The sequence below is a fragment of the Procambarus clarkii genome, chromosome 18 (genome assembly GCF_040958095.1).
Source record: "Procambarus clarkii isolate CNS0578487 chromosome 18, FALCON_Pclarkii_2.0, whole genome shotgun sequence".
Lineage (NCBI taxonomy): Eukaryota > Metazoa > Arthropoda > Malacostraca > Decapoda > Cambaridae > Procambarus > Procambarus clarkii.
The window spans coordinates 26850100-26959986 of NC_091167.1; the positions used below are offsets into that span (position 1 = coordinate 26850100).

At 40.5% G+C, this 109887-nt stretch overlaps 8 protein-coding genes and 1 non-coding gene across 10 annotated transcripts in view; 4 read left to right on the forward strand and 5 right to left on the reverse strand.

Annotated features, from left to right (window-relative positions):
* The window catches only part of LOC138366031 (uncharacterized), a 1581-nt gene extending 1100 nt beyond the window's left edge, over positions 1–481 (reverse strand). Inside the window, exon 1 of the mRNA XM_069326751.1 lies at positions 1–481. This exon is cut by the window's left edge and continues 1100 nt beyond it. Coding sequence (XP_069182852.1) covers positions 1–481 — 481 coding nt within the window.
* Positions 482–12576: 12095 nt separating this feature from the next.
* LOC123754287 (mediator of RNA polymerase II transcription subunit 11-like) lies at positions 12577–17618 on the forward strand. The gene is made up of 3 exons (XM_045736532.1): positions 12577–12768; positions 15656–15796; positions 16127–17618. Exons 1-3 carry the CDS (start codon positions 12687–12689, stop codon positions 16309–16311), a joined length of 408 nt encoding a protein of 135 aa, XP_045592488.1. The 5' UTR covers positions 12577–12686; the 3' UTR covers positions 16312–17618.
* LOC123754286 (SPRY domain-containing protein 7) lies at positions 16397–25834 on the reverse strand. Its single transcript, XM_045736531.2, has 5 exons — positions 25521–25834; positions 24483–24599; positions 24094–24254; positions 22472–22574; positions 16397–20699 (listed from the first exon to the last, which is right to left on the reverse strand). The coding sequence occupies exons 1-5, from the start codon at positions 25624–25626 to the stop codon at positions 20593–20595; spliced, it is 594 nt and encodes a 197-aa protein (XP_045592487.1). The 5' UTR covers positions 25627–25834; the 3' UTR covers positions 16397–20592.
* Positions 25835–31005: 5171 nt separating this feature from the next.
* eIF6 (eukaryotic translation initiation factor 6) lies at positions 31006–40748 on the forward strand. Its single transcript, XM_045736530.2, has 6 exons — positions 31006–31187; positions 32243–32328; positions 32473–32648; positions 35619–35795; positions 37006–37187; positions 40223–40748. Exons 1-6 carry the CDS (start codon positions 31081–31083, stop codon positions 40230–40232), a joined length of 738 nt encoding a protein of 245 aa, XP_045592486.1. The 5' UTR covers positions 31006–31080; the 3' UTR covers positions 40233–40748.
* Positions 40749–40884: 136 nt separating this feature from the next.
* LOC123754283 (voltage-gated hydrogen channel 1) lies at positions 40885–50087 on the reverse strand. Its single transcript, XM_045736529.2, has 5 exons — positions 50036–50087; positions 48158–48535; positions 45613–45807; positions 44041–44176; positions 40885–42608 (listed from the first exon to the last, which is right to left on the reverse strand). The coding sequence occupies exons 2-5, from the start codon at positions 48521–48523 to the stop codon at positions 42442–42444; spliced, it is 864 nt and encodes a 287-aa protein (XP_045592485.2). The 5' UTR covers positions 48524–48535; positions 50036–50087; the 3' UTR covers positions 40885–42441.
* TRNAK-CUU (transfer RNA lysine (anticodon CUU)) lies at positions 45375–45447 on the reverse strand. The gene has a single exon. It is a non-coding gene; the product is annotated as a tRNA-Lys (tRNA).
* Positions 50088–53250: 3163 nt separating the features above from the next.
* RecQ4 (RecQ4 helicase) lies at positions 53251–70030 on the forward strand. Of its 2 annotated transcripts, none has more exons than XM_045736527.2 (3): positions 53251–53313; positions 55902–55982; positions 59075–70030. In XM_045736527.2, exons 2-3 carry the CDS (start codon positions 55914–55916, stop codon positions 64325–64327), a joined length of 5322 nt encoding a protein of 1773 aa, XP_045592483.2. In that variant the 5' UTR covers positions 53251–53313; positions 55902–55913; the 3' UTR covers positions 64328–70030. The 2 variants fall into 2 exon arrangements, with proteins under 2 accessions (XP_045592483.2, XP_045592484.2); XM_045736528.2 differs by lacking the exon at positions 53251–53313 and adding an exon at positions 53836–54018.
* AdipoR (adiponectin receptor) lies at positions 67545–90253 on the reverse strand. The gene is made up of 7 exons (XM_045736525.2): positions 89881–90253; positions 83939–84141; positions 83172–83257; positions 77142–77337; positions 76501–76688; positions 73711–73904; positions 67545–73359 (listed from the first exon to the last, which is right to left on the reverse strand). The coding sequence occupies exons 1-7, from the start codon at positions 90097–90099 to the stop codon at positions 73210–73212; spliced, it is 1236 nt and encodes a 411-aa protein (XP_045592481.1). The 5' UTR covers positions 90100–90253; the 3' UTR covers positions 67545–73209.
* An 11866-nt stretch (positions 90254–102119) lies between these two features.
* On the forward strand, positions 102120–103343 carry LOC138366032 (elastin-like). Its single transcript, XM_069326752.1, has one exon. It carries the CDS (start codon positions 102120–102122, stop codon positions 103341–103343), a length of 1224 nt encoding a protein of 407 aa, XP_069182853.1.
* The last annotated feature ends 6544 nt before the right edge of the window (positions 103344–109887 follow it).

Consider the following 109887-nt stretch of genomic DNA (forward strand, 5'->3'; position numbering starts at 1 on the left):
GAGGGATGTGAGGTGCGCTCTGTGAGAGGGTTGAGAGGTGCGCTCTGTGAGAGGGTTGAGAGGTGCGCTCTGTGAGAGGGATGTGAGGTGCGCTCTGTGAGAGGGTTGAGAGGTGCGCTCTGTGAGAGGGTTGAGAGGTGCGCTCTGTGAGAGGGTTGAGAGGTGCGCTCTGTGAGAGGGTTGAGAGGTGCGCTCTGTGAGGAGGTTGAGAGGTGCGCTCTGTGAGGAGGTTGAGAGGTGCGCTCTGTGAGAGGGTTGAGAGGTGCGCTCTGTGAGAGGGTTGAGAGGTGCGCTCTGTGAGGAGGTTGAGAGGTGCGCTCTGTGAGAGGGATGTGAGGTGCGCTCTATGAGAGGGGTGAGAGGTGCGCTCTGTGAGAGGGTTGAGAGGTGCGCTCTGTGAGAGGGTTGTGAGGTGCGCTCTGTGAGAGGGTTGTGAGGTGCGCTCTGTGAGAGGGTTGAGAGGTGCGCTCTGTGAGATCATACCAGATCAACCAGCTTGTCACGTCCCAAGAGCAACATCAGGTGTTTCTCACATACTTCATCCCCTCATATACAACATATTACATTTTTGTACGTTAATAAATTTCTGGAATTGCTGTGTTGAGCATATCTAGGATAATAATTTTCCTGTGACTCCCCAAGATTGAATCTCTATGTAAATATATCTTTGTCAGTAAAGTTTGTGGATGTATATTGTGTTTCCTTGTGCTTATATGAGGCTACAACAGTCAAAATTCTTGACATGGGATTGAAGCGTAGGTTAGACATATGTGAATCAGTTTGGAGGGATATAAATATTAACTGCTTCGTATGGGTTTAATAAGCCTTCTACAAGTCCATTTATTCTCTTGTTCTTATATATATATATATATATATATATATATATATATATATATATATATATATATATATATAAATATATATATATATATATATATATATATATATATATATATATATATAATATGCATTTTCCCTTATTTCGAGTTGCAATAATTTTCCCGAAAATTACACCTTTGCCATTTTCATTTTGGTATCGGGTCCCGTGCTGCCTTCTTATAGAGTATATTCACACCCAGACCCCATATTCTACTAGTAATAGTATGAGCAATTACTCCACATTCCAACAGTTCCAGCTGACTATTACGCCACACTCCAAGAATCCCAGTTGACTAGCAGCACTTGGAACTAAAATTACACTGACCTGTTAGTGGTTCTATAATTGGAAACTGAAATAATAATCACTAACCACCGAGCCTCCTCTTGGTTCCCCAATTATGCTGAGCTGTTCGTAATTGCATAATTATACTAATCTGCTCGAAATATTTATTTCGGGCAGATTATTAATTAAGGTAATTAGGGTCATTATTTACCCTAATTACACTGAGCCATTTCAGGGGTTCTATAATCAGGCAACACTGAGCAACTGCACACAGATTTATACATTCAAATTCAAATGTTTATTCAGGTAAAGTACATACATACAAGGTGTGATACAAACATTGATGGATTTATATATAGAGTTAGTACATACAATGCCTAAAGCCACTATGACGCAAAGCGTTTCGGACAGGAAAAACACTAAAGACTAACACTTAATACTAATTGAGACTAAAGTAATAAATTGTGTTGAGAAAATATAAAATTAAAAAAAAGGGGGGAACATGGCAGAAAAATAGCAAATAAACAATTTGGTCGACAAACAGCATTGTTTAAAATAGCAGATTGATTGATTGATAAAGATTAAGCTACCCAAGAAGTGGCACGAGCATGAATAGCCCGTAAGAATTATAGAGAACCGTTTGGGGGTTATATAATTAGTCTGCACTTAACTGTTCCAGAGTTATTAGAGACAAAAATCCTATCGTGTATCTATAATTGCTCTAATTAGTCTACACCTATCCGTTCATGGCTTACAATTATACAGCTACCTGATCGTAGCTCTTTAATTAGGCTGATCGGGGGTTTCTATGCTTAGGAGCTGTTTGTGGTTCTATACTTAGAAGCAGTTCGCGGTTCTATAATTAGTTGTTCGTGGTTCTATAATTCCACAAAACGGTTCGCGTCTACACAACAGTTATAACATTGACTTGAGTCACCCCGAGCATGTGGTCACGGCCCGGCCCCGTTCTCTCGAGGCCTCTGCATAGAAAACGTCAATATTATGGGGCATTCAATTATCACTAATACGTCGCAATTTTTACGGTTTTGCCGATTCAGTAAAAATAAACGACGGATTAGGCGTGAGGACAGAGGGGGGGGATTGGGGGAAGAAGAGAGGGGGGATAACAGAACAATTACCACGTCATCAACTAAATTCCAGTGGTCAATTATCAGGGGATCGTTCACACCGGCTAGGCCATTACTAACTAGCGAATGACCCGATTAGAGGGAACCATCGGTTGTTACACTACTAGAGCGAGATGAACCGTGGGATTTCGATGTGGCTATCGCCTTTAATATCCTGCGTGGGGCGGCACTTTCTTGCACCGGGCGTGTGTGGTCTTTTGAGGCCGTTGTTGATAAACTGCAGAAATTGGCACTCTCGATGGTCTGGTTAGGGTGGGCGTGGCGTGGTTGGTGTGGGCGTGGACTGCTTAGTGTGGGCGTGGTCTGCTTAGTGTGGGCGTGGACTGGTTAGCCTAAGTGTGGCGTGGTTTGACTAGTTTGGACGTGGTTTAGTTAGTTATACGCTTTTTACTTTCTTTGTATTCAAATAACAACCCCCAGTGTCACCCCCCCACCCCCCAGTGTCACCCCCCCACCCCCCAGTGTCACCCCGACACCCCCCTGTGTCACCCCGACACCCCCCTCCCCTGTGTCACCCCGACACCCCCTCCCTCCACTATGAACACACTACAACCTTCACACTCACTCTTACCAAACACATTTATCAGTTTATCACACCGCCGCCGGCAGGTTCAGGTACCGAGACTCTCAAGTCAATTTGCAGCAAATTACTCTTTGTTTTTTATTTACATATTGGATCACTTTGGCCTGAATAACGGCTCTGGCACATCTCTTAAACTAATGTGGAGCGAATACGAGTTTCACTTAATAAAATTTATTGCAAATATTTAGCTTTTTGTTTACATATTTAGACAATAATTTAGTCGTAAATTAAAATATTTTTTATTAAAACGAAAGTCAGACTTGCTGAGAACCTCAGAGCTATTGGAACGCTGCTCTTTTCAGTCTTGGCGGGAACCTCAGAATGCCCTGAACGCTGATTGGCTGCTCTTTTCAGTCTTGGCGGGAACCTCAGAATGCCCTGAACGCTGATTGGCTGCTCTTTTCAGTCTTGGCGGGAACTTCAGAATGCACTGAACGCTGATTGGCTGCTCTTTTCAGTCTTGGCGGGAACCTCAGAATGCACTGAACGCTGATTGGCTGCTCTTTTCCAGTCATGGCGGGAACCTCAGAACGTTGATTGACTGCTCTCTTGTCAGTCTTGGCTGGAAAAGGTGCCAAATACGAACGACAAATAAAACAATCAGCTGGAACTCGTCGTCGTACCCGCCGCTGTCTTATTGTTCTTGCTTACCGTCCTACGATAATCTAGTGCGCCTTAGCTGGATCAAGAATGTTTCCCACCCTCCAAAAGTGACAGCTCCTACAGGTACTATGGCCGGACTGTACATAGTAACAAGAATGTAACAACTCTTGTATATATCTCAAAAAAATAGTAACTGTAATAATATGCACTCTTCACCACCCTCACAGAAATCGCGTTTTGGACTACAGGAATTCTAAAGGGTATAAGAATATACAATAAGTGAAACAGAATAGCCATAAATCTGACCTTAGCTGCCCCTAGGCATAAATAAGCCATACCAGGCCTAAAATACTCTAGTTTAGGCCTAATTTAGTACATTAAGTACTATACTAGCTAGGCATAGGAAAGGTTAAGGATGCTTTTTCTCTCGGGCCGTTTACAAAAGCAATAGTATAAAACCTGGACCTTTTTTTGGATGCGTATTTTATACTATCATCCAAAGTATTATAGACACTATACTTTGTGCATGTCATGTTGTACTGGTCAGTCTATAAGAAAACAACATGGAGGTGAAGTTACACTTTGTCTCTACCACTATGCCAGTGTTTGTTTTGATATAAGTGTAGGCTAATGCACTGAAGCTATATTGGAGTTTGGTTATGGTGGTTAAACCATCGTGGTTATTGGCTGTGATTTTTTGTTATTGCTCTGAAGACCCGTGGTCACTTTCTGGTGACAGTGGGCTTGCCGTGAGTAACCTTTGCGATGAGGCTGTTGCAGTCAAACTCTCTGGCTTGCTGTTATTTTGAAATCATTTTACTGAAAGATCTCTGATTACGTGATGATATCTGTTAATTGTAAAACACGTTTGCAATTGGCTGTTAAAATTGTTTCGACTGCAATGAATCTTTGTGAGTGGCTATTTAAATTTTTATGACTACTTTTTGTTCGTTGAGATTGGAGTGATGCTATTTGACGATGTGATGAGGCTATGTGAATGTGTAATGAAACTGGAAGTGCGTTAGCCTAAAGCCTTCGACAAATATTAAATATTATTATTACGCATGTATATAATATTTAATAAATGTTGTCATTGAGTTCTATGCCCAATGACAAAAGTCACCTCAGTTTTTTATAATTCATAAGTGATGTCAGTTTTTAAGTCAGTAAGATGGAGTTTGCATAGGATATCGCTCACAACAATGACAAACAAAACAGGATGATATAACTCTTAAACTCAGTGAAAAAAAAACATCATACTTTTATGCTCCAAGTATCTAAGGTTCCAAGTGAAGAAGGTGAGTGAATGTGAGACATACCAGCCAGAGAAGGAAGACGACACGAGGTGTACTAATATAAGAGACACTGCCTTAACTAACCTTACCATGTGTGGAGACTCGCCTTTAAAATAGCTGACTTACCTTGAGTTGAAGTAAGCAATATAAGTGCTTGTATCTGGCTCTAACAACCGTCTTCCACTTACATATCTCCTGCGGATAGAAATTGTAAGTCTGATCTTACAATTCGGCTAGTATATGTAAGTTATATCAACCTATAGCACTCTTTAAACAAGGCTATCGTATCGCTATCAGTCAACACATATTCAGTTCATGGGTAACATGGCAATATTATTAAACAACCTGCACTGACCTATTTTCGGGGTCTTGCCCCACTTCTAGCCTAAAGATATCACACTTATAGACTAAAGATATAGTTAAATTGGCCAAATCATCTTGTACTCTGTACTTAGCTTAATATTTTTGAAAAGTGGAACGGAAACCGAAGTCTTATTGGTTCTGAATGTACCTTTGGTTCTATATCCACTTCCCTCGCTACTCCAGTGGAATTGTCCTGGTGTGAAGGAACAGTCTTGTTGGTACAGGTAATTCAATTGGCTGGCGTGGCTACAGTATGGCTGGCATGGCTACAGTATGGCTGGCGTGGCTACAGTATGGCTGGCATGGCTACAGTATGGCTGGCGTGGCTACAGTATGGCTGGCGTAGCTACAGTATGGCTGGCATGGCTACAGTATGGCTGGCGTGGCTACAGTATGGCTGGCGTAGCTACAGTATGGCTGGCGTGGCTACAGTATAGCTGGCGTGGCTACAGTATGGCTGGCGTAGCTACAGTATGGCTGGCGTGGCTACAGTATGGCTGGCGTGGCTACAGTATGGCTGGCGTGGCTACAGTATGGCTGGCGTGGCTACAGTATTACCAAAATCACTCTGGGTTCGCTATGGGCACGAGGCGACGATGGCCGCTCCATTGTGTTGACAATCTCTAGCTCCTTCAGGGGCTACCACCAATTAATTTTTTCTGACATGATTACAGTATTTGCTGCTAATAACCATCCACTTTTACAATATATATTAATTTAATTCATTTAAGAGTATGACAAAGAACGAGAAGGATGAATTATTCCGCATTAATTTCCCTTTGGAAAAGTTATTATGTCTCTGGGTGAATCATAGTTATCCTTTTATCCCCGTTGCCTCGACGAACCTAAAGTGTTTATGTCTGGAAAGCATTTTTTTATATACATGCAGTCCCACCCAATCTGTGTGTTCACACAGTGGGGTGTGTATACACCACTGTGGGACATAAACACGTATGTATGGTTCAAGTTCAAGTATGCTTATTGAGACAAGAAAAAAATACATCTCAAAGGGATAGAGTAGCTTAGGCTATTTCTACCCTCCCATGTATGGTTCCCATCTTAGTAAGGGATTGAGATGCATATCTAGATTTAAGTTGAGACTCTAGTCTCGTAATAAGGACATATTAGTTTAGAACCTTATAGGTTTGTCCCATACAATTTTGCCTATATGGTATTAACCTACTGAAAGGAAATGGTAAGATATATATATACCGAAAGGTATACTCCGCCTCTCGGTGAATATATGCTGAGTTCACTTTTATTTTGAACTATGTTCAAGGCAAAGGTATACTAATGGATGGTCAGTAAGCACTGACCGTAATGGGTTCATAGGTATTAACTATTATTAAGACCAACATCAAACCAAATGGTAATGCAGTAGAATTAATTTACAATGAAACATTTTACTATAATATTACTTATTATATTTGTTCTCTTGTGTGGTTTCAGTGTTTGTGTAGTGCCAGAGTTTTTGGATTGCTTGTGACTGTATAGTGCTAGTGTTTGTGGGTGCCACTGTTTGATGTCAGGGTTTGTGTGGTGTCAGGGTCACGGTTTCTGTGGTGCCAAGGTCAGGGTGTGGTGCTAATGTTTGGTAATCAGTGTCTGTATGTCAGTGCTTGTACGCTGTCAGCGTTTCTGCTGTCAGTGTTTGTGTGGTGTCAGTGTTTGTGTGGTGTCAGTGTGTGTGTGGTGTCAGTGCAAATCACCACCAGCCTCAGCTTTCTCAGCACAGGTCACCACCAGCTTCACCCTCCTCAGTAGAGGTCAACACCAGCCTCACCTCTCGCAGCCCCAGCTGACCTCTGCCGCTTCACTCATATCTCAGGAATTCAGGTCACCCCCAGAACATGTTCGGGTGTAAAGGCTGGCGGGCATTGTTTATAGCGCGAGGGTGGGCTCGCGTCCGGGTATGGCAGCTATCATTGTTTATAGCCCCGCGATTGTTGGCTTGCGCGCGGGTACGGTAGCTGAGATTGTTTACAGGGCGGCGCGAGGTTAACAATCAATTACTATTGATTGTTATTGAATACAGAATGCATGATTGTTAATGAATAATTGAATACAATTACTATTGATTGCTCGTGCGCGGGTATGTCGGTATATACAATTGACTTGAGAATGGCCCAGGACAGACCGAAACGTCGTCGTCCCTTCACCTTCTAGTGTGTGGTCTGGTCAACATACTTCAGCCACGTTATTGTGACTCGTCGCCTGCATGTCGGTATATATGTGGTGTCAGATTATGTTGTGTGTCAGTATATGTGTGGCATCAGAATACGTTGGGTGTCAGTATATGTGTGGTAGTGGTGTTGTTGGGTGAGGGGCGACGATGATATGTGTGGTGTCGCCCAATAAGGATGATGTGGTCGCTTGCAACAAGGAAATGGTTCTCAGTCTTCCTTGATTTTAATTCCAAATAGGCTAGCTGGTTCTGAACATAACTACAGTACTATGGCAACTGATAGGCTAGCGGGAAAGAAATGTTAACATTTGGCCCAAGACAAGACACGATCACAGGCCAGGTGTAGTATGCACATACTGTATACACCAGTATTTACAAATACAACAACAACAAAATTACAGAACAACATGGTTCCTTAACTCCCCAAATAAACAATCGCCAATAATGTTGTGGTCACACAAATGCATCTGCTTAGCCAAGTGATTTAACACATAAATAATTACACTAACACAATCTCCACAATAATATATATGAATAAAATAACAATTAATTTTATACAAAGAAATAATAATAACAGAGAGCAAGATAAATTGATTAAAAAATAGAGCAAACATCCTACACTAGGCTGCGCTCAACTGTAAATTCTGGCCATGGTGGGTGAGCCATAGATAGACATCACTGCCACATGTCTGTGGCTCACCAGTACACACTGTCACGCCTTGAATGGTAACAGAGTGGTAGTTAATGGCCAGTTGCCTGTTAAGGAACGTATAAATTGAATTAATACCATATAGGAACTCATACTATATATGTCATTATTTTTCACAGGAATAATCAGCCGTCACCCGATCCAAACCTATAAAGGCTAATGGGACTAAATCTCACAACTCTAGAGGATAGAAGAAACAGAGGATCCCTTCTGCAAAACACACAACGTAACGGTCCGTATTTTTCCCTTTGTTACAACTTGTAACAAAGTTGCTACATCTTGTTAAAAAGTTTTTATGACATGTTAGTTACTGCAACTTGTTATATTGGTTTTACAATTCGTAAGAGGGTATTACAACTTGTTGACCAAACCACACGTGTTACAACTTGTTCGAGCGTTGTAGAAATTTCATAGTTTCGTTGTGTGTTTGTCGGGGGGGGGGGATATGATCACAACTTATAAGATCCTGAGATAAATATATAAGGTGGATAAGGATAGTCTCTTCAGATTGAGAGAAAATAGGACAAGACGACACAGATGGAAGCTGGAAAAGCATATAAGCCGAAGGGACGTAAGTACTGGTACATTGTACGGGAAGTTAATAAGTGGAATGCTCTAAAAAGAGGAAGTTGTGGAAACCACCTCCATCCACAACTTTAAGGCCTGATTCAACAAAGAATTTGAAAGTCAGAGTAGTTAGGTTGAAACGCAACAGGTAGAAGGCGGGGCAGAAAGAGTTAAGTCCTCACTCCACCGTAGACACTGATAGGTAAATATTGGTAGGTAAGTACTCAGGACCACCCCCCCCCCCCACAATCAGAGGGCCCCCCCAAACCCACATTTACAATATCTTCCACTACACCCCCTCAGACAGAATCCCACCCTCCAACTACGATCTACCCTCCACCCCAGAACCTTGAAAATTGATACAATACAATTTAGTAAGATGGTAGGACCGATATGAGTCAAGTTCCGTCCATAAGTACGAGAGAGATCAAGTGTTTCCGTCTTTCACAAGGGTTGAGTCACGACCTGTGGCTCCATGGCGCCCCCACCCACTGACCTACTCGTAAGTTCCTTATTATCTCCACCTTCCACCCCCCCACCCCACCCCCACCATCATCAGGGACGAGGTAAACACACGCCTAGTGAGAGTCCAGCGAGAAGCTGTTTTACGAAGACAAGGGAGCGTGATGACTAGGCTTGGCTTCCGGTGCACGCGCGCGTACATGCACACACGCACACACGCACACACGCACACACGCACACACACACACACACACACACACACACACACACACACACACACACACACACACACACACACACACACACACACACACACACACACACACACACACACACAGAACTTTTTTAGTGTCAGAGTGGTTGACAAATGGAATGCATTAGGAAGTGATGTGGTGGAGGCTGACTCCATACACAGTTTCAAGTGTAGATATGATAGAGCCCAATAGGTTCAGGAACCTGTACACCTGTTGATTGACAGTTGAGAGGCGGGACCAAAGAGCCAAAGCTCAACCCCCGCAAGCACAATTAGGTGAGTACACACATACACACACACACACACTCCACACACACACACACACACTCCACACACACACACACACACACACACTCCACACACACACACACAGGGTTAGAAAGTGATGTGATAGAGGCTGACTCCATACACAGCTTCAAGTGTAGATATGATAGAGCCCAGTAGGCTCAGGAACCTGTACATTAGTTGACAGTTGAAAGGCGGGATCAAAGAGCCAGAGCTCAACCCCGCAAGCACAATTAAGTGAGTACACACTCACCAGTTGATTGACGGTTGAGAGGCGGGACCAAAGAGCCAAAGCTCAACCCCAGCAAGCACAACTAGGTGAGTACACCAAAATTTTTGTGAGACCAAAGTTGAAATATGCAGTAGTTGGATGGTGCCCATATCTTAAGAAGCACATCAATAAACTGGAAAGGTACAACAGCATGATATAAAATGGACTGAAAAACAAGAGTTACGGGCAGAGACTAGAGGCGTTAAATATGCCAAAACTAGAAGATATGAGAAAAAGAGGCGATATGATCACCACTTACAAGATAATAACAGGAATCAACCAAATTGACAAAGAGGAATTCCTGAAACCAGCAACAGCAACAACAAGAGGTCAAAGATTAACTAAGGAAACAAAGATGCCGAAAATTGTTTACAAAGTTTTCTTTTGCAAATAGAATAGTAGACGGTTGGACCAAGTTAAGTGAGAAGGTAGTGGAGGGCAAAACCGTCAGTACTGTAGTTTCAAAGTGTTATATGCCAAAGAGTACTGGGAAGACGGGACCCCACGAGCGTAGGTCTCATTGTGTAATTACCCTTAGGTAATTACACACCTAAAAACACACATACAGGTCCTCGCAGCTGAGAGGTCAGCACTCTGGGGGTCCTAGTCCTAAGGGCCCGGGTTCGATTCCCGATCGAGAGAGAGAGAACCCCTTGCTCCCTTTAGTAGAAGCTGGATGAAGTACGCCACTACCCATGGCAAGGTCTTCCACGGGGCCATCGTGAGCCAGCCCACTAGTGCCATTTAAGTCGATACGCCTGACCACCAGCCTCGGGTATGTAGGCTGTATGTGGCTCGGGGCGCGTATGCCATGGTGAAGTTGAGAGAGAGAGAGAAGGCCGCCCGCCACCATCACTGATCCAGTTTTGAAATTAAACATGCCTGTTGACTGCTTGCCTGCCTCGCCGTGGAATGTTGCTTGGTGGTATGATGCATGACCCTCATACACACACTCTCCCTCCACACACACGCACGCACGCTCCACGCACGCAAACAGCAGTTAGAGGCATAAGAAAATGGAGAGCTAACATGGAATGATAGACAAACACGGGGGGTTAAATGGAAAAAAGTCCAAGAGATTTTCAAATTGGAACCGGGACAGATACCTAACACGGTAGGGAAAGTCCTTCCTGAGACGAAACTAAAACTGTGAAACCTGACAGGATCTCACCATGGATAATTACGGAAGCTGCTGAAATAGTGTAAGCCACTTGCATTGATCTGCAGTGCAGATCTGGAGAGGGGGGTAGTGTTTTATTTCAATATACAAGAACAGACACAAACCACTAAACTACACAGATCTGTGTAGCCTAGGTTATGTTAGGATAGGACGGGTTAGGTTAAATTAAAGTTAAGCTAGGTTATGTTTGTTAAGTAATGTTATGTTAGATTAAGTTGCGTTGGGTTAGGTTAGATTAAGTTACGTTGGGTTAGGTTAGCCACAAAGACATCAACAATATTTTTTTTTCAGTGTCAGAGTAGTTATCAAATGAAATGCACTATGAAGTGATGTACCGTGGTGGAGGCTGACTCCAAACACAGTTTCAAATGTAGATATGATAGAGCCCAATAGGCTCAGCAACCTGCACGCCAGTTTATTGAAGGTTGAGAGGCGGGACCAAAGAAGCGAAGCTCAACCACAGCATAAATAATTAGGCGAGCAGATAGACGGATACATATTTTGTCTAAGAGTAGGCAGCTCTGCATGGCTGCCTACTATCTGCCTGCCACTCACGCATGACGTCAAAACTTGTGTTCCACGTTCTTGTGTACTGACCTGTTACGTTTGACCCCTTCTTCATTATATATCTGGCCTCTCATACCTGATTTGTGACTCCTTCACTGTGTTATCTGGTCTCTCATAGCTGACCTGTGACCCCTTAATTATATTATGCTATATCTAAACGCTATGCTTGTGGTCGGTTTTGAGCCCATTGTTGATGTGAATTTGTGCATTGAATTTTGTAACTAACTCATCAAGATTGTAGCCTGCTTAGCTAAATGAATTATGGGGTTCAGTCCCTGAGCCCATTATGTGCCTCTGTAACCCTTCCTCCAACGGGGAACACATCTCCCGTCACGCAGGGTGCAGTCGCACCTCCACAGATCTCCAGTATCAGGTAATGATACTGGTAATGGCTCCAAAGGGCCACCATTTACGGGCTATTCATGCCCGTGCCACCTTTTGGGTGGCTTAATCTTCATCAATCATCAATCCTTTCTCCATACCCCACAAAATGGGTATGGGGTGCATAATAAGTGAATTAAACTAAACTATATGCGTTCTAGTGGCTGTACAAGAATATATGAACTCATATACATATATATGTATCTATATATATATATGTATATATATATATATATATATATATATATATATATATATATATATATATATATATATATATATATATATATATATATATATATATATATAAAAGATGCAAAAAACAAAAAAAGATGCTTTTTCACTCATATAGTTATAAACCCATGGAACTGCCTACCCGCCAGAGGCATATAAGCCAATACATTGCTGAAGTTCAAAATCCAGCTGAATAAAATTATCAATTAAAATGGGGGTGTACCTTCAACACGCCACCGGCTTCCTGTCCCCGTTTTGGCCACTGGAGAGATGGTGTCCCCTCAGGTAAATTCAGGAAAAACTCTTTGTCTCTGCCGGTGCGGCTTTGTGCTATAGTCGCCCCTATCCCACCACCACCAACAACAACACCCAGGAACGCTCACCACAGTGCTGGCACTCTCTACATTACTGGCACTCTCTACATTACTGGCCTTCAACATGGCGATGGCATCTCCTATGGAGAGACTTCAAGTGCTGGATAATATAGAGAAGGACATTGCTACGGTGTTGCAGTCAGCAGGTACATGTCTTCCTTACACAACGGATGTACCCGGCCTGAAGATTATGGTGTCAGGCTCACATTGTACCCGGTCTGATGGTTCTGGTGTTGGTCTCACATTGTACCCGGTCTGATGGTTCTGGTGTTGGTCTCACATTGTACCCGGTCTGAGGGTTTTGGTGTTGGTCTCACATTGTACCCGGTCTGAGGGTTTTGGTGTTGGTCTCACATTGTACCCGGTCTGATGGTTCTGGTGTTGGTCTCACATTGTACCCTGTCTGATGGTTTTGGTGTTGGTCTCACATTGTACCCGGTCTGAGGGTTCTGGTGTTGGTCTCACATTGTACCCGGTCTGATGGTTCTGGTGTTGGTCTCACATTGTACCCGGTCTGATGGTTCTGGTGTTGGTCTCACATTGTACCCGGTCTAATGGTTCTGGTGTTAGTCAGAAATCATCTTTCATGAGCCTGTATATGCTGGCTAAAACAAACAATTATTACTTGTTCATCTGATCTCTCCTGATAAGTTTATTGCAAATACCATACGTTTACATGTACAGTATTAGTGGTAAGCAGACTTTTAGACAGAAAGTACAGTGCATTTGCTTCAATATTTGAAGACTGATGTTTAATCAACTGTTGCCTAATTTAATTATTTTGGCTGTGTTAAATATAGATCCATGGGCAGTTGTACTATATGAATGCAGTAATACCAAATTTAAATTGGCTTAATTAAATTTTTTAAATCTTTATCGAAATAAAGCAGCTTTGTGGATCTGTAGCTAAACAGAACAGCATCCCATGGGACTATCCAAAAATGCCTAATTAAGCAAAGGATGACTATTCAACTTACTGTATTGCCATTGCCTGAAATGCTGTGGATCTTAAGGGTCTTTACAAAAGAATACTGTACATCACTTCATACCTAAGGTGGTTCACCAATAAATTCAAAATCAAATATAACACAGCCTATCCTAACAATATACTACTGTATACAGTTTAAATGTCTAGAAAACAAGCTTTGTCCAAATGCCTTTGTAGGTTTTCACTGTTCCTCTTTACAAAATTATTCTTCACTTTATACTGAATTTGTACAGTAACTCTAATGCCCTACTACAAAACAATGGATACAATTTAGGTAAGTTTAAATTTAAATTCAGTTAAATTTTGTAACTGTTCTTGCTGGTTTCATAAATTGTTGTTCTAGAAAAGCTTTCTCATTCATTTATATATAGCTTTCCTTTCCTCAGTAATGTAATTTAGTACATGGTTCTCCACCTAACCACCGAAGCTGTATTCACTTAGTTGTATTCACCTGGTTGTGCTTGCAAGGGTTGAGCTCTGCTCTTTCAGCCCACCTCTCAACTGTCAATTAATCAAGTGTTACTAACTATTCCCCCCCCCCCCCACACACACACCCCAAGGAAGCAGCCTGTAACAGCAGTCTAACTTCCAGGTACCTATTTACTGCTAGGTAACAGGGGCAGCAGGGTGAAAGTAACTCTACCCATTTTTGTTTCTCGCCGGCGCTGGGAATCGAACCCGTGCCACAGGATTACATGTCCAGTGTGTTATCCACACAGCCACTGATGCCCCTTGACATGCTTCTGTGCATGCCAAGACAGTAATCTTGTTCTTAGGGTCTGATTCTCCACCTAACCACCAAGACCAGGACCAGGACCTGGTCTTGGTTGCCAGGCTGATCTCTCTTTCTCTCCCTCAGTCAGCCATGTTGAGGCTGCATTTGTGCACTCCAGCTGGTGCTAGGGTGGACTCAACTTTCCTGTCAGGACTTGGTGTTCTTTTTGGACAGCTTGGCCTTTCCTAAGAGGTGTTTCTGCCAGGCCTGTCTTGATTTTTATACTCTGAATAGGGCCAGTTGTACTCAGTTGTGTTTGTGGGGGGTTGAGCTTCAGCTTTATGGTCCCACCTCTCAAATGTCAATCAACTGGTGTACAGGTTCCTGAGTCAATTTGGCTCTATCTGCATTTGAAACTGTGTATGGAGTCTGCCTCCACCACATCACTTCCAAATGCATTCCTTTTTTTTAACTACTTTGTTTGAGGTCAGAGCTGTCATCCTTACTTATCTTGCACCCTATTCCGTGATCTGCATTTTCTCAGGTCATTTGCATTCAGGTTCAGTTCAACCAGCTGGCTGTTTGTCCCCACTCTGCAGATGTGCAGATTTTTGCTACTCAGTTGTTCTCCTGTGTGTCAGCCCAGTCCATCTTTATTTATTTATTTATATATATTTATATATCTATATCTGCCATCTGGCAGTCAGGATATTTGCCACAGCAACAATTGTTTGTCTTCTTTACCTAGAGGTACCCATTATCCTTCAGGCAGTTGCAGGTTTTGTGCACCGATGTATTTTGGTGTTTCCCTTAATTTTGTGAGTTATCTCTAATCTGTCCCCCTTGCCTTGTAGAGTGAACTAGATTCTGTGATGTATTCATGTAAGTGTACTTACCTAATTGTGCTTAGGCTTGCTGGGCTTGGTATTACCAGAGTTAAGCTTGAGCAGGCAGTAGGGGAGCTCACCAGAAAAGAAATTTTAATTATATTCATCACTTGGTTTTTAAGACACACTGTTGATATATATATATAAAATTGCAATTGAAATTTCAACATGCAATTTACTGTATAGAGAAAAGAAAAAAGCTTAGTTTGGTTCATTTAGTTTGGCACAATTAACAGTTGAATTGACATTTCTGGTTTTTCCATATCCATAATTTTTATATCTAATTTATGATCATTTCTTTAACAAAAATCTAGATGGTTGATGTTAAAAATATGAACATTCAGGATACTTAGTGTTTAAATAATTTGTTGACTTTCTGTGGCTGCAATTACCTGAATAGCCTATAAGTAGATAGAATTTAAATATTCTTCAATGTATCTTAGGTCAGGCCCTGACAGAATTAAGCAAGGATAAACCAGCCAACAAGCAGGTCGAAGCTCATGTTAATCAGTTTCGGCAGACCCTCACGAACGTTGAGACCGAGTTGGCCAAGCAAATTAACTACCTTACACAGGTATCTACAGGTATGTAGATTATTCCTTTCTGTATGCCTGCTGGCTTATAGAGTTCCTCATAGTGTATCTAGCCCGGCTATATCCCTATTCTAAATGGTTTTTACTACAAATACCAGAGTACCAATTATATATTTTTCATGAGTACTGTACTATATTTATTGTTTGACCATTCAGGAGCTACAGTATATTGATAATACTCATTAACAAATGAGACTGTGCAACTGCAACTTATAAGTAGTTTATAGGTACTGCAAATTCCTTAGTGTAAGGAATTTGAAACATTTATCTTGCTAATGACTGTACAGTGCAGCATAATCTCTAAGGAATAATTTTTAACAGGACAAGCCCATGAGGGGTCTAGCTACAACTCCCAGAAGACCTTACAAATGGCAATGCACCGCCTTGATCATGCGAGGACTCGAGTCAACGAGCTGGAAGCTATCAAAAGTAAGCACATACAGCTGCTACAGCAGCATCAACTCCAGAAACAGCAGGGCATGCCTCAACCACCACAGTCATCTTGATATTAGCTTTTTCAATTTTCCATAGTGAAAATACATTAACTACTTGTTAATAACGTATTTGGCAGGGAGCACAAATACACGTTACTTTACTTTATAAACTTTAATACAATACAGCATTTGTAATATAATTTTTGGTTTAATATAACTTTCCCTCAAGATGTAAGGTGTCCTTGTCAATCCCATGTTGGATTTTCTTCTCAAGATGTTACAAAAATTTTATCATTGATCCAATTCGGATGCTGACCTCTTCATACAATTGGATTAATCAGTTCTCCAGTAGGATTGGAATTATATTAAGTGGTTACATTTAATTGTTTTGAATTACAGTATATTATAAAAGTGATCATAGTGTTAGTTTGTATTTTGTATCTTTATATAAAATATAAAAGTAAACATAAATAGCAGTGTGTTAGTTGAACCCCCATCCATTAAGAAAGTAGAGGTGGTATGATTTAGTTTGTCTCGGGACATCACAGTTTCAGATTAGTGAATTTGGCCCATACTGTGGCAAATGTTAGGCTCACAATCAAGTTTGAACCCACACTGAAGTAGTCACTGTTGGCTTTAATAGCTTTTGCTTACTGGCTCATCACAAAAACAACTAGTTTATAAATACAGTGTCCACAGTTATGTAATATTATCAATCTTGTCACTTGTTCGCAAATTAAATTTTTTAACCCATACACCAATTTTTAAGTTTTCAATGCTTACATATTGAGCTCTATTACACAGAAATAAATAAATGTATTTCCTTTGACACTGGCAAGTGTGTTTCACTCGAGCCACACAAATATAGAGACCACTCACTAATTTGGATCATGTGTAGCAAACCTGCATCCAAGTTACCTAGAGATGGTTCTAAGAATGAGCCCACAGCCCAGTCTCTGACCAGACCTAGGTGATGGTCTGGTTAAAATAAATTTTAACTTGTTAGATTTTGATGCTGTCATTACTGCCCACAGATTAGAATACTGTAGTCAACTTTACAGTGCAGGAACATATTACTGTACACATTAGAATGAAAGGACTCAAATGATATATTTAACATGAAAATCTAAACATAAAATGTGCCTTTTAGTATCTTAACCTTAAAAAAATTTAGATTGTCAAGCACTTGTAAAGTAATTTTAATTGCCAGATTCTGATGCATTACTAGTTGAAGGTACTTGGCATTTAGGTCTAATTTTTTTCATTGGCTTTGATCAGTTCTTTGACCTGCCTGAAGTATGAATATAAACCTCCTGTACCTCAATTTTCACTGTTGAAAGCACAATTAATAAAATGATAAATGCTTCCCATAAAAGGAATTCAATTTTTTTTAGTGTTTTGTCCTGTTTCATCAATTTCCTGAATGTTACTTTTAATTGCTGTAAATGATTTTGTCTTCAGTCATCATACCATAATCTGGGTCATTAGCACCTTCAGGTGGTTGACTGCTGCTGTCCGTATACATCTTATTTTTAGTCTGCTAGTTAAGCTTGTATTAAAAGAAAAAATTTATATATTATATCTGAAGAATTTTCATTTAAATTTTTTCTTTAATACAAGCTGAACTAGCCGACTAGAAATAAGATGTATACAAACAGCAGCAGTAACCTTGTATCAGAAACACAAGGCTAGCTCACAGGGTTGGGATATGTACAATTACTTTAGTAAGGAAATGCAGGCATTTCTACCGATACAGTTCTTATATACAGTACTGTACTGTAGGTATACAGTACTTGGTAAAAAAAAAACCTTAAAATTGTATTAATTCAAATACCTGTACTCATTTGTAAACAGGCCACTGCGCGTCAGTAAGTAGCTCGACCACTTGAGCCTCGTAATTCACATTTCACCCGAATCAAGATTCTAACTCGGTCATGGTGCTGGCTATATTCCCCACGAGAATCAAGTAACTTTCGTTACAATTAGTGAGCAATGTAATAAATTGAAAAGGTGCAATAAAGAGTTATACAGTACAATACATATATTGTTCGCATAATGTATTTAACTCAATATCAGGACCATTCATAAACAGCAGATTCAGTAAATCCCTTAGTTGTCACAGCTCTCATACAAGCAGCACCGAGGATTGTATTACAAAAATCACTACTAGAACGTTACATTACTTATCATACCTGCATATTTAATATAAATATATCTACAGTAAATATTTGGTTTCTTTGCATATTTTGGAAGGAATGTGAGAAATACTAAAATTTATACTAATGCCAGATCTACAATATTTTATTAGGTATTTCCATATGCAGTAAATGAGTGGTCAGTAAATTATGACAAAGCACTGCTTGGGAAATCCACTTTGCACAGATCTAGATATACTGTATTTTACTTAGCATCGACGCCAATATAAAATTTTACCTACTGGTAAATCCTCTTAATACTGTACAAATTATTTTTAATGAAAAATTACAAAGTTCTTACAAGTCCCCTTGAACTACCATATACTGCTCAAGTATGACTGTAGCAGAGATGAATATTGATGCCCACTTGAACCAAATTAAAGTATCACACCAATGTTAAATAAATTTATATATAAATATCACCAAGGAAAACTGCCAATGTTTGTCTCGACGTGAATGAGTATACGATGCACAACATACAAGAGTTTAGGAATATGCAATGTGACAACACCAATTAACAATCTTAAATATACGGTATATAATTTAGGGAGAACAATTACATAATCAGATACAATATACAAGTTGTGTCATGGATATAATGATATTCTTATTTTATATTCCAAAGTAAAGCAGTTGGAGCTGCTTGGTGATATGGTCAGTGTTACACTACATCAACACTGCATAAACTTACTTGGACCAAATTATGGACTTAATAAATTATAAAATATGAAAATAGTATTTAAGAATCGATACAAAAAATATTATTTTAGAACCTTAGCAAAGCTAATGAAGATCTATTTTTAACTACCAGTGTTTTAAGATTTCACCACCTCCAACTTTGGCAAATACTGTAATTTTCAGCATAGATACTTTAGGGGTAGGCTATAACATGCCCGTTAATGCTCTAAAATAACCACAAAGTGATTTTTGTGTACCACTGTAAAATTTGACAGCTAAATAACCTTACCATAAACAAACTATTTTCCAATTAAAGTTCTTTAATTAACATTGTCATCATCTTAGATGGCACCAGCAGGAAGCTGGTGGATACTTCCCCTATACTGTACTATTGGACAAGTTTTCCCACATTTAAAATGTTTACACTGTTCCTGCTTTAACAGGACCAATGGGTAGACTTTTATGGGCGTATTACTCTCATCTTGTGCTCTGAATTATCAAGCTTTACATTGTGGCCTTTAATACATACAGCACTTCAATGTTTATGTTAAAAACAAAAATATTCAAGTCATAAATCTTCAGATAATTAATAAACTAGTTCAGGGCCTTTCTCCCCACCCAATGACAGTGGGAAGCAAAATAATGTATGTATGTATGTATCTATCCTGTTGTGTATTTTGAAGCCCTATATCCTGGAATCGGGTCAAATTATTAAGAAGTGTGACCTTGTGTTGAGAATCTTACTAGTGATGCAAATTTTTTCTGCAAGTGTGGTTGGTATGGGCTTTATGGAATAGCTTGACAAGCTATTCCATAAAGGCGTGATAGCGTACCAATTTCACAATTCATAATTTCTTGTACCATTTTCAGAAAACAAGAGTTTAATATTTCCACTGTTTTTCACACACGTTGAATGTAAATAATTAATTATTAACATCTTAATCAAGAAATTCACACCTGCTGAGCCCCCACACAGAAAAAGAATAACCCATCCAGCTTTTACTCGAGAGATCTTTTCACTGGTGGGGGACTTGCTTCAGATCGACACTGCCCAACTGTGATTGATTCCATAGGCACGATAGCATGGGCAAAATTAGACTTTCTTTTGCCTACGTAATTAAATTGTATTGGTATAATTTGCCAACAGCTGCACAAACTTCAAAACATAAAAAAAGGCTTGAAGGCAAAAAAATTACAGTACACATTATTGTTAACACACACACCATCCTTTCATGAATAGCTACTATAATTTTATAAACACAAAATAGGTAACAAAAACACTTATAGTTCTGTATATTCTGATCGCTAATCATGCATGAAACAGTTCATACATGCACTATACTTGGTAATAATAAAATTATCATCATCTATAATTGCTATAAGTATTAACCAAGGGCACATCAGATGATATATTCACAGCAGACACATATGGAGGAAACACACGAGGCAAGTATTATGAGTGACGGTAATTTCCACTAGCCTAGTCATTTTCCAACAAGGATTTCTCTACCATAATGGAGTCATAACCTGGAGGTGGACCATGGCTGAAGTTATCAAATATAACATCCATTATAGCACCATCATCAACTGAAATGGAGAAGCAGAAGTTATTTGACAACATGAATTGCAATAATGGTCATTAATATAGTAGTCTTTAATAAAATTCCTTGCAATAATAAAATAGTTTGCCACTTTTATCTGATGTTGGCGTACCAATCGTATTGGCGTTTGCCTTTCCATTGGAGACTTTCACCACCGTGGAGAGAGGGGGATCTGCTGCATGGGTGACAGCTTTTTCCCCGTATCAACCTGCCCTTGCTTTGCGCCCTGGAGAGGCCACTCCAGACTGACAACCAGAGCGCAACTCCATAGTCTCCCGAGATTGATGGATGCCTGCTACTACTACTACTGTTACTTAACAAAGCAGTTTAAAAATGTCAGTCAAACAAAGAGTCACTTACAAGTGTTACACAATATGTAAGGTCATCAGGTTGAATGTAGGCTACAGTATAATATTTGAATAAGATTTCTACAGTGTAGAAGCCCTGATGACAGTGATAATGTAAATATCATACTACTGTACTACTGTCAAGTGAATATTTTAAGACTAAATTCTCATGTAACAACAAATCGTCTTCATCTTGCAATCTTGCAAGATTTGTTGTTCAATTCAACCAACATTCCAATCTAGGTTGCCAAAGTTTAATAGAAATTTAATTGTTTTTAAAAGCTTCAATTAAATAAAAGGCTGATATATTATCATGTTAATCACTATGAATTAATTTTAAATTAATATATAGTTATCTTGTGTTGCAATTACAGTATACTGTATATAATAAAGAATAAAGATACAGCTAATAAGGATGTCGGCACACAATACATTTATGTATCGAGGGTTTGCATTAATGAATACAGAAACTTCTTGGCCAGAGGCCTTACTAGATGATTTCTCAACATTTTGTGCAATGAAAATTCATGACAAAATAACATACATCTGGTGGGCTTAGCCACATCTGAAATCCCCACAACTACTTACAATAAACAATCCTATAACCAAGACAGTTCAAGAAAACAATCTAAAAATGTATCCCCCCCTGGCCATCATCTCTCATGATACAAGCAGGGTGGTTTAATTAGTGATAGGTGTGTGTGATAACTATAGAAAAAATGTATATATACTATGAGGAGGCCTGGTCGATGGGCTGGGCCACCGGGCCACGCAGACATTGAGCCCCCAAATCATCGCAAGGTAAGGTAATGCTTTGTGGTTAAAATATCTGTCACTAGGGTGCTTCCCATTCCAACACGACCTTTGTGCACCATCATACATCAAATGTGGAAAGACAGTCACAATAACGTGGCTGAAACGGTCTTTCTTCATTTTCAACTGTGGGTTGGATATCAAAGTGTGGAAAATTTCAAGCTGATACTGAAATGTGTTCCTCAGTTGAGATACCCTCTCCTTACCCCGAGATTCACCACCTCTAATGCCCTTGAAGTGGACAGGTAGTGGGCAGCTTGTCAATGGTCCCTATTGTTCCAGAGTATTTCTTTCCAAGTGACTTTTAAACTGAGATAATGTCTTGGTTTTTACAACTTTAGTGGATAGGTGGTTTTATGGGGTTTATTACCATATGAGTGGAAAAGCATTACTGTTTTCTGTTTTAAATTATGGTTTGTTGAGTTTGAAGCTGTTGTCCCCCCTTGTATGTGTTACCTTTGACCTTTTTAAGTGGTCTGGCCTAATATCTCCCAATATGTTTCTTACCAAAAACACCTAATTATCAGGCAGATATAATAAACTGTCCAACTTCCATCTTTTTCATTCATTCTTTTGAAACAATATAAAGTATACTAACCATATAAGGCAGGATACACAGTACCCTTGAAGGTAGTAAGAGGTGTGTTTGTGGGTCTGCCGTTGATGTAGAAGTTCAACTCAACATGATCATAGCTAACACCCTGAAAAATTAACATATTCATATTCTTTTTCCTCATGAAATATTTACACAAATTATTAAAAACTTTAAGTTAGATTTTAATAAATCAAATCTTTATTATAAAAAAATAAAGCTCAAATGTGTCTCAAAACACACACTCACTAATAGTAAAAGTATGTCCATAATTAAGAGGAAGCAAACACTGTACTAATAATCCGACTCACACATACAATGTCACTGCTTGATACTGTACGAGTTCAAGACCAGGACGGACTGAAACGTCGTCACTTTCAATTTGTATGCGTGGGTTGGGTTTTCAGCCACATTATTGTGACTTATTCTTTGCAAATACTGTACTGTTGACAGGAAAACTTTAACTATTACTGCCATATTAAAGCCAAAATATAGTAAATGACTATTCTTGTATATAAAGTACAGTATATATATATTTGTTCACTTGACCCTTACGGAAGGCAAAGTTTATCACAGTGAACAAGCCAACCCATTCTCAGATCTGTAGCCGATATCACAGACCAAGTTAAATAGCAAGTTATATGTAGTTACAATGTGCACAGTAGACTAAATGCGAGTTAAGGTGTAATGATCTGAATGAATGTAATAGGGGGTTCTGGTTATATTAGTTGTAATGCCAGTGTTTGTAGTAATGAACATGCTTGTCCGCAGCTATAAACGATATGGTTGTTATGGTCTTAGTGTGCTGGCGGTTATAATGATAACAGCCAGAGGGAGGAAAGAGGGGTTGGGGGAGTAGCCAGAGGGAAGGGAGAGGGGTGGGGAGGCAGTCAGTAGAAAAGGAGAGGAGTGGGGAAGCAGCCAAAGGGAAAGGAGAAGGTTGGAGAAGCAACCAGAGGGAAGGGAAAGGAGTGGGGGGGGGGGGGGAAGCAACCAGAGGGAAGGGAAAGGAGTGGGGGGGGGGAAACAGCCAGAGGGAAGGGAAAGGGGTGGGGGGAAACAGCCAGAGGGAAGGAAAAGGGGTGGGGGGGGAAACAGCCAGAGGGAAGGGAAAGGGGTGGGGGGAAACAGCCAGAGGGAAGCAGCCAGAGGGTTGGGGAAGAACCAGAGGGAAGGGAGTGGGGTTGGGGAGCAACCAGAGAGAAGGGAGAGGGGTAGGGGGGGGGCAGCCAGAGGAAGACAATAGATACCAGTGTCTAGTAATAAAAAATCTGAAAATATATTTGGTTAAATATATAACACCCTTTTATACATTTCTATGAAAGGGTATAACAAGGATGATTTAGCTAAGCTATAAATGTAAATTGAAAATACAGTACTGTACTGCACTGTATTTTGGCCAAATTTATATTTTGGTGCACCACACTTTTACAGCAAACTTATGTAAATAAATAAATAAATAAATAAATATGTTTATTCAGGTAAGGTACATACATACAAGTGATGTTACATTAATGGATCAATATATAGATAGAGCTAGTACATACAATGTCTAAAGCCACTATTACGCAATGCGTTTCGGGCAGTTAATGTAGAACATTACCATATAATCTACAGAAATTTCTTACCAAAATATCCCCTTCCTGAGGGATGTCAACAATTTTGTACTTTTCCTCTGCATTGTGTCGTACAGTACCATCCGAACACAGTACCCATGACTGCGCATCCTCCCCCAGGGGCACTTTGTTTAGGTTGGCATTGCGTGTTGCAATCCCCACGCCCCATACACCTGTCAATATGTAAGAAATGGTTGAAGAATGATGTATGATTTTTTCTTCACAATCTATATACTCCAAGCAATTGCCATACTATTTTCCCATCTTCATCTCAATAATGTGGACTTTTCAACAGTTTTGCCAACTTGTATCATATTCTTAAATCAAGTGGTAGGCTTTCAACTATAAAATGAAAATAAATCTTCATTCCAAAATGAAAAATATTAAACATTTACACTAACCTGATTGCTGTAGTTTGACTTCAAAATAGGCTTTATTCTGTAGAATGGGAATGTTACCAAGTGCACCGCCAGTCCCACAAATTCTGATTCCATTTTTCACAATTACTACTTCATGGCCTGAAATTAAATACGAAATTTAGCCAAATCTTTCAAGTGGCGGCAATCACAGGTGAACCTCACCCACCAGATAAGACCAGATAAACCACAAAATAATGTTCATAATTTGGGGAAATTTCATTAGAAGGTTTTCCTTATTTTATTGCAAACATCTTTTATTGAAGATCATCAGGGGAAATGAGGGGGACTTTAGACAAGCCGTCAGCTTCCTGTCCTCCTCAAGATACGGCACACCCCGGCTGCCGTACCGGGCACACCCCAGCTGCCGTACCGGGCACACCCCAGCTGCCGTACCGGGCACACCCCAGCTGCCGTACCGGGCACACCCTAGCTGCCGTACCGGGCACACCCCAGCTGCCGTACCGGGCACACCCCAGCTGCCGTACCGGGCACACCCCAGCTGCCGTACCGGGAACACCCCAGCTGCCGTACCGGACACACCCCGGCTGCCGTACCGGACACACCCCGGCTGCCGTACCGGGTACACCCCCGTTGCCGTACCGGGCACACCCCAGCTGCCGTACCGGGCACACCCCCGTTGCCGTACCGGGCACACCCCAGCTGCCGTACCGGGTACACCCCCGTTGCCGTACCGGGCACACCCCGGCTGCCGTACCGGGCACACCCCCGTTGCCATACCGGGCACACCCCAGCTGCCGTACCGGGCACACCCCAGCTGCCGTACCGGGCACACCCCTGACACACTGACTGCCGTACCGGGCACACCCTGCCGTACCTGACACACTGACTGCCGTACCGGGCACACCCTGCCGTACCTGACACACTGACTGCCGTACCGGGCACACCCTGCCGTACCTGACACACTGACTGCCGTACAGGGCACACCCCCCGGCTGCCGTACCGGTGAGTCAGAGTGCCAGGCACGGCGGCCAGGGTGCCCAACACCCTAGATATACTTGCCCATGTAGCCTGTGTCGAGTATAATGGTGGGTGTGGTGCGTATGGGGACGGTGGTGTGAGGGGCGGCGCCACACAGGTGACGGAAGCAACACAGGTACATTGCCATATTGCCAGCCAGTGTTGCCAGCCTCCATCACAACACTGTGACAGTGTTGCCAGCCGCGCTCTCCTGTCACTCGACCTCCCACTCACATCAACTAATAATACAAATATATGTATTTTCCATAGATTCTTATTACAATGTTTGCATATTATGTATTTGATACTGATTTATAAAGACTAATCACGCGCAGCATTTCTGGAAAACCTTAATTAAAGCTAATGTGGTGATCTCACTGATGTTAACAACTACAGACCTATATCAATCCTGCCAAACTTGTCAAAAATATTTGAAAAACTAATCTACAAGCAGCTTTACTCTTATCTATCCAAACACAATATACTTAGCTCTTGTCAATATGGCTTCAGACCCAAAAAAGCACTAACGATGCAGTTATTAATATGATTAACCTGATACATGCAACTCTTGATAAAAAGGAGTTCCCTGTTGGGTTATTTGTGAACCTGCGTAAGGCTTTTAACACTGTCAACCACCAAAACCTTCTTTTTAAATTACATCATTATGGAGTCAGAGGACACTCCCTGCAATACCTCAAATCTTACCTTACTGACAGGCTCCAGTATGTTTCTGTGAATAATTCAATTTCTCCCACCCTACCCATCAACATTGGTGTTCCTCAGGGTAGCATACTTGGCCCTCTCCTCTTTCTCATCTACATTAATGACCTTCCAAATGCCTCCCAACACCTCAAACTAATTCTATTTGCTGACGACACAACCTTCATTTACTCCAGTCCTGACCCCCTTGCTCTAAATGTCACAGTGAATACTGAGCTAAATAAAGTCCATCTTTGGCTACCTGCCAACAAACTCACCCTCAACATTGACAAAACTTTCTCTATTTTGTTTGCCAATAAATCCTCAAATCAAATAAATCTCAGGATAAATACCCAAATTTGTAACAAAGCAGATGGCAAATTCCTAGGCGTTCTCATTGACCACAAGCTGAATTTCCAGGGACACATTCTAAATATATCAAAAAAAGTTTCAAAAACTGTTGGCATTCTTTCTAAGATCAGATATTATGTACCTCGCCCTGCCCTGGTGACGCTCTATTACTCCCTCATCTATCCTTATCTCAACTATGGCATTTGTGCTTGGGGTTCTACTACCCAAAATCATTTACGTCCTCTAACTACTCAACACAAAAAGCTGCTATTAGGACAATATCCAACTCTGGCCCCAGACATCACTTAATGCCCCTACTCAAATCTCTGAATATGTTAGATATTAAGTCATTGCACATCCTCTCTTGTGTATTATATATATATATATATATATATATATATATATATATATATATATATATATATATATATATATATATATATATATATATATATATGCGAACAAGCCTGAATGGTCCCCAGGACAATATGCAACTGAAAACTCACACCCCAGAAGTGACTCGAACCCATACTCCCAGAAGCAACGCAACTGGTATGTACAAGACGCCTTAATCCACTTGACCATCACGACCGGACAAAATGAGGTGATAGCCGAGGCTATTTGAACCACCCCACCGCCGGCACTCGGATAGTAATCTTGGGCATAGCATTTTACCAAATCACCTCATTCTTTGGGGCACACGTGAGGAACACAAATGCGAACAAGCCTGAATGGTCCCCAGGACAATATGCAACTGAAAACTCACACCCCAGAAGTGACTCGAACCCATACTCCCAGAAGCAACGCAACTGGTATGTACAAGACGCCTTAATCCACTTGACCATCACGACCGGACAAAATGAGGTGATAGCCGAGGCTATTTGAACCACCCCACCGCCGGCACTCGGATAGTAATCTTGGGCATAGCATTTTACCAAATCACCTCATTCTTTGGGGCACACGTGAGGAACACAAATGCGAACAAGCCTGAATGGTCCAAAGGACAATATGCAACTGAAAACTCACACCCCAGAAGTGACTCGAACCCATACTCCCAGAAGCAACGCAACTGGTATGTACAAGACGCCTTAATCCACTTGACCATCACGACCGGACAAAATGAGGTGATAGCCGAGGCTATTTGAACCACCCCACCGCCGGCACTCGGATAGTAATCTTGGGCATAGCATTTTACCAAATCACCTCATTCTTTGGGGCACACGTGAGGAACACAAATGCGAACAAGCCTGAATGGTCCCCAGGACAATATGCAACTGAAAACTCACACCCCAGAAGTGACTCGAACCCATACTCCCAGAAGCAACGCAACTGGTATGTACAAGACGCCTTAATCCACTTGACCATCACGACCGGACAAAATGAGGTGATAGCCGAGGCTATTTGAACCACCCCACCGCCGGCACTCGGATAGTAATCTTGGGCATAGCATTTTACCAAATCACCTCATTCTTTGGGGCACACGTGAGGAACACAAATGCGAACAAGCCTGAATGGTCCCCAGGACAATATGCAACTGAAAACTCACACCCCAGAAGTGACTCGAACCCATACTCCCAGAAGCAACGCAACTGGTATGTACAAGACGCCTTAATCCACTTGACCATCACGACCGGACAAAATGAGGTGATAGCCGAGGCTATTTGAACCACCCCACCGCCGGCACTCGGATAGTAATCTTGGGCATAGCATTTTACCAAATCACCTCATTCTTTGGGGCACACGTGAGGAACACAAATGCGAACAAGCCTGAATGGTCCCCAGGACAATATGCAACTGAAAACTCACACCCCAGAAGTGACTCGAACCCATACTCCCAGAAGCAACGCAACTGGTATGTACAAGACGCCTTAATCCACTTGACCATCACGACCGGACAAAATGAGGTGATAGCCGAGGCTATTTGAACCACCCCACCGCCGGCACTCGGATAGTAATATTGGGCATAGCATTTTACCAAATCACCTCATTCTTTGGGGCACACGTGAGGAACACAAATGCGAACAAGCCTGAATGGTCCCCAGGACAATATGCAACTGAAAACTCAGTTGCTGATGGTCAAGTGGATTAAGGCGTCTTGTACATACCAGTTGCGTTGCTTCTGGGAGTATGGGTTCGAGTCACTTCTGGGGTGTGAGTTTTCAGTTATATATATATATATATATATATATATATATATATATATATATATATATATATATATATATATATATATATATATATATATATATATATATATATATATATATATATATATATATGCGAACAAGCCTGAATGGTCCCCAGGACTATATGCGAATGAAAACTCACACCCCAGAAGTGACTCGAACCCATACTCCCAGAAGCAACGCAACTGGTAACTACAGGGCGCCTTAATCCGCTTGACCATCACGGCCGTCAAAAGGAAGTGATAGCCGAGGCTATTTGAGCCACTTCCCCGACGGCAACTCGGATGGTAATCTTGGGCATAGCATTTCACCAAATCACCTCATTCTTTGGGGCACACGTGAGGAACACAAATGCGAACAAGCCTGAATGGTCCCCAGGACTATATGCGAATGAAAACTGACGGCCGTGATGGTCAAGCGGATTAAGGCGCCCTGTAGTTACCAGTTGCGTTGCTTCTGGGAGTATGGGTTCGAGTCACTTCTGGGGTGTGAGTTTTCATTCGCATATAGTCCTGGGGACCATTCAGGCTTGTTCGCATTTGTGTTCCTCACGTGTGCCCCAAAGAATGAGGTGATTTGGTGAAATGCTATGCCCAAGATTACCATCCGAGTTGCCGTCGGGGAAGTGGCTCAAATAGCCTCGGCTATCACTTCCTTTTGACGGCCGTGATGGTCAAGCGGATTAAGGCGCCCTGTAGTTACCAGTTGCGTTGCTTCTGGGAGTATGGGTTCGAGTCACTTCTGGGGTGTGAGTTTTCATTCGCATATAGTCCTGGGGACCATTCAGGCTTGTTCGCATTTGTGTTCCTCACGTGTGCCCCAAAGAATGAGGTGATTTGGTGAAATGCTATGCCCAAGATTACCATCCGAGTTGCCGTCGGGGAAGTGGCTCAAATAGCCTCGGCTATCACTTCCTTTTGACGGCCGTGATGGTCAAGCGGATTAAGGCGCCCTGTAGTTACCAGTTGCGTTGCTTCTGGGAGTATGGGTTCGAGTCACTTCTGGGGTGTGAGTTTTCATTCATATATATATATATATATATATATATATACCTTGAGGTGCTTCCGGGGCTTAGCGTCCCCGCGGCCCGGTCGTCGACCAGGCCTCCTGGTTGCCGGACTGATCAACCAGGCTGTTGGACGCGGCTGCTCGCAGCCTGACGTATGAGTCACAGCCTGGTTGATCAGGTATCCTTTGGAGGATTATATATATATATATATATATATATATATATATATATATATATATATATATATATATATATATATATATATATATAGAACGCTGAATTGTAATGCCAATCCTGACCTTAAAGCTTCATTGAAGGTTGTAACAGAACCCATGAGAATCCAAGACTGCTAAATAAATATGAAGACCCGCTAAACACCGTGTATCTAATCTACTCAACAACGTAACATAATCGTACGTTACAACCTTTAAAGTACAGCTGGAAAAGATCATCAAGACAAATGGGGAGAGCTGTGGCCAGATTCACGAAGCAGTTACGCAAGTACTTACGAACTTGTACATCTTTCTTCAATCTTTGACGGCTTTGGTTACATTTATTAAACAGTTTACAGGCATGAAAACTTCCCAATCAACTCTTGTTATTATTATAAACAGCCTCCTGGTGCTTTGCAGCTCATTAACTGTTTAATAATTGTAAACAAAGCCGCCAAAGATTGAAAAAAGATGGACAGGTTCGTAAGTACTTGCGTAACTGCTTCGTGAATCTGGCCCCCGTTTGTGTTATATGACCTTTTGAAGAAATTTTCCGGATCAACATCCTCCAAATTGTTCAATATTTTGAAAGTTTCCATGAGATCTGCCCTGTCATGCCTGGTTTGCAATGTTGTTAGCCCTGTGGCCCTCAACCGTTCCTGATACGCGAGTTGACTTAGCTCTGGAATTAATTTTGTTGCCCGGTGTTAGGGGATATTAGACGAACTTATATAGTTAGCTTGTGATCTACACTCTGTAACCTTTCGTACAGAATAAGGTAGCAGCACATTGCAGTGTACACCTAAGCTTGTTAATAAAAAAAATTATTTTCGGTCAACCTTACGCAATAATCTGTGACTTTGAAGTTGGCGCCGTATTAGTCTTCAAGACAATATAGCTTGGACAAGTCTTGCACTAGGGGTTTTCCCCTTGCAAGAAGATTTGAGAGCTTTCATAGCAATTTAAATATGTATAATTCAATATAATGATTACAATAAATATTATTATACTAGAATTTACAATAAATATATACAAAAAAATGTGAGTGATGGTTTAGATAAAAGTGGGGCCGTGGGACCCCTTGAGTGTGGAGGTTTGTTTACAAGGAAGAGGCACGCGTGGCTGGAGTCTGCACCACTATTACTATGGCTATCAGGTGTCAGTTTGAGGGCTCCAATGAAATTGGGGTGTTTGCCAAGCTCACCAACTCCTTCTGCCTCGCCGGCATCGGAGCTTCAGCTAACTTTTACAGGCAAGTGATTCCGGGAAATACGAACGGTATAGCCACACCTCGGCGCTGCCTTGACATGTAATAGTAATTTGCTTTCAGAGCTTTAACAAACCCTGTCAGGTATCAGTTATTGGTATCGAGCTGAATAATGGAATGTTATAGGGCAGTTACCTTAATTAAAAGGCAGTTTACCTTGTGGCAAAGACCTGATGTAAATTGGTAGACCTGTAGCGTGGTGGGCCACGTCCTCTCCTTGCAACCGAAGGTCCCGGGCTCAATCACTTTGCTGAACAGAACCGGTTGGGCAAGTTAACTTTTACATGATGCCGCTGTTCATTTAACAGTAAAATATGTATCTGGTAGACAATTATTGTGGATGGCATCTTGGGAAGATTGGTAATTGGACCTCGGTAAGTCTTTAACTACAGACTTCCTGTCCTCAACAGTGGTAATTAAGTTATTTTAAACCAAAAGAAGGCCAGTATTATACAAACATCCATGTTATTATTTTGTGTTAGATTTGTTTAAATGGTAGTGATGACATTGCATGATGACTTGAGGCCTCCACTCCCATCATATTTCCATAAGTTTAGTCATAATGTCAAAAAATGTATAATTGTTTCATTTAATGAAGGCTTGAATATGGCTCATTGGAGGCGGCGGAAATGTTATTCTGATAATGGTTACGAAACCATGTATCCCTAATTGTTTAATTTCATAGATATTTCATAGAAAAACTTGTTAAAAATAGAGTTGTGGGCGTGAGAAAATCGATGGACCTGGTTCATTGATGCCATGACCCTACCTTTGATAAATAAGCTATAAGGGGCTGGATCCTGAGAAATACTGGCGATGAGGAAGAACTCTCTACAGACAGGTTTTCCTGATAGTTGTCGATCGTATGAAAAGTTGAAATTATAATTTTGCTCCTTTTGCTCCCTTCCTCGCCACAAGAAGGCAGTGCTCACAGTTGGAGTTTGACATGAATAATCTGTCTTAATAATCTAATCTTAAATGATCTTTAATTATACAGAATAGAGTTTTAGAGGAGAAAGTAAATTCAATGTTTATTTCAGCATCTTTGAGGAGCAGCTGAGTGATACAATTCCTGTTGTATTTACATCTGTAGCTGGATGTCGCATCATAGGATCCATGGTTGCAGGTAGGTACTGTACTGTACTTTATTTTTGTAAAGTTTGAAATATTTTCACAAAGTTATAGTATTCTTGCATTATATACCTTTTTTATTTTTTGAGAGAGTAATAAACACATTAAACATTAATTCTTTTGTTTTTTAAATGTATAGGTAATCGACATGGTCTGCTGGTGCCCAACACAACAACTGATACAGAATTACAGCACCTACGAGACCATCTCCCAGATAAAGTTAAAGTACAGCGGATAGAGGAAAGATTATCTGCTCTTGGAAATGTAGTTGTGTGTAATGATTACGTCGCCCTTGTTCATCCAGATATAGATCGGGTATGATCCTCGCAAGTTTTTTTGTACCAAGTATCTAAAGTTATTGATTTTGATGTTTGAAGATTAATTGTTTCAAATTATGATGTATTATTGGGGTACTACTATATTATGTCGTACAGTAATATAAATTTTCAGTGGGGAAGATACAGTATATCCTTTGCATGGTTTTTCTTCTTGGGCTACACTAGAATCCTTGTCCTGTGTCAAGAACAGGAAGTTTGCTGCTTGTGAAAGCTTCCCCCTTTTTCAATTTTGTGTGAAAATTTAACATGTCAAATTTAGTACTATCATTGCTTTCACAGCTTCAGTAGATAATCTATTATTTGCTCTTTTGAGAGAGAGAGAAAGAGAGATGTTTAGGTGAGGGATTTTTCCTTGATTAGAATGCACTTGTAATGAAAGGACTTTACCAAAATTAGTTTAGTAAGGATATGAATCCATGGGAGTTCATCTCTACCCAATTTTCCACTTTGAAAAGGAAGGAGGGTATCAGTCTGGAAGAAAAGCAAATAGAAAAACAAATCCAAAAAGACATTTCCACGTGACACGGCAAAGTTACCAGTCCAAATTGGCATTTCATCCATTTCTTACTTCGTTACATATCAATTCAGCACCAGAGAATCTGAAAACTCCCAGTCTGGACCAAAAGACCTTTATCGGCAGAAACCAAGAAGAACCATGAGGAGTTAGAAAGACAGGACAACCAGGCTCCACCTCTGGCACCTCCTCCCTTCCAACCCAGTAACAGCAGCAACTAAACAAGATACAGCAGAATGCAAGGTCGCCGTTGGAATCTCGCACAAGTGTCTCAGCTTTAAGCTCTTTTGGAGTAACCTTCAGAGTGGCCCCCCTGGAACCCTCCCCCCCTATCTTGACAACGAAAGCTACAAAGCATTAACATGCTTCAGAGCCCACAACAAGGAAAGAAAAAAAGAGCCAAGTGCACCATTCCCAAGGACCCTGACTCACCTAAAGGAGTGATGAACAGAGGCAGTAGTGTGTACTTATCATGCAATAACCCCTTTTGCTTGATCATTATTTTAGGTCTATTATAAGTATTGATGTTAGTTTGCACTTCAATGAGCTTGTGATCCGAGTATGTGGTACTGTATCTGAGATCATTGTCCCTGATCATTATGTCTTCATTGTTTGTGAAGATCAGATCTAGAATATTTTTGTTCCTAGTTAGCTCAGTTATCTGCTGGTTGAATAAAAATTTATCACGGAATCTAAGTAGTTCTCTATTCTGTGGTTGGTTATGTCCATATAGATTTCCCGGTATAACATTATCGTCTGCTATTCTCCATCTTAGACAAGGCAGGTTAAAGTCACCTAGGAAGATAATATCAGGTGTTGGGTTTGCCAAATCATAAAGGCTATTCTCTATTTTATTTATCTCTTCTGCGAGTTCCTCAGACATTGCATCTGGCAGTTTGTATTTTAGAATAATTAAGTTTACTCTCTATTTTTACTCCCAATACTTCTACCACCTCATTTGTAGTTAAGGTGCTCCGAACATACAAGGTCTTCTCTAATATTCAGACCTACTCCTCCATGTGACCTATTTACCCTATCACATCTGTATAGATTATATTCTGGTACAGACAGATCTCACTGTCCAAGAATTTCCCTGCATAAATTTTTGTGAAAGCTCCAAATATTGCATTTGACTCGGTGAGGAGGCCATTTATGAATGGTATTTTGTTTTTTTGCTCTTGTTTTTAGTCCTTGTATGTTGGCAAAAATGAATGAGGTGATGCTTTTTGGGGTGGTTTGACAGGGAGACCTTTTCTGGCAGAGCCATTATGGGTGGAAATATCTGATTTGTGCTGACCAGTACTGATTGTTGTTGGGTTGTTGCCTGTAGTAATTGTAGCTTTGTTGTGGGGTGTAATTGTGTTTGTGATTCTAGTATGTAACTGAATTTTTCATCCACTTTCATACATTCTCTCTGTTTCACCTTTTGAAACCTCTTTTGTCTGGGTATAAACAATTATTTGACTTTCCCCCAAAGCCATTTTCTTGTTTGCTACTGTTTATGTAGCATTCTGTGCCTTTCACATGAAAGTATGGGCAGCTGAGGTCATAGCATTTTCTGTCCTGAAGTGAGGTTTTGCACGTCAGGATGGGAAACCTACATGATCTAAAATGACATTTTTCTTTCCTAAACATATTTAAAAAAATTCTGGGATAGTAGCTGCATTCTAATCCTTTTCTATTTCCAGAACATCTTGTCTGCAAATGCCCTTTACATAAAATTTGCAAAGGTCTGTCCTTCTGGTCTGCCTCTATTGAGGACTGTTGAAGTATCTGTACCTACCTACCTACCTTGTGTAGTTTCCGGGGATCAACAGCCCTGCGGCTCGGTCTGCACCCAGGCCTCCTGGTTGGTCGTCTGGTCAGCCTGGCTGTTGGACGCGGCTGCTTGCAGTCTTGACGTATGAATCACAGCCTGGTTGATCAGGTATTCTTTGGAGGTGTTTGTCGAGTTCTCTCTTGAACACTGTGAGAGGCCGGCCAGTTATGCTCCTTGCGTGTAGCGGGAGTGTGTTGAAAATGCTTCGGCTCTTGATGTTGATAGTTCTCCCTCAGTGTACCTATTGCACCTATGGAACTGTCAGGTCTGTCTGTTAGTATTATGAGATATGCTGGCAAAGGAAACGGGGGATACCTTCAGTGTTGTAATGAGATAAAATCGTATTTTACTTTTTTTTAATTTAAGTGTATAATTCATTGATTGCTTTCAACTGAAAACTAATGTAAACAAGTGTACTTAGGAAATGCTTCTCCTAGTGGTAACTTGAGTTTAAAGATGATTAAGAACTTTTTGGTGAAATTTGACTCCCTGAGAGCGACCTTAATACAAAGGTGCACCGAAACTGTAACTTAAATGTTGTTGAATGCTAAGAGTCGTGAATTTATCCCCCTTAATGGTTTCACATGGGCTAAGCATAAATTAATTTTACACAGGAAACTGAAGAAACAATCCACGATGTGTTGCAAGTTGAGGTGTTCCGCCATACTGTAGCCAACAACGTTCTTGTTGGATCATATGCAGTGTTATCCAATCAAGGAGGCATTGTACATCCTTCTACACCTACCCAGGAGCAAGATGAACTCTCCATGCTCTTACAAGTTCCCCTCGTGGTAAGTCTTCATGTGCATAAATGGTGTTTGGTAATACAGTTATAGGTAAGTAAGTTTAACAGCACAGTGGCTGGGGGAATCTTCCCCTCCCCACCCCCTCCCACATAGTGCACACATAAAGCCATACACTGTCCTACAGAGGCTACTGTACAAATTTGAGAATCAGGTCAGAGTAATGGGTAAAGTGCATATTAGCTGAAGAACTACCTTACCAATAGGAAACAATAACAGTAGGTGAAATATTGAAATGGAATGTTTAGTAAGTTCTAAAAGTCAGTTCTGGGACCCATGGCATTCCTTGTTTATATAAATGATATAGCTGATTAAATACTCCTTTTGTGTTACTATTTGTTGATGATGCAAATTTAATGAGGATAATCAGAACAGGTAAGGATTACAGCACTACCAGGCTTCAGGATGATTTGGATAAGTTGCAGGCATGCTCAGACAAATGGCTAATGGAATTTAATCCAGATAAGTGTAAATTAATGAGAATGAGGACAGGAGTAAAGAGGCCAGAATAACAATATTTAATGAAGGGAGGAGTCTACCAAGCTCTGAGGAAAAAAAAAAAAGAGAGCTTATGAAGTAAACATAAGAGCAAATCTTATCTATGGAGGCACCACAAAGAATCACAAAGGCAGCATATATGTACTTCATCTTAGAGGAATTCATCATTTTTTTGTTTATTATTGTTTACTTCTTTTTCCAATAAGCAAAATTTTTCTATTTTTTAAGGCAACTTTTTATTTATAATAATTATTCCACTACAGTATTTTCATATGGTGAATATTTGTGATAGCCAGTTTCACTGTGGCACATAAAGCCTTAATGATAATTTGAACTTCCAAATAATGTCCGCGGTTGTTCAACGTCCTCCCAGCGACTATAAGAAATATTGCCGGAACAACCGTGGACATCTTCAAAGAGAAAACTAGACTGTTTTCTAAAAAATGTGCCTGACCAACTGGGCTGTAGTGGGTATGTGGGCCTGCAGGCTGCTCCAAGCAACAGCCTGGTGGACCAAACTCTCAAGTCAAGCCTGGCCTCAGGCTGGGCTTGGGGAGTAGAACTCCTCCTAGAACCTTATCAAGCAGGTATTTAATGCTGGGTTTACCTGTGATTTACTGCTGCACAGGATTGGGCTTGCGAAGGTTAGTGTACTAATAAATAATTGACAATAGTCAACTAAGAAAAATGTATTTTTCAGGCTGGCACAGTAAACCGAGGTAGTAATGCTTTAGCAGCAGGTCTTCTTGTGAATGATTGGGCAGCTTTTTGTGGTATGGACACAACAGCAACAGAACTCAATGTGATTGAGAGCATCTTCAAAATTAGTGATACTCCACAGTCTGCCATCTCTACAACCATGAGAAAAGCACTGATTGACAGGTTAGTCTGCTCCAATTATGGAAAAACGTGTGTGTGCGTGTGTAATTACCTAAGTGTAGTTCCAGGATGAGAGCTACACTTGTGGTGTCCCATCTTCCCAGTACTCTTTGTCATATAACGCTTTGAAACTACTGTACTGACAGTTTTGGCCTCCTCCACCTTCTCACTTAATTTGTTCCAACCGTCTACAACTCTACAAAAGAAGACTTTCTAATTTTTTCAGCACCTTTGTTTCCTTAGCTTGAATTTGTGTCCTCATGTTCTTGAAGTTGCTGGTTTCAGGAATCCTTCTTTGTCAGTTTGGTGGGTGGGTAATATTAATTTTCACTGCTTCTCTCTTGTTATTGGTATATTTAATAAAGAATTTAATTAGCCAGTTGATGTGGCCTAATCTAAGGCCTTAGATCATTAGGCCTTAAATCCATAGGTCTAATCTAAGATCCTGTGCCATACTTCTACTTTAAAAATAACAAAGAATGGCAGTCATTAGATACTGTATTGAGGCAGTTATTATAGATACAGAATGAAGAATGTTGGTCAGTTTCAAATATAAGTAGTGAGATTGCAACCTATGTTGTGGGTGTAGTGTTGACTGCTGTACAAAAAATGGAATTACAGTACACAATATGTTCTCAAACACTGCTCTTGTAGATCATTTAAATTAGTTTTCCTTTGTTGTAATTTTGGTTATAAGTCAACTAAATTCAATAACTACAATATTTGAAGTTACAAAAATTAGGAATTTATATGGGTGAATGATGGCAGAATGTACTGTAGCAAAGAGGAAGGTTGAGATGGGGGTATATGGTGACTGTGAACGACTCGAGATATTGTAAGAGACAAAACTATGTAAAAGTGTTTTGTAAAGAGGAAGTGAATTTATTTGGTATAATCAGTAATGTATATACTCAAGAGGATCACTGTACACCTGATCCTAACGGAGTGTTGAGTTGCTGGTGTAGTGTGGGTAGTGCTTGTTTATCATGATGTTATACAGTACTGTGGTACTGTATTATGAGTTATATAATGAATAGCCAAGTGGTATTTTTAATTTCATGTTATTAATTATCTATAACCTTCCTTTGCTATACAGTATAACTTGATTCTTATATCCGAGTCAAAGTCTCCCCTTATAATGAAAGTGGGAAATGGGGAATTATGTATATGTGTGTTGATGTAACCTCTTGTAATATCAGCTACTGCCAGCTGACTGCAGTCTGCAAACCCATTGCTTACTCTTTCAGGTGGGAAGGTAAATCTTAGGATGGTTACTATGGGTGATATGGTATGAATATTTTAAATTGCCTCGTCTTTTGTCGTTTTTTTTATCTCGGAATTGTGAAGCAAAAGTGAAGGATGGCAGTAAGTCACAGAAGTCTCCTGTGACAGGAGTCACAGGCATAAAATCTTATAAAGGATCATGTCACCCTTTTTGTGTTGGCCTATGAAAAGTAGCACATGTATCTGGGGGGACTTTTAACTTTTTTGTACAAGGTGCAAGTTTTGGTTTGGTTCGGTTTCATAGGCAATATACTGCAGGTGTATTTTGCACCATTCAGCAATACTGTACTCTACAGTGGAACTTCAATATTCGTCATTAATCCATTCCTGAGGGCTTGGAGAATAGGAAACTGACAAATATGGAAAAAATTTCCCCATAAGAAATAGCTGAAATTTAATTAATTCATTTCTAGCCCCCCAAAAAAATACATAAATAAAAAAGTTGCTTTTTCACAGATAATAGATTCTAAACTGCTATCATCAGTCATCCATTATTCAGTAAACCACACCAATAACATTTCCAATCTGTTATAGGTGTGGATTACTGAAATACCTTCATATGTTGATCTACTAGCAGTAAAAAAATTTTTACACCTTTTGCCACAGCAGCCTTTTTAATTGCTTCCATATTTTTATTTATGCTGTTTATGGTAGCTCTTGGCATATTAAATTCTAAGGCTAAGTTGGAAACAGATTCTCCATTTTCAAACTTGGCAATAAGCTGTGAAAATCACAACTCGGTTGTGGTTTTCACAGCTTTCCTTTTGGTTGTTTTTCTTCACTATGTATTGTTAGGGCCAAAAAAAGAACAAAAATTCCCCTAGAAAAATTAGCAGATGTACACTTTATAACTACACAAGGCTGATTGGGTGGGCTAGAGGACTGAGTGGCGATCCTGTACTGAGCGGCGGGTGATGAATATGGAAGCATATTTTGTCGTCAAAATGTGACAGATATGGAGGTTCCACTTTACTATACTGTATTTAAAAAGACCTTTAACACTGCAGTGTTTTTGGTTATTGTGAGTCAACTCTCATACTAGTAAATTTAGCATAAATTATTAAAAATTGGAAACTGTAACTATTGAAAATGAATAGCATCAAGGTCATTTGACTCCTCAATATTATCTTACTCAAATCATTGAAGGGAAGAAAATTATCAGGAGAAGGGGCTAGGCCAGTATGACAATATAGTTTAGAGCATTGATGATTGGCCAAATGTCTTCCATAAAAAATGCATGTCTGGGGGAGGCAATGCACAAGTACATTATTGTGTCTGGTAAAATAGTTGAATAATATACAACTATATATTTGGAGCTCTATTAAAAAAAAAGCAATAGATTCTGAATGTTTATTAAAATAAATAAAAAGTGTAAATAATTGAAGAGATTATATTATATATGAGTATTTATATTACGAGTTTAGGCTGTGTCGAATACTTTCTGTATTAGTATACACAAAGTATATACAAAGTATACATTGATATTTTCCATGGTGGAATTTTTGGTAGTTAGTAGGTATAGTATATTGACCAGACCACACTAAAAGGTGAAGGGATGACAACGTTTCGTCCAACGTTTCCATCGACTTGAGAATGGTCCAGGACGGACTGAAACATCGTCGTCCCTTCACCTTCTAGTGTGTGGTCTGGTCAACATACTTTAGCCATGTTATTGTGACTCATTGCCTGCATAGGTATAGTATAGATATTTTTTATAAAAGATTCTAATCCAGTGTTGTTTTCTCTCTTTCCAGTATGACATAAATTCTCCAGGGCATCTGCCATTTCAACATGAAAGGACAGGAAAGAGGTGAAAGTTGAAGACAATTGTTATTATACAGTATAAGTTTTGTTTTATTTCTTAATTTTCATGTTTCCTTGCATGGGTGTGTTATATCTATACTGTAATTGTATTTTTGTTGCATACAATGACTGGCTTACAGAAGCTGATGTCTTAACCTCATGGAGAATGAAGCATTGTTTCATGGCACATTCTTGGTTATTAGTGCAAGAATGTGGCTACTATAGATGTATCATGTTTTAGCTGTGCAATGGCACGTGTAGTAAACTGTAGGTGGATGTGGCATACAAATTTTCCCCTCAAAAACAGACTGACTGAAGTTTGTCAAAAATTAATTATAATATTTTTTGAGCATAAAATTTTGCAAGTTTTTTATTTTTATTTTTGTTTATATTTAGTATTTTTTCAATTAATATATAATTTTAACATTGTATTGTTATTTAATATGCATTCAAATATAAACTGTATGATAGTCAGAAGTGGTATTATTTCCCGATGTGCAATTTACTCAAGATTTTGAGCAATTTTAAAATAATGACAACACGTTGATAAGTAGCCAATCGATGTTGCTTAGTCGTGGGGGGATAGCTTTTTTCTTTAGATTTCATTGCTTACTTTTTGATTGAACAAATCTTCCTAGATTTTTTATTTTTAGGAAAGGGAGTTTTGGGAGTGGGATTAATTTAGCTGCATCTTTTGTAGGCAAAGGAGCATTTGCACTCCACTTCCAGGCAGTTGAAGGTGTTTTCTAGTGTTGTTGCCTGGTGGTGTGGTAGGCAGCTAAGAATGTCTATCGTAGGCTTCCCATTTTGGTCGTTGGTCTGCCCACCTGAGGGGGTTGTCTGTGTAGATCAAATGAGTTTCTGGGCCTAGGTGCATGGGGTAAGAGCATTTTTGCACCAGTGAGCAAATTTGTGTTTTAGTCTCTCACCCTATTAAAAAGGGAAGCTGTGCTAAGAATGGGGTACTCCATACTGTATTGCTTTATGCTTGCTTCTTTAATAGAAGGTATCCCATGGTTACCTGTTTTGCCCCTCGCTTTATGGAGACGTCATTCTCACTCTTTGGGTTCTGGTGACCAGGCCCAAAGCTGTATGTGCTGTCCTTCCTGACAATCCTCTCCCACAATTTGGAAATGTTAGAGGGATAGATTGTTAGCTATTTGGAAAAACATATTGCATGTACCATCAGATGACTCGACACCTTGGTCTTCCTCCTGTCACCAGAGAGGAAATTAGAAATATCCCTGGCTTTCTGAAAGAAGTGGGAAACATCTTGGGGGTCAGTTACCTATTGGTTACACTAGTTTGTGGTCACTTAATAGAACAAGACCTGTGCCATACTCTCAGAACTGCATTGTTCCTCAAACAGTTAAACTTCTTGTAGACTGTTCTGATTTTCAAGATGGTCAGTACAGGTAGTTCTGTCCAGGAATGTTCCTGTATTGTACCAGCATACAGATTTGCTAATATAACTGTTCTTTCTTCCTTCAGTTACTTGATTATAACTAATTTGTAAGTCTTGGGAATGAAATGTTTAATACATGGTCTCTTTCAGCACATTTGGCACCCAACAAATTAACTTGTTCATTTACACAAAAATCGAACATGGAAAACCCACAGGAACTTGATTACACTTATCTGATTAACATTTACACGATTCTCTTTATTTTGTCAACTGTCCCTGCTGTCTGCCTTTTTCTACAATTTTGTAATGCAGCACTCGTGTCAGAAGCTTGATACTATAACAATGACAGTAATCATGGTTCTCAACCCCTAATTATCCTTCTTTTTTGCCCTAAAATGCATTACTCACATTTACAGTGTATACTGCACCTGCTTTGCCATTAGTTGACTTAATTAACATAGCCATCAGTGTAGATTTTATCAAATTTCCTGCTGCTCTAATAATTTTCTAAAGATGTTATTTTGTGGTAACGTACATTTAGTTATTTAAAAGTACTGTACTGGTAGATACAATAAGTTATTCTATTACACACTTTGGTAATCAAGTGGTACATTCTTGCAAAGTCACTAATGCTGAGAATTTCAGACTTTTGTATGCATCATACTTATATTAATGTTAGGTGGTTCTTCCTTCCAAAGAAGTACTAACTCGCAAACATGTTAGTAGGTGGAATTCTCTGAAGGAAAATTCGGGGAAGTAACATAACTATTCAATATATTCATTTTTGTACTCTATATGGTTGGTAGCAAGCAGTTGTTGGAGGTAGGCGACCTGGCACTCCTTCTTCTGCAGCTCCTCTTCCACTGCCAATCGATGCTGCCGTTCCATTTGCACCCGCTTCTCGCACACCCGCCGGGCCTGCACAAACATAGCTGCGAAACCCATGACCAAGCTTCATTATGAATTGCCAAATTTTACTCTATTGTTGACATTATAACAAAAATTACAAACTACTAGTACTAATTTGAAGTCTTAGAACTCGAGACTACTGCCTTTAATATGAACTTTAGAACAATTAAAATTTGGTGATTAATAAATTTAAGACATTAATCTAGTGTATACAAATAATATTCTAAGATCACCCCATATACCAGTTATATCTTGTGGAGTAAACGGCGTGTTAATGTAACCAAATAAAGAGGGAAAAGGCAAATACAAGAGATGGGTAAAATAGTCTGGCAGAGACTAACCAAAGGAGAAAAAAAACCTTGTACTAGACAAAAGCAATCATGGTGACAAGGCAGTGAAGACAATTGTCTGGGAAGCCAGTGAGCCGCTCTTCCACGTTTGAGCCATGTCCTCGGTACAGTGTGTCTTTCTTGATCTGAATTTGCATCCTGGTTGTCAAGACTGCATGTACAATATTATGATCATGCTTACCGAGGGTGTTCCTTGATCATATCTTACGATTATACTAAATAAGTTAGATAAATAATTCTGGTTTCTAATTTTGTATCTTAAACTGACCCAACTCATTAACCCAAATTTGTACCCTAATTATATGCATCTATGCAAATTGTCTCCAAGTGATCTCTGGGACATTTAAAAGAAAGGTACCATAACACCTCCAGTAGCCAATGATACAAAAAATGGCTTGAAAGTTCTTGCACACAAACAACTAGTACTTGCAGCCCCTACAAGTCACCAATCACTCCCTCAAACCTCTCATTACCCATCATGCTCACCATTCAAGCTGTCCTTACCACTTGGGCTGGACAGTAGAGCGACGGTCTCACTTCATGCAGGTCGATGTTCAATCCCCAGCCGTCCAAGTGGTAGGGCCCCATTCCTTTTCCCCCATCCCATCAAAAATCCTTATCCTGAACCCTTCCAAGTGCTATATAGTATAGTCCTAATGGCTTGGCACTTTCTCCTGATAATTCCCTCCTTCACCATTCAAGCTCTGCACACTTCTGCTTGTGCTGTCTACATCTTCATAGTATCTGCACTGAGTGGCTAACTCTGACTTAAAACTCTTAGACTGATTTAACAGTATATTTGGTCATCACAAGAAATAAGAATCTCTTTGATGACTTGGGTAAAAAGATAAAATATGTTGTGCAGAATTTTATGTATATTTATTCAAGTAAAATATATGCTGACTATACATTAAGTGTATTGATACATGGCATAGCATTTTTATAACATATGCTAATACCGTATATGTATTATTGATATAGTATAACGATTAACATAATATATCATGCATGTTGACTACTATGTATTCTGACTACATATATTGTGTATCCTGTCAAATATGCCATATGTGTGTGTGTGTGTGCGTATACCTACAGTATCACTCACCGTTCTGAATCCTGACGACTCGCCAAAGTCTGAGGATGATGATGAGTCCCAAGCCAGAGTGGGCATCATGGGAGTGAAGGTAGACCGCATCAAGGCACAGTGCCACACTCACCACCAAGCCGTCAAACACCTCTGCCTGCAACACAGCACTTGGACGGCATCCTAACAAAACCATTGCAAAGGAATTCAAACTGCAACAGACCATTATATGTTAACTAGAAAGTTTTGTTTATGGTAATTTTATTGTTATACGAGCAAGTTTTGGTTTGGAGGAGACGTACAGTTCTTGTAAATTCTGCTTTTAAATGTATATAAAATATTACACTGAATTTTATAATTTAGTAAGCTGTTCCATATGTTTACTATTCAATTAGAGGAAAAGTATTTTGCTGCATTTGAGTAAAAACTTTTGCTTGTAACTTTACAAGCTATTATTTTGTGGTTAAACATTGCTAAATTAAAATATTTTTTTCCAGATCCAGAGTATCATATCCCTTAATGATCGTAAATACCTGTACTGTATTAAATTACTTCTCAAGACTGAATAAATTTAGTATGTTGTTGACTGACACAAGAGTTCCTAATATCTCTTCTAGAGTACGATGGCCAAAACTCTAATATTCCAGAATAGGACATACTAATGAACTGTACACAGTGAGAATAACTTTTTCAGATCAAAATTCAAAGGATTTTCTAATGAAATTACATATTGTGTCCAAATCAAGAAAAGTCTATCAACTTGGTACATGATCATCTATACTGTACCATGTGGCATTTTTTAAAGTAGTCTTCGATAAGCAACTTTATCAAATGCTCTCTGAAAATCCAGATAAATAATGTCAACCAGTTTTGCTATCACTGAACATACTAAAAATGATATAACAGAAATAAAGGTTAGTCGAACATAGATTTCTAAAAAAAACCATGCTGGTAACATCTTAATTAGATGGTACCTCTATATGATATCTTCTCTAAGTACAGTAGTATTTAATTATTGGTTAGTATCTAATTATTACAAGGTTTCACTTCTCTTTTTATTTATGTATACAAGAGTTCTTACATTCTTGTACAGCCACTAGTATAGCATTCCGGGCAAGTCCTTAGGACTTGCCCGGACAATTAGGACTTAATCCTAATTTTCCCCGGAATAAAACCTGCCAAATCGTTAACAACCAGGTACCCATTCACTACTTGGTCTGAGGACGGGCTGGTGAGTCGTGTGTAAACCATTTTTCATTCATAAACGGGGTTTGGCAGGTGCATGGAATGGCCTTTTGTTAATGAGAACAGGCTGCTGGTGGATTACGGTGGATCACGAGGTTGGAAAAACTCACCGCCCAACGTGGGGCTCGAACCCACGACCCCGAGATTAAGAGTCTCGTGCTCTACCGACTGAGCTAGCCGGGCTTATTTGAACCCAGCTAGTCATTAAATAAAATGCGGCTGGATAAGTGTGGTCCAAGAGCTGAAGCTCAGTCCTGTTGTTACAAATAGGTGAATACTTACTCATTTATATTGGTATTGTGTGTGTGTCTAAATAAATGGGCAAATAGGTTTCCCGTATGGCCGCACCTTGTGGGAGAGCAACTCCATCCTGAATGTGAAGATCTTGAGTAGCAACTCGAGGAAAAAGAGGACGAGCAGAGCGAGGGAGAGGGCGTGGAGGACCAGTGGAACCGGAGAGTCCTTGGTGTGCTCCCCGAGGTCCAGCAGCAGCTGTCCCACCACCAGTATCGCGTCCACCACCACCAGCACCACCACCGTCACCTGCCGGGGACCACCACCACCACCACCAGGGGTGCCTGGGTTAATATGGCTACCTTCTCACACACTCTCCAGTTCTCACTCCCTGCCACCACAGCCACTATCATCACTATCAGACAGTTATTTCGCCGCCACCACCGTTCCCACCACCACCACCGTCATTCTCATCGCTATCATCACTACCACCATCATCCCCGATCATCACTATCATCACCACTATCCCCCATCATTTCCATCGCTATCATCACCATCCTCATCACTGTCATCATCACCATCATCCTCATCACTATCATAACACAGTACACAGTTACAAACCCATTAAGATTTCAACTGAGATTCAACAGAGCAGAAGCAGTTGTTAAACACATAGAACAAAATCTCACTGAAGCGACCACACGAGTCATAAATACTGACACACCGCCTAATTATACAGACACAAGTAACACTTAGTGGGCCAGCCAGAGGCTTGGGGCCCGCGCAGGAATATCCCTGAAAAAAAATCATCACTATTACCATAGGGAGCCGGTCGGACGAGATCCCTGGGTTCGATCCCAGGCGCCGGCGAGAAACAATGGGCAGAGTTTCTTTCACCCTATGCCCCTGTTACCTAGCAGTAAAATAGGTACCTGGGTGTTAGTCAGCTGTCACGGGCTGCTTCCTAAGGGTGGAGGCCTGGTTGAGGACCGGGCCGCGGGGACACTAAAAAGCCCCGAAATCATCTCAAGATAACCTCAAGATAGATCCTCCTCATCTCTCTCATCACCTAGTATCATCACGCCCATCAGCAGAAAGAGACACGGAGAAAAATCCACCTCAAATCAATATATGATATTACTGATTCCTTTACAGTTAATTTACGGCTTCGTGAACACTAGGCTTACACTGATTCAATTGTCAAGAGGCTGGAACAGCCTGCATGTAAGATTACCTTGAGGTTAACGCTCAACGTCACCGCGGCCCGGTCATCGACCAAGCTGTTGGACGCGGCTGCTCGCAGCCTGACGTATGAATCACAGCCTGGTTGATCAGGTATTCTTTGGAGGTGTTTGTCACGTTCTCTCTTGAACAATGTGAGCGGGTCGGCCAGTTTTGCCCCTTCATGTGTTGTGGAAGCGTGTTGAATGTCTCGGGCCTCTGATGTTGATAGAGTTCCCTCTCAGATTACCTATTGCGAAAGGTGTACAAAAGCAATATGCACACAGGTTGCTAGTGTAAGACTAAACAACTGGTTCAGCTCCACATATAAAGAATTACATGCATTACAACCAGCTGTTAACACATTGACAAATAAAAGAGTATTTTTTCTGTGATTCAAGGTCAGGTCTTCAATCACTTAAAGACACGAGGGACAAAATAGATACTGGTATTATTACTGCTGTAGCATACATTATACGAAATATAATGGATGTGTTTAGAATGTGTAGGAGAACGTGTCACCTGACAGGGTGTGGAGGTGAGTGAGTGTGTCACCTGGCAGGGTGTGGAGGTGAGTGTGTCACCTGGCAGGGTGTGGAGGTGAGTGTGTCACCTGGCAGGGTGTGGAGGTGAGAGTGTGTGTCACCTGGTAGGGTGTGGAGGTGAGTGTGTGTGTCACCTGGCAGGGTGTGGAGGTGAGTGTGTGTGTCACCTGGCAGGGTGTGGAGGTGAGTGTGTGTGTCACCTGGCAGGGTGTGGAGGTGAGTGTGTGTGTCACCTGGTAGGGTGTGGAGGTGAGTGTGTGTGTCACCTGGCAGGGTGTGGAGGTGAGTGTGTGTGTCACCTGGCAGGGTGTGGAGGTGAGTGTGTGTGTCACCTGGCAGGGTGTGGAGGTGAGTGTGTGTGTCACCTGGTAGGGTGTGGAGGTGAGTGTGTGTGTCACCTGGCAGGGTGTGGAGGTGAGTGTGTGTGTCACCTGGCAGGGTGTGGAGGTGAGTGTGTGTGTCACCTGGTAGGGTGTGGAGGTGAGTGTGTGTGTCACCTGGAAGGGTGTGGTGGTGGGTGTGTGTGTCACCTGACAGGGTGTGGTGGTGGGTGTGTGTGTCACCTGGCAGGGTGTGGTGGTGAGTTTGTGTGTCACCTGGAAGGGTGTGCAGGTGAGTGTGTGTGTCACCTGGTAGGGTGTGCAGCTGAGTGTGTGTGTCACCTGGAAGGGTGTGGAGGTGAGTGTGTGTGTCACCTGGAAGGGTGAGAAGGTGAGTGTGTGTGTCACCTGGAAGGGTGTGGAGGTGAGTGTGTGTGTCACCTGGAAGGGTGAGGAGGTGAGTGTGTGTGTCACCTGGCAGGGTGTGGAGGTGAGTGTGTGTGTCACCTGGCAGGGTGTGGAGGTGAGTGTGTGTGTCACCTGGAAGGGTGAGGAGGTGAGTGTGTGTGTCACCTGGAAGGGTGTGGAGGTGAGTGTCTTCCTTAGACGTTCTCTTATGTCTGTAAGCGGTCTCAGGTCCGACCCATCCGAACTATTCGATTTCTCGCTTCGCGTCTCCCAAACTTCAGGCGACTTCGTCTCGCTGGGAGGGTCCTGGGTGCTGCTGAGTTCCTGGGTGCTGCTGGGGTCCTGGATACTGCTGGGAGGGTCCTGGGTGTCGCTGGGAGGGTCCTGGGTGTTGCTGGGAGGGTCCTGGGTGTTGCTGGGAGGGCCTTTAACGTTACTGTTGGGACCCTGAACGTTACTGGAAGTATCCTGAATGCTACTTGAAGCACTTTGGATGTTAATGGGAGGGTCCATGTTTTGATAGTCAACCATTTTTTCCAGTATCTGTCAAAATTTGGTAGTTTTGATAATATGCTTCATACAGATAGAGGAGTGAACAAATACACCCAACTACTGTGCCCAGAGAAACACAGTACCCTAAACTCAACGTGTACTGTGGGGAATACATTATTACACTCAAGGGGTATACAGTACAAGTGTACTACTTAAATATAATAAGCATATATATAAGATATAATACAATACAATACAAGTACACAAAGTTAGTTAGTTGTACTTAGTTAAGTAAACAAAGTTAGTTGTACTTAGTTAAGTACACAAAGTTAGTTGTATTTAGTTAAGTACACAAAGTTAGTTGTACTTAGTTAAGTACACAAAGTTAGTTGTACTTAGTTAAGTAAACAAAGTTAGTTGTACTTAGTTAAGTAAACAAAGTTAGTTGTACTTAGTTAAGTACACAAAGTTAGTTGTACTTAGTTAAGTAAACAAAGTTAGTTGTACTTAGTTAAGTACACAAAGTTAGTTGTACTTAGTTAAGTACACAAAGTTAGTTGTACTTAGTTAAGTAAACAAAGTTAGTTGTACTTAGTTAAGTACACAAAGTTAGTTGTACTTAGTTAAGTAAACAAAGTTAGTTGTACTTAGTTAAGTAAACAAAGTTAGTTGTACTTAGTTAAGTACACAAAGTTAATTGTACTTAGTTAAATACACAAAGTTATTTTGATGTACTCAGTTAAGTACACAAAGTTATTTTGATGTACTCAGTTAAGTACACAAAGTTATTTTGATGTACTTAGTTAAGTACACAAAGTTATTTTTATGTACTTAGTTAAGTACACAAAGTTATTTTGATGTACTCAGTTAAGTACACAAAGTTATTTTGATGTACTTAGTTAAGTACACAAAGTTATTTTGATGTACTCAGTTAAGTACACAAAGTTATTTTGATGTACTCAGTTAAGTACACAAAGTTATTTTGATGTACTCAGTTAAGTACACAAAGTTATTTTGATGTACTTAGTTAAGTACACAAAGTTATTTTGATGTACTCAGTTAAGTACACAAAGTTATTTTGATGTACTCAGTTAAGTACACAAAGTTATTTTGATGTACTTAGTTAAGTACACAAAGTTATTTTGATGTACTTAGTTAAGTACACAAAGTTATTTTGATGTACTCAGTTAAGTACACAAAGTTATTTTGATGTACTTAGTTAAGTACACAAAGTTATTTTGATGTACTTAGTTAAGTACACAAAGTTATTTTGATGTACTTAGTTAAGTACACAAAGTTATTTTGTTGTACTTAGTAAAGTACACAAAGACCAAACGTAACCTAGCGCTCCGTGGAGTATCCACTGGGGAACACACACTAACTCACTGCTCCTCTCGCTCTTATCATCATATTAACCTTTACTTAAATGTTCGCACTAATCGCCCTTAATTTAATTCCGGCCACCAAACTGTCATATTCCCCAACACTTTCTTCTCCTTCACCTCGCCTTATAAGCCCCTGGGGAGGAGACAATAGAGATATATAACATACCTTGAACAATGTGTGTGTGGGGGCGGTCTCTCCCGACCGCCATAATGCCGCCCTCCACATCCGGCTTCCAACACTTTTATTTATTTATATAATTATTTATATATATACAAGACGGTACATTGGGTTTATGAGAGTACATAGCATTTATAATTTTGCATTCTTGTAAAGTCACTAACACGTATAGCGTTTCGGGCCGGTCCTTATAATCTAACATAATTTGAAGTAGGTAATTTGTAGCAAAATTATATCTACTCATTGAAACTACAAGATACCATAGAGAGGCAAGTTTTCTCTTCCAGCGCCTCAGCGTAGCGATCCAGAGGGGGAATGTCCTCGGTGGTTCCTGCCCGGCGTCGGAGGAGTTCGAAGAAATCTACAGCCTCTAGAAAACAAGCTTTCCTTTATTTCCATATATAACTGTGAAACCATGTTCAATAAAGTGTACAACATAAATAATAAAAAGGGGGAAACAGCAAAATCACTCAAGACAGGCGACTGGAAGGTCAATACCTCTTTGTTCCCATAGCGTCTGAGACGCATGGCCCCTGGGGCAAGAGTGCCTTGGGATTTCTCAAGGAATTGGGTTCCAAGCTCATTGACGTCACCAGAGACCCAAGGGCTTCCAGTTTTTTGTTTCAGCGCCTTAGTGTGGCGATCCAGAGGGGAAATGCTTGCTGCGTCCTCGGTTCCTGTCCGGAAGCGGAGGAGCTTCAAGAGATCCATAACCTTTAGGCATTTGTCTTGTATGTTTTGTAACCTTTAAATACACAATAAAGCAAAAAAAAAAAAAAAAAAAAAAAGGAAGGGGGTGGTAGGAGAAAAGCACACAGAAACTGTATTGGAGGGGACCTACATTCCCTGCAATGCGTTATGTGTGGTTTCCTCCGAGGCTATGGGTTTCCTCTGGCTTCTTCCAGCCAGAGGTGGTACTCCCTTCTCTTTTGAAAAAAAAAAATATATAGGAGTACCACCTTTGGTGCAATTGTAGGGACCCATAGCCTCGAGGAAGAAAATAAAGAGTATTCAAAGAAGACCTTGTGGATTCCCACTAAACACTTTAATATTTTCTTCTCTTACCACCCCTATTCTTTTTTTATTATTGATTTTATTTTATTACATTGTTACAATTTATAGAAAACACACACGTATATAACAATCACTGTTCGAAGACCTCATCCAGCTCTTCGGAGGTGGGGTGCGTGCCCAAGAAACATTAAGTATTTTCTCTCTGGATCATGACACTGAGGTTCTGGAATAAGAAACTGGTCGCTCTTGATTTTCTAGTTTGCTAATGAGTTCCTTACTTTCCTCCTTTAGGAACTTGAGTGCACATTTACCCTAGGCGCCCAGAGTCTCAGAGCCTATCGGCACGAACCTGTAACAACGTTCTAGGTCCCTGTACTTTTTAGTTTTCTGGGTCTCCCTGAAGGTGGGTGCCCAGCGTCTCTCAGCTGTACTGTGAGGTAGATAGGTATCAGCCAATGGAGATGCACACGTGTAGTCCCACACGACCTGTCTACCATTCCTCCATGGCTGCAGGGTGACTCCATCTGGGTGTTTGTGACTGTTGTCAGGTCTGCACAACTGAGGTTCCCTTTGTGCTAGACACCCAGCTGTAGACAAACTTCTCTTGATGATGTTATTGACTGCTTCATGTCTGGCAATCTATCCCTGTGACTTACGACAGATGAGACCATGGCTGCCGTATTGGTCCGCCCGTGCATAGCCGCTGATACACCGGTGTTTGGAGGAGATAGAGGCGGCAAGGCGCAAGGCAATACCACCACTACTTAAGGCCCCGGTGGTTCAGACGGTTGCCCAAGGCAGAATTAGGGACTGCCAACAGGAAATCCCCGGCATGGGGAGCTTGTACAGTCCGGAGGCGGGCCTTGTCCTTCCCTGAAGCTGCCTCAAACAATGTTGTGACAATGTTCTCCACTATGGGGCTATCTCATTTGTCCTGTTTGCAGTCGTTTGGAAATGTTGGTCGAGGTTGAGAGTTGGCAAGATTGTCTCATTGGTCGGCTTCATCCGCAAATTTGGGATCATTAATCCCAATGGAGTCTCTTAGGTATTTTGGTAGTATTTCTTTCACTAATTCATCTGTTGCACTGGTCGAGGATAAGAATGTCGGCAATGCTAACTGTGTCGCCTTGCGAATACCGCAACCCGTTCTCGCAAATTCGTAAAGTCAATATTGACTTATTAACTACGTGCATAGGTGATATACTAAACATAATAGATACCCTTAAAAAGATTCATAGAAAACACCGACCTTACCTAACCTTGTTAGTATCTTAAGATAAGCATCTTATTGCTTCGTAATTACAATTATTACTTAACCTATACCTATTATAGGTTAGGTAATAATTGTAATTACGAAGCAATAAGATGCTTATCTTAAGATACTAACAAGGTTAGGTAAGGTCGGTGTTTTCTATGAATCTTTTTAAGGGTATCTATTATGTTAAGTATGTCACCTATGCACATATTTAATAAGTCAATATTGACATATTAAATTTGCGAGAACGGGTTGCACCCCTGAGTCTAACTGGGAGCGTTGCTTAGTCCCACTGGTCATCTTGCGGGAGAGGTTTAACACTTTCATGGTTATTGACTTTAGGAGTGCGTCATATTCTGTTAATTTTGAACTTTTGGACTGGACCTTAGGAAATAGGTAACCCTGGGCAAAGCCAGGCACCTTGTGAGGAGGTACAAAGCATCATGGGCATCCAAAGCCCCTATTCTTCCCTCATCTTCCTTCAGATCGTTCAGCATTTCTTCGAAGATTATATCTATATATATTCTATATATAGTATATGTTCAGTATGTATAAAAAGAATAGGGGGTGGAAGATGAAAATATTGAAGTGTTCAGTGAGAATCCACAAGGTCTTCTCTGAATATTCTTTATTTACTTCTCCGAGGCTATGGGTTCCTACAATTGCACCAGAGGTGGTACCCCCCCTATATATATGTATATACAGTATATATTAATTATTATTATATACTCAGGCATTAACGAGTGCGCAGTTCCAGTAATATTTACCCCTAAAACATTTAACTACCTTAAAGCTTTAAAATTATCATATAATATAAAAAAAATCATGCATTATGTCGAATGTATTTCTTTGATTCAAATAAAGTTAATTTGTCCAAGTAAATTAAAAGGAACTACCTTTGTTCATATTTCTGAAGAACTGAGGGATCAAGTAGAAGTTAGAGAATAACAAAGGCCGCGTCTTATTCGAAGGGAGTTGGAGCTTAACTTATATTTTAGTAATTATCTCTTACATTTCTGTAACAAATATATTATTGTTCATCTATATTAGCACATTCTCCAAAAGGGTCAAATCATTATTAATTCATGAGTTGCCAATTACGTAATAAAACAAGATAAATGTTCACATTAAGGAACATTTGGCGCGTATTTTGTGATGTTAAGAATAATTAACATAACATTTTGTTATGTTAATTATTTGACATGTACTCGAGGTGCCGGTGAGTGCCTGAGTGGCCAGTGGCAGCGCACTCGGGAGAAGAATTTCCAGATTAGATGTTACTGAAGGATCCAAAAATTAGCTCCCTCTATGATTGAGTATGCAAGAATGTCTCGACCTTCGGTTCACCGAATTCATGTTAATTTATGCATTTTAAGGCCAGGTTCGATTAGGTTATTCACAACTTGGCCAGATCATTTAGCCATGCCTTTCTAGACTTTGTGTGAAATAGATAAGGTAAAGGTAATTATCAGGAGAAAGCACTAAGCCTTCACGACTATACATGCCTAGTTGCGCTTGCGGGGATTGAGCTTTGGCTCTTTGATCCTGCCTCTTAACTGTCAACTGGTGTACAGGTTCCAGAGCCGACTAGGCTCTTATCATATCTACATTTGAGAATGTGTATGGAGTCAGCCTCCACAACATCACTGCCTAATGCATTCCATCTGTTGACTACCCTGACCCAGAAAATATTCTTTCTAAGGTATCTATGGCTCATTTGGGTACTAGGTTTCCATTTGTGTCCCTTTGTTCATTTTCCACCCATGCTAAATAGTTTGTCTTTGTCCATCCTGTCAATTCCTCTAAGAGTTTTGTAGGTGGTGATCATGTATCCCCTTGCTCTTCTATCTTCCAGGGAAGTTATCTGCCTTAAGATTACCTTGAGGTATGTTCAGGGCTTAGCATCCTTGCGGCCCAGTCATAGACCAGGCCTCTTGCTGTTGGACATGGCTGCTCGTAGCCTAACGTATAAGGCACAGCCTGGTTTATCAGGTATCCTTCGGAGGTGTTTACCGAGTTCACTCTGAGGGCTCTGAGAAACTGAGGGATTGGCCAGTTATGTCCCTTATATATAGTAGAAGCGTGTTGAACAGTCTCGGGCCTCTGATACTGAGGGATGTGAGGGTTAGGTCCCATAGCCGTTCCTCTTCACTCATACTTCTCACTTCTGGGACTAGTCTGGTGGCATACCTTCGAATCTTCTCTAACTTTGTCTTGTGTTTAACTAGGTATGGACTCCAGGCTGCAGCTGCGTACTCCAGGATTGGTCTGACGTAAGTGGTATACAAGGTCCTGAACGATTCCTTACACATGTTTCTAAAGGCAGTTCTTGTGTTGACCAATCTAGCATATGCCGCTGATGATATCCTTTTGATGTGGGCTTCTGGGGACAGGTTCGGTATGATATCAACCCCCAGATCTTTCTCCCTATTTAACTCTTGCAGGATTTCACTTCCCAGATGGTACCTTGTGTTTGTTCTGCTTCCTTCACCTAATTTCATTACTTTACACTTTCCTAAAATAAACTTTAGTAGCCATTTTCCAAACCATTCCTCCAGTTTGTCCAGGTCGTCCCGTAGTCTCTGTGCACTTGGAATGATTGTAGGGTAAGGGATTTAGGATAGGATGGGGGATATGTCTACTGTGTCTACTGCAAATGTGTCTACTGCTAATATTCACATCAGGGTATTTGGTGTACCAATGTGGTGTTGGCCTTTTGCTACAGTATTTGCTAGATGTTCTGCAGCCACACCACACTTGTGTGGCACTTAGATGCTGTTGATGCTTCTGTCTTCTCACATGAGTAAAATATTCCACATATTTTCTGGTTATAAATATCAGATATTCCTTTTCAGCAAAACCATTTTCCTCTCTGAGTGACCATTGCAAATAAGCATTGGAAAGCTACTGAAAAAGCCTTCCCAGAAATCAAGAGTTTAATATAATGAAATGCCATTTTCTGGTGGCTCTCCATCCCCAAGCCAGTCTTTCTTTCCTTGTCATTTTGGGTTATGTGATTCTATACTCATGAGTGAGATGGCTGATGGAGTGGATCCCGAGTGACCTGGTCTCACTAATTGGGGCTAGGATTGTATACCTTCATCAAACTACAGTTTGCCTTGTTTCTATTTTTTAATGTTTGCTTTCAAGCATTTTTTGGGTGATTTCATCAGTTTTGGGTAGATGTGTTATCACCAAGACTCCTTCACCTTGTGGAGAGTGCCATAGTTTGGTCCTGGCTGCTGGTAGGTCAGCATGAGTCTCAAAGGCACGTCAGATTTCCTAAGGCTTATCTGTACAAACATTTAAGCAACAGGGAGCTACTGAGGAGTCAACCAGAAAATGTTCTTTCATTACATTAACCATTTGATTTTTACATATTCTGCTGTTTTTCCCATATTATTTTTGCTTATCATCTACTTTATCTTGTATTTCTTTTTCATCTTACTTAAAAATTATCATCTGTACTTCATTATAGAGATTTTTGTCTTGCTATTCATTATTATTCATTATTTAAAATTATTTAAAGTCATTATTCATTCATTATTTAAAATTTAGATGGTACAATAGTTTTGTTTCTTACAGCATCACAGATCCATGGCAGAGGAAGACTCGTGCTCATCATTATGGCAGGACAAACTTACACAAGCAAAGCTCAAAATAAAAGTATGTAGCTGTTTCAGCTTACTTGATTTGCAACTATCAGTACTGTAGCGTTATTTTTCATTAAATTTTGCAACATGTTCTCTCTAGATTTTCTTGTTATCTTACAGTGTTGCCTGGCATTTTGTTACATCACGTTCACTGTCATAATACTTATTTGTCAATTTTCCCCTACCTTTCCTTTTCATTTATCCTTTTATGAAATTTCACACCAAGTTTAGGGCTAAAACATTGCAAAATTTTGTCTAAAACAATTCCATGCAATTAGGGTGAAATCATCCATGTTTGAACACAACAAAATTATTGACATTCTAGATTGACTCTAAAACTGTTATATTAGGTTTATTGCAACATTTATGGTATGAATGAGATGATATGTTTCTGTAAAATGACAATAACTACTGTATATGGAATACCTATGGAGATTCAGTATTAAAATAATAACAACATCTGAATATTTGTGAAACCAATTTTCCATACTCCTTAGCCCTGGTTTCCAAACAGCAAGACACATCACCCATTTGTAAAGTGGTTTAGCTAATATAACCAGTTATTTTACAGACTATATTATAACTCCCTTTGTTTCCGTATAATTAGGTAACACAAAGAATAATGGACCTGCTTCCTGGATATTCAGATCCATAAATGCCTTTTCAAGTACTGTTTCATGGCTTGGATTTGCACCTCTTGTGCAGGTGTCTATTGTTTCACCTTCCCTCAAATTTGGCTCGATGTGGTTTGTTTCAGTTGCTGCTGCAAAATAAGGAATATGCATCAGGAGAAAATGTGAATCTACAATTACCAAGGCACAGGTTTGGAACAAAGTCCCTAACCTTAACCAAGGCAGTGGTGTAACTCGATAGCAGCAAAACCACATTGAAGGCAGTGCCAAACAATTTCAAAATAGATATATCTGTGGCTGTCATCTTTCTTCACACGAGCCAGGAAAGTAAACTAAAACACAGTTTCACTGAATAGTTATACTGTAGTCATTTACATGCACAAGACTGTGAAGTATATTCTGTGAAGTTCATAGCCATTTATTGGTACGTAATGCATAACATTGTGGTAACACACAGCAGTGATAGTGGTAACACACTCTCCCTGCACCTCACGAGTGATTTGGTCTGGGTTCAAGTCCTGGCCAGGGAGGATTGACTGGGTGCCAAATCATAATTGTTTGCCCCTGTTTTGCCCAGTAATAATTAAGTACCTGATTATTACGATTGGCGGGTCACATTCCAGAGAAAACAGTAGGGTATGGTTTACCATGAGGTATGGAAAAGGAAAGGTCTCAACCTGATAAAAGGAGTCAGAAGTCATCTGTTTCTGTACCTCCCTTTGTTAAAAGAAAAAAGCGAACACAACAGAGGTGCAATAGGTACACTAAGAGACATCTCTATCAACATTAAGGGACCAAGGACTTTTCAACTCGCCCTCTAAACATAAGTGCCATAATTAGCAGACACTGTATTGAAGAGAGAACTTGATAAACAATTCCAAAGGATACCTGATCAATCAGGCGGTGACTCATATAACAGACTGGGAGCAGCTGTGTCTGACAGCCTGGTTGACCAGACCACCAACCTGGAGGTCTGGTCAGAGACTGGGCTGTGGGGATGCTGATCCCCAGAACCAACGATCAGTAGACAACAGGTAGACAGACACCCTTTTAAATATCCACTCAGAGTTCAGGGATTGACTGTGGTTCAGTGTAGGCACCTCTTGTAATATTTTTTGGCTCTGCCTTGGTCCTTCGACATCTCCATCTACATTCCGACCTATCTTTACAATTGACTGGCATGGGCTGCTGATTATTCAACTTGTCTGCCTGTATCAGATATGTTTCTTTCGTGTTTAACTTACTTCAGCTCTCTAGACATCTAGCACAAGTCCAACTAATGCCTTCTTAGGTTCTGCGTTGAGTGGTACTGGCCTTCGATACCAGGATGGCCTTCCTGTTTGCTGCAGTTGCCTCTCTTGCAGCTATGCTGCCATCTTTGGCTGGTGCTCATGAAGTCTTGACTTATCTGCTGGTGACTCGACTGGCTTCTGAGTAGCCTATGTGGTTTATCCTTTGGGCCATGAGTGGCTGAAAGCATTGTATTGAATTCTGTGGTGGGTGACCTTTTTTGAAGTGGTTGAAACCATGCAGTGTGCTCTGCTTTTCCCAAAGGGGATCCAATGTCATCATTTTCCTCTATAGGATTTTTTTGTTCATTGGTGTCATGCCTTCCTCCTTTGTCATTCAATCTATTTACAAATATATCGGAGCTCAGCTTATTTTATTGTGCTTATTCTTGCTGACCAAGGTTTTGTTCTCAGTGTTGGGTTAATCTCTGATAGCTAAGCCTCACCTCATGGATATCTGTCTCTCACCTCATGGAGAGAGACAGATTCTGGTCCTGGTCCCAGGTAGCTCAGAGGAGCTACGGAGGAGCTCAGAGGCCCCTGCTAGAAATGGGTTTCATTACATTCAACACTTGATTTTTCAATGTTAAAAATGTAATGAAATATAAAACGTAGTGCTGTAATTACTAAGAGGAAAGCCAAGTTTTGGTTGTATTTTCCTCCTGATAAATAACTTACTGAATATTATAGAAACTTTGATTTATACAAATTATATTTGATGTTTTGTCATCACTTTTAGTTTATTGAGTTGGGCCACTTTTTGTCATAAAGTAAAGACATTTATTTGTTTTATTATAAATGTAATAAGAAATTTTTTAAATATTTTATCTGCAAAAGATATTTCTTAGGAAGTGCTTGCAAAAAGAATATATGTAATCAGGTTAAATATCCATTTTCCTAACTTGAGATATGTTGGCCTTATGAGTGGATTTTTAATTATTTTCATGCAATCAAACAATATTTAGTTACAGTACATAATGGCTTTTTCTGCTAACTTATTGAAGGAGGTTTCATTATTTAGTGACTAGGTACTGTATTATGTTTGCTGTTAGTAATTTTGGGAAGTTTGAGAGGTGACATGTGCTCTGTTTTTTGTATGTAGTCTTCAGTTGTGTTATTAATACAACTTTGTACTGCCTTTTATTATATTATAGTGCAAAATTAATGATAATTTTGCTTCACAGAAATGGGAGGGTGAATACAAGGTAGTCAACAATTGCCGTCCAGACAAGGCTGCCCTAGCAATGGCACCAGATGACATAAAGGCGGCTTACAAAGCATATCACTTCTACCGTAAAGGTTTGGAACAAACTAAAAATACTACTAGGGAGTACACAAGTGACAAGAAGGTGAGAATAAATGGAGCAAGTTGTAATGGAAGTTATGAGACAGCTTTGAGTGATCAAATTGTTCATTACAACAATATTCTTAATAATGGCGAATCTTCAAAGATTTTGCACTGTTCCAAAAGTGCATCTATTGACAGTAGTAAAGATAAGAGCATGGATGATGGAATGGAAGAAGAAACTTTAACATTAAACAGCACAGCGGTGCCTTCAGAAGATGCAAACTTGTCCAGCCTGACGTGTGAATTCACAACAGACATATCTACTCCACTTCCAAAAACCAGTAATGGCAATATTTGGGGCAAACACCTCAACAAAGATAAACAAACTCCAATAAAAGTGAGCAGCAAGGACACTTCACTTTACACAAAAATGGCAGAAAAGCTCCGGGCTAGTGGTACCATAAAAGTAAGAACATCCCTGAAAAAGCCAAAAAAGGAGGAGAAAAGACATATACCAACAAATTCTATGAAGCAGACTTCTAGTGTAAAACCAAACATTCAGAAAGATAAGGAAAATATTTCTAGCATGGTACCTGAACATAAAGCTGACTTCAGTCTTCATGTCAGTGCCAGCACTCAAGCAGTTTCAACAGAGAACACATTAAAAGGACACACTACCATTGGGCTTGTTGAACCAGTTTCAGATTATAAAATATCGTGTGAATCTGAAGCTATGGAAGGGGCAAAGACAAGTGTCTTTGATACTCTGAAAAATAATTATTTTGATGATAAGTTATTTGAGACTAATAAAATGCCTTTCAGACTTCACAAGAGACAAGATGATAAGAAATTAAATGTTCAAACAATTAAGGCCGTTTCCATCATAACATCTACAGATTTTGATTTAGAAACACTTGCTGTCAAGAAAAAAGCAGGTTTGAACCGTGGGTGGGTGGAGCGTTGTACAGGCACAGAGTTTGTAGATCAATCTAAGGAAAAAGTTGGGAATGTATCTTCTGAAAGTTGGAAGATGAAACTTATTGACAAAGAATGGAAGGAGGAAGAGGATGAGGAAGATAGAAGTACTCCCCAGAGGTTACCACTAGAAATTTCACCTTCACATATGAATGCAGAATGCACCCAGCCACAGCCGCACACTTCGTCACATGTACGCACTCCAGCAGGCAGGAGAGATAATGTGTTGAAAAACTTTAATGAAGATGGTATTGCAAAAGGATACTCAAGTCATGAAAAAGAGAACGACTCGCATGGAGAAATGCATTTCATGGAAAAGTCAAGTGCTGCTGCGACTGGTGTAAAACGCAAAAGAGTTACTTTGAGGAATAAGAAGCACTCGATAAACAAGGTTGGTATTGGGACAGGCGAACACATAGATGATGATCCATATGTTTTTGATGGAGAGATTTCTGGGAGTGAGATCAACAACAGTCAAATAAGGCAAGAACCCAGAAGAGCATTGAGAAGTGGCATGACTTACAGCATTGAGCCAATTGATGAAATAGATAATAATGAAAGAATGAGTGAAAGCTCAAAACAGCAGATGCCAACTGAAGAAAAAAGTAATGATAAACATGTAAGAAAAAGGAAGAAAGTGGAAAGTTTAGAAGAAATGGAGGAAAGTGGGAAAATTCAGTCAATTTGGCCACCACCCAAGAAGAAACGAATAGCAAGAAAGAAAGTACCAAAGGCTGTTGCAATACCTGAGAGGAAACAGCAAAACAAAGTCTTGAAAAGAATTCCTAATAGAAGGAAGAGTTCATCAGCGACTGCTAATGCTACATCCATTGATTCGACTGATGGAGTACAAAATAAAGAGCAAAATGTAACCCATTCCTCAAAACCTTTTGAGGAGGGCTATGAGGAAATTGAGGATATTGAGGCACATGGTATGAAAAACACAAACAAAAAGGCTGTTGGGAGTGCTGAAGACCGCTTTGTGAAGAAGGTTTCCTCGGGCTCTGCAAATAATAATTATGTACGTATTAACTTGAAGAAAAAGGTATTTGTCCGAGGCAAAAAAAACATGACTGCTGGTAAATACAAGAGGCAGGAATGGAAAAAGAAGAAGGTTATGAAGAGTGCCGAGGCAGGAAACGAGGGTGCTATAAAGAAGCTTACGTGCTTCAAGTGTGGTGACTTTGGACACTGGGCCAAGAACTGTTCAGGTAAAAGGGGAGATAATCTTCTCTCTTTAGAGTATTACAATGAGACAGAATCAAATTTTCTCAGTCTTGAGGATGCAGCAGCAATGGCAATGGGTATTAAAACTTTTAGTGGTAATGCATTGTTATCAAAAATGTTCACAAAGGTTGAAGAATCTGACAATAGAAAGGACTTTGATGGTAAATGTGTGCAAGGAGATTTAGGCTTGCTTGCTGATGAAAGTCAGAAAGCACAAGACGACTCTAACTGCAGTGAAATGGTAAACACTACATGTGAATTAGTACAGAAGTGCAGCACAAATATAGATGAAAGTCAGGCACATTCACAGCCTAATGATCTTGTTGAAATATCAGAAGAGATGGAAACATTCAATCATGTGGATTTAGATGATGATCTATTTGCAAACTTTGATGAAACTAATATGCAGGCAAGTGAACCCGACAGTGAAATTCCTTCACAAGGCTCAACAATAACAAATAGCCAGCAATCTAGCACTTCAGCACAATCAAGTTCATCTTTCAGTCACTGGGCATGTGACAGACCTACTGTTAAGCCACTTTATCCATTAGAAAATGGAGACATTGGTCCCACGTCAAATGAGGTGTATGATGCACTTAAGATGTTTGGTTTCTCAGCCTTCAGACCAGGTCAAGAAAAGGCTGTCATGAGGGTTTTATCTGGGCTGTCAACTTTGTTAGTCTTATCAACAGGGTCTGGTAAAAGTTTGTGTTATCAACTTCCAGCCTACCTCTATGCCAAGCATAATAACTGCATCACTATATGTGTATCGCCTCTTGTGTCACTCATGGAGGACCAGGTGATTGGTCTTCCTAACTTCCTTCATGCTGTCTGCCTTCATACACATCAAAATGCAACCCAGCGGTCACATGCCATAAATGCTATTACATCTGGGACTGCTCACATTTTGCTAGTTTCTCCAGAAGCTGTGGTGGCTAGTAGTACAGGTGGTGTCCTCGGTACATTACTTAAAGAACTACCTCCAGTAGCTTTTGCCTGCCTAGATGAAGCTCATTGTGTGTCAGAATGGTCTCATAATTTCCGTCCGTCGTATCTTCGTGTTTGTCAGGTATTAAGGGAGAGGTTGGGTGTTCAGACAATTTTAGGATTAACTGCTACTGCCCGCCAAACCACAGCACTTAGTATTGCACGACACCTACTCATTCCCAATTTTGATGCTGGCATAATTCGTGGGACAAGCGTTCCCGATAACCTACATTTGTCTGTGTCTCGTGACCAAGTTCGGGAACAGGCATTGATATCTTTGCTTCAGGGAGACAGGTTCTCTTCGTGTAAGTCTATCATCATCTATTGCACAAGACGAGATGAATGTGAGCGAGTTGCCACATTAATCAGGTCTCAACTCTTGGATCCTAAAAAAGTTGATGTGAAGAGCAACCTAAAAAGAACGAAGGGAATATCATTTGATGCCGAGGCATACCATGCTGGATTAAGCTCACATAGGCGACAGCAAGTTCAAAAAAGGTTTATGTCTGGTAAACTGAGAATAGTTGTTGCTACAGTAGCCTTTGGCATGGGAATAAATAAGTCAGATGTACGGGGTATCATCCACTTTAACATGCCTAGAAATGTAGAAAGCTATGTGCAGGAGATTGGACGTGCTGGCCGGGATGGGCAAGATGCTCATTGTCATCTCTTTCTTGATGCACTTGATGGAAGGGACATCCAGGAACTCAAGAGGCATATATATGCCAATTCTGTGGATCGACATACAGTAAGAAAACTCCTCAACAAAATATTTAAACCCTGCACTTGTGCCAAAGTTAAAAGCCTTGAACGTTTTCAAGAAAGCAAGGAGGAGGATAAATGTTATAAGGTTAATGATATTGAAGACACTATTTCTGATATTCCAGCATCTGAATTGCCACCTTGTGCGCCTTTGTCGCCTGTCAGCAGCCAGGCATCCAGGACAATTGAAGACCAAGAAGACATAAAAAACTCGGATATTGAATCATCTGCTCCAGGCCCTTTTTCAGTGCAACTGTCTGTTTCCTCCTGTCCTCGACATGAGATAGCAATACCCATACATAATTTAGTGGAGGAACTAGACCTTCCTGAAGAAAATTTGGAGACTTTGTTATGTTACATAGAGTTGCACCAGGGAAACCTTGTTCATCTTAAATCACATGTGTATTCAAACTGCAATGTTTCTTGCTATGGAGGGCCCAGACAGTTAGTTGCCATAAGTCACCGATGTCCACCTCTGGCCGTCGCAATTGCCCTTGAACGTCAGAAAGGAGTTAGCTTTGAAAACACCAGCAGAGTGAGTTTCCCAGTAGTGGAGGTATCATCTCGAATGGGCTGGGACAGCAAGATTGTTAAAAGGGAGTTAAAGGCACTAGAATGGAACACACAAGCTCTTTCAAATGGAGGAAAGGTCAAGCGATCAGGAGTGACCGTAGAGTTGACTGATCTATCTTTTCACTTGGAAGCTCGTGGAGACTTGAGTGATGATGAGTGTGATCAGTTATTAGATACCTTATTTAAGAGAGCTCGGACTCAGGAACATGACCAATTAAGACAACTCCATTATACGTATGAACTGCTTCGTTCCGTATCACACAGCTCCCTTCTGTTATGCTGTGATTCAGTTGATATGGACCGATGTGTCAAACTTAAAACAGAATTACGGGAATACTTTTCCAAAGAAGGTAAAGACCTATCCGGAGTTATAATTCAGGAAAAAGTTTATATACGACCCGAGATAGAAGCAGGTGTTCGTAATAGCGTACGTGCTCTTATATCTACCCATGTGGATCAGCAGTGGACTGGTCGAGCAGTAGCCCGAGTATTCCATGGTATTGGCTCGCCAAATTTTCCTGTTGAGGTATGGGGCCGTGTTAGACGGTTCTGGAGGCAACATCTAAATATTGACTTTAATGTGCTTTTAAATCTTGCTACTCAAGAGATTCTAAGGTGTAAATAAAATTTCCTCTTGTAAACACTGTACATTTCAGTACGGTACTGTTATTTTTAACCAGTGAATTTATTTATTTTAGTCTTGATGTTAAAATTATTCATATATAATGTAACAGTACTTTATATGAAATTGTCTTCTTGTTGTTTTATATAATTTTTATGGCCATTGTATTGCCAAAAAATTTACAAATAACATTTTTATTTAAATTTACATTGCAATTGTAAGATATAAAGCTTAAACAAATTCTAAGACACTTTTTATTGTGGGATTTCTAAATTATTGTAAATTTTATAAACAAAGTATTGGTGTTATTTTCCCTCAATAAGTTGTGCATCACTGATTGTGTATGAGTTTGACAGTGTGTCCAAAAGAAGAGAAATAAATGTGCCAGTTTCTTCTCAGGTAGAATTAATCCAGTACAGTACTGTGGGATGAAATGGCTGTAGAAACTATATCTAGGAACATTTGCAGTTGGGTATAACCTTGCAGTATGAAATGTGTGCACGGTACAGTACAGTACTGTACGTGTTGTAATTTTGATGTACAATATTCAGTATTCTGTACAGTACAGTTCTATATATTCAAAGATAGAATATGACATTGGTTTCATGAGAAGATCAACAGGAACATGGGGAGGAGTTGAACTTGGTACTCCCAAGCAAACACCCTAGACCACTACACCACGACATGGTCAAAAGCAATGCAAGCTGGGATTCCACAGAATCCTCTAGAGGTCCTTTGGCTTCCAACTGAAGCCCAATCAGGGTTTCACACATTGCCACTATGCACTCTGTCTTATGGTCAAGTAGTTCTACCTTCAATGCGTCTCGCCAAATGCACGATGAAAATGGTGTTTGCTTGGGAGTACCGAGTGAGCAGGTTCGAATCCTCCTCACGGATCCTACAGACTTTCTCATTGATACATCACGTTAATGTGAATTCATTGTGCATTTGACAAGAAGCGTTGCAGGTAGAATTACTGGACCATAAGCCAGGGTGCAAGGGCATCAAAGTATGAAACCCTGATTGGGCTTCAGTTCAGGACCCCTAAATGATTCAGTGGAGTCTCAGGTTGCATTGCTTTTGACCATGTCGTAGTGTAGTGGTCTAGGGTATTTGCTTGGAGAACCAAGTGTGTGGGTTAAAATCCTACTCACGGTTCCTACTGATGTTCTCATTCATACATCACTTTAATGTGATTTCAGTGTGCATTGATTTGATGCCCCGTAAGAAAGATCACTGAAACATGCCATTTACTGAATTTGTACTACACTCATCCCTGAATGAAGTTAAAGCCAATTTAATAGGAAAGTTGAAATTGCTTATGATATACTGTTTGCTTCCTGTGGCACCAGAAATTACTTTGCTTGAACTGTGTAACTGGGGAACTCTTCATTTAATGGACCAACAGTCTCATTATTCCCATTCCTAAACCTAAGTACAGTAACAGAATGTCTTCCACCCAATTTCCATTACTACAGTACTGTAGTACAGTACTGTACAGTACCTTGCAAGACTTTAAAAAATGTGGTTGTAAACCATCTTCTCCACAGAGCTAGTTGGTGCTTTTTCTGGCTTGGCACCTTTTTTTGATAATTGCTTACTTGCTTCTATAGTCTTCGGGCCTTATGTATCACCCAGATACATGGTTTCATGCAAGAAAGGAGTGAACTTCATTGCATTACCAGGTTCTTTATCCTGCATACTGAAGTCATATACTGTACAAGTTTCCTACGTTTAATGTCTGGCTTTGACTTAATCTTTACCATTGGATATCAACACCCAAAATATACTCAAACCATGTACAGGTGTAAGATAAGTCAGGATTAAGGATATTCATCTTGCTGAAAAAATACTAAGATTTTAAAATGGCACCTACCCAGACAAGGAGGAGCTGTTCACAAAATGCAACTGTATGATTATGTAACCAGATTCAAATAATGTCCACGTAGTGGTAAAACACTTTCTCTGCATTTCGTGAGGGCTTTGGCCTGGGTTCGTATCCTGGCCGTGGAGGATTTACTTTGTGCCAATCCTTAACTGTAGCCTCTGTTCACCCAACAGTGAGTGGCTACCTGGTTGTTAAACAATTCAGTGGGTCATATTCCGGGCAAAATTAGGATTAAGGACTTGCCCGAAACACTATGTTTGCTAGTGGCTGCACAAGAATATAAGAACTTATATGTATGTATGTAAATAAATAAAAAAATGTGGCCTTTACCAGATGCCTCCTTTTGAAAGTAACCTTGGCTAGTTTTTGTTCTCTATATTGGACCTTCTTTATTCTACAAAGGTTTTACATTTCTTCGGTTGCACTTGTGTGTAGCACTTGCCTGCACTTTGCTGAAGATTCCTTTCAAGTCCTCTAAATCTTCATCTGTTATCCCCTGCCCTGTGGCCCCTTCCGTATCATATATGTAGTGGGTTCTGCGAGTTCTACTCCCCACGCTCGGACTGGAGCCAGAGTTGGGATAACTTGGTCTACAGACTGTTGCTTGAAACGTCCTGCTACCCGGATGTAACCCGTAAGGTCACATAACCTTACCCTATGGTAGTTCCGAGCCGTCTCTGCAGCTCGGTATCTGACCAGGCTGTTGGATGCAGCTGATACCAGTCTGATATATTAATCATAGCCTAGTAGTTCAGGTATTCTATGGAGGTGTTTATCAGGTTCTCTCTTGAACACTGAGAGGTAAGCAAGTTATGCCCCTTATGTTTAGAGGGAGTGTTGAACAGTCTTGGGTCCTAGACTATTTTGTTGTCTAGACTGTAATGTAGATAGAATTGTTGATAGAAAAGGCCACCCAAGTAGTACTAAAATGTAATGAAAATCCATTATTTACTACACTGTCCCTATGTAATATTTCTTGTGTAGCATCAAATTATTTTGAGGAGCACTATAATTTAGAAGTTTTATCGAGTGGATTTGGACAGTAAAGGACCGTTGCACAGTCTCCAAGTCAGCAATTTCTCCAGCTGTTAGTATACTACAGTATTCCACTCTAGAGATCACTAGTGTCAAAGTATCATCATTGGTCTGGCATCTTTGTTTGAAAGACTCGTTATCCAACCTGTCACTTTTCATGCAGTTGTCATAGCTGTTTTGTGTTCTTTAAAATAAGGTCTTCGGACATGATTACTCCCAAATCTTTTATATTACTTTTTTGTTCTATCGTGTGATATACTGCAGCATAATCTAAAAGGTCTTACATTAAAACTCCAATATTCATTATAATATATTTCCTCTATATTTTCATTACAGTGTAACAAACAATGAGTGTGTTCCAGTTTCAACAGTTGTTTTTTCTATAAAAACTGCAACCTATTAAAAAATAAAGATTTGATGAAATAAATAAGAACACCTATGCTATTTGAAAACTACTATATGCTATTAATAATAATTTAGATGCAAAAACAGAAAAATAAGACCATTAAACAAAACAGTTTAGAACATCAGTCACAAGGTACTACCAACACTTGGATACACAAACAAAACTTTGTTCAGCACATAGTTGGGATAATCAAGTGCTCATGTCCTGTATTGGCTCTACCACAGACTACACAACTAATATTCCCAAAATTGTCACCTCTGTACAAATACACCTAACAGGCAAACATTCATCATTTTTTCACTTAACTAATTTATATGTAACTCACTTTTTCTTCTGGCAAGTTAAAATGTATCTTGTATAACAATTACTCATTGTAGTACTGTAATCATAAATTTCAATTCAGATTGAAATACCATCGCATCAATATCCTGCTAAAATGAGGAAAAATAATGTCAAAAACTTAATTTGGGATGTCTGATCAATGAATAAATCACAAAATTATTGTATTATGACTAAACCATAATTTATTTTTCTCCATTAAGTCTTGGTTCATTTCATTAACAACAGCTATTCAGTCAGAAGACATTCTAGACAACAGTCGAGATGCAAAAAGTTCAGCTGCACTGTAGTTTATGATAATTTTGACTACTGAAGCTTACAGAGATAACTTTGACCACATCAGTAAGAAATCTTCTGCAGCTTCAACAAACAGGACAAGATTTTACCATACAAGCTTGAAGGCAGACAACTTAACTGATCACAAACTAACTGTAGATACTGCATCGCAAAGAGAATAAGCCTTAACTTAACAAGAGCTTTGCAGAGACAACAACAACTGCTGATACAAGACAAATCCTTAGCACTATCTGGTGATATTCTCGGTACAGCATAACAGGAGGTACTCAGTCCTGACTGCTCTTATATCACAGCTCAAAACTTGCTTTATTGATACAAAACTACACAAGATTATCAAGTTTATAAGCACCTTTGTCTTACTATTTTTTCCCCCCAGACAATAAAATTAAACCTGTTAAAGCTCAAGTACAAATAGGTAGATGCACTGTTATTATTGAGTACAGTAATAGAAATGGCTTCACAAATAAGGTGTAATTAATATTTACATAATGCATATTATGTCAATACCAAGCTTAATGCCATGAGCAGATTTATGGAAAGTCAAGAAACTTTAAAATATAACTTCTTGGGAATAAATAAACTTGTATCATACTACTTCCTTTAAGTTATAGCTAAACTCAAACATTTTATTATTATAATTTGCATATTGATTATAAAGTTCACAACTGTTCTAAATTGTTCAATACATGGAGTAGAGCAATTAAGACTAATATGTATGAAACAGAAGCAGTTTGAAAATTAACTTGTACTTCATAACCTAAATGCAATTGCAATAGATTGTATTTTAAAACTAGAAGAAAATATACTATCTATACAACAAAACAGTTGAGAAATTATTAAATGTTTAGACCATTTTTAAGTGATAAACCAGGTTATAATTTAGTCTCGGTAGCTTGCAGAGCCTGAATGACAAAAAAGAAATGCCTCTTTTTTTTTAAAACTTTAGGGCTCTCCAGTTCGACTTTGTATTTTTGACTGCCAAAGAATGATGTGAACATGTTTCTCCCACAAAGTCCTAAAGTCCTAAGTTTATTAATATGGGTTTGTTCAATGTAAGTTTTTTGTTTTTAGCTTTGCAGTCAAAAATGACATGTTCAACCACATTAATAATGACAGTAGAGACTCATAGTAGTTACCCGCATTCAAGTACCTGTGCACCAATCTAATGACAGCTACTTTTATCAGTCATAATGCTGTACTTTGTACTTGAAATATTACAAGACATGCTGAATGCCCTAACCACAAATTTGTGCTGGACCTTACAGTACTGTACTCGGCACAGTTGCCATATTATTTTGTATTGAATGCAAGACTTCTGGTGTGCTTTTACAGCATTACGTATGCAATGTCACAACTGAACTTATTTAAGTTTGGAATTTATGAGTCAAGTTTCTTAATCAGTGGAACAAGGTGCAAAATTCCAACATTCCACACTAACACTGGCACTGGAGTTCAGCAGGTTTTAATGCAAATCTTAATGCTGGTAAATGTACATGCCAATGTAATGTTCTTAGGATGGTTTTTTATAAGCCAGGAGATGAGGACTACGTTACGTGAGCCCCTCGAGGAGGTATTCCTAGACACTTTATATCAAAGCTTTGTATTTTTCAACTAGATGCCTTTTTTTTTTTTTTTACAGAAATCCTAGTCTTATTTAGGGTAGTGGAATGAAATAAATGGTTATCATTTAAAATACATTAATGTTAGGCTTTAAGTAGATTTATGACCAAGTGCCACTCTTCTTAAAAATAAACAAAAGCATGAACGTTGCCAATGAATGCTGTAATAGTACCACGACACTTAATTATCTAATTCCTAAGAGGCTGAGCTTTGAAGTATTGCAATGCCCTGTTAAATGCCCTTTGATTGATAGTAATACACTATAAAAAATACTTATAATAATTCATTCAAACATTTCTGCTGGTGAAAAAAACGGTCACACAAAATGTCCAATAATTAGCATCTAACTTTCACACAAAGCCTCAAGATCAATACTCTACAAATTCACCACTTTCATAAATACTACATCACAGTTCTTAGCATTAAACTGGCAGCACAACATTCGAAAAAAAAAAAAAAAAGCTTCTAGAGGCATCATTTAAATATGCAGTGAACCAATACACATCATAATAAAAGTTACATGAAAAGCAAGTGATATCCATACTTCATTGTTCGCTACAGAGTGCATGATTTACCGTTTTTGTTGTCACTACTTTCTTTATACTGGAAATATTCATGAAACAAAGTGACTGTAGGCCCATGCTGAAAATGTATCAACTTGTCATTTCACACAGTGGGAAATAAAGCAAAGAACTATGGATGCTTACCAATCGGCATCTTTGAGAAGGAACATTAATTTTTTTTGTTTTTTGTTTTTGTCAGCCTTCTGAAAATTGTATACTACTTCCCAAGCCATCACCAATTGAACCAAATGAGAACATTTTACACTACATCAAAACTTTAACCCTCTTCTAACAGCAAACTTCTTACAGTATTGAAATAAAATATACAAAATAGTTTTTATCATTCACCATCGAGTGTTTTCACACATCTATCCAAACCACCACCACCTGTGTCTCCTGCAAATGTACAAACCACACCATAAATACATCCTTTTAAGAAAATGCAAATAAAACAAAGTAGGTGGCAAAGAAAAGTAAAATTCATGAAATTACAGGATCTTTATTTGTATCCGATTTTATAGTAATTTCAATGTAGAAACACAAGATGAGGTTTGGCAAGATGCAAAAACAAAATACAAGATATATACATTTATTACAAATAATACTGTGGAAACCAAAGTCAACATACAAACAATAATGAACTTCAATAATACAATTAGTTTTTTTTTATAAAAGTAATGAAAATATTTTAATTATTATGTTTCCAACAAATTTAAATAAAGCTTCCCCAGGAAGAGGCCCAGTGTAGCTATCAATCCAATGAAAAACTCCTAAATGACAACAGTCAACATAAAATTGCCGAAATACCTTTTTTTCTCGAAAACAAAATATGATTCTAAGCATAGAAGATTATTGCAATGTATTACAATTGCATTATACTAGCACGAATGAAACGTTGAAAAGCAACCAGACATACATGGGACATATGACTTGCCACTTCAGCAATGGGACCACACCTCTATCAAGTATATAACATTCTACACCTTTATTGCCCATTGCTTCTTAAATGGCTCAAGGTGCAAAAATCTGGCCATGATAAATGCATGACAAGTGATTAGCATCATAATTACTTGCCAATATTAATTACAGCAACCAATGCATCTGGAAATTTTGTATATACTGTATTGTGGTTCCTCCTAGACACTCAATTTAGTGGTCTTCAAAAATTGTGTTGGCTCGATTGTTAATGTAACTTTTATACCAACTAAACCAGATATGCATATTTTTATTTCAATTACTTTTAGCCAAAAAGTTTTAATGCACTTGACCACTTGTGTAGTCCCCCTGCACGTCTTACATACAATACTCCTGTCACTCGTGTAATCCATATAAAACATTACCCACACAATCCAAAATCAAAATGTTATACATAATGAGCAAAATGTGGAATGCAATGCTTTAAATATTACAAATCAAATTTGCAACAGCTGAACATCCAGTACCCACCCTACCCTTAGATGCACGACAAGTGTTGAAACATTCTATCATTTGATGTTGCACTTCTGTTGTTGAAAGTAGCATATATGTGTAACACACTAATAAGCTTATGAAACATTTCCCGAGGTAAAATGGGTCACTTTCATAAAATGTAGTGACAATGCTCAAGAAATAGTTATAGTCCCATACCATACCAAGTTGTTGTGACGGTCACAAGATCACAAAATGGTAAAAAAAAAAGTTACTTCATATAGTTAAATATGAGCAAAGGGACTGCTGAACATGATTGACACACAGATGAGGTCACTGGAGATTATGGGTGGAGGAGCATAGCAACAGGTATTTAGCATGTTATTGTTGGGGAAATGAGCATGGCATAAAGGATTACTGAAAAAGGGGGGGTGGGGGGTGATCAACAATGCTACTAGATATCAGGTGTGGTCAAGTGTCACTTGAGATTGTGGTTCTGAGAATGTGGGGTCTTCAAGTCACAGTGCAAGAGTGACAATAGAGCCATCTGAAGTGGTTGTAACGCTGTGGAAGGTGGTGGGTGGGGCTCAAGGTGGGTGTCGACACTACTGCACATGGCACTAGTATTAAACATGTCAAAAGTCAACCATCTAATCTTCAACTTATTCCTACATAAGTTATGACCGAGACATTGTACAACTAATTACCACGCTTTGATATTTTTAAGAAATATATTAGGAATAACATAACTCAGTAATTGAATCATAGTTGCCATTACACTTTATACTTTACATAGTGTGGTAGTACCAATACAGCAAAGTTACCGAGGTATCAACGCGTATTTCGAAGGCCTTTTTTTCAACCAAATATCAATGGGCATTACAATCAATTACATTTGGCATCCACCTCAAAACACTCTGGTATCACATGGAAAATCTTTAGTTAAATTTGGCATAACTGGAAGTACTGACAGGATTAACTGGCTTTTCCCCATCAAAGAAATCCAACACTTCTTGACAACCAATGTGACTGCTGTACCATGTAATGTGTATATCTTTGGACTATATGGACAATCAACATTAGATGTCTAATAATTTTGAAAACCATTTTTCAAAAACTATAAGCTAATGAAATGATTAAAGAGTGATTATCTTTAGGCATATGAATCTACTTGCACAAAACCAACATCATTTTGCTAAACAGCCTGTCATAACACCAGGGGTGAGGTCAGCACTAACCTGTCACCAGATTTGTCATGCCTGATGCCAGCATCTGCCTAACAAAGCACACAAACTAGACCACACTCACATATAACATCTTATTACAAAATTTAAAGGAGATCCTGATTCTCCATCACTGCTAGATCTTCGGCGGTGCAGTCCCCATGCGTGAGGCGATACATAGCCATCTCGGAAATACCGTGGTAGTGGACAAAGGCTGCAGCAATCACCAGTATGTGGAAAATCTGATGACTTTGGAACTGAAATACAAAAATGCAATCTAGAATTACACATACCTTTGAACAAAATATTTACCACTGTTTAATTGTATGTTTGATAAACATTTTTAGAGAATGGACACAAATCTGAGTAAAATTTGGGCTTTTATTGCATTTAACATTTTTTTGATATGGTTAATGTATTTGATTATAAATTTCACTAAAATTGCTTTTACATTTTAACATTTCACAATTATGCACAAAATTACATTAATAACTACATAGCACCTGCAGGTGTATGCATGCATATAGACATGACAGCAACATACATGCAAATTACTGTATTAGTATCAAGTAAAGGGACCAATGCCATAACGTTTACAAATAACATACCCAGAGATCACATTTGCCAGGGAAGAACCTCTCGGGCACTCGTACAGCATATAACAATGCACCAATCACATACAACGCCCCCATGAGAATCAACCAGCCCATAGAGGCACGTGTGATGGCATAATCAAAACCTTCGATAAGCGTGTAATGCACAGCTGGTATGATCCCGGACAACCCAAAAGTCAGAAACACAGCTGCAAAATTATGGAAAAATTAAACATTGTTCAATATATGAAAATGTTACTTTCAAGACATTTAATACAGTATCCCAATATGACACCCCTGGCAATTGCCTCAATGTGAGGTGTCCAAAACAGTTCACACATGACTAGTCAACAAGATATTGATAAAAGACAAAACAGTTTATAAAATTAGTCACTTTGGTGTGGGCAGTGGCCATTTTGGTCAGTGTAATGCTGGCATTTGTCAGCATTACACTGTGATAGAAGCCAGGAACAAACAAAATAGTTTATCTTTCACATGAAATATTAAACAAATAAAGAATATATAGAAAATACCAAAATATAGTGAAGTTTTTTATGTTGGCTTAGGAAAATATGAAGATGGGGGGGAGGGGTGCTCAGGAGCTAAAGCAAACCCGACTTAAATTTGTGACTTCCCATCACTGCTTGGAGGCACCATTCAGCTATTGCAACCACATGAACAATATTGCTATTTAAACATTGATGCAAAATGTAGATTGTCATTTGATGACCACATTGCACTAGGTTAACTATTGAAAAAGTACCTTGGAACATGGCCCATTAAATCAAGGCTAAGAAGTGGGATAAAATTTAAATCACATGAAGGCTTCAATACCACTAATTTGCACTATTAAGTCATCTATTAACATGCACATGGCTGTATCAAGAATCAGTAGTCACTCTAGAGGAAAATTAAAACATTAGCCAGATAGATCTATTCAGCACAAGGTAATTGCCAAAGACAGCTAGGAACTATAGACCGAGGCTGAAATCGTTAGGGACCATGATATAAAAAATGAGAATAGTCAGAAAATCCTAACGAGACAGTATATGGGAAGGATCAGAGAAGGAAGATTGAACCAAGTCTTTAACGTATTTACATGTTGACCTGGAATACACACACTCAAGTAGTGTGGCCATTTCCTAAACCCAAGAAAGAATGTCAGTCACTAGATGTGTGTGTGTAATTACCTGTGTGTAGTTACAGGACGAGAGCTACACTCGTGGAGTCCCGTCCTCCCAGCACTGTCATAACGCTTTAAAACTACAGGTACTAACGGTTTTGGCCTCGCCACCTCAACTTGTTTCAACCGTCTACCACTGTTTCCAAAAAAAAAAAAAAAAAAAAAACTTTTCTAATATTTTTTTGGGCACCTTTGTGTCCTTACCTTGAATCTATGACCTCTTATTCTTGAGTGTTGATTTCAGGAATTCCTGTCAATAAGCTCAATTCCCGCTGTTACTTTGTAAACGGTGATCATATCACCCATCTTCCATCTTCTAGCTTAGCACATTTAAAGTCTCTAGCCTCTCTTCATAATTCACTTTTCAGTTCTGGAAACTATTTTATAGCACGACCTTTGCACCTTTTCCAGTTTATTGGTGTGCTTCTTAAGATATTGGCATCATACAACTGCTCCATATTCCAATTTTGGTCTCACAAAAGTCACAACCAATTTCTTTAAATATATTTCACCATCCATGTAATTAAAAGCGAATCTGAAGTTGGAAAGCGCAGCATATGCTCCTCTCACGTCCTTTTGTGTTCCTTTGGTGACATTCTATTATCCAGAACCTCCCTTAAACCTCTTTATTAGTGCTTTAATTCCTTTCCACAATTCATAGGTTGTGTGGTCTATTTTCTCTTATTCCATAACATGGCACGTACACAATGAATTCCAATTTGTCATATGGTGTTCCAAGCACTATTTTAGCTAGGTAAATTTTAAGGGCATGACAATCATCTACATCTCTCTCTTCCCTAGTAGCTTAGCATCATCAGCAAACATGCTGGATATTATTTTGTATTCCTTATGGTAGATCATTTATGTAGAAAATTAACTTTACTTGTACAAGAACTAAATACTGTGGTACTCCACTAGTAACACTCTTCCCATTGGATACATTGCCTCTACTTACAGCCTCATCTTTGTGTTTGTACATGTATATCTGTATATCTACATCATTTTGGAGGCAATGTGTGTGTGTGTGTGTGTGTGTGTGTGTGTGTGTGTTACACACACACACACACACACACACACACACACACACACACACACACACACACACACACACACACACACACACACACACACACACACACACATGTACATGTACCTCGAGACCAAAGAGCCAAAGCTCAATCCCTGCAAGCATAACTAGGTGAGTACACACACACACACACACGTAGCAGCTGTGTCCTTTTTTGAGGACTGGAAATGGCCATTCTACTCGCGAGTCGTTCCTGATTAACAAGAAATTGAGAAACAACTACTCTAAGATCAGTTAAGACTTAAGATGATTGTTTGATAACCTTTGAAAAAAAAATACTTGACCTATAGCATTAGAACTAATATTTAGTGCAAGTTATTTGTCAAGACGAGTAATTGACAAACTAATTTAGTACCAAATAATAAATCTAGCCAAAATGTACATGCAAGGTAACCATAAAAAGTCTAAAAGATGATATTTAATGATCTAATGACAGTTACACACACCCCCAAAAAAACTTGTCCAATTACAGTAGTAAGACACACTTAAAGACTTACCAACATCAGTACAGCAGTAACTATATGTAAAAACTAACCTGCACGTAGAGGTCTGAATGTTGGCGTGCTAAACTTCTCCCATAATGAAACAACAATAGTGGTGATGCCCAGCAGCACAACAGCTGTTAAGTAGATGAGCTTTGGTTGGAAGTCACAGTAAAACCCGTAATACAACCAGGGCACAAATGAACCCATAATTAGTAATGCGATGCCACAATAGTCAAGTCTGAAAAACAAAACAAATATTAATGTAAATATGTTTATTGTTTGTGATGTGTGTCTATGTATGTATTAACACGATGTACTGAAATTGAAACTTATTTCAATTTCAATATTAATGTATTAACCATCATGCCATTCAAGGACCCCAACATATGAAAAACAGAGCTGTACAATGAATATAACATTTTTGACAGTAATCTTGGAGCAAGCGACTTGACAAAAGAACCTTTGAGACTTGGGATGACCTACCTATACTGAATATAAATTTCTGGAAATATAAGATGAATAAAAACCTTAAAATTTGGCTACTACTTTTAAATTAGAGTACTTAAGTGCACACACACTTGTACACAACCAACACCTAAAATGCACAATCCAAAAGCTAGAGCACAAATATGTAAGAATACACAGGATCAAAACTGCAACACAGAACAATTAGGAACACTTGTACACTCACTTGCTAAAGAGCTTCCCCACAAACTCTGAGTGGCATGAGACTGTATGGAAGGTGAAGGAGAGCCCCAAGCAGAAGATGGCCCCAATAAAGAATGCAGTAAACACCAACTTCTCCTTTAAGTCCACCTGCACCCAGTGTTGACCTAGTGATGACCCCGTTAAGAAGTATACCATTACCCCGATAAATGATATGCATCCTGAAACAAAATGAAATTATAAGAATTATATATTCTGGTATTAGAAAATTAACTAAAATTCTGAAAGCTTACAATTCTAATCATATCCAGGTAATTTAAAAATGTAGAAATTCTATCAGATCCAGTTACTCAAGCTACCTCTTACCAGAGAATTATGAGGCATTGGTGACAAAAATACCAAACTTATTATAAACACTGTGGCTTTGCAAAACAGTTATACTGTATACACACTTAAAATATTTTTAGTTTATACTTCGGGCACATCCTATAAGAGACTCCACCAACCAGTTTTAAGCAATAACCCTATTAATGGATAAACTTCAGAAGGAACAAGAGATGGTTTTTACATTATATTTTTGACAATAACAAAGAGGAGCAAGATAAAAACTGACCATCAAACACTGCACAGCAAGCACACAAAACCTCTTAGTACAAGGGCTGTAACTATTATTGTTCAACTTTTGTGGGCCAGTTATGTTAGTGATGCATTGGTAATTTAAACCTTTAACTGACATTTTTTTGACCTTATCACATCAGAGGTTCAAAAAGTAGCAAAAAATTTTTATTTTAAAAATTGCATTCACTTGCAAGAAGAAAACTACTTTACTTCCAGTTGTACCATTAGAATTTAATGACAATGTGGCATATCCATTTTCTAATAGAAAATATAATTCAAGTGTACAGTATTAGGCAATATGATCCACACAGCTAAGTATGAAATGGAAATGACGGCATTTCTGCTCATTTCAGATGTGAAGATTGGATTATTTGTTTCAGTAATGTTATTATGACAATCTCTGACCCAAAGACCCAAGTAACTTAATGCCAAGGTGGGTGTGGATGGGGGTACTTCCCCCAAGTGTAGTTACAGGATGATAGCCATGCTCGTGCCATCCCGTCTTCCCTGTACCCTTTGTCACACGACACCTTGAAACTACCGACGGTTTTGGCCTCCTCCACTTTCTTTTCTTGTTCCAACCATCTACCACTGTTTGCAGAAGAAAGCTAACATTGTTAATACTTTTGATTCCTGGGCTTGAATTTATAACCTCTTAAAATTGCAGGTGTCAAGAATTCCTCTGTCAATTTTGTTATTTCCTGTTACTATTTTGCAAGTAGTGATTATATCTTATCTTCTAACTTCTAGCTTTCGCTTATTTAATGCCTCAAGATGCTCCTCAAAGATGTTTTTCAGTCCCGGAAGTCATTTCATAGCTTGTCTTTGCATTTGTTCCAGTTTATTGAAGTAATTCTTGATATGGGCACCATACAGCAACTGCATATTCCAATTTTCCTCTCACAAAAAGTGTCATGAACAGCTTCTTTAATATTTAACCATCCATGTATAGTGGAGCCTTGATTCAATGAACTTCTGGTTGGGCATTTTTGGAATGTTTTTGTTGGGCGATGCTAACTCTTAATATGCCTCCAATCACATTTTTAATGATTTTTGTAGATGAACACATTACAAGAAATATTAAGCCAGTGAGTATATTTTAAACCACATTCTATGGTTCGTTTTAATTTGGAGATTCCCCAGTTTGTGTCCTTTTATGGGTCCTTTTCCATTGAAAATTAGATTTTAAGGCTTGGGCATGGAACATTTGCTAGATGTAGTTAAATCTCTTTAATTAAAGACAGGTTCTCTTGGTAGCTTATGAGATTGAAATTAAAATTTTGCTTGGTAAAACCAGCCCATAAAGCATGGGAAATATTAGGGTATGAATGGTAACATTCTGGCTCCAATAATGTTTTTGATGATTTTTATAGGACTTAACATTACAATAAATAGTTGGAGCCTTGGGAAAGCTACTAAGAATATTTCCAAATCAAATTCTATGGTTTGTTTTCATTTTGAGTTGGCAATGTTGTCATTCACTCGGGTATGGCCCCGCTACTGTTTGACAATTAGTAGAGGTTGGGACCACGATAAATAAGCTAGATGTGGTTAAAAAAAATTTGCAGACATGTTCATTTGGTAGATGTCTAATATACAGTAGATTGAAATAAAATGGTTCAGTAAAGTTAGCCTGTAGGTTGTAAAATGTAGGTTAAAATAAAATTTTGTTGAGTAAAATGAGCCAATAAGACATGGGAAATGTATCCTGGAGGCATCTCTAGTTGCAACAAATTCCTCACTGCAAACAAATTGGGTTGGTCCCATATAGTTCCTTGAATCGAGGTTGTACTGTAATTAAAAGTGATTATGAAATTGGAAAGAGTAGCATATGCTCCTCGCACTATGTTCTCTGGTGACATTTTATTATCCAGAATCACTCCTTTACTCTATCTCTTTCTTTCTCAAGAGTTCTTTAATGCCTTTCCATAATTTGTAGGTTGCACGTGGCTCATTTTCAACAACACATTCCATACCATGGCATATATTCACACCGAATTCTATTTGCCAAATGTTATTCATATGCTTATTGAAGGACATATGACGATATGCTATATCTTGAAGAGCATCTGACAATAATGCAAGTCTTATCTTCCTTGGTAGCTCAGCATCATCAGCAAACATTTTCAATGCTGTATTCTTTCTGGTAGATCAGATTGCTCCTGTATGAAACAATTTCACCCAAAATTATCAACTGCCTGAGCTTGTGACAATTTCCTGTTTTTCCTGTTAAGGATAAAGTTTAATGTTTATTTACATACTATTGCAAAGGACTGGTTCAAATCTGACTATCTTTTGAGAAAAATTCCACAGTACCTGTATAGCATTATGACAAAAAATTTAAAATTCATTTTTTGTTTACGGGTTATCTATGACAAACACCTCGGTTGCGACATATGACTGAATTGTTATTCAAGATAACTCAATGCAGCAACCAATGGCCTGATCACCGACAATACATTGGACGTCATAAGATTAATGATAGTGGCAACACCCACTTGAGCTAATTTACAGACCCTATAGATTAGAGAGGCCCCGTGAAGGCTGTTCACACAATCAGTGCTCATCAATATGGCTTACATCATCACCTAAGATTTATCTAGCACAGAATTCTCTCCTTTTCAAAATTTTACAAAAATCCAACATGAAAGAATCAAGTGCTCAATTTATCAGCAACCTCTTCTCCTCCCTTATAGAATTCTGTATTTATTACAGTATACAATACTGTACTGTAGTACAGGTATTATTACTCTACACCAACCAATCTCAAGTCATCAACCTTACTGGTTTTAATCAAATTTACCAAAATATCAACCTTACAATTTTTCAAGTCATCAATATTGCCAAACCAACTTTTTTATAAACAAAGGTTCAGTACAGAACCAGCTGATATAGCATAACAAAAGTTCCCGCAACAATACAAATCCAGTTGTCCTAGGCCATTGTACAGTAATATCACACCGAACTGCTACGTACATTAGCGGCTGTGCAAAACTTATTTAATCACCCAACTTTGTACTTGTGCAAATTGGACTTTTTATATAAATCAACAAAATTAATATAAAAAAAGATTCCTGTGTTATTATACTTGTAGCTAAATGTTTTCAATCAATCTATTTATTCACTGAGCAAAAAGGAGCACAAGTTTCCATAAATCAAATTGAAATGTGATAAGCAAAAGTTTCATGACTACATACTCAATACACATGGCAAATTTTGCATTATATTTCACTGGTAAGGTGAGGCAACAGCAATAATAATTCTTGAAATCAATTAATATGATTCTAGACTTAGTGTATTACATTTAGCAAATTTTGCGTAAACCAACATGAGAGGCATGCACAATTAATGGAAAATCATACTGGGGCCCACTTTTCAACTACTGTAAACCATAAATGTATCCAATATATCTTAAAAGTTTGCTGCGAGTTCAAATGAAATGCAGTATTTTACTGGCAGGATGTACTGTACAGTACATACTATAATTTGTATCTTCCCCCCCTCCCCCAGAGTTGCTATGGAGTGTAGCAGGAACCTGTAACAACCTTGCAGTAAACCCCAAGTCAACGCTTGGGGTTGACTGCAAGCCAGCTGTCGCTGTATGTCCGTTTCCTGTCCCCCGCCCCAACTCAAGTAGTGTTTAGAGCTCACCCAATCAGGAGGCCTATGCATGGTAGACACTGGCAGAGCGGTCTGTAGCTTTGACAAAGGAATAGGGTTAGAGCCGGCTTTATCGTGCCAGCTCCCCTCGCCCCTCACTTCTCCGGACGCCTAGAGGAGAGAGGATGGGTGCTCTAGTGAGCACCCTCACCCTCGAAAGCTACAAGTCACGATTCCAGGATACCCATTGAGGACGACTCCCCATTCACTGACAACGAAAGTGCACTATGAATGTGGGCCCTGTAAGAGTACTTTAATTGAAATTGTTATCACGTGACTCACTCTCGTGGTGCTTAATTGCAACCCAGTGAGTCGGGTGGATGGTCTTGACTACCAGTTGGCGAGCCCATTGGAGCGAGACGCCACAGAGTGCCAGTCTGGACCGTGCAAGTGTTTGTGAATGATTATTCAAACATGTTAGTATGTTATTGTGCATGTAATTTAATATCACGAGCATCGAATTTTGAGCTCCAAATTGTCCCTGTTGCATACACCAGTGGTGTTTAGGCAGCCATTATTGCTGAGGTGGTCATGATACCAGTGTTAAGGTTAGGTTGCATCACATCACCTGAGTACTGTCAGCAAGAGTACAGTACTGTGTATAGATGTGCCCATGACCCCCCTCAAAATAGACAATTATCCCATTTCCATGTGAAAATATATTTTCGTTTTATGTTTAATAAATTGATGTTAAGCATATGGTGTTTCAGGAAAACCTTTCTTCATTAAACTACTGTTGCTGACTGTCTATAAAGGTCACCATCTATTATCTAGCCAATCTTATAAATTCGATGAACCGACCTCTGTTTTCCCTGCATCTCCAGGTGGAAATCAGACACGACCTGTATATGGCAAGATCTCCACAGGATCTTTTGTTGTTGCTTTAGGCATTTTACGTTGTTGATTATTACAGTGTCTTGCACTCCTGTCCTAGCCTAGCTGCACACAGTTGTGGTCCAAACTTAAACGTGGACATTGAATTCAAGGTATGTTATTTTAACTGTTCTTGCTTCTAGTGGATATTGTCATTAAACTGTAGAATGACATGAGTAGACAACTACAAAGAAGCATTATGGATAGTAAATGATTTATGTGGCATGGCATCAAAACATGTCATTTCCTAATTCTATGGCTGGATACCAAAAACCAATTACTGTAAATCCATTAAAAATGCCATCAACACAAACTATTCTACCTTGTTAAATATTAACATCAAAGCATAATGCTCAATGGTGTTAAAGAAATGAGGCCCCAAACATTAGAGGTATCTGGTATTATTGGCTGACAACCTCATACCCTTGTCTAGATGACTACCTGAACAAACATCTAACTGGTAACCACAAAAAGTTGTTAGTTTTGCCTAATAGCATGGAAATGGCGGGAGTTATATTACAGATCATAATACACATTGTTATACTGGCAATTATTTTTTTAAATGGAGCGATGTGTCTAGAGACCAGAGTATGCAGACAATTCACACTGCACAATTCCAGGTGTCTATTTTTTATTAATATCTCCATATATTGTACAGTATATACAGGACAACATCTATTCAGGTGTCCCCTTTACAGAATGTCTCGATTCGTACCATAAGTTTAGCGAATAACTTAAAAATTTATTAAGTTTACAGTGAACATAAATAACCAAGTGTCCACCAACCATTACTTATGCCCTATGGGTTGCCAATTCAGTAGTGATACTTCTCTACCAAGAAATAATAGCTCTATGTAGCAAACCAATTTGCACATCCATAACTAAATAGTGAAGCAGTACTTACCTAAAAGATGTGTCCAAATATTCCCAGTCTCTGTGTGAATTCGGAATATGGATTTAAAGCACGCAGCGAATGATGGAAGTGGCGGCCTGAAGAAAGAAACGCGAGAATTACAACCAATAATTAATAGCGTCCAAGTATTGTACATTACTAATATTCTCAAAAGCTAATTATTGGGCAATTACAGTACAAGTAAATCGTTGTATTTGACAATCATATCTTGCAAGTGTATCACTGCCGTATGGAGGGAGAGGAGGGAATTGTCAGGGGAAAGCAGAAAGCCATTATGACTATATAGCACTTGGGTGGGGTCAGAATAAGGAATTGGGATGAGACGGGGGAAGAGGAATGGTGCCCAACCACTTAGATGGTCGGGGATTGAACGCCGACCTGCATCAAGCGAGATCGTCGCTCTACCATCCAGCTCAAGTGATTGGAATGCATTATGGAAAATGATGCGATGCAAGTTTGAAAAAGTCACGGGGGCAGATTTAAGAGCCATCTGCATGCTAATAACCTGAATTTATCCTATACATTACTCTGCAAAACATGATACATACATCTCTAAATTAAATAAAATTAAAAACTAGTCTTCTATTTGTCTTACAACAATGTAACATAAAAGTATTCAAAACTTGTGTTGTTTATTGTGCTTAGGAGGATGAAGGGAATGATGCATTACAGAGGATATGCCTATACAGATATGGAGTAATATTATGAATAAAAGATATTGCTCTTAAAAATTACTTTATCTATAATATTGACCTCACCTGTGCCAGTGATGTAGGTAATCATTGTCTTGAAGCCATTTGGGTAATTTTGAGAAAGGTTGAGTTTTCCAGCTAGCTACCTCCTCCCACACTTTGTGTACTAACTCTTCAGCCGTCTCAAAGGCACTCTGGGCCATGGAACTGAGCACCAGGTCATCATCGTGGCTCTCTCGATTAACCACTCTGTGCCGCAACTCCTCTTCCTGATATAGACAATTAGAATGAATGCAAGTACGTACAGTAATATAATTTTTTTAATAATTTCTAAAAATCAAATGCTGTAATAATATTATACTGGGTACTGAGATTATATGGTACAATATATCCTTTATCCCCATATTTGATAGGAATTCTAGAAATGATCCTAAGAGAAAATGCTCTAGGTTCAATTTCAATTTCTTTATTATGCACCCCATACCCATCCCGTGGGCGGTGGTGTAAAGGATTACAGAGGAACATAATCGGTTCAGGAACTGAACCCTCTAGTTTGTTTAGCTAAGGAAATCTTTTGACACTAGTTATAGGTTCCATTGGTCAATGTGCCATATAGTCAATCTACCTCAAATCAACAAAAAATAATTAATTTTTAATAGCTTATGCAATTTCAGAGAGGCAAAAAAACACTTACCATATTTTCAGTATTACATTTAAAGGGATGATAAAAAATAGTAGTGTGGAACACAATCTAAAAATTGGGAAGCACAGGCTCTCAAGAATGGGTATTTCCAGACTACCGACTCGAGATCCAACAGTGTAGCATAATACTGTACCATTAACTCTTGATGGGTTTTTTCCAAGAAAACAGCCAGCTGTTAACTACTACTAGATCAATGTGAAAGTTCTGTACTACAGTACAGAATTCAACATTTTATTTAGTTTCTAAAAAATACACAGTACAAAGAATAAATTTAATGTTCTTTCCTACAAACATAAATCACTGCCACCTGTTACACATCATTCCGCAAGACAACCAGGGATAAGATGGGTACAATACATCCATAAAAAATTAGTTCTTTCGATCATGGTCTATTGAGGAAATTATATCCATGTAGTTATATTTTATAACATTAAAAGTATTATGTAATGATTATTAGGGTGCTATAATTAGTATAGTGCATGGGCATGATGGCTAAGTTGTAGACCTAATGGTAAGGTTGTTAGAGTGGTGGTGATAGTGGCAGGTGTATTGGTGAGTGTTGGTAGAGGTGGTGGTAATGGCAGTGCTTGGCTTTCCGTGTACAGGAAGTTAAGCTCTAACTCTGGTTAGCTATTTGAATCTTGTGCAATTAAATTGTACCTGGATGGGGTTCTGAGAGTTGTTCCGCTCCCCAAGCCCAGCCTGGGGCCAGGCTTGACTTGTGAGAGCTTGGTAGGCAATTGCTTGGAGCAGCCCACTAACCACTATGCCTGGTTAGTCTGGCACTTCTTGCAGAAAACTATCCAGCTTTTTCTTGAACACTTCCAATTTTGTTCCGGCAATATTTCTTATACTTGCTGGGATGATTTTTTTTTTTTTTTGGGGGGGGGGGGGGAGAGATATATACAAGAGCCGTTACATTCTTGTACAGCCACTAGTACGCGTAGCGTTTCGGGCAGGTCCCTGGAATACGATCCCCTGCCCCAGGCGAGTGTCTCACCACTACACCACGGAGACTGTAATTATGAGAGTCGAGTAATATTGAACAACCATGGACCTCTGATGTTCAGACAGTGTTCTCTGATTGTGACTATGGCACCACTACTCTTCATTGGCTCTTCTGCATTTCCTTCCCTGTTATTCACTCCAATAGTGTTACTGTACTTTACTATACATACTAGGGACCTGGCCCTCCAATATTTTCCATGTACTGTACATATAATTAGGAACAGTATCTTTCGTCTCCTTTCTAGAGAGTACATTTTGAAAGCTTTGAGACGATCCTAATAGTAGTAGTTTTATCATGTCTGTGTGTTATATGTTCTCTGTACTAAATTTCAGCAATCTCGCCTACTCTGAAGGGAAGTGAATACTGAGCAATACTAAAGGTAAGACATCATAAGTGATTTGAATAGTACAGTACTGTATTAGTGATGGGATCCCTGGATTTGAAGGCTCTTGTAATCCATCCTATCATTTTTCTTGCCAACACTATTTGCTTGGTAATGCTCCCTAAACATTAGGTCATCACAATCTCAGATCCTGTACACAGTGCTTTGCTACAATAGGTAGATTAGTATTGGTACAAGACTAATGTTTTGACTAATAAGTACTACATTATCAGAGTCTTTAAAAATCAATTATTGAATGCAATAAATGAACTTTCTGACAACTTCTCAGTAGTTCCCCCTCAAGCTTATACACTGGGGTACTAAAGCCTTTAAGGCCCACACCAGGTCTTAAGACTTCTATCTTCTACAAAAAAAACAGGACTAAAATCCTAGAATCTGATCAGCCAAGAACCTGGGTATAATTCTTCAAAAAGCGTAGATACAACAAGCAGCTACCCGAATGAAATAGTGAACCCTTAGAAAACATGGCGAACAGTTGCCGCCTTGGGAAAATTGCCAAAACATGTGATGCACCAGGGTACAACCAGAGGACAAAACCCCCAACCCCACAAGGAAAAAGGGAACAGGGCAGGAACAGTGAAATACTGGTGCCCCATTACATTTAATGCATGATTAGGACCTGAAATTTTCTGGCCCAGCCAAAAGGAAGCCAACATTAGGACCTTGCCAGAGAACATCTCCAGTGTCTAGACAAAATGTAGAGCAACAGTCAAACCAGAAGGAGAAAGAAACCCCCACTAACCCTAGTCCAGCCAAAAGGCATCTTCCACACAAGCCTCATGATCAGGAAAAGTCACAATCTGGAAGCCGTCGGTTCCACCCTGATGCAAAGAGGTCCACCTCGGGGCAGCCAAATGTGTCTCAAACCCAATGAAAATACAGTATGAATCGAAGATCCACCCCATGTTAATGAAGCGAAACAAAACTGACAATGTTAGACATGCCAAAAACACAAACTGCATGGAGTATGGAAGTGATCTGAGAAGAGCCAGACCACAGAGCCCATTGGGAGACAAAACAACTGCAATGTGTGCCTGAAAGCTACGAATTTGTGCACTGTGCTGTGCTCCTGGCTGAATGGACCCACTAATGAACCCGAGTGGCCAGGCGTGCTAGTCAACCCCCTGACCCAAGTCGAGGTGTCTGAAATGGTCAACCATAGAAGGTGGTGCCATGGAACAGAACCCTGAAGAGAAAACTAGCAAACCAGATGCTGACAATGGGCCAGTTGAGCTCATGCCAAACTGTCCTGGGGGTTGCACGGGGACAGAACTGAAGAAAACAGTGCAGCACCCAGAGAAAACCCAGAGGATACACCACAAAGACCAGACTATCACACAGCCACTCTAGCAAACAATGGGTGACCTGAGGACTGCTACTACATCCAGTGCTCCCCCTACTTCCAACTTCACTACCAGTTCTCCCCCAACCTCCCACATCACACCCAGTGCTCCCCCCACCCTACCACCCACATGCCCAGTGCTCCCACTATCTAATAATTTATTCACAAGTAGGTGCAATACATTGGGGATATTACACAAGATTGCAAGAATGTACAAATACCAAAGCCACTAACATGCATAGCATTTAATCTAACATATCAGGCAAGATGAAAAGGTACACTGTAGCAAGGTTTTATATCAACTACAATATAAATTGACATGATTACACTGGTAAGGATATGTCTTAAGTACTAATATTGGGGGAAGTGGGTAGTACAAGATACAGTGCGAGTTTAAAGCACAACTAGGCAGAAATTACAAGGATGAAATTACGGTAGGTACAGTACTTTCTGGTTTTACTTTTCAATAGGGCATAGGCTGGACAATTTTTTAATTCATAAGGGAGTAAGTTCCAAAAACTGAGCTCTTATTTGTATGGAGGGTTTGCATAGATTTATTTTGACTTTGGGGATATCAAAGAGATATTCATTTCTGGTGTGGTGTTCATGGGTTCTATTAATCAAGGAAAAGTTTCAGATCAAGATTAGCATTCAGGAACAAGGTTTTGTCCACGTAAATAGCACATGAGAATGTGTGGAGTATGTTTTTGCATGTTAAGGGACTTAAAATAGAGGGAATGTGTTGTGAAACAAACACATCTTCAACAAACTGAAGACAGTTTGTTGAAGTTCTGATAGATTTTTGCCGAGTGATGATGGGCTCAAGGTAATTTGCAGTGGTTGAACCCCATGCACAGATACCATATGTAATATAGGATAGATTAGCACGTAGTATAATGACAGGAGAGCAGAGTGAGGAACATAATACTTGATTTTAGAAAGTATACCGACTGTTTTTGAGACTTCTTTGGCTGTGCTGTATGTGGGTGCTGAAGTTCAGTCTCTTGTTTATGTGGTTCAACTCTTGGACCACATGTCCAACCCTGGACATGTGGTCCACAGTTGTAGCAGATGTTTGAGTAATTCATGTGGTCTTGACGATTGTGGGGATTAGCATATAGGAGTTCATGCTGTTTAGGAAGTATTCGACTTGGGAGGCTATTTTGTCGACAGAGGTCAATGTTGCATTGAAGTCACCTAGGATGTGATTTTTGTTGCATTTGTTGTTTATGATTAAGTTCCTTATATTTTCTGATAATGTAGTTTTATTAGTATTGGGAAATCCATAAATAGCTCCAACGTTTATTAACGATTTAAGGGATTTTACCTAGAATTTAGCAAAAAGTATATTCCCAGTGGTCTATTTCAAATAACATGTGTGCATTTGATAGATAGTTGATAGATAGCCGTGTTACCACCTTTTTTTGTCTTGTCTGCATTTGTGAATGGCTTTATATCTGGCCAAGTTGTATAGTTGGGTATGGTCTTTACTTAGCCATGTTTCTGTTCAAATAATGAAAGATTGTTTAGGGCCCAGTGCTTCAAGTAGCACACTGATGCCATCAAAATGTTTACCAAGTGATCTGACATTTTGGTTGAATACTGACAGGTTATTATTATTTTGGAGTTTGTTTTTAGTAAGGTTTGCAGTGTAGTAATTGCAATCATGATCAATGTGCTGGTTATTGTAGATATGTGATCGCAAATTTAATTCAGGGTCAATAGTAGTTTGCATAGAGTAATGCTGGAGAAGACTAACGATCAGATTTGAATATTGGGGAGGTGTGTAACATTACAATAAACTGTTACAATATAAATTCAAATTATTAAAAAATAATCGAGAAGAAAGTGGAATACAAAAATGAAGGCATATGTTAATAAACTTGGCAAAATTACTAAAATTACACTATAATAAAATAGAAATTAACTTCAGTAGAATAATAAAACATAGGAGCAATCAAAAACTTCTAGATATACAATTATAGCAAAAAAATGCACATATAATAGGAACAGGTAAAGATCACAAATTAGACAAGAGGCAGGTGGAGGCTGACTCCATACAAAGTTTCAAATGTAAATACAATAAGATCCCAGTAGGCTCAGGAACCAGTAGGCTGTACACCAGTTGATTGACAGTTGAGAGGCGGGACCAAAGAGCCAGAGCTCAACCCCCGCAAGCACAACTAGGCGAATACAAGAATACAGATATCAAGAAATACAAGAATACAGATATCAAGAAATACAAGAATACAGATATCAAGAAAAAAAATCAAACATTGACAAAGATATACTATATTGAGTTAGACTTATTTATATAACTATATTACCATAGTTACTGGTCACTGAAACAAAAGAGCCAAGTTGGAATGTGCAGGCGAGGGTAGTTGAGTAGTTTACAACGGAGGGTTAGTAACTAGGAGAGCCAGGAGAGGGTGTTAATAGAGGTAGAGGCGCCTGAAGGAGACGCAGGTGGTGGCCAGGGCCTCCTGCTGGTGGTGTTGCGTCACCACCTTCACTACCCCCCGGACACAACCTTTACCCCGTCACTCACCTCCTTAGCGTCGATGAGGGACTCATCTTCGGGGGTCCCAGGGAGCGGGCAGCCCTCGCTGTCGTCGTCCCCCGGCACGTCCTCTAATAACTTGCTAAACTCGGGAAATAAGTCGGTTTCTAGCGTGGCATCGTCGGTAAAGTCCTTGTCAATGGTGCGCCCTAAAGTTCTCCTCCTCACCTCGATTTTAGTGCCTAAAACTTCATCAAACGCACTCATAATGACGTCCACTGCTCACTTGGGTGTCCAAGTCGTTTGCAAAGGTTTAATGAATCATGTAGCACCAAAGAGAGACACTAGAATACTGGGGAGATGTAACGCGCAGCTGCCAGCCGACCTGCCTGCCACCATCACATCAGCTGACTGGTCTCCAGGCCCCGGTCCTCCTCACCAGCCCGCTGCTGCCACCCTCCAAGCGACCACCAACTCTTCAACATTTTATTTCAATAAATACCCTGCTTATTCACTACGTTCAACGTGTTGAATAAATTTGAGTTAACTTTATGTTACTGTCTACTGGGAATAGGGAAATGTAAGTGTATAGGGAATATATATACAAATGATGTAGGTATTGTGGAACTATGCACCTGCTCCCAAGACAAGTGGATGGTTCTATTCCGGCTTTAACAAATTACACACAACCACCATACTTAAGAGGACTTTAGCAACCTTACTAATATATATTTACGCTTAATATTATCATCAAATTCTTTATTACATTGTCAACAATTTAATGATGTTGGTAAATAGATATATCCGTGAGAGACAATAAGAGCGAAGCTGTGTTCCGGTGCGCGACTTCCGCAGAGATGCTCGTCTATCACCACCTCAACCTGCCTCTTACCCCATTTTTTTTTTTAACCTGAATTTACCTGAGAGCCACTAACACTAGTGGCCTCGACGAGGATAGGAAGCCAGCGGCTTGTCGAACAGCCGCTGGCTTCCCCATTTGTCTTCATCTTTTCCGGTTTATAATATCAATAATGCTGTATTATTACAATAATAATAATTATTATTATTATTATTATTATTAAAGTAAATAGTTACCAATATATAGGTATGACGAAACTCTTAAGAAACTTAAATAATTAGGATAGCCGCTGCGTGTACCATAATTAATTCATATATATATTAAGACCTCAATTTACCTGACAACCATCATTTCTAGTGGCCTTGACGAGGACAGGAAGCCGGCGGGTTGTCCCAAGTGATATTTGGGGTTACAGTAGGTGTTTGAACCGGGCTACATGTGTCTGTTGTCATGCTGCTACTTTTGTCTTTGTCGACATGTTGCAACTTTTTATTTGTTGTCGTGTTGCTAGTTTGTCTTTGTTATCATGGTGCTATCCTGTACTTGTCATCATATAATATGTGGCTACCTTCTATTTATTCTCTTGCTGCATTGTCTTTGTCATGATGTTGCTACTTTGTCTTTGTCTTCATATTGCTATTTTGTCTCTGCCGTCATGCTGCTACACTGTATTTGTCATGTTGCTACTTTGTCATTGTCATGTTGCTACTTTGTCTTTGTCATGTTGCTACTTTGTCTTTGTCATGTTGTTCCAACTTTCTCTTTGTCGCCATGCTCCTTCTTTGTCTTTGTCGTTATGTTGTTACTTTGTCTTTGTCATGTTACGACATAGCCACGCTAACAAGAGATGTCAGCAGTACCGTTGCCTCCTGGTGGTGTACCAGGCTAACAAGGATATGTCAGCGCACGCATTCACCCCCCCCCCCCACACACACACACCATCACTGACACTTCTGTCTTCGCTGGAAGACAGGAGAGTTAAGGGGGACATGATCACCACATTCAAGACTCTCAAGGGAATTGATAGGGTAGATAAAGACAGGCTATTTAACACAAGGGACACACGCACTAGGGGACACAGGTGGAAACTGAGTGCCCAAATGAGCCACAGAGATATTAGAAAGAACTTTTTTTAGTGTCAGAGTGGTTGACAAATGGAATACATTAGGAAGTGATGTGGTGGAGGCTGACTCCATACACAGTTTCAAGTGTAAATATGATAGAGCCCAATAGCCTCAGGAACCTGTACATCAGTTGACTGACAGTCGAGAGCGGGGACCAAAGAGCCGAAGCCTAGCCCCCCTCAAGCCTAACTAGGTGAGTATACGCAAGGCCACTTCCCTCTCATGTGTATAACGTTCTCAACCTCGCTACCATGTAAGGGTCATTCAGCCCTCGTCTCTTACCTGCTGACCAGTTTTTATGACGTTTTGCAAGTTTCCGGAACTGAATATAACATTATATTTCTCGCTGAACTTTTAATTCTTTCAAGATTTCTTTGCCATCTTCTTTCAGGAAGTTCTTCAATATTTTCTCCCAAGAATAAGAAAAACGCTCACGTTATATAGATCTTTTTGTTACTTTTCTGTGTCCAGCCCCTCTCTCTATATAAAAAAAGGAACCGTTAATTACCCATTCTGACGAATAGCTCGTTATAAATTGCAGTGGATATGATAGGGGGTTAAGGCCTGGTAGGAGCAGGTACCATGTGGAATCATCGGCGTGTTAATTTCTTTTTAATATTGCCCTGAGGGGCGAGTTTACTGGACAGCGTCACCCATCCTGTGAGTGGACATACCGCCATAGCAATATGTAAAACACCCCCCAATAGGAAGAAAACCCGCTGGGTTGTTCATCCTGCCACTTGTACCCAGACACAGCTAGGACTTGCTTAACTATCTCAAGTGAACAGCTTATCAAACAAAAAGATTAACATTCGTCAACCCTTAAAATCTTACGTTATCTTGCGGGTGCAAAATGGGGGAATCTTTTAAGAACAGTATCAATAACTACCCTGACACTGAAAAAAATATTTATAATGTCTCTGTGACTTATTTGGGTATTAGGCTTCCTCCTGTGTCCCTTTGTTCGTGTTCCGCACATGCTAAATGGTTTGTTTTTGTGCACCATGTCAATTCCTCTGAGAATTTTGTAGCTGGTGATCATGTCTCCTCTAACTCTTCTGTCTTCCAGAGACGTACTGTTTAATTCCCGTAGCCTCTCCTCGTTACTCATATTTCTCAGCTCGGGGACTAGTCTGGAAGCATACCTCTGAATCTTCTCAGACTGTCTTGTGTTTAATTAGGTATGAACTCCAGACTGCATACTTTAATTAGCTGCATACTTTAATTAGCTGCATACTCCAGGATTGGTCTGACATATGGGGTATCCAAGGTTCTGAATGATTCCTTACATATTTCTAAGGGCAGTTCTTATGTTGGCTAATCTAGCATAAGATCAACAACAGATCTTTCTTTGGGGGTTGATATCACACCGAACTTATCCCCCAGAAGCCCACATCAAACGGATATCATCAGCGGCGTATGCTAGATTGGCTAACACAACAGAGAAAGAAAGAGAGAGAGAGAGAGAGAGAGAGAGAGAGAGAGAGAGAGAGAGAGAGAGAGAGAGAGAGAGAGAGAGAGAGAGAGAGAGGAAGACTTGAGTCAGGGCCGTGTGAGTTAAGTATAGACTATTGAGCCAGTACACAGTTTTTGTGATGTCATATACTACTGTATCATGCTCTTTACGATTCATTTATATATAGATCCGTGACTGAACATAATAACTTTCCGTAGCTGAGACGGTCAATGAACTGAGATGTCCACTGATGTTTGGACAGCATAACTAAGTTTATTGTAGGTAAAGTTGATAATATGCAGGACTGGCGGAAGCTGACCAGTCACTGACAATCCTGCACCCCCAGAGTCCAATCCTCTCCCACAAAACGCACAACTGTATCGTGATCTTGTTGAAACTCTTGTCGCTCGCATTGAAAATGCATTAGAAAAGACGCTGGACCGATTTGTAACTAAATTCTTTACACAAGTAAACCAACCCATCACCGAGGCTGACCCAACAGACATCCCATCTACATCTACAATGACATCCGCCCCTAACACAGCTATATTTGATGTATACAAATCGTTTGAACTGATGCTGGAAAACAGCAACACTTTGATATCACCATTAACACAACTCCTCATCCTTGCCATCCCGAGTCTATTTCCACTCATATGCTTATTTTTCTCATTATCCTCACACAAATGGAAGACATCGATAACTTCCAACCTCTGGCAAATAATGAACATTGATGTGTCACCGTGAGTGAGTGTCACATCTTTCAACATCACCACTCGTGATGCACGTATCGTGAAGGAGGAGGGGAGGGAACTATCAGGAGAAAGCGATTGATTAATGATTGATTGATGAAGATTAAGCCACCCAAGAGGTGGCACGGGCATGAATAGCCCGTAAGTGGTGGCCCTTTTGAGCCATTACCAGTATCAATAGATGATACTGGAGATCTGTGGAGGTGCGACTGCACCCTGCATGACGGGACATGTCTCCCATGGAGAAAGCGCCAAGCCAATACGACTATATAGCACTGAATGGGAAGGGGTCAGGATAAGGGTTTGGGATGGGAAAGGGAAAGGAATGGTGCCCAACCACTTGGACGGTTGGGGATTGAAAGCCGACCTGCAGGAAGTGAGACCGTCGCTCTACCGTCCAGTCCAAGTGGTTGGACTGGCGAAGAAAAAAACAGACCAGATTCATTTTTCACCCTGAAGGCTTTCCTCGTCTGAACATTATGCAATGATTATTGTAAATTATAAAATACAAACTCCATTCATATGTATATTTATTACGAGTACATTCTCGCCATTAATATTCTATATGACTCAAAACATCAATTAACAATGCAATAGGCTTCACGCAGTACTAACGCTCATCATCATGGCGTGCTGGCTTACAATAGCTGCCAGGGAAGTTGTCCTATGAATAATTCAATCCATCTTCTATAAATGATAGTCCCTGTAGCTAGATGGAATGTACAAAATATCTGGCTATTGTATTCAAAACATTTTAACTTTTTTTGTACTCTTGGGATACGTGAGGAGGCATGATGGTGCTACAGCCCGTCCTCCTAAGATTTCCCAACGTCAAGAAACTGCCGTACTAAAGTGCCTTATCTTAACCTACCAAAGGACCCGAAACAGAAAACAGGACAGTATGTCAATTTTGCGAGCTGCTACCATTATCTAGTACGACAATTTTTCGCCGTAGGTAGAGTATACGTCAAAATGCGACGTTCTATTAGGAGGAAGGATAAGGTCTTGCCGGCTGGGCGCCTTCTTTTAATAATTATACTTACAAATAGCATGCCAGAAAGGAGAACAATATTAGGTTTGTAGTTACTACACCATTTTAGGCTTTATTTAGTACATATATATGCTATACTAAGCCTAGGAAAGATTAGGTTTAGTTGATGTGATCTTTCTTCGGTCCTCTTCAAATAGTTGAACACTATTTTTTAAGGTGCAGCCACCCAAAAGGTGGCACGGGCATGAATAGCCCGTAAGTGGTGGCCCTTTTGAGCCATTAACAGTCTCAATAGATGATACTGGAGATCTGTGGAGGTGCGACTGCACCCTGCGTGACGGGTGCAGTCGCATGGCTCCCCCATGGGGAAAGAGCCAAGCCATTAGACTATATAATACTTGGAAGGGATCAGGATAAGGATTTGGGATAGGACCTGAGGGGGGTTGATTGAACCACATGAAAGTTGAGTTTTGTATTAGTTAGTAAAAGCATTTGTATCATTGAACAAACACGCGTTTAACAGTTTATCGTTTATTATTTTATAGCTCCTAGTTCCTAACCCAGAGACGACCAGACTGGCAGCTCTGGTGGGTAGTATTGATTTTTTGTTTCCTTTATTAAATAATATACAAAGGCCCGCGGGGGCGGGCGGTTAGTACAAGGCAGCCACGCAACCGCTCTCCGTGTACTCACCTAGTTGTGCTTGCGACGGTTAATCTTCGGCTCTTTGGTCCCGCCTCTCAATCGTCAATCAACTGGTGTTTAGGTTTCAGAGCCTACTGGGCTCTATCATATCTACATTTGAAACTGTGTATAGAGTTTGCCTCCACCACATCACTGCCTAATGCATTCCATTTTTAAACTACTCATGACACCGAAAAAGTGTTTTCTAACGTTTCTATGGCTCATTTGGTTACAGTTTCCTCATTCACCTTTACTAAATAATCTTTGTCTTTCCCCTATCAATTCCTCTGAGAATCTTGTATGTGATCATGTCTTCTCTTTTTGTCTTCCAGCGACATGAAGTTTAGTTCCCGTAGTCTCTGCTCGTAGCTCATACCCCTCAGCTCGGGTACTAGTCTGGTAGCATACCTTTGAACCTTCTCCAATTTAGTCTTGTGCTTGACAATATACGGACTCCATGCTGGAGCTGAATACTCCAGGATTGGTCTGACATATGTCCTATACAATGTTCTAAATCATTCCTTACACAAATTTCTAAAGGGAGATCTTATGTTGGCCAACCTGGCATATGCCGCTGATTATATCCTTTTGAGGTGTGTGTGTGTGTGTGTACTCACCTAGTTGTGCTTGCAGGGTTTGAGCTCAGGCTTTTTGGCGCCGCGATATCCTGTGTGTGTATCCCGATATCATTTTCCTGTATTCACCTAGTCTGGTGGTGGTGTATTCACCTAGTTGTGCTTGCGGGGGTTGAGCTCTGGCTCTTTGGTCCCGCCTCTCAACTGTCAATCAACTATAATATCTACACTTGAAACTGTGTATGGAGTGAGCCTCCACCACATCACTTCCTAATGCATTCCATTTGTCAACCACTCTGACACTAAAAAAGTTCTTTCTAATATCTCTGTGGCTCATTTGGGCACTCAGTTTCCACCTGTGTCCCCTAGTGCGTGTTCCCCTTGTGTTAAATAGCCTGTCTTTATCTACCCTATCAATTCCCTTGAGAATCTTGAATGTGGTGATCATGTCCCCCTAACTCTTCTGTCTTCCAGCGAAGTGAGGTTTAATTCCCGGCAGGACTTGTAATTCTGTGGCCCGGGTTCGATTCCCGGACCAGGCAGAAACAAATGGGCAAAATTTCTTTCACCCTGAATGCCCATGTTACCTAGCAGTAAATAGGTACCTGGGAGTTAGACAACTGTTACGGAGCTGCTTCCTGGGTGTGTAGTGTATGTGAGAGAAAAAAATAGTAGTTAATATCAGTTGATTGACGGTTGAGAGGCGGGCCGAAAGAGCAAAGCTCAACCCCCGCAAGCACAACTAGGTGAATACAAACATTCACTATTCAAAGTTTGTGAAGGTAACTTGCCATCCTGGCCTGGCTAAATAATCAGCCTCCACGTTAATATTCCGGAGCTCCCTGCTACTACCCCGAGGGCTGGTGGATGAAGGATCTACCAAACACATTTGTTATTTAATTAAAGATGGCTGATTGGAATAGCGTACGACGGCATGAACGGGACACATTAATACACATATATGATTGCATATCTTTTTAGCACTGGTGTGGAGGAGGCTATTGGAGGTAAAAGCGAAACGATGTGTGCTTAAGGGTTGGGGTGATGGCTTAGGGTGGAACGGGGAATGGGTTTGGTTAGGGGGAGGGGGAGTGGCACTGGGGGGGGAGGGGAGTGGCACTGGGGGGAGTGGCACTGAGGGGGGGGTGGAGAAGGGAAGGCTAAGGGGGGGTGGGGGTGGTACAGGATGATGTACGTGTCCTGCTTACCAGGTAAACAATTGAGTACAATCTAGGTCATTTGTATTCAAGTGTGTGTAGTGGGGTGCTGTGTGTTGATGTGCAGGGGTAGTGTGTGTGTGTGTGTGGTGTACAGCACATTTTATGTGTAGTGAGCACTGTATGTGTAGTGAGCACTGTATGTGTAGTGAGCACTGTATGTGTAGTGCCCAATATGAATGTTGGAACACGTAGTATTATATACGCATTAAGCTCACCATGCAACTTAGTGAGTATTATATGCAAGCTGGAACATAATTATTAGTGGGTGCTTATACTATCAGCAAGTTCTGTAAAAAACGCTGGATATAATTTTGATAGATAATGAATATACATGACAGTAAAGCTGCCGCCCAATTGGGTGGGTGTGGAGCAGGATTAGTAACTGTGTAACTGTCTCACCATTACTGAAGTGTAGTGGTGCCTTGTATACTGTTGTGCGCCACTTCCTGAATCACTTGTGATATAAAAATATTATTGATATATGTATATGTGTGCATATATAATTGACCCGGCCAGGATTCGAACCCATGCCGTTAAGGATCACCCCTAAGCGTACCTAGTCCCGTGACTATTGAATAAAAGATTAGACGATCACTGGTACGGTGGTCATGGTATTGGAAAACTGGAATTTCCTCTTACCACATAAATTGTACAAGAGTTCTGTCTCACAGGACAAGCCACTTGTCCTGTGGCTTGTGTTGATGTCCACAGGACATCAACACTTATCGCTAGTTCAACTGACATAAAATAAGCCACTTTCAGAGATCAATCACCAGTAGAGGGAGTAATTATGCAATTACGCTCATTTCCAAATATCCACTTTTTAAGTGATAGATGGTGGCGGAAAATCCTTATTTATCACATATATTTATGTACATGTCACAATTATTCATTCCCAACACTTGTGGCCAAGGGAACGATGTCACTCCCCCGACCATGAGCTGTAGTGCAGCCTAAACACTGATTTAAGCTACAACATTCCTCGCTAGGCTCTTATGCTAAGAGTCAAATCGTTAAATAAATGAGAGATATATGAGCGTGGAATCAAAACATTCTCTGAACCTCTATCTGATCAATAAAGCCGTTCAACTTTGTGTAATACGTTCTATTGTCAACCCATCATGCAAATTTGTAATGCCAAACCGTTCACGTTAATATAATGTAGCCTTCCTAGAGATGATTGAGAAAAGCATCTGGAGACACTGGCATGGCTGTGATTATTATATATGTTGGTTCTTTGTGAATTGTTATTATTGGTATTATTATATGTTATCATTATGTCTCCTTCGGTCACTCTTTTGAGCTTGGATAGGTTAGGTTTGGTTAGGTGAAGTTAGGATAGGATAGGTTAAGGTAGGTTAGGCTAGGTTAAGGCAGGTTAAGTTAGGTTAGGCTACGTAAAGTTAGATTAGGCTACGTAAACTAAAGTTAGGCCACGTAAAGTTAGGTTAAGTAAGATTAGGTTAGGCTAGTCACTCAACCTGTTCTCATGCTCAGCTCTATCTTGCCCCTAGCTACCGTCTTCTATGGTAAATCTCGGGATTTTCTCATTCTTTTTCTTGTGCGTCACAGGGTTTAAAATCCAGGCTGATGCTGCACAAGCTTGACCTTTACTGGCGTGAGGTGGTATATCATGTTATCCGTGATTAACTGTATAGGCTGTTTATATATAGTTTCTTCTTTTAGCGCCTCAGTGTGGCGATCCAGAGGGGCAACGCCTGCTGCTCCCTCGGTTCCTGTCCGGAAGCGGAGGAGCTCCAAGAGATCCAAAACCTTTAAACACTCATTGTATTAACTAATGTACATCTTGTAGCAATTAAATATCCAATAAAGCACAAAACGTCCTTCTACTGGGATAGTACTTACAGTAACGATGGGGACTATTCTACATATAGTGACGTAATGGACAATTATACCGTAGAATTTGGTTCTATTGAATTTTGGACAAACTGGAAAAGGTTTTGCATTTATGTTGCGAATGAAAACCCTAACTTAACCATCCGAAGCCTAATACACGCTATGTGAAGCCTAATATAGTAGATATATGTGCTATACTAGGAACATTGAAGTTTCGTGTTCAGATTTATTTCCGGACTCTATAAAGAGAATAGTAGCAAATTCTACTTTCTAATTGTCCATTACTTCAATATAAGTACGATGGTCCACACTTACAAAACGTAGTGTTCTAAAACAGGAGGTTGGGCTGATATATTTTTATCTCTAAAACAGGATGTCTGTCTAAGATTCAGACGCATGTGGCTAACCTTACTAAAATTTTTGCAGGATGACTAGAGAGGATGGGGGGAGTGGGGGTATATGTGACTTGCATAGGTGCGTCTATAGCCTCCCTCTAAGAACCTCTGCCCCATTGCCCAATATTTGTAAGGTGAACCCGAGTACCACAGGGGTTTACGGGCTCACCATAGCCCGTGCTACATGGACACTTCGTTCTGAGTAGCTAAATCTGAAACAACTTACCACCGGGGCATCCTATAGTGCCGCTAAGCACTTACACCATTTTATTTTCCTCTCCGAGCAGCGAGTGCATCTGAGTTAATAATAACTGGAGCAAGATAACATTGTGAAGCACTGACAGCTTGGTTGGCCCTTCAAGCGTGGGTGGTTTCTCAACCCCTAGTTGCTGTTCCCGGCTGACTCACTCGCACTCCGCGCTATTCCTTATTTTATACATTTATTTTATTGAATTATTTATATATATGTATACAAGACGGTACAATGGATTGCGAAAGTGCATATTTTGGTGATTAATAAGTGGTATATTCTTGCAAAGCCACTAATTGACAAGCACAGCGCGTGTGTTTCTGGCAATCATCAGAGGGAAGGTACGACTGCCCGCAAGCTTTTGCGTTCTCTGTACATGAAGGAAATGTAATACAAATTTGTCCCAAATACAAATTTATCAAAATACAAATACAAATTTGTATTACATGGAAATGTAATATAAATTTGTCAAGGAAATATTACCATCATAAATTTTTACTGCACCCCGAATTGGCTCAGGATTCAGCAGACCTTTGTAGGAGTAGCAAATGGCGATCAAGAGCAGGGTGCTGCTGTAGCCACTCACAAGCCTCCAGTGATCATGACGCTGTCACTCCTCCCAGGATTGGCCAGCGGCGCGAGTAGCGGCATAAATGACGTCAGAACCGCGGGGTTATGCAACAGGGAAGTTCCTCTTGGTACACACTGAGCACCGAAGTTCTCTACACTTACTACTCCGTTAAAAATGCAACATTTTCTCTCACCAGAAACATGGGAAGCCCAGCAAGCCACCTTTCTTATCGAGAGCGATGCATAGAATGTGTTCCAGGGGGCTAACAGGGCTTTAATCACACTTAAGTGTAATTAAAGTAAGGTCCGTAGAACTTCTGGTTGCAATTCTTTTACCATGTCTCAGCTCAGTCGATTAAGGCAGCGTCTGGGATCCTCTCGGACGTAGGTTCGAACCCTCGTCACGGCCCTGGTGGATTTGTTCGCAGGACTTTAATATCTACTAATGCCTAGCCTTTTTAACCGTCTGGTCGACTCCGTTCAAAATGTGACATGTTATGGTGGGGGGGGGGGGGGGGACATGGGTTGTTAGCTTGAGGGTCGTTTAGATCCAATGTGGGCCTGGAATGGACGTCCTTTGGAAGCGCTCACAAAGCCTGGGGTAGACAGCAGCGCCCTGATTAGAGTAGCAGGGGTGTCGCAGGTCTGTTAATTAGAAAATACTATTACCGTATTACAAAATACAATACTTTTTTTAAGTCCCCGTCCACCAACACTCAGAAGATGGGTGTGGGGTCCACCACTACTCACAGGATGGGTGTGGGGTCCACCACTACTCACAGGATGGGTGTGGGGTCCACCACCATTCACAGGATAGGTGTGGGGTCCACCACCACTCATAGGATGGGTGTGGAGTCCACTCACAGGAAGGTGATTAATAGATTGATAATATTGATAAAGATTAAGCTACCCAAGAGGTGGCACGGGCATGAATAGCCCGTAAGACAGGAAGGTCGTGGGCTGAACCATAAATAAACTAAACTAAACCCTCTTGGGACCTCCCCATGAGGACCGAGACACGTCACATGGCTCAGCCAATCACGGACGCGGACCAGCCCGTGACGTCACCGCGAACCGCTGGACCAATCAGGATTGCCAACGTAACTACGCACACGTGTGCATCACTGAGAAAGTTAGTTTTATTTATTTATTGAGTAATAAGGCACAATAAGCTTAGTCACGTGGTTGTCACGCTTGACGCTGCTTAAATAAGCTGTAGTAACCTTCACTGTTGGTGATGTGTTTTCTCGTATAATAATTAATCAACTATCAAGGGCGGATATCCGGTTTGATCCGGTGTTCTGTGGTTTAACTCACCCCGATTGTATATATATATAACCTGTTATACAGCTGTTAATTCGAAGAAATAGAAATACACAACATATATAATGCAAGCATTGGAAGGTTTATTGCGTGTTGAAATTAAGTTCTGACGTAGTTTATTCGGTACTTACCTAGGGAGTAATTTCACTGTTCCTGGAGCTGGCTGCGGGGTCTTCCAGGGGGCTACCAGATGCTTGGAGCTGGCTGAGGGGTCTTCCAGGAGGCTACCAGATGCCTGGAGCTGGCTGTGGGGGCTTCCAGGGGCTACCAGATGCCTGGAGCTGGCTGCGGGGGCTTCCAGGAGGCTTCCAGATGCCTGGAGCTGGCTGCGGGGGCTTCCAGGGGCTACCAGATGCCTGGAGCTGGCTGCGGGGGCTTCCAGGGGGCTACCAGATGCTTGGAGCTGGCTGTGGGGTCTTCCAGGAGGCTACCAGATGCCTGGAGCTGGCTGTGGGGGCTTCCAGGGGCTACCAGATGCCTGGAGCTGGCTGCGGGGGCTTCCAGGAGGCTACCAGATGCCTGGAGCTGGCTGCGGGGGCTTCCAGGGGCTACCAGATGCTTGGAGCTGGCTGCGGGGGCTTCCAGGGGGCTACCAGATGCTTGGAGCTGGCTGAGGGGTCTTCCAGGAGGCTACCAGATGCCTGGAGCTGGCTGTGGGGGCTTCCAGGGGCTACCAGATGCCTAGAGCTGGCTGCGGGGGCTTCCAGGAGGCTACCAGATGCTTGGAGCTGGCTGCAGGGGCTTCCAGGGGGCTACCAGATGCCTGGAGCTGGCTGCCGGGACTTCCAGGGAGGCTACCAGATGCCTGGAGCTGGCTGCGGGGGCTTCCAGGAGGCTACCAGATGCTTGGAGCTGGCTGCGGGGGCTTCCAGGAAGTTATCAGATGCCTGGAGCTGGCTGCGGGGGCTTCCAGGGGATTACCAGATGCCTGGAGCTGGCTGCGGGGGCTTCCAGGAGGCTACCAGATGCCTGGAGCTGGCTGCGGGGGCTTCCAGGGGATTACCAGATGCCTGGAGCTGGCTGTGGGGGCTTCCAGGAGGCTACCAGATGCCTGGAGCTGGCTGCGGGGGCTTCCAGGGGATTACCAGATGCCTGGAGCTGGCTGCGGGGGCTTCCAGGGGATTACCAGATGCCTGGAGCTGGCTGCGGGGGCTTCTAGGGGGCTACCAGATGCCTGGAGCTGGCTGCGGGGGCTTCCAGGAGGCTACCAGATGCTTGGAGCTGGCTGCAGGGGCTTCCAGGAGGCTACCAGATGCCTGGAGCTGGCTGCGGGGGCTTCCAGGGGGTTACCAGATGCTTGGAGCTGGCTGCGGGGGCTTCCAGGGGGTTACCAGATGCTTGGAGCTGGCTGCGGGGGCTTCCAGGGGATTACCAGATGCCTGGAGCTGGCTGCGGGGGCTTCCAGGGGGCTACCAGATGCCTAGTTCCAGCAATCTCACTATTCGGCCTCGGTAGCCTAAATCATTATTTTGTATGTGATTGTAACTATCTTCCTGCAGACCTCTGTTATCGACATGACTTACTCCTGTTGAACAGTCCAGACTTAACTCCTGTTGAACAGTCCAGACCTAACTCCTGTTGAACAGTCCAGACCTAACTCCTGTTGAACAGTCCAGACCTAACTCCTGTTGAACAGTCCAGACCTAACTCCCGTTGAACAGTCCAGACCTAACTCATGTTGAACAGTCCAGACCTAACTCCTGTTGAACAGTCCAGACCTAACTCCTGTTGAACAGTCCAGACCTAACTCCCGTTGAACAGTCCAGACCTAACTCCTGTTGAACAGTCCAGACCTAACTCCCGTTGAACAGTCCAGACCTAACTCCTGTTGAACAGTCCAGACCTAACTCCTGTTGAACAGTCCAGACCTAACTCCTGTTGAACAGTCCAGACCTAACTCCTATTGAACAGTCCAGACCTAACTCATGTTGAACAGTCCAGACCTAACTCCTGTTGAACAGTCCAGACCTAACTTCCGTTGAACAGTCCAGGCCTAACTCATGTTGAACAGTCCAGACCTAACTCCCGCTGAACAGTATAGACCTAATTTTGTTGTTCATTCTAGACCTAACTGTTCTTGCCCTGACCAGATCATAACTTACATAGCCTATAAGAGCTAGTGATGATCGCGCGCCTGGCAGTGGAGTGGCATAAAACAACTCGTACCGCAAGTTATACTGTACTCCACTGAATCTTAAAATACACATTAATTAGTTTTGTCGGGCTTGTATCGAAGTTATTACAAGGTCGAACCACTGAGCTTTCCTAAGATGCAACCCCACAACAGTTACCTAACTCCCGGGTAACTAGTTACTGATAGGCGAACAGAGGCATTAGGTGAAAGGAAACGTGGCTCACCATTTCTGTCCCGGCCGGGAATCGAACCCGGGATCCCCGAGTGTGAGTCGAGAACGATTATTTTTTATATTATACATTTATCTTGACCTTCCATCCGATATTGTTCTTGAAACTTAATTCTCAAATTAATTACATGTATAAATATAGTGCATAGTTTATATCTTAGAGAGAATGTCGGTGTCTCAGTCCATGGGTGGAGGCCAGACGCTCAGGGCTAGACGCACACACAACTCTCACGCATGAAACATGTAAGGTATGGGAGTGTCGTAGGCCAGCAGGGGTGTATAGCACTTTAAGATATATCATTATTTAGCACCCCCCCCCATCGTGCAATTTTCATGGAAATAATTATGAAATATTAGATATGTTGTCTGTAGATTTATTGAACCATATCACTTCTTCGTTATATAACTTTTCTGGGAGAGAGAATGAGAAGATGGAGGCGGGGGGAAAGGGAGAGAGAGAGAAGGATTGAAAGGAGGATGTTTGAAGAGAGGGGAGGATAGAGGGAGGAGAGGAGGAAGAGATGAGAGAGAGGGAGGATAGTGGAGGTGTAACAACAGAGGAGCGTGTCTGGATAAGGCGACTACCAGTTTTAAGGCGGACAAAGAGAACTCACACAAGAGATCTCCAGTATCATCTATTGATATTGGTAATGGCTCAAAAGGGCCACCACTTACGGGCTATTCATGCCCGTGCCACCTTTTGGGTGGCTTAATCTTCATCAATCAATCAATCAATCAGCTCACACAACATACAGGTATGAACAGCGGCCAGGTCAGGTCAAGGGTGTAGGAGGTCACACTACCAGTTATGTAGCAGCCTTGCTAGTGTACTAGGGATTACTAAATCTGCATCAAAGGATACTTAAGGACCTCACACACCCCCAACATTTGTATACAAGATGAAGAAGAGACTGCGAACACCAAGTTACAGCCCCGCTCCTGTGCCAGGTAACTCCACTACGGGCTCACCATAGCCCGTGCTACTTGGAGCATTTTGACCCGAGTAACTGAGGGCTTTGGGGGTGAGGGCTGCGTGTCCGAGACCTGCATTAGGATGGCAACATCAAGTACCTGAGATTGTGAGTAAGGTGCACTGTGATTGGTCCGTTCTCATCCTTGCCACGTATGGCATCCAATCAGTGGATGGCATGGCAGTGTCTATTAATCTTGTTTAAATTACCAATCAGGCTGTCAATGTAATCAATCAGAGCTTTAATATACCAATGTGCTTTAATATACTTACTAATCTCTCTCATCTCATTTTTTTCTTGCAATGTATCTGTTATCATTGTATTAATTCTGCTAAAATTTACCTACTTAAAATTATCTGTTAGATTAAGGACCTGCCCGAAACGCTGCGCGTACTAGTGGCTTTACAAGATTGTAAATACTATGCTATGTATTCTCACAAACCCAATGTACCTTCTTGTATATAAATAAATAAAATAAAAATAATAAAATCAGTTTGCCTTTACTAGGGAACCTCAGCTAGGTCAACCCATCTTCAAGTTCAAGTATGTTTATTGAGACAAGAAAAAATTATATCAAAGGGCTTAGGCTATTTCTACCCCCCTCAACCCATCTAAAGATCTAAATCAACTAGTGTGTGAACTATCAACATCCCCCCCCCCCGTATTAATTGTACCCGGGCGTCATATTATTGGGCTTACCGTCCGAATTAGGGACCAGTGTGTCCCTAATTCCCAGGTATTACTCTCCGAGTCAGTGGATGTCAGAGTGTCCAGAGCGCATTGCGCTATGTATTCCCATGTGTAGTGAGTGCTAAGTCGCTTTAGGATTGGGCGGTAGAAATATCCTAAGCTACTCTATCCCTTTGAGATGTATTTCTTTCTTGTCTCAATAAACATACTTGAACTTGAACTTGACTCCTCAGTACTACGTTAGTGGTGGCACACTTGCCCGAGAGTAACGGTAGCATCTAATTCCTCCTTGGATATCTTAGGATATCTTAGTGTAACTACACAATAACAACACAGGCTGATGGCAGCATGAAATATTTGTGTTGATAGTTCGAGCTAACTCTCTTTTGCTCTCTCTCTCTCTAGAGAGAGAGAATATGTGTGTGTGGGAATATATGACATAAGTAACATGGGCAGGAGGTGCAGAGTGTAATGACCTTCATCACTAGGCGTCTCTCCTGGAGTGGTAACCCAGACCTCTCTTGTGTAACGGCCTCCTTGTTCAAGCGTTGATGAGGCTGTGTACACGCGCACGCACACACGCACACACACACACACACACACACACACACACACACACACACACACACACACACACACACACACACACACACACACACACACACACACACACACTCACACACACACACACACACACACACACACACACACACACACACACACACACACACACACATAGTGTTTACTAGAGTTGGATGTGACAAAGGCTATAGGCCCAGATGGAATCTCCCCTTGGGTTCTAAAGGAAGGAGCAGGAGAACTGTGCCTACCACTCTCCATAGTGTATAACAAATCACTGGCAACAGGGGAACTGCCAGATATTTGGAAAGCAGCTAACGTAGTCCCGATATACAAGAAAGGGGATAGACAGGAGGCACTGAACTACAGGCCTGTGTCCCTAACCTGCATACCATGCAAGCTGATGGAGAAGATTGTGCGAAAAAAAACTAGTGGAGCATCTGGAGCGAAGGAACTTTGTAACACAGCATCAACATGGTTTCAGGGATGGCAGGTCCTGCCTCACAGGGTTCCTTGAATTCTACGACCAGGCAACAAAAATAAGGCAAGAAAGAGAAGGGTGGGCAGACTGCATATTTTTGGATTGTCAGAAAGCCTTAGATACAGTGCCACACAAGAGGCTAGTGCGAAAGTTGGAGACGCAGGCTGGAGTGAAAGGGAAGGTACTCCGGTGGATAGAGGAGTACCTAAGCAACAGGAGACAACGAGTCTGTGTGAGAGGTGAGGTCTCAGATTGGCGAGACGTTACAAGTGGAGTCCCGCAGGGGTCAGTCCTTGGACCTATACTGTTTCTGGTATATGTAAATGATCTCCCAGAGGGTACAGATTCGTTCCTCTCAATGTTTGCCGACGATGCAAAAATTATGAGGAGGATTGAAACAGAGGATGATAGTAGGAGGCTACAAGATGACCTAGATAGACTGAGTGAATGGTCCAACAAATGGCTGTTGAAGTTCAACCCGAGTAAATGCAAAGTAATGAAACTAGGGAGTGGAAACAGGAGGCCAGACACAGGATACAGAATAGGAGATGAAGTACTTAATGAAACAGACAGAGAGAAAGATCTAGGAGTTGATATCACACCAAACCTGTCTCCTGAAGCCCACATAAAAAGAATAACTTCTGCGGTATATGCGAGGCTGGCTAACATCAGAACAGCGTTCAGGAACCTGTATAAGGAATCATTCAGAATCTTGTACACAACATATGTAAGACCAATCCTGGAGTATGCGGCCCCAGCATGGAGCCCGTACCTTGTCAAGCACAAGACGAAGCTGGAAAAAGTCCAAAGGTATGCTACTAGACTAGTCCCAGAACTAAGAGGCATGAGTTATGAGGAAAGGCTGCGGGAAATGCACCTTACGACACTGGAAGACAGAAGAGTAAGGGGGGACATGATCACAACCTACAAAATCCTCAGGGGAATCGACCGGGTAAACAAGGATGAACTATTCAACACTGGTGGGACGCGAACAAGGGGACACAGGTGGAAGCTGAGTACCCAAATGAGCCACAGAGACGTTAGAAAGAACTTTTTCAGTGTCAGAGTAGTTAGTAAATGGAATGCACTAGGAAGTGATGTGGTGGAGGCTGACTCCATACACAGTTTCAAATGTAGATATGATAGAGCCCAGTAGGCTCAGGAATCTGTACACCAGTTGATTGACGGTTGAGAGGCGGGACCAAAGAGCCAAAGCTCAACCCCCGCAAGCACAATTAGGTGAGTACAATTAGGTGAGTACAATTAGGTGAGCACACACACACGCATAATGTATAATAAAACATCTCATATTTCTCAGCTAATCTTAGTTTGTTGTGTTGCCAGCCAGACCTTCCCTATCTCTGCCAGCCAGACCTGACCCCCGGCAGGGATCTAGCGTGACCTGACTCTGGATCGAAGGTCTCCCTCAAAGCCTCCTGAGTGTGTGGATAAGGCGGGGACCGTCTGGGACCCCTCCACTATCTCACACCTTTGTCTCAGATAACGGCAACCTTGAGGGCTTTATCGTGCAGTTCCGACAGCGGGGTTGACATTCCTGGGCACGTTAACCAGTAACTGGGGCATCTTTACCCGTTATGGGGCATCTTCGCCAGTTACTGGGGCATCTTCACCAATTATGGGGCATCTTAGCCCGTTACTGGGGCATGTTTACCCGTAACTGGGAAGCATTCCTTGCCCTTAACCGTGTATCCCAGGAAGCGGAAGTGTAATTGCCCTTAACTTAGATTCCAAAATAAAATATCTTTATTTTGAAACTGATTTTTTAATATTTTTAATTTCTAATAACACTACTAATCCTACTTCGAATTTTTCTTCTAAATTTCTAACCACAAAAAGTTTTCAGATTGTGTTTACCAATAATCATACTCTAGGAAACTATTGAAAACAGAGAACCAAACGATCTCAAGTCTGGAGTTGTTTACCTTATTTAATTTTCAAATTGTATAGTTTTTTTTTTGAGATATATACAAGAGTTGTTACATTCTTGTACAGCCACTAGTACGCTTAGCGTTTCGGGCAGGTCCCTGGAATACGATCCCCTGCCGCGAAGAATCGTTTTTTCATCCAAGTACACATTTTACTGTTGCGTTAAACAGAGGCTACAGTTAAGGAATTGCGCCCAGTAAATCCTCCCCGGCCAGGATACGAACCCATGACATAGCGCTCGCGGAACGCCAGGCGAGTGTCTTACCACTACACCACGGAGACTGCTTTTCGAGTCCTCTAGAATATCTCACGATACCGTAAACACCCCATCTGGGCACCCCTATCTCCCCCAATTACCGTACAAAAATGCAGTACATTAGTCTAACTAAAGCGGCAGAACCTAGGCTACCGGCCTCATATTAGTCCTCAAAAGCGTCAATACTCAGAAGTTTTCAGTTTTCCTACACCACAAAATTGTTTACAACGGGGGTCGGTTTGTCACTCAGGCCAATGGCGTCCTTTCATATTAGGAATCATTGTGAAGAAAGGTGCATAATTACAGCGATTTCACTGCTCTGACTTGCAGTTCTTGTCAAATCTCAATATCTTGGAAGATCTGTGTCTCGGAAATGAGACACGAGATGGACAATTCCGCGTCCTCAATTCGACTGTAATCCCACAAATTTTCCTCTTCTCGAGTTATTTTTTGTATTTTATATGTACAAGAGTTCTTACATTCGTGTACAGCCATTAGCACGCATAGCGTTTCGGGCAGGTCCTTATTCTTATGTTCCCCGGAATACGACCCGCCAAATTGCTTAACAACTCCTATTCACTGCTGAGTGAACTGTTAAGGATTGGCGCCCAGTCAATCCTCCCCGGCTAGGATACGAACCCAGGCCATATAGCTTGCGAAGTTCGGGGAGAGTGTGTTGCCACGGAGACTTCATAACTGTTGCTAGGTTTTT

Excerpts from the sequence above, each read along its gene's own strand:
- eIF6 (XM_045736530.2), top strand. The coding sequence starts at position 31,081 with ATGGCTATCAGGTGTCAGTTTGAGGGCTCCAATGAAATTGGGGTGTTT. Across the intron at positions 32,329-32,472 it reads CATAGGATCCATGGTTGCAG|GTAATCGACATGGTCTGCTG; the intron begins GTAGGTACTGTA and ends TTAAATGTATAG. Across the intron at positions 32,649-35,618 it reads TTCATCCAGATATAGATCGG|GAAACTGAAGAAACAATCCA; the intron begins GTATGATCCTCG and ends AATTTTACACAG.
- LOC123754283 (XM_045736529.2), bottom strand. The coding sequence starts at position 48,523 with ATGGTTGACTATCAAAACATGGACCCTCCCATTAACATCCAAAGTGCT. Across the intron at positions 45,808-48,157 it reads TCACCTCCACACCCTTCCAG|GTGACGGTGGTGGTGCTGGT; the intron begins GTGACACACACA and ends GGTCCCCGGCAG. Across the intron at positions 44,177-45,612 it reads TGGAGTTGCTCTCCCACAAG|GCAGAGGTGTTTGACGGCTT; the intron begins GTGCGGCCATAC and ends GCTGTGTTGCAG.
- LOC123754287 (XM_045736532.1), top strand. The coding sequence starts at position 12,687 with ATGGCGATGGCATCTCCTATGGAGAGACTTCAAGTGCTGGATAATATA. Across the intron at positions 12,769-15,655 it reads TACGGTGTTGCAGTCAGCAG|GTCAGGCCCTGACAGAATTA; the intron begins GTACATGTCTTC and ends AATGTATCTTAG. Across the intron at positions 15,797-16,126 it reads CCTTACACAGGTATCTACAG|GACAAGCCCATGAGGGGTCT; the intron begins GTATGTAGATTA and ends AATTTTTAACAG.
- LOC138366032 (XM_069326752.1), top strand. The coding sequence starts at position 102,120 with ATGCCTGGAGCTGGCTGTGGGGGCTTCCAGGGGCTACCAGATGCCTGG.
- AdipoR (XM_045736525.2), bottom strand. The coding sequence starts at position 90,099 with ATGAGTGCGTTTGATGAAGTTTTAGGCACTAAAATCGAGGTGAGGAGG. Across the intron at positions 84,142-89,880 it reads CCCTCATCGACGCTAAGGAG|GAAGAGGAGTTGCGGCACAG; the intron begins GTGAGTGACGGG and ends TGTCTATATCAG. Across the intron at positions 76,689-77,141 it reads GTGGGGAAGCTCTTTAGCAA|ACTTGACTATTGTGGCATCG; the intron begins GTGAGTGTACAA and ends TTTGTTTTTCAG.
- LOC123754286 (XM_045736531.2), bottom strand. The coding sequence starts at position 25,626 with ATGGCAATGTACCTGTGTTGCTTCCGTCACCTGTGTGGCGCCGCCCCT. Across the intron at positions 24,255-24,482 it reads AGTCAAACTACAGCAATCAG|GTGTATGGGGCGTGGGGATT; the intron begins GTTAGTGTAAAT and ends ACATATTGACAG. Across the intron at positions 22,575-24,093 it reads CTCAGGAAGGGGATATTTTG|GGTGTTAGCTATGATCATGT; the intron begins GTAAGAAATTTC and ends TTAATTTTTCAG.
- RecQ4 (XM_045736527.2), top strand. The coding sequence starts at position 55,914 with ATGGCAGAGGAAGACTCGTGCTCATCATTATGGCAGGACAAACTTACA. Across the intron at positions 55,983-59,074 it reads AAGCAAAGCTCAAAATAAAA|AAATGGGAGGGTGAATACAA; the intron begins GTATGTAGCTGT and ends TTTGCTTCACAG.